A 144,179-nucleotide genomic window follows, 5' to 3' on the forward strand; every position below is an offset into this window, starting at 1 on the left:
ACACTCTATATGCATTTCTGGATTCGCCCATACGTGCTACATGCCCTGCCCATCTCAAACGTCTGGATTTAATGTTTCTAATTATGTCAGGTGAAGAATACAACGCGTGCAGCTCTGCGTTCTGTAACTTCCTCCAGTCTCCTGTAACTTCATCCCTCTTAGTCCTAAGAACCTTATTTTGAAACGCCTTTAACCTCTGTTCCTCTCTCAAAGTGAGAGTCCAAGTTTCACAACCATACAGAACAACCGGTAGGCTAATCCTGTTTTATAAATTCAAACTTTCAGTTTTTCGAAAGCAGCCTGTGTATCTGATCATATATCGATAAACTAGGATACACATTGTGCCAACTTCTGAGATGTCCACATCTCCTTCAGTGTCAGATTTCAGATTTTACCAAAATTCACACCTGCAACCAAACAACGCATTCCAACAATAAAAAAAAATCCCATAAAAACTTTGATAGTTCCTGATTAACATACTGAAAACCGCATCCTGATATCGTGCCTTAATAATATGTTATTTACATCTGAAGTTGTAAAGGTTTCATGTGGACACCCTGTATAACATTCGAGTGCAATTATTGACTGGCCAGTTCGAAAGGGAAAAAACTCAAAATGCAAAATTTTGAGATAACTGCATTTTGAAGTTTCATCTCTTTTTCCGTTGTTGTTAACTCTATAGCATCGATAAGTTCTTTATGGTTGTGCTGACAGATGGAGTTACTCGTCAATAATATGACGCTGAAACTTGCATTCAGGTTACTGCCCAGCGACAGTCCTGATATAATATTGTATGTTTTTTTTTTTGTTTTTTTTTTTTAAGATTGGCTCAATAATAATAACACGGCCCACTCACAATCACTCACATTCATACAAATTTTCAGACTCTAGACACCCAAGCAACTTTTCTTCTTCAAGAAAAATTCACTGACAAGCAAACGTTCTGATGGGGGAGGTAAAAAATTTAAATTTTTTCTTCCACTATGTTAATAATGTCAAAAAGAAGTGCTTATACAAATTTTGACTAATCGACCGCAATTACGAGAGCCGTTAAAAAAAATTAGTTCGCCGGGGGCCGCTAACAGAAAAAAAACACAGTTTCATTGGACAAATTCATTGGAACAGACACAGCAATTGTTGAGCTATTTTTCAACACATTTTCCATCGGAATTGAGACATTTCTCATATCATGGGATCGACAGAGAGCGGTGCAGACGCAGTCAAACGCTGGTTCCGATCTGAGGCGGCTGACTTCTACGACACAAAAATTGATCCAATAGCATGACAAATGTCTCAATTCCAGTGGGGGATATGTTTACAAATAGCGCAACAATTGCTGTATCTGTTTCAATAAATATTTCCAAGCAATTGTACTTTTTTCTATAAACGGCCCCAGGGAAAATCACTTTCTTGACGGCCTCGTAATTGCGGTCGAGTGGCCAAAATTTGTATAAGCACTTCTTTTGACATTATTAACATGGTGGAAGAAAAAAATTTAATTTTTTTATCTGTACCCATCAGAACGTTTTCTTGTGAGAGCCGAACCCGGGACCTCCAGATCTGTAGACCAGCATGCTGACCAACAGACCACGGAGTCAGTCAAGTTTCATGTTGCTGTGAAAAATCCAAGAATCATGATTGAAATTACTCGAAATTTTGTTAATGATATTTCTTATTTACCAAGTTCCAACTATAATGATGTTAATTGAAATATTAACTGCAATATGAAACTTCAAAATGCAGTTATCTCAAAACTTTGTACTTGAGTTGCTTCCCTTTTGAAGTAGCCCGTAGGTATGTGAAAAGCCAGTATTATGCAGCGTAAATCGGAGTTCAAGAGAAGAGAACCTTGAAAAAAAAGGTAAAAGAACTGGTAATTATAATTTTGTTGAAGCACTGACGACAAGAAAAGAAAAATAAAATTCATTCGCACGTTGAAAAAGAATTGGTGATTAGAATTCTGTTGAAGCACTGACGACAAGAAACGAAAAATAAAATTCATTCGCACGTTGAAAAAGAATTGGTGATTAGAATTCTGTTGAAGCACTGAGGAAAAGAAAAGAAATATAAACTCATTCGCACGTTGAAAAGGAATTGGTGATTAGAGTTCTGTTGAAGCACTGTCGGTACGAAAAGAAAAATAAAATCCATTCGCACGTTGAAAAAGAATTGGTGATTAGAATTCTGTTGAAGCACTGACGAAAAGAAAAGCAAAACAAAATTCATTCGCACGTTGAAAAAGAATTGGTTATTAGAATTTCGTATGAAGCACTGACAATAAACAAAAAATAAAATTCATTCGCACGTTGAAAAAGAATTGGTGGTTAGAATTCTGTTGAAGCACTGACGGCACGAAAAGAAAAATAAAATCAATTCGCACATTGAAAAAGAATTGGTGATTAGAATTCTGTTGAAGCACTGAGGAAAAGAAAAGAAAAATAAAATCCATTCGCACGTTGAAAAAGAATTGGTGATTAGAATTCTGTTGAAGCACTGACGACAAGAAAAGAAAAATAAAATTCATTCGAATGTTGAAAAAGAATTGATGATTAGAATTTTTTTGAAGCACTGACGAAAAGAAAAGAAAACCAAAATTGATTCGCACATTGAAAAAAGAATTGATGATTAGAATTTTGTTGAAGCACTGACAAGAAACGAAAAATAAAATTCATTTGCACGTTGAAAAAGAACTGGTGATTAGAATTCTGTTGAAGCAGTGACGAAAAGAAAAGAAAAATAAAATTCATTCGCACGTTGAAAAAGAATTGGTGATTAGAATTCTGTCGAAGCACTGACGGAAAGAAAAGAAAAAAGTGTTCATTCGTATGTTGAAATCATGTCACAACAGTCAGTATCCAGGCCTACCAACTGAATTAAGTCGTGTCCCGCCTTGTACAGTGACCAGTTCCACTAGGAGTCTATGCAAGTGTTACTAACTGAAACATTTATAGGTCGGAGAGAAGGCCTGAGTGGTTTCCTTGGGACCCGTGTCCGTTCGCAGAGAAGGAGAGAGAGATATTTGCATCACACACAAGAAAACTCGAGAGTCGGGTGCTCCAAAGTAAACAGATTTGCATTTGCAGAGTTTCCTGAATAGAGCCTCAAGCCGGATGCTGACTCAGGTTTTCTCTTCAGCACTTCCCGGCGAGTTCTGGGTGTCACCTTAAAAGCGAACACGAAAACATACTCCACTGTCTCCCTCGAACATCAACATCTCGGTATAGGGGAGCTTTCTGCTTTCGATACATTATGGGAAGATCGGGATATGAGCCGTAACTTCGTATTACAAGTTTTCACAACTTGTATACTGAATCCCAAGTTATTTATCATCACTTTACTATTTACAATCACCATATTTTCAATTTCATCACCATTTTGAAGAGAAGAGAAGAGAAGAGAAGAGAAGAGAAGAGAAGAGAAGAGAAGAGAAGAGAAGAGAAGAGAAGAGAAGAGAAGAGAAGAGAAGAGAAGAGAAGTATTATGCATTAACGGATGTGTAAACTGTAGTTTTCGAAATTGTTATTACACGACTACTGAGAAGAGAAGAGAAGAGAAGAGAAGAGAAGAGAAGAGAAGAGAAGAGAAGAGAAGAGAAGAGAAGAGAAGAGAAGAGAAGAGAAGAGAAGAGAAGAGAAGAGAAGAGAAGTCTTAGGCCAGGCATGTCAAAACCCTGCACATCGTGCAGTCGCGCACATTGTGCACTTGTCTCTGTGCAATGTGCAGTTCCTATTCCCCTATCAGGAGGGAGTGAATCGGCTTAGAGGGGAACGCGACAGGGCTGTACATTACCTGCAGTAGCAGAACAGCTTTGGTTTCAGTAACACAGATCAGTACGGGTGCTCATTGTGCTGTGATTGTGAATGCGTTATGAAAAATAAAGTGAGGAGTCCACAGATATAACGAAGAAAATAAATCACGGAATCATATAACATAACTGTTATGATGTTTTCCTCAGCCAATAGTAATTATTTTAAAATTAAAGGCTTTCATCATATCATGTGGACCTAATAGTGATGTGAGAATTTAAATCAGATTAATAAAGTTCTCAAAATATGATATTCGCCAGCTCTTATTTCTTAATCAGTACTCTCACGGCAAAACAAACATGATAATGATGTTGTTTTGGAGTCTGTACTAACACAGCCATCAATGGTTAGACGACTTACAACTTTTATTTGATAAGCTGATAAGTGATGAGAATATTGAGTGAGGAATACATGTGAGGGACTTGAGGTTGTAAGGGAAGGAAGAAAGCAACTACTGTTCTCCATCCAGGAGATAAACCGTGAAAGGAATGTGCTTACTATTGCCTCATCTATTGGAACAAAGTAGATAAATAATATTACCGTTATAACGCCAGTTTAAAAACCATGCGCTCTCCTGCATATGTTATTTCCTGTATGAAGAGATTAAAAGATCAGGTGATCTAATTTTGTAACTAGGGTAGTATCAATATGTATGTATCAATGTTATGGTTTGTGCTGTGAGAGCTAGCCAATAGAGATAAGAGTACCCACGTGTGTGACTTTATCACGTCTTATGACATCAACATTCATTCACAGCATTACCCCCCTTCGTCTCATCCGGCGGAGACTTTCTCGTGCGGAAAAATTTTCTGGAAAAATAATACATAATGGCGAATTTTCCATCTCACGTTATTGTATTAAACCTGATATAAAGAAAATGTCCTCGTTTCACAGCTTGTGAAGTACTCTTTTAACTCAATTCAGTAACGCTCCCAACTTGCTGATACTTGCTCTCAACGTTTTCCAAATGAACTATATATAAAGCTTAATTTATCCAATTTATTAATAATAATGTGAATTTATATTAATACACAGCAAGGAAATGATTCCAGTGTAAAAGCCTCACAATGTCCTATTGCGTGTAATTGGGAGTAAAATATTTCTTTCACATTTGTGCACCTATGGTCCCAATAATGCTTCAGGAACAATGAAAGAGTATTACTTTGAAATAATCAGTACCTACTACGTAAAATGAGATACTGTGTTCATTTTTTGTTGTTTCGAAATTACTGCAGTATTTTTATTTTCTTCAAATACTGTATACAAATCATGTAAATAAATGATTCTTTACAAACGACTGCATTGTGAATTGTAACTGAGTAAGTCTATTGTTTCTTGTGTTACAATTATTGTCAAATATAGACACTGACAATAATTGTGTTTTTTCCTTCTGCTAAGTATGTTTATAATGTCCGAATGTCAATTTAATTGAACACTAGAAGCGCAGAATAGCTTCTTGTACATCCCTCCCGCTAAGAACTGGTAAGAGCAACACGTGAATGACGCAATCTGCACAGACCGGCGTTCCGCGCACATACACTGCACTTTCAGTGTCTGATTTCTGACATGCCTGTCTCAGGCTCATGTTTTTATTTTATATGTATATATATATATATATATATATATATATATATAACTTACGACGCTTCATCAACTGCTGTGGTTATCTAGAGTCTGAATGATATGAAGGTAATAATGCCACGAAATGAGTCCAGGGTCCAGGGCCAAAAGTTACCCAGCATTTGCTCTTAATGGGTTGAGGGAAAACCCAGAAAAAAACTTCAACCAGGTAACTTACCCCAACCAAGATGGGGTCATGTTGCTGAAGACATTTTTAGTAGAGTTTTTTAATATATTATATTTATCGGAAACCTGAAGAAACATTATTTATCTACAGTAATCTCACTAGAGGTTTTGATTTATCCAGAGAAAATAAAAACCTCAGTGGAATTTAACTGACTATTACACAATTAGAATAAAGTATATCAAGATTACAAGAAATAAAGTACTCGAGGAGAGGAGAGGAGAGGAGAGGAGAGGAGAGGAGAGGAGAGGAGACGAGACGAGACGAGACGAGACGAGACGAGACGAGACGAGACGAGACGAGACGAGACGAGACGAGACGAGACGAGACGAGACGAGACGAGAAGAGAAGAGAAGAGAAGAGAAGAGAAGAGAAGAGAAGAGAAGAGAAGAGAAGAGGCTCATGTTTTTATTTTATTTTTAGTGGATTATTTTACTACGCTTCATCAACTGCTGTGGTTATCTAGCGCCTGAATGATATGAAGGTAATAAAGCTACGAAATGAGTCCAGAGGCCAGAGCCAAAAGTTACCCAGCATTTGCTCTTAATGGGTTGAGGGAAAACCCAGAAAAAAATTCAACCAGATAACTTACCCTAACCAAGATGGGGTCATGTTGCTGAAGGCATTTTTAGTAGAGACTTTTTTTATATATTTAACGGAAACCTGAAGAAACATTATTTATCTACAGTAATCTCACTAGAGGTTTTGATTTATCCAGAGAAAATAAAAACTTCAGTGAGATTTAATTGACTATTACACGATTAGAAGAAAGTATATCAAGATTATAAGAAATAAAGTACTCTAACACAATAAAATATTAATTGACTTACTAAACTGTCTTGTAAACGTGTTATTGTACCATCTCATCATTACAAATATTCCGCTAGATGACAGTAGTGTGTTATGATCAGTGTTCTCTTCTTACCAGTTGTACCAACTATACAATCTTCATTGAAGTCTATGGACGATTACTAGTCAAGAAGACTTTGTTGATTCAGTTTGACTTTTATTAAAACAGTTGCATTTCACTTCAACAACTGATTATCCATAGAGAAGCTACAACATATCCTAAATAATATAAAAAAATAAATAACAGAAAAGTTTTAATTAAGAATGATGAAAGAAAAGTTTTAATTAAGGATAAAGAAATGAATCATTTTAATGGGTACAGCTATTGAAAGTACAATGTTAGCAAACAAAGAAATAAATGCTAGGGAGGTGATAAAATCAAATCCTAGGTAAATGATAAAAATTGTATAATAAGCAGCCATGATTGGTTGAAACATGTTGTTCCGTGCTATTTTATTGGTAAAAAGTAATCTGACGTAGTAAGTGTCAGGATAATAATTCTATCAGAAAGCTTTCACAGAGATTCAAGTATTATATTTCGGTGCTCGAAGAATTTCATATACTGTATTATAATATACCCCTTTCTTTTGTCTATACCAGACGTAATGAGAATCATCCACCCAAGTAACTTAGTCATACATTTCAATCTCGTTTTAGTAGGACAATAATTCAGATAACCAATCCAAGTAACAGACTTGAGAGTTCACATGCTGTAATTTGTATCCACAAGTGTAGGCAGTGTGTTACAACTAAGAATAAAAAAATTGCTTCAACAACAATGACCGATGACATCACAATGTCATTCACACCAGCCAGCCACTTTTACCATTGTCTAATAGATAGTACCTGGACGTCGTCCAAGAAAGACACCACAAGCAAAGAATGAAAGTGACGTCACGAGTCACATTCATTAGTTCGTTACTTGGCAACTCAGTCCTAGATCCCCACCACAAAGAACATGCGACTAACAGACATTTTCCATTATTATTTAATGATGTTTGCAATTGCCTCATTTTCTGTTTCATTGTGATTCAAGTTGTGTTTAACTTGTGACGTTGACTATCAGACTACATTAACCAATTGCTGAACTCAGTAGCCTATTGTACGATTTGACTGTCGTGTTCGTTTATTCACTTGAAGAAACTGCAGCACTGATCTTAAGAGTGATATTTTAAAAAGGTCATTTCTTCTCTTTCAAAACGGAAGCAAACTAGAGTGGCTCGCACATTAGATGTACATAACATAACTTTTAATATGAATTAAAGGGCCCCAAGAGAAATTAAACAGCTCATTTTTACCCTCATAACAATCCAATAATTCTGCTGAACATTTTATTCGTCTACAGCAGTGATATCAAAGCAAGCGCATTCTTCTGACGTTGACGTCGTGCGCGGGCATCAAGCGCTAGGCATGGAAGGAGGAAGGATTATGTATATGAATAAGCAGCCTGTTGGATTAAGAAAAAGTGTGTACAAACCAGAGGACGTTTTCGCTCGAGCGCCAAGCAGTTCATAGCATAATCCGATAGGTAGCGCACATGCATGATGGGTAAAATTGTCACGAGCGATAAATCCTCGAACGGTACAAGCCGAGAGTTAGACATTCGTTCTTGTTACAGTGATGAACTGTGTAGTAACATCATAGATGTTTATCATTTCAAAACTTTGCAGTGTTTAACTAACCTCTCCATAGTACTACTACAAAACTTGCTTTAAAATGTAATATAAATGTTGTAGGTAAATGTTCCCCCCCCCCACAAGAGTGATTTTGTTTTTGCCACATCTGATAGATGTTATTGGATGTAAATGTAATTATTATAAACTGAGAGCACAATCACTATAATGCAAGAATTGTATCAAGTTTTCTAGTAATAATAATAATAATAATAATAATAATAATAATAATAATAATAATAATCTCTAATAATTAGTGTATCAATCTTTGCGTCTGTAACAGTTGTGCAGCATGATTATTCGTTTTATTATACTTTCTGTGACGTTATCTCTGTACTAATATTGTTATTAATCTACTGCTATATCAATAATATTTTGTAAAACGTTTCTACTACATTGTCGCAGTATAAAGGGTGTTTCAAAAATACGGGGCATAATTTCAGGTATGTATTTCCCACATGTAGACAATCAAAATAGTTCATTAGGCCTACAACATGTGTCCGGAAATGCTTCATTTCCGAGTTATGGCCTTCACAACATTGAAATTCACCCTAACGTTTTTCTTTCCGCAGATCGTTGTCATTACAGAATATATTCAAAATGTCCACCTCCTGCTTGAATACAGACCTCACATCGATGTCTCATTGACCTGCGAACACGATCCCAAAATCCAGGAGTATTGCGTATGTCCTCAGAACATGCCACAATTCGATTCAGAAGAGATTCCAAATCAGGCACAGGAGACGAATAAACCAATGATTTTAAATGGCTCCACAAGTAGAAATCGAGAGGGTTCAGATCAGGTGAGCGTGGAGGCCAAGTAATTGAGCCACCTCTACCTATCCATCGATCTGCCAGCTCTTGATTTGAATACATGTCGCACAGTCTAACGCCTACACAACACTGAATGTAACCTTCGCCTCGGAATGAACTGTCAGAGTGCCTCTTAATGTCTCCTTTGACGGCAACGACCTGCGGAAAGAAAAACGTTCCGGTGAATTTCAATGTTGTGAAGACCATAACTCGGAAATAAAGCATTTCCGAACACATGTTGTAATGAACTATTTTCATTGTCTACATGTGGGAAATACATACCTGAAATTATGCCCCGTATTTTTAAACACCCTGTATAGGCGAAACACCATGTATGGACCTGTCATATTATATATGTGGTAAATCAAATATTGAATAATTATTAATTAGCAATAATAGCTGTATATCGAAGTTTTTCATATTATTTTATTTATAACTTCATGTTCCTGTTTCGGTACGTTGCATAGACTGTTCCATTAAACATTTGTCATAAACGCAGAAAATATAGCCTTATTTTTACCGTGTGAGCAAAGCATATGTGTATCTTATCTGTCGCGTTCCATACAAGATAAGACATGTCGGTGAGATGACCTTGCACTGTGCTTCTATTTATTACGAGCGTATCACGACCGATCGTATCTCACTCGAGGGTGCGACACTCGACCGAGTTCAAGCGAGCGATTTAACTTCAATGCAGAACTCTGGTACAAACTTCAAATGGAATGTGAAATTTTATGTCGTTATTTTTATATGGTCTCTTTCTGTTTGATATATCATTGTCTGTAAAACAAAAGCACGGTATTAACACAAATTTCTTAACATTGCAGTTGTGTTTTAAACGTTAATAACATAATAAAAATCATAGTAAAAAGTTAAGAAGGAATATTCACATAAATTCCATAGTAGTACAAGCATAATGTACTAAATGAATTAAACACATCTATACTAATAATAAATCTGTAGCCGTAATGTTTCTGGTAATTATCGATTTTCCAAAAATAATTGGTCCTAACATATATAATTAACCACCCTGAAACCGAAAATCGCTTGTTTGAAATTTCTGTTTGTCTGTCTGTATGTTTGTTACCTTTTCACGCGATAATGGATGAACGGATTTCGATGAAAATTGGAATATAAATTAAGTTCGTTGTAACTTAGATATTAGGCTATATGGCATTCAAAATACATTATTTAAAAGGGGAGATATAAGGGGGTCTGAATTAAATAAATCGAAATATCTCGCTTATTATTGATTTTTGCGAAAAATGTTACATGACAAATATTTCTTTAACAATCATTTCCGATACTGTTTATTCTTTGAAAAATTTTGATAGGACTGATATTTAATGAGATAAATGAGTTTCAAAATTAAAATAACTGCCATCTAAGGCGGTGTAATGAAATAAACAAATGAATTCGTCTATAAGGGGCCTTGGTCAACAACAATCGAAAGCTATGAATCATAGCCTACAGAGGATGTTTCTGTGTTTGTATGAAGTAATATCGGAAGCTAAATTAACCGATTTGTGTAATTAATTATTATTTCACCATTGGAAAGTGTAGTTTCTCTATATGGACATAATGCTATAATGTTATTACAGTAACTTCGGATTGAATTGAGGACAGGTAAGATTAAAATAGCTTCTTATGCACAAACAACTTGATAGTCTATTCTGTGTATTCGTTTCCTGTATTTCTTACAATAATGTTTATCTCAGAGAATTAACGAACCACAAGAGTGTATTGATTTAGTATGCAGTAATAATATGTTAGCTTAGCATTCCATTATTTTATAATCCAAATTTAAATATGCTCAATTGAATGGTGTTAAAATACATAAAATACATATGCATTAAATGCAATTCAAAAAAATTGGGTAATGAGCCAAGCAGATTATGTTGCGCTGTTGTAAAAGTTGTTCCCTGGATCAAACGTCCTATTTTAATTGTGTAATTACTTTATATTTATTTCTAACAGGTGCAGCGGAGCGCACGGGTACGGCTAGTCATTAATAAAGAAACTGATATCCCACAAAAAGACTGCACGCTAAGCGTCAGCGAACTATCACTGCTTGGAAAGTTGTATCTGTCCTCCAGGACACTCATGGAGTTGTTGCCAAGTGGCCAGAGTATAAGAAACCGATCGCATGAAGCATAAATTAAAAAATTTCATCCAAAATCCTATTTCTTTCCCCTTAACAAAACATTCTAATTTAAGCTAATATACTTAGCCTTGATTTTATCCAATTCAACGAAACACAAAAGACACCACTGATGCGGAGGAGCTGTAAGGTGGTCTATAATAAAATATGCACATTGCCTTCTTGATATTCAAGTCGAGGTACAACTTGCGTCTCTGATATTAAATCTGCGAATTCTGAAGAGAGATTGAGTCGAGATCCTCAAGGCGCGTCACGTCCTGATCGCCCTATATCATACGCGCCTGATGAATGTGATTTCATCTTATAAACTGCCGAGTGCGTGTTGAGTGGCATCGGCGGGAGTCCTCAATTGTCACAGGCAGGCACGGAAGTTGTCTGTCAGGGAGAGCCAAAACTACGTCCACAGTAATGGTAGTCAGTAGTAGTGTCATTTAGCCTATTCGAACTCCTTGTTAAATTTGTCGCAGTTTCAAATTTTTTTTAATTAAAAATTTACTTTTTTACTGAAAGTAAAATCATTAATTCAACACGAAACTCTTCTGCTTTTAATCTCTCAGCAAACGCAATGCAGAAATAAACGATTTTATAGCTCAAATAATCCTATTTATTAACCCAATCGCCTCATATGACGAGCTGTGGTCGTGCGAGATTTAACACAACAAAACATAGGGTTGAGGGTTAAAATGTTTAAAAGTTCTTGTAAAAAAATTATTTAAGTAAAAAAAACTCCAAGATTTATGTCTTTATAATAGATTTCCTGAGAATATGTATTTACATAACTTTTTTGTGAAAATATGTGTTTTTATGTTCATTTATTTATTTAAATTTAAATATACAGAATAAAGAATATAATTACAAAACAAACAAGAGAAATAGAAATAAAATAATACAAGCAATATAAAAAGAAGATACAGTAGTATTAACAAAATTTGAGACCGAATGAGCAGCGCTCGTGCTCGGTCGCAGTTCAGATATAATATTAAAATAATAATAATAATAATAATAATAATAATAATAATAATAATAATAATAATAAATAAGTAAAATAAAATAGGAACTAAAATATAATTACAGCGGTAATGGAATTATATAATATAATATTAACACTAGAGAAGAATAATATCGCACGTGAAAAGTAGAACTAATATATATTTCAAAATTATACTGGGTGTTCAGTTCAAAATGTGTCTTGGCTCGCTGTATGCCGTCATGTGGCTAGTTGATAAGCCTAGAGAATTCAATCTTCCTACACTTCCGCAGCTCAGGTGTATAACCTAAGAGGCAGAGAAGATGGCTAGCAAGTACGGCGTTCATTCTGAAGAGTACTTACCGATACGTACGATAACGCCGGTAGTGGCAGGAATGTGAACTGTTTGGAAATACGTACTGTCGGGATATGGGGAGAGGGTTAAGACGATTACTTACGTATTTGTTGATATTAACTTCGACGGTCAACATGGACACGGAGCATTTGATTTGTGTTGTGGAATGTTACCGTACGCAACAGATGATAACAAATACCCTGCGTACGACTTGCCGGCGCAAAACACAGTTCGAAAGAGGTTATGGTAGCACACAGACCGTACAGACCGCCATCTGTTGCTACGACGTTCAAGTTATACCGTACACGTTCTCAAGTTCAGATTGAAGAACGCCTTAAATAATAGGCAACTTCTCTAACATATCAGCTGAAACTCGCTTCAAATCGGTGACCCAACAACAGTGACGTCATGACACACTTTGAAATGAACACCCAGTAGAATACAAATATAATATAGGTTGATTAATTCATACACATAGGCTATAAATTTATTTAATCAAATTGAAGATATTAACACGTTTCTAATTTACTTGTTATATGTTAGTGGGTTACATGTTAGAAGTTCTGGGTGCAATTTAGTTAAAGCATTGTACAACCGAGGGCCAAAATTTATGCTATGTTTTAGACCAGCAGATGTGAGACATTTAGGTTCTACTAATATTGAATTAATATTTCGTCTTATGTCATAATTGTGTGTCTGTAATACAAACTTATTACGAAATAAATAACGAACTGTGAAATAAAATTCGGGTTTTAAACTTGAAACTTCATGTTCGGAATTTTTAACTTTGTCAATTGTGTTTTATCACACGCAAAAATAATATTTAATTACATAGGAATCCGCTTCTTAGTTACGAGTGATGAATCTGAATATAAAAGTCCGTATATGGGCAAATCTAGTTCCGCAATGAAGTTATGAAAGTCATCTTACCTTAAGTATCGAACTGAATAAAGAAATAAGCAACATATTTTTACTGTAGTACTTAAGCCTACTGAATGGACTGGAATGTAAGAGAATGTGTAGTGCGAGGGTTCAATGCATTGCAATGGAGTACTGAAGTTATTCAGCTGCATTGACAATTTGCAGGAAACTGCAAGTTCTCTGACTTGCTAATGACTTAAACAGTGATTGCTGATTCACTTAACGACAGAATTAATGTAACGTTACACCGCTGAGCGCGACCACATCACACGCAAAATGAAGCCATATCAAATTGAAAGTTTACGCAACGACATTTCCGACAGTTAATCAGCGCCAGACCTTAATATTTGACGTCAAACTTTTCCTCATTACTTTTTACGCTATTTTACCAACGATTTCGCCAGAAAATACCTCAGGCGGTTAGAGTATGGTCTCTCATCACAGAGGACAGTTTTTTTTTCAGCATTAGGTCGTGACAGTCTTGTTTACAGATAAAAATTGCAGGAAAGTAGGTTTTATTACAGAATTTACGTCAACCGAACATTTCCATTCTAACGGTCTCATTTATTACTCTCACTCGTTTATTATCCTCAGCAGCAGGATTTCAATTATACTGCTTTATATCTTCAGTTTCCACAGACAATTTCAATGCTATAACAGCAGAGTTTCGTTTCAATGGACACTTTCTATTACATTATTTTATCTTGAGTTTCAATCGTTAGATTTCGTGATACTAGATATTATTAACTTAACGATTTAAATAACGCTAGGCTACACATTCCATTTCTTCTTCTTCTTCTTCTCCTTCCTCCTATGCAAGGTTGGGGAGTTCCCGTTCCGAGTTCACTGGAATTGTTGGCTTCATCTTTTCAGCAGGCGACCTATATTTCGTCTACCTACAGCAATGGCGGGCATTCCTGCGGCATTGCCGCAGTTATGTCAGACCTCAGCGAAGCATCAAACTTACCCCCTACCTTCCCCTTCCCCCACTCCATGAAAATACTGCGCGTGTACGTGGCGGATTATACTGGACTGCTGTACTTCGCAGCTTCATTAGTGATACTTTCTCTGTCCCATAATAATTGTCCGGTACGCTTTTATTTCCTGTCCCATAATAATTGTCCGATTATCCATAATTTTACACTGACGTTTACATAGGAGCAAAATGAAACACATCAATGAGTAATACAACTGTATTACTCCAGAATCCGTACAAAATTGTCACTCAATTAGCAGAAGAAAAAAATTATTAGTCCGGGATCTGTATAAGTTGGCCAGTCATTGAGCCAAAAAAAGAACATGAATACTACTCGTACAAATTTATGACTCCAGGATCAGTACAAATTGGCTAGTCATTGAGTCAAAATAAAGTAGTAGGTTATTTTACGACGCTTTATCAACAGCTTAGGTTATTTAGCGTCTGAATGAGAAGAAGATGATAACGCCGGTGAAATGAGTCCGGGGTCCAACACCGTAAGTTACCTAGCATTTGCTCATATTGGGTTGAGGGAAAACCCCGGAAGAAACCTCAACCAGGTAACTTGTCCCGACCGGGAATCGAACCCGGGCCACCTGGTTTCGCGGCTAGACGTGCTAACCGTTACTCCATAGGCGTGGACGTCAAAATAAATACTCCTAGGAGTGCAACTTCATTAACTTCAGGAATAGTACAAATTGACCAAGAAGTGAAACAAAGAAAAACATTCTCCTACGAGTAAAGACGAAAGAACTGCCTGTTAGACCGGGAAGGTTGTCATTCTAACAGTTTGTCTAGAACCACAGATCTACTGCTGCAGTGCTACTGAAGCCTCGTCGTAAATGTTCCGAGGACACTCCAAGCGAGATGGCGGGATGTTGAGGTGGTCCAGGTGCCCCTTTTGCATATGGGGAATCTTCTTGTTCTTCCCGTCATCGACTTTCATTATTTTAATAAGATTGAACTACAAAGTGAGGAAGACGTTGTTGAGCTTGTTGCGTGTCAGCTGAGAGAAACCTGTTTCAATGGCGGCGATCAACTCATCAGTAATTTGTGGAGCTTTTTGATGCTAGAGAGACTGAATTGCCCGGAAGTAACCCAGATCTAAAACATTCATATCCGGACTGTTTGTCGGTTGGCACACGAGTTCCAAAGTGATTCCACTGGCTGCTGCAGCGTCTATCCAGGTGGGGTCATTGGGAGCGATATGCGGACGCGCATTGTCCAGCTGAACTGACACCTGAATTCTCCCTGTGCGCGGTCCAGGAGGACATTTTGCATTTAATGCTGGGGTTAATTTGGTGATGAGCATGGATCCACTTTCCAAAGATTGCCACCCCCGTTGCCAAATGCAGCGTGCTATTCTTTTACCGACATGAAATTTCTCTGCCGCACCTGTTATGGCATCTTTCTTCACTAAGTTAGCCGTAGTGTTTTTCAACAAAAACTCCTATACCGCCTGCCGTTCACTGTCTATAAGGTTCTTGCTACCCCTGTCACTCACTACCGCCAGTTGTGTTCCCAGGATGTCCATGTCTGTTCAAACGTAAGTACTCACTGCAGGAGTATGCTCTACTAACGATTTCCAGCTTGCTTTGCTACACTAGTTTGTACGTGGTACAGTCATTAAGTTCTGACACTGACGCCTGAAGGGTAGGCACCCACAAGAATCTGGATATCTCAGAAGATGCCGCGTGATACGGCGTACACTTAAACAGGTCGACATCCTCCCTCAATACAGTCGCCGTTGGCCGCTATGCACGTCTGCCAACGTAGCTGCTGGAAGCACTGCTGAAAGATGTTGGCAGGAAGATGCCGTACGGATTCTCTTGTGGCAGTCATGACCTTTTCGGCCGCATAAAAATTACGCCCACGTAGGATTGATTTCTTGAGGGGAAAGAGAAAAAAAATCGCATGGTGCGAGATCAGGTGAGTACAGAGGGTGTGGCAAAACAGCGACCTGTTGCCTTGCAAGTTCCTCTTGGACAAGGATGGAGCGATGTGCAGGGGCGTTGTCGTGTAGCAACAGCCAATTCTTCCTATGCCAAAGCTCAGGACGCTTACGACGAATTGAATTGCGTAAACGGCCAAGAATCTCTTTGTAGGGGATCTTGTCTACAGTTGCACCTTGTGGGATGAATTCTATGTGAACAATTCCATTTGAGTAAAAAAAAACTGTTAAAGCATCACCTTGCCTTTTGACCTGTCTTGTTGCGGATTTTTCTGTCGTGGAAATAATGGCGTTTTACAGGTGGCGGATTGTCGCTTCATTTGCGGATCGTAAAGGATACACCATGTTTCGTCTCCAGTTATGATCGGTTATAGCAGTCTCGCCTAATTTCTGACAGAACGTGACGTTTGCCCGTTGCTCAAACTGCAACATACTCGAGTTCCGACGCGCGCATTCAAATCACCGTCACAACAATGACCGTAGTTCTGCTTACACTATATGCACGTAACTGTATGATGCTGGGACGAGAGACTAACTGACAAGGTACCATATCACGGCGCCACCTAGCCGTTCTAGTGCACCACACCGCCGCTATGCCCTCAGTCTCAGAACTTACCACGTATATAGTGTCACACCGGTGAGTTGAAAACCAATACCCACTTTCGGTAATCTTCTGGGTGGTGTGTGTTGCTTGTCTCAATAAGATCACGTCATTGCCCTGCATAACCTTGTGCACTGATCTACTGCGCTTCTCCTCATGCGTGCACTTCTCATTTGCCCCGTCGTCTGTAATTACTGTAATACCATTTCGGCGTACCGGAAATTATTATGGGACAGAGGGAGTACAATGTCTTTCGCAGAATCATATAAATCGAGAGGATATCACACTTACAAGAAAGACGGTTCTTTCATTTCTCATGTTTAGGATCAGTTACAAATATTCAGGACGCGAACTTAAATATGTACATTCTTAAAATAGACCACCTGTTATACGAGTTCAAAGAACACAGATTCAGTTATTTTCAAAGGATGGAGAAAGATTTCAGCCGACCGCTGGCCTAATAAGGTCTTCAACTGGACTCCCCCGGAAAAAAAAGAGAAGAGGAAGGCCAATGAAAAAATGGAGCAAGGAGGTTCAGGAGGATATGGTCTGCAGGGGTCTACAAATGGGCGATTGGCAAAACCGGAGTACCTGGAAGTTGAGAAGCGGGAGACGGCGACAGCCGTAAATTACTCGCAATACATACATAGAAAGATTTCAATATTTTTGTCACTCCTTTTCATACTTAAATTGAAAATGTTATCCCAGAATTGCAGTTAGAGGTACTGGATTTGCAGAATGATAGCCTCTTGAAAGCCGAATGTGAAGGTATATTGGGGGCTAAAATTTTTTAAAAGATGTACAGTACTACATATCCACTGCTTAGTTTGCTTCAAAAATAATGAGTACCTTCATTTCCCATAAATATGGTCTTGGAACATAGCTATTGACCACGATACAACTATTCAAATTTTGTACTCCATAACGTAGTACGTCGTTTATCTATATTCTTACTGTACTGTAGTTTGAATTCAAGTCACTGCAGCTATCTACGAACGGTCTAAGCTACTTCTACAATGATCTTTGAATGGTTGTATCGTGGACCATGGTTGTGTTCCAGGATCAAAGTTATGGGAAATGACGGCAAGTATTCATCAACCTACCAGTGCGAACAGCTGTTTTCTAAAATGAAATTTATAAAATCCAGCCACAGTTCCCGCTTAAGCGATGCTCATCTCCTTGCGCAACTGAAAATAGCATGCACAGATATAAATCCCAGTTTCCAAGAATTTGCTTTGAAAAATGATTAATTAAAAATCACGTGAATGGACTATTCTAATTACATATGGTAGGTAGGAGAGTAGTAGCGCAACTGTCTGTAAATCCGTCACTGCACTGTAGAGTGCAACCCCTCCCACAGTATGTAGTTGTCATTTAAATCCCGTTCATTTTGACCACCACTGACCTACAGGTATATAATTGAATGCTTGCCAGGCGAAACGTGAATGTGGCATCCGTAGAACATGGTTAAGCCACTGTTCTTGATAGTTCTGAATTTATTCAGTTATTGGTTTCACTTTGAAGTGTGCTCTGATGTCTTGGCTTTAAAATATAATTATAATATATAATATATAATTAACTGTAAAACCATTTTATGCTCGACCATGCCGAAATGTAGTAATTATACACCTGGTAGCAGACCTTTAATGCATGTCATTAAAGTACACCTACTCATTAAAGGTCAGGTCTTTCAGCCAATGACGACTCAGGTTACAACTGTTCAGCCAATGACAGGTCAGCTTTCTACCGTTATAAAACTGCAAGTATCGATTATTCTCGGATATGCAATCGAAAGAGAATTAGCGAAAAGTCACGGAGGCTGGAAATCCAATACTGTAACAGAAGGTTATGTTCTGTTACTATAATAATTAGCGTTAATCGTAAATAATATTCAAATAAATTCAATTTGTCATCTCGTTTTTCAATGTCTAATTTAATTTCAATGTTATCTCTGTAGGTTCTTATGGCCTAGCAAGGTCAATGTGGACATCTGTTCCTCGGAAAAAATCAATACTTTCGCGTCTGCGCACATCTCACAACATACGGAACATTGCTCAAGGTCAGATACAAATAGAATTAATAATATCAAGTTAGAAATATGGTCGAGCATAAAAAGTCGTATGAAACTCGCCTATAATGGTAATTAAGAAGCTCGTATGAAAATTATGAAACTCGCTTGCGATCGTTTCATAAATATCCATACTCACTTCTTAATTACATTCATTATAGGCTCGTTGCATAATGTACTATTCTATTATTAAGTTTTATTATAAGTATGCTGAAATAAAATGGATATTGACATAATTTTAAGTATAATACAGGCTTAAGCCTAAATCTAAATAGATATCTTCTGTCCTCTTTAATAATTATAGTTCCCTTGACTTTATGGGTTGATTTCTAAAACGAGGTCTGGACCACGACCATGGCTTTAAACTGCGTTTGGATTTATAAAACGAGATCTTTTTCATTTTTCTGAGCCATGGCTCGAAACCATGGTCTGAAGCAGAGACCACGGCTGGGGTAGGTTTAAAACGACGGCTTCATGTATACAAGATGGAGGAAGTAGATCAGCTGGATGACTATGAAAGGAAAATTTGTGACTACGAATATATAATCCCGGATTAGAGTGATGAGAGACAGGAATAAGCCTTTGTAACTATGTAACGACGATAATTTCATGCGATTTTCGAAGGAATCAACGCAAAATTTAGCAGGAATGCTAAACAGTAATCTGCAACGAATTGCAAGAGACGCCAGGTTGACAAGTTTTTTTACACCTTCTTGCTTTGTGGGAAGTAAGATATAGTATTGTATATTAATTAGACCTTTATGTCTACAAGACGATATATTTAATTCTTAGTTTTTACAGTCAGCATATCAATAACAACCTCATACAATTACTTACAAAAACTCTCCCAAAAATAATATACACTTATGAAATAAAAAAGAAATAAATAAAAAGTTATTGGATTAACAATATTTTCACCGTTACAATTACACATATATAAACACTAAATATAAACATTTACATAGAGATAAAAAATTTTACAGGAGAAAAAGTTCGTCCAAAGGGCTGGACTCTGGAAGAGTACCCAAAACGCTCATTGCATTTCCGCGTTGAATAGCAATACTTAAGCGTTGACGCAAATAAATAGTGCAACGGCGATCACCAGTAATGGAGATCAAAATTTGGCCGATTTGAGATACCAAAACTTTAGCGTCATGACTCCAAGGACCGAAGGTCTCCACAGCAAATGGGACAAAGATATAATTGTCTAAAAGATGAGCATATTTATTGACTTTCTTCTTGACGGCTAATTCAGCAGCAGATGCTGCGCGTCTGGAGGTATTCGGCAAGTGAGATGGAGCTAGAGTGTCAACGCAAGTGGAGTCCCAAATTAAAGATTTTCCTCTAGACCATGGAATTAAGGTCAGACCTTTGGGTCGTTTACCATCTGCGCGACTAATACCTGGTGGTTCCAAAAGAGACGGGATGCCACAAGACGTCAGAGATCTTTTAATGATATCATTAAGTGATGTATGTCTGGGAATGCGACCCTTGTTCCTCGCACAGCTGAGTGCATGATGACCGTAAATATCAGCAATTCCCCCGCAAATACATTGGTGTGGCTGGCAGAGCTTACAACCGAGGCGTAAAGCTATTGCGATTTTAAAGGATGTACTATCTATTAGGGTGTCGATGTGAGGAGAAGGTAATGCGTGTAACCAAGCTCCAGACTCACTCTCTTGAAGAGCTAGGAGACGTGCAATGTCTTGTTCGGATGTGAAAGAAGAAAGGAGTGTATCTAAATTTTTTTGGGAAAAGATAACGTCCCACTGTTTTTGAAATTCAGGATGGGCAGGAGGATGAGTGGTTTGTGAGGAAGTATACCAACTTGTCAGAGCATCACGCACATGACAGATTTCAGCTGCATCACTGTTTTTACAGTAGTTTTGGACAATTTATTTAATACTCGAATATGATGTGGGCCTACAAGAATATGTACGAAGCAATCGTGATATTGTCTTCTTATTTTAAGTTTTACGTAGTAGGCCTATTAGTCTATATGTGAAAATAGAATCATACTGCATTTTAGTTTCAATTGAAATTTTAATCCAATTAATATTTCGGTTATTGATTCGTTAGACCCGGGTTTTCAGGTAGTTAATGTTGGTAGTAGCTATCAACAAATGATAAACTACAACATAAACGCTCGACTTGTGCCTTGTGCTAATTATTTGGGAAATATCATTCTCATACCTAAAAATCCGTTCCCTATTAAATACGTACTAAGTAATGATAGTATTTTGAACGCATATAACCTATATTCTGTAAATTAGTAAAATATATAAATTAACGTCATAGTGATATGAGGCTATAGAGTACTTTTGGGATTGATTGTCAGTGGGCAATGCCCATAAACAAGTGTCAAGTTATTTAATTTTATTTTTGTTTTTCCTTTCTCTGTTCTTGTTATTCTCAACTACTGGGTGTTCATTTCAAAGTGTGTCATGACGTCACTGTTGCCGAGTCAGCTATTTGAAGCGAGTTTCAGCTTTTGTATCAGAGAAGTTGCCTATTAATCAAGGCGTTCAATCTGAACTTGAGAACGTGTACGGTATAACTTGAACGTCGCAGCAACAGATGGCGGTCTGTACGGTCTGTGTGCTACCATAATCTCTTTCGAACTGTGTTTTGCGAGGGCAAGTTGTACATCGGTTGCGTACGGCAACATTCCACAACACAAATCAAATGCTCCGTGTCCATGTTGACCGTCGAAATTAATGTCAACAAATACGTAAGTAATCGTCTTAACCCTCTCCACATATCCCGACAGTAAGAAAAACTCACCTCAGTACATGTTTCGAAACAGTTCACATTCCTGCCACTACCGGCGTTACCGTACGTATCGGTAAGTACTCTTCTGAATGAACGCCGTGCTTACTAGGCAACTTCTCTTGCACATAAGCAATACACCTCTGCGGAAGTGTAGGAAAATTGAATTCTCTAGGCTCATCGGCTAGCCACATGACGGCATACAGCGAGCCATGACACACTTTGAACTGAACACCCAGTATAATGTATTTATTTATGTACAATAAAGTTTACTAAATCATAAAAAAGTAAATATAACAATAATTTAGCTGAGAACAAAAGACTGTAACTTACTGCAATTCAATAAAAATATTAATCCCGATGTTCATTTCTTTCTAATATCGACTGTTTAAAGGAATAAAAGTCGATTATTAGCTGCGTTGCCATATATAAAACCCACGAACCTCGGTTTCTTCTCAAGCCGCGTCTCGGCTTCGTTTTAGAAATCGCATAAGGATTCAGACCTCGATCGCGGTTTAAAAGCCAAGGTTTGGAACCACGATAGCGTCCGTGTTTTAGAAATCGACCCGTAAAATCATTATTATCAAGTATTATCATATTTATTTTGTAATATTAACATACTTTTAAGTATGATATAAGCCTAAATCTGTACTGTAAATATTTTGTAAGAAAATAGATATTGACATAATTTATACTATAACATAGCCTTAAGTCTACATCTAAGTGCATATTTTCTGTCCTCTTTTTTCGAACAATATCCTTCTTTTTTAAGCTTCGTGTTCTATTTTCTATCACCTTACACCAATCTATACTAATAATAAATCTGTAGCCGAAATTTTTCTGGTAATTTTCGATTTTCCAAAAATAATTGGTCCTAACATATATAATTAACCACCCTGAAACCGAAAATCGCATTTTTGAAATTTTTGTTTGTATGTCTGTCTGTATGTTTGTTACCTTTTCACGCCATAATGGCTGAACCGATTTATATGAAAATTGGAATATAAATTAAGTTTGTTGTAACTTAGATTTTAGGCTATATGGCATTGAAAATACTTTATTTAAAAGGGGGGTTATAAGGGGGCCTGAATTAAATAAATCGAAATATCTCGCTTATTATTGATTTTTGTGAAAAATGTTACATAACAAAAGTTCCTTTAAAAATGATTTCCGATAAGTTTTACTCTTCACAAAATTTTGATAGGACTGATATTTAATGAGACAAATGAGTTTTAAAATTAAAATAACGCCATCTAAGATAGTGCAATGAATTAAGGACAAATGACTTCGTCTATAAGGGGCCTTGGACAACAACAATCGAAACAGGGGCCTTGGACATCAACAATCGAAAGCTATTAAACATAGCCTATAGAGAATGTTTCTGTGTTTGTATGAAGTAATATCAGAAGCTAAATTAACCGATTTGTATAATTAATTATTATTTCACCATTGGAAAGTGTAGTTTCTCTAGATGGACATAATGCTATAATGTTATTACAGTAACGTCTGAGTATATAGAGGACAGGTAAGATTAAAATAGCTTCTTATGCACAGAAAATTTGATAGGCTATTTTGTACATTCGTTTCCTGTATTTCCTAAAATAATTTTTATGACCAAATGAGTGGTCTCTGGATCAAAATGATCGCATTTTAATTATGCAAATACAATTTAAATTAAGTAACGTAATAAACGATTTATCCTTATATCAAACACGAATGTTCCCTGGATCAAATGTCCTATTTTAATTACGTAATTACTTTATATTTATTTCTAACGGGTGCGGCAGAGCGCACGGGTACGGCTAGTTAGTAAATATAACAATACCTTAGCTGAGAACAAAAGAATGTGACTTACTGCAATTCAATAAAAATATTAATCCCGATGTTCATTTCTTTCTAATATCGACTGTGTAAAGGAATAAAAATCGATTCTTAGCTGCGTTGCGATATATAAAACCCACGAACCTCGGTTTCTTCACAAGCCGCGTCTCGACTTCGTTTTATAAATCGCATAAGGATTCAGACCTCTATCCCGGTTTAAAAGCCGAGGTTTGGAACCACGATTGCGTCCGTGTTTTAGAAACAGACCCGTAAAATCATTATTATCAACTATTATCATAATTATTTTGTAATATTAACATACTTTTAAGTATGATAAAAGCCTAAATCTGTACTGTAAATATTTTGTAAGAAAATAGATATAATATAGCCTTAAGTCTAAATCTAAGTGCATATTTTCTGTCCTCTTTTTTCGAACAATGTCCTCCTTTCTGAAACTTCGTGTCCTCTTTTCTATCACCCTACACCAATACCTAATAAAAATTAACGCCCCAAGCTAACGCCAAGGCGTTGCACGTCACGAAGTTGTGGCAGGTCCATATACGGGCCTTCATATGAATGCGAATGCAGAGAATTAAGAAGGCAGACCGGAGCTGGCAACCAGACCTTAACGTGTCAAGTGAACAATCGCTGTCAATTCCGATGATAGCAAAGCAGTTGGAGGTCCCGGCATTCACTCCGCTGTTATTATAGTGTTGTGCGACGCTGGATCGTGTGACAGTCGTCATTGTTCCCGCGCCATTGTGAGCCTCCAGTCACCGCCAAACAACCGGAACAGCGGGACAGCCGGGGGTGGATTCCGGTCATCCGCGATACGAGTCATCGCCCGAGCAATCGTTCCCGGCCTGCTTGCCTGCCCCTAGCGTCCCACCACACGATTCCTGGATCGCGTGGAACGTAATGCAGTACGCCTACTTGAGTTTACCACCGCACGAATAATAAATTCCTCAAATTATCATCGGAATTACTCATAGGAGAACTTCATTTTCTCGTACTGAGTTTTTCAGCAACTTGGTGTTGTACTGTACGTTAATTGTTCCAAACAAAAGTTTTAGCTTTCACACAAAAGGCTCAGTCAATCCCCAGTCATGGTATTTTAGGGCCGATTGTATAAACCAGATTAATCTTAGATCACAGGTTAAATTGATCCTCGTTCTAGCTGAACTTGGAATTTTGTGTTCTATAAAGTCTAATCTGATATTAATTTGTCTTAAAATAAAGTCAACTTTGACTGAAGAAATTTCTCCGATTAAGTTAGATGATCCAAATTCAGTTATTTCTTTTCTGTTTCTGTGACAGATTGTGCAAATAAAATATCCATTATTATTATTATTATTATTATTATTATTATTATTATTATTATTATTATTATTATTATTATTATTATTAGCAAGTAAAGCGATTGGTTTGGAAGTAAATCCCGAAAAGGCAAAGTATATGATTATGTCTCGTGACCAGAATATTGTACGAAATGGAAATATAACAATTGGAGATTTATCCTTCGAAGAGGTGGAAAAATTCAAATATCTTGGAGCAACAGTAACAAATATAAATGACACTCGGGAGCAAATTAAACGCAGAATAAATATGGGAAATGCGTGTTATTATTCGGTTGAGAAGTTCTTATCATCCAGTCTGCTGTCCAAAAATCTGAAAGTTAGAATTTATAAAACAGTTATATTGCCGGTTCTTCTATATGGTTGTGAAACTTGGACTCTCACTCTGAGAGAGGAATATAGGTTAAGGGTCTTTGAGAATAAGGTGCTTAGGAAAATATTTGGGGCTAAGCGGGATGAAGTTACAGGGGAATGGAGAAAGTTACACAACACAGAACTGCACGCATTGTATTGTTCACCTGACATAATTAGGAACTTAAAATCCAGACGTTTGAGATGGGCATTGCATGTAGCACGTATGGGCGAATCCAGAAATGCATATAGAGTGTTAGTTGGGAGACCGGAGGGAAAAAGACCTTTAGGGAGGCCGAGACGTAGATGGGAGGATAATATTAAAATGGATTTGAGGGAGGTGGGATATGATGATAGAGACTGGATTAATCTTGCACAGTATAGGGACCGCTGGCGGGCTTATGTGAGGGCGACAATGAACCTTCGAGTTCCATAAAAGCCATTTGTAAGTAAGTAAGTATTATTATTATTATTATTATTATTATTATTATTATTATTATTAATAGATATTAAAGGTACATTTATATATATATATATATATATATATATATATATATATATTTTTTCAATTTCTTGCCTTAATACACAAACATTCCTATTTTAAGGCTCTATCGTGTTCAGCAGTATCAAATAAAATAACCTATAATTATATTAAGTTTATAACAACCATTAATTATTAATGGATATGATAGGTACATTCATAAATTTTCAATTAACGTATTACTAAACGAAAATTGTCATTTTATAAAGCTTTATTATGTTTAGCAGTATCAAACACCATAACATGATAACAATTTGGAGAACCTTCTTCTTATTGTCCGCCATTATTTACATTGCACAAAAGAAACCAGTGTCTCCAACAGAGTGTAATATGGAAAGTCGCCAAAAAGTAGTTGGAAAATTGCTAGATTTCTAATTATCAACAAAGAACTATTAAATTTTGTCACTAAGGGGTGCTAAAAAGGTCGCTAAATCCCTATTTAAGCAATATAAAAGTTAAAAGAAATTGTCGTTGAAAAAGAGTTAAAGTCGTTAGATTGGCAACACTGAACAAACCTGTACAACATGATCCGCGCATCACATACTTCACCTGTTTATGCGATGTTGCCAAATCCTTTTCAAGTGAACTTAGATTGCATTTGAACCAAGTTAATTTGATCACAGAAAAGTTTTATATAATAGAAAAAGTGTCTGAACTCGGTTCCCTTTCCGATCATCGATCAAAGTTGATCTTTAGTCAGGGAGGTTTATACAATCGGGCCTTAATGTACTGTTCTTCTTATGAAACTAGTTTTAATCTTTAAATTTCTACATCAGTTCCTAAACTTGCCCTATCCCGATGTGTATATTGTAAATTTCGCGTTATCCAATAGTCCACTCTAAAAGTTTTCTTCTTCATATTTAATTTTTATTTCGTATCTTTATTATTGACATTACCCTCATTTTTACTTCGGATCATTTGTTCTTTCAGAAGAACACAATCCTTTATCAAGATTCAACATAAAATATGGTGAAGCAGCTTTTCTTAAATACCTGAATAATTGAAAAAATGGAGAAGGCAGGCTTTGGAACTGTAGGACTCAAATTATGTGTGGTAGCGAATGACTATATCCGATAATACGATGAGTTGGGATAAAATAATGACACCACATCTTTTGGCAGGTATCTTGGTATAGTATTTACAATTTCACTGTAATTTTACATTATTACTTTACTTATTTATTATTTTCAAGAATTTTAGCTAGAAAATCTATAAAATTCACCTGCAAATACACTGATGACATCGAATTTCTACCACAAAATTGTACATAAAAATGCTCTATCCAGAAACGCTCCAAGCTACTAAATTTTAACATTGAAAGGGTTATAAAATGTTGAATTTGATCCCCATAATGCTCAATTTTTAATTTCAAGTTCGTAACATCTACCATCTCTATCCATTACCCTAATTCCTTTATGGACGTTACACGAAATCCCCCCATATTCCATGTCGCTTAAAAGTATTTTGCCGTAAATTGTACCAGGGATACGTGACACTAATTCTATTGGCAGAATACGAGCTTTTAATGTCGGAGACATAAATTGTAATTATGGTGAGTTCAAGTGAAGTTTTACTGAAGAAATATTTCCTGAAGTCATTCAAGTTGTTTCTCATATACAATCTAAGTAATTAATATTAACTTTATTATCGTGATATTACAGCACGAGATTACATTTGCATGAGAAATCCTCACGATTCTTATGACGAACTTTTTTGACTTCGCTGTTTATTGACGCTATATTAACTACAAGGTTCTTTAGTGTCGATGGATTTGCTGATAGTAAGATGGTAGGCCTATTTGGCGAAATGAGGCCGAAGATTCGCCATAGACAACGTGAATTAGTCTTACGGTTGGGAAAAACCTCGGAAAAAACCCAACCAGGTAATCAGCCCAAGCAGGAATCGAACCCACGCCCGAGCGAAACTCCGGATCAGCAGACAAACGCGCTACCGCCAGAGCAAAGCTCTATGCCTTCTTAACCTCGGCACTAGAACGAGGTGATGTGGTCGGCAACACAATCCACCGACATTTCACATCGGAAAAGGCCCGTACTCAATTTGATAGGACATAGAATGGACTCAGTCCGTTTTTCAAATTTGGCAACACGAAAAATCCCACCATCGTCCGAGATTGAACCCATGTAATCTAAGGATAGGCTTACTTTCGTAATATAAAACTACAGTATTATCCCTCAACAGTTTCCCCAAAAATTTTAAGACTTTCTATGAGACTTTGAGAAATAGTACAATGATACCAGCGAGAATAACAGTAGAAATATTTATGAACATAGGGTAAACTAGGGTCTGTTGGACAGTCGGGCATGTTGGACACTCTGTACTTTAACGTGTTACTACGCCACTTGTGGGCACCACATTCGGCTAGAAGTCAATGACGGAAGTAGCCTACTTCCGTCATTGACTTCTAGCTGAATGTGGTGCCCACAAGTGGCGTAGTAACACGTTAAAGTACGCAGTGTCCAACATGCCCGGCTGTCCAACAGACCCTAGTTTACCCTATGTGCCATTAATGTCCTTTTTGTCCTTATATTCCTGTTGGTTTCACCGTGAATCGAATTCAGACCTCCAGCATGGAGAGGCCCCGCTCTATCTTGCACTGTACTCAAAACAATCGAAATAATTGCAATACACTGTTTGCAACTATCGAACTAAATTACACATTCCTTTCATATGTATACAAGAAAATGGTTAGCAAACTTTGAAATTAAATAAGAGAGAGATGGAGAGAGAAAGAAAGAGTAAAAGGAAGAGAAATAGGGGGGAGAGGTAGCTTAAGTACGCAAGTAAATGTTTGGCAAATTCTGAAATTAAATAATAAAGAGCTCTCTTATGTCTTAAAGTAAATCGTTACTAAATTATGTATTTAAATTACAAGGAGCTATCTTATGTCTACAAGCAAATCGTTTGTAAACTGTGAAATTAGATCACAAAGATTTTTCATGTGTTTTATAAATTGTTTGCAAACTTCGAAATTAAATTGGAGAGAGAGCTATGGTATGTACACAAGTAAATGTTTAATTAATAAAGGGCTAATTTATGTTTACAAAAATCTGAAGTTATATTACAAAAAGCTATCTTATGTCTACAGTTAAATTGTTAGCAAACTTTAAAATTAAATTACAAATAGCTATTTTATGCCTACAATAAAATCGTCAGGAAACTATGAAACTGAATTACACAGAGTAACCTTATGCTTACATTTAATTGTTAGCAAATTCTGAAATTACATTACAAATAACTATCTTATGCCAAAGATTAAATCGTTTGCAAACTCTCAAACTAAATTACAAAATGCTATTTTATATCTACAAATAATCCGTAAGGAAAGTCTAAAATTAAATTGCAAAACGTTGTCTTATGTCTACAAGGAAATAATTAATTAATAGACTATAAAATTAGATTACAAAGAGTTATCTTATATCTACAAGTAAATCGTTCAGAAAATCTGAAATTAAAATAAAACAAGCTATCTTAATATTTACAAGTTTGCACGGCGAAGCTATACGATGCGTTAGACACCAACAAGTACGATCAATTATTATAGCCACTACCGACCATATCATCTTTGAAGAAGTACATGGTCTCTCCGTGACTGACAGTACACGGCTCATGGATATAATAGCTTTCAAGGAATCTACAAGATCTGAATTCATAACTGACCCCACTGTGCGTTTCGAAACGAATGAGTAACAGCCGGCAGAAGTAGGTAAGGAAAAAATAGAATATCTACAATCCTACCATTCGCTATTACCTCCAAAACTACCGACTAAAAGAGCTTGAAGCAATCGGACTTCTGGTTGGAGCAAGAGGTACCGCTACTCTCTTCATGAAAGATGTGTTTAAGAGGCTTGGAATACCTACATCTATTATTCCGATTGTAACCTTAGCTGCATTGAAATGATCAATTGCTGTCCTGAAGCATCACCTATATTCGAAATGAAACTAAGTCCATTAGCATTCTTTACTTTTTCATAACACTTATCTTTCTTTCTCTAAAACAAGGTATATTTCTACTAAGCTTAAAATGTATTTGCAGCCTTATATTTCTAGGAGTTTCATTAAATTTGTCAAAATAAAACCAGCGGTTCAATGAACTTGTAAACATATATATTCTCAAGTACTCTTTGTCTCTTGTGACAGCTCACGGATAGTGAGAGGATTTCTAAATTTTTAAGGATATATGCTGGAAACGGAAAAACGACGTAACATAAGTTAAGAAGAAATGAAGCTGTGTTGGAAAGAGTGAGTGAAGAAAGAATTACGCTGAAACTGATTAGAAAGAGGAAAAGGAATTGGTTGGGTCACTGGCCGAGAAGAAACTGCCTACTGAAGGATGCACTGGAAGGAATGGTGAACGGGAGAAGAGTTCGGGACAGAAGAAGATATAAGATGATAGACGATAATAAGATAAAATTGTCAACGAAGGAGGAGAGCGCCTCTATCCTTTGTGTGGGGAAAAGTACTCCTAGAACACATTTTATCCTAGTGTGACGAAACAGAACATATCCAGAAAATATCTACCATCCTCGATGCTAAGTCAAAATAGGGGTGCGCTTGCATGTCTTGACCTCATGGGGAATAGAGAATGCGAACAAAAGACTGGATTGTTCCTCTTGAAGGCGAGACAGCCTAGAACTTCAGCTGTTGAAGTTTATGATGCGAATTGACGAAGGGATAATGGTAACTATTCAATTATACACTTTTATGCCTGTTTGTATGTTAGGTTAGGATATATTATATAATCTGTTTTGTTTGTGTCATTTTCATATTAATCTGTGTGTTCTTTTGGAGAGTGTTGTATCTAATCATAGGTGAGGGGGGTGAAACCTACAAAGGAGGACTTGTTTTTATATAGCACGTACGGTCAAAAGACCCGTGCATTGGATTTAAGAGAAAATTCTGATAGTGTAGTGCATCCGTATGTATAATATTGCTGAATAAATCGATCTATCTACATGGATCATATTAAATTTTTATTTTTCTCTCTTTTTCTCTTTCTTCTTTATCCTTGTTCTTGTGTTGTATTTATTGGTTTGAATTAAGTTACTTACTGTATTTAGTAAACTGTCCTTGTAAATTTTATGTTATGTTATTGGCTAAGACCACACCGTACACGAGCCTGGCTCTTACGGTAGCGGCTAGAAACATTTCTGTTTTATAAATTTAATTTGTACTCACTAGCTAAAAAGTAAGTAAATAAGTAAGTAAATAAATAAATACATAAATAAATACATAAATATATAAATAAATAAATAAATACATAAATAAATAAATACATAAATAAATAAATACATAAATAAATAAATACATAAATAAATAAATAAATTTTTTTTATTTTATTGGGTTATTTTACGACGCTTTATCAACATCTAGGTTATTTAGCGTCTGAATGATATGAAGGTGATAATGCCGGTGAAATGAATCCGGGGTCCAGCACCCAAAAAGTTACCCAGCATATGCTCGTATTGGGTTGAGGGAAAACCCCGGGAAAAACCTCAACCAGGTAACTTGCCCCGACCGGGATTCGAACCCGGGCCACCTGGTTTCGCAGCCAGACGCGCTGACCGTTACTCCATAGGTGTAGACGAATGAATGAATGAATGAATGAATGAATGAATGATTAAATGAATAAATAAATAAATAATAAATAAGTGAGTGAGTGAGTGAGTGAGTGAGTGAGTGAGTGAGTGAGTGAGTGAGTGAGTGAGTGAGTGAGTGAGTGAGTAAATTTATGAATGAATGAATAAATGATTAAATGAATAAATGAGTGAGTGAGAGAATAAATAAATAAATACATAAATAAATACATAAGTAAATAAATACATAAATAAATAAATGAATATAGGAATGAATGAATAAATGATTAAATGAATAAATGATTAAATTACTCCACAGGTGTGGACGAATGAATGAATGAATAAATAAATAAATAAATAAATAAATAAATAAATAAATAAATAAATAAATAAATAAAAACTATGAGGAGACAAAGAGGAAAGATTGGAGAAAATTGAGTTTGCAGTGAAAGAACTACCCTTGGTCAGAACACTGAATGAATGAATGAATGAATGAATGAATGAATGAATGAATGAATGAATGAATGAATGAATGAATAGGCCTATGTTAAGTTGTTATTCCAGGGAACGCCTTAATTATTAACGTGCAGCTTTTGTCATATAATTAAAATTTGGATGCAATTTAAGTTGCACCCTGGAGGAGTACCTTTACAGCTGGGAAAAACCTCGGAAAAAGTCCAATCAGGTATTCAATTCAAGCGGAATTCGAACCCACGTTCGAACGCATCCGCAGATTAATAGACAAATACGCTGCTACCTGAATTACCCCGATGGACATGCCAACGACGACGATCATGATGATAGGCCGACCGTTTGCGAAACATTTTAAACGCTGGAGCAGATGGTGCAGGCGCAATTATCACGTATTCCCTCAGGCACAGAGGCATATCGGAGATTGAAACGAGAAGAAAACAGAATATAGTATGTCGTCATATTTCCCGTCTCCATTTTCGCGCACATGAAGCTGTGCTGCACTAGTAGAACTCATTTACATCTAATTTCAAGCAGCCGAAAGGGATTTTTTCTATAAAAAGAGCATTTTTTCGTACATAAAATCCCCACCCTTCTGTCATCACGAGAGGAAAAAAAAAATTCCTTCCCCAGTTTCCATCAAAGGCGCAGGGAAATCCAATTTTCCAGTTCTTTTCATGCTGCTCTTGGAGGGAACCCCCGTTCATGCAGGCTTAAAGTCGCAGCGTCCTTTTGGCAGAGCTGGAATTTACACAGAATGTCTCCAGAAGCAAAACTCTCACTGTAGTTAAACGCAAATCCTCATAGTCTTTGCGTCTAGTCTCCTATTATTCGGACAACTCAAAGCGATGGTTATTAGCCAGCTCGGATATTCGAAGCTTCTTGAACATATTACACAGTACTAACAAATAATTTGTTGTCGACCTGGGTGGCGCAGTCGGTGCAGTGCTGGCCTTCTGTGCCCGAAGTTGCGGGTTCGATCCCAATAATTTGTTAATTTCAGTGTAGTAGCATACATAGCACAATTAATCTATACTAATAATAAATCTGTAGCCGAAATTTTTCTGGTAATTTTCGATTTTCCAAAAATAATTGGTCCTAACACATATAATTAACCACCCTGAAACCGAAAATCGCTTTTTTTTCATTTTTGTTTGTATGTCTGTCTGTATATTTCTTACCTTTTCACGCGATAATGGCTGAACGGATTTCGATGAAAATTGGAATATAAATTAAGTTCGTTGTAACTTAGATTTTAGGCTATATGGCATTCAAAATACATTATTTGAAAGGGGGGTTATAAGGAGGCCTGAATTAAATAAATCGAAATATCTCCCTTATTATTGATTTTTATGAAAAATGTTACATAACAAAAGTTTCTTTATAAATACTTTTCGATAAGATTTATTCCTTAAAAAATTTTTATAGGACTGATATTTAATGAGATAAATGAGTTTTAAAATTAAAATAACTGCCATCTAAGGCCGTGTAATAATTTAAAAAACAAATGACTTCGTCTATAAGGGGCCTTGGACAGCAACAATCGAAAGCTATGAAAGATAGCCTACAGAGAATGTTTCTGTGTTTGTATGAAGTAATATCGGAAGCTAAATTAACCGATTTGTATAATTAATTATTATTTCACCATCGGAAAGTGTAGTTTCTCTAGATGGACATAATGCTATAATGTTATTACAGTAACTTCTGATATAATATAATATAATATAATATAATATAATATAATATAATATAATATAATATAATATAATATAATATAATATGTAATATTATTTAATATAATTTAAGTTATTTGAAGGGTTCACAACCATAGTGGGCCAAGCGCCATTTACAGAATACGAAGAAAAAAAGGGTTAAAATTAAGTTATTATCATAATTCAATGGAAACCTATAAAAAGTAAAATAAAATACACACATTAAATCTAAATGATGTCAATCTTCATTAAACTATGGTTGCATGTAATAAAAATTTAGAAACAGGCTAAAGGAATTGTCATTGCACCAAATGAGAGTCTCTGGACCAAAATGATCGCATTTTAATTATTTGGATGCAATTTAAATTAAGTAACATATTAAACGATTTATCCTTCTATCAAACACGAATGTTCCCTGGCTCAAACGTCCTATTTTAATTATGTAATTACTTTATATTTATTTCTAACGGGTGCAGCGGGGCGCACGGGTACGGCTAGTTATTATATAATCCTCTTGTCTGTTTTTGTCACATTTCTTGAAATAATATTGATTTGCTATACAGATCATACATTTCATCTTTTCACGTTCGCATGTGTGTAGCTGCGCTGTGCATTGCCACATCCGCTCTACATCCACGAGCGTGGAAAGATAAAATGTATGCACTACACCTTGTTTCCACTCTTGAGGAATTTCCTCTAATTCACAAACTGTTTAAAAAAGTTGTATTATTTTATTAAATAATAATGGACCACCATATCTTAATAATTCACTATTAACTCTAATCTGTTCCTATAGATTTTGTGTTTCTTAATTTCCTAATATAGCTCTCTACTCTATCTCTTTTTATAAGTTAAATAATAAATATGATTAAAATTATGGAACCATTTATTAACCCTTTTAACGTTAAAGAGATAAGCTGTTGAGGGCTGATCTAGCCCTTTTACTCAAGGAAAAGTTCAATTATTATTTGTTCCTTTAGTATCACGTTGAGAATATTGCTCTGTCGATATAGGAAAAAGCTAATATTTAGCTACTTAGATATAACAAGTTGAGCAAGTCCCCTGCAATCGGAAGCATCACGTTTGGGTAAAGCATGAAAGCCAAGGAATATTATGTACCGTAAAAAACCGATCATACGGGAATGAGTCAATATAAATTAATTTTATTTCCTATATATATATATATATATATATATATATATATATATATATATATATACAAAATACAGCAATAAATAAATCCATAAATAAACAAATAAATAAATATTACCATACACTCTCCAGCAATATACTTAATATTTTCGTCGTTTTCAAGGATTATTTACTTTGTGAAAAATACTCAGACGTGAACGTGTTTGTGACATGATGTCTTACTAGTATACAAGGGCTAGGATTATTGTCACAACAGTTCACGTTATACTGTTTTTTTTTTCATTTTTATTATAGTAGGTTATTTTACGACGCTTTATCAACATCTCGTGTTATTTAGCGTCTGAATGAGATGAAGGTGATAATGCCGGTGAAATGAATCCGGGTTCCAACACCGAAAGTTACCCAGCATTTGCTCATAATGGGTTGAGGGAAAACCCCGGAAAAAACCTCAACCAGGTAACTTGCCCAGACCGGGAATCGAACCTGGGCTACCTGGTTTCGCGGCCAGACGCGCTAACCGTTACTCCACAGATGTGGACACGTTATACTGTTATTCTGCTTTCTTTAGATTCAAACGCATTCTACAAATAAGAGGAGCGATATTATTAAACCGAAATATTAACTTCAGTCACTGATCTTCAAGAGCTGTAAGTACTGTATCTCAGAATTGTGTCTGAATTTCGTATTTTGTTTGATTTAGCATTGATTCACGATAATGCAGAGGAGGAGTCTTTGTTACAAGAAAGACGTGGCATGAGATTAGCATCGTATTATGTCGGTTCGATGTTTGTGCCATGACTTTCATGCCGATGTTCCATTGGTGATCTGTTTACAAATTCAAATGTGATTAATGATCTATAGACAGAGCGAGTGTAACTGAATGATAGGGGGGGAAGGATCACAGGAGCTTTTCACTCCGCACGGCTCTATGGACTGGAAACACGTAAAAGGCACAGACAGCACCACTGCAGTAATAGAGCCGACTGGAATAATATTTCTGTGGGTTGAAATGACCCATCACAGCGTAACTGCTTTGTACCGCGGAATGATTGATACTTTTCTGATGTACTCCAGATGCAGTGATGCAGCTCTAATTGTAGGAAACTAAACCAATGGACGCCAGGTTTCAATTGCCGCAGGTACTTTCGCTCGGACGACAAAAGCAAACCGCATTGAGCAATCAGTCGTCAAAATGATCATAGTTGTTGTGCTCTCCGCTATCGACTGTAAGTATCGATCTCACGTCATTAAGTAAATGTGTTTCCATTGGGTTTGGATGACTGAAGTGAACTCCAAAATTGGGGCCGGGGCGTGTTTCTGATGCACACAGCGCCCCCGGGGGGAGGGGAGGGATCTAATGTAGTGGTGATATTGCAGACACAAAACAATCGAGCGGGCTCACTGTTCCAACTACAATTGCAGCAATTATTCATGGTTCCACAGCCCTCTAATGCTGTTAAGAATTGTTCTGCCACAGCATGTTCCCGAGAGCTCAAATTCGTTCAGCTGTAAACCATATCCTCACCGGGCTACTATCAATGGTCTGGAGTGTCGTGGCTAGGGGTCGAGGATAGCTGGTCTGATAACGGTTTTAATATTTTCCTCCTACTAAACGAATTCACAAGTAGCCAATAATTTCGCAGTGCATGTGTGGCCAACAACGAAAACCATAATACGTTTTGTGCCATCCATGCAAAGTAATTAATACATTATACTGTATTAGCTACAGCAGAGTCCGTATTGGTCAATTTCTGTCAGATACGTTTCCAATTCACTGTGGGCTAAAGCAAGGATATGCACTATCACCTTCACTTTTTAACTTTGCTCTAGGGTATGCCATTAGGAAAGTCCAGGATAACACAGAGGGTTTGGAATTGAACGGGTTACATCAGCTGCTTGTCTATGCGGATGACGTGAATATGTTAGGAGAAAATCCACAAACGATTAGGGAAAACACGGGAATCTTACTTGAAGCAAATAAAGAGATAGGTTTGGAAGTAAATCCCGAAAAGACAAAGTATATCATTATGTCTCGTGACGAGAATATTGTACGAAATGGAAATATAAAAACTGGAAATTTATCTTTTGAAGAGGTGGAAAAATTCAAATACCTAGGAGCAACAGTAACAAATCTAAATGATACTCCGGAGGAAATTAAACACAGAATAAATATGGGAAATGCCTGTTATTATTCGGTTGAGAAGCCTTTATCATCCAGTCTGCTGTCAAAAAATCTGAAAGTTAGAATTTATAGAACGGTTATATTACCGGTTGTTCTTTATGGTTGTGAAACTTGGACTCTCACTTTGAGAGAGGAACATATGTTAAGAGTGTTCGAGAATATGTTATGTTTTATTTAACGACGCTCGCAACTGCAGAGGTTATATCAGCGTCGCCGGATGTGCCGGAATTTTGTCCCGCAGGAGTTCTTTTACATGCCAGTAAATCTACTGACATGAGCCTGTCGCATTTAAGCACACTTAAATGCCATCGACCTGGCCCGGGATCGAACCCGCAACCTTGGGCATAGAAGGCCAGCGTTATACCAACTCGCCAACCAGGTCGACCGTGTTTGAGAATAAAGTGCTTCGGAAAGTATTTGGGGCTAAGAGGGATGACGCTACAGGAAAATGGAGAAAGTTACACAACACAAAACTGCACGCATTGTATTCTTCACCTGACATAATTAGGAACATTAAATCCAGACGTTTCAGATGGGCAGGGCATGTAGCACGTATGGGCGAATCTAGAAATGCATATAGAGTGTTAGTTGGAAGACCGGAGGGGAAAAAGACCTGGCCGGAGGGGAAAAAGACCTTTGGGGATCCCGAGACGTAGATGGGAAGATAATATTAAAATGGATTTGAGGGAGGTGGGATATGATGATAGAGACTGGATTAATCTTGCTCAGGATAGGGACCAATAGCGGGCTTATGTGAGGGCGGCAATGAATCTCCGGGTTCCTTAAAAGCCAGTAAGTAAGTACTGTATTAGCACTCTCATAAATAAGTTTCAGATCGTTCTGAATACGATAATTAATATGAACCTGTATTCAATTTCCAGTTCTTACACATTTGTCTTATGCAGACTGGAAGTGAAATAACCCTGCAAATTTTCATAGCGAATAGCTAATGTTGTATGTAAAAAAAAGTGTAGTACCATATTGGTGGAAAGTTCACAGTTTTCTCAGTTTTTTTTTTTTTTTTCAAATATTTAACACCCTCTTATTCGGTAACTATTGCGAGAAGAATACTGATTTTGTCCATGACAATAGAAAATATAATATTCATTCATTTATATTTTTCTGCCCAAGGGCAGGTCTTTCACTGCAAATCCAGCATTCTCCAGTCTTTCCTGTTTTCTGCCTTCCTCTTAGTCTCCGTATATGATTCATATATCTTAATGTCGTCTATCATCTGATATCTTCTTCTGCCCCGAACTTTTCTCCCGTTCACCATTCCTTCCAGTGCATCCTTCAGTAGGCAGTTTCTTCTCAGCCAGTGACCCAACCAATTCCTTTTTCTTTTCTTGATCAGTTTCAGCATCATTCTCTCTTCACCCACTCTTTCCAACACAGTTTCATTTCTTATTCTGACTCCACTTCACACGCTCCATTCTTCTCCATATCCACATTTCAAATGTATCTATTCGTTTCTCTTCATTTCGTCGTAATGTCAATGTTTCTGCCCCACACAATGCCACACTCCAAACAAAGCACTTTACTAGTCTCTTCCTCAGTTTTTTTTCTCCAGAGGTCCGCAGAAGTTGCTCCTTTTTCTATTAAACGCTTCCTTTGCCATTGCTATCCTCCTTTTGACTTCCTGGCAGCAGCTCATGTTACTTCTTATAGTACATCCCAAGTATTTGAAGCTGTCCACTTGCTCTACTGCCTCATTTAGAATTCGCAAGTTTACCTTCTTTACTTTTTTTCCTATGACCATGGTCTTCGTCTTGTTTGCATTTATCTTCATTGCATTGTACACTTTGTGATGAGGGTACTAAGAAAAGGCTCTGATAAATCCAAAGAGATTGCATATAAATCACTAGTACGTCCAGTAATGGAATATGGTGCTGCATGTTGAGATCCTTACAGATTAGAACATATTAAGACACTGGAAAAGATTCAAAAACGGGCTCTTAAGTGTTGTCGGAAAAATTCACCATTAAAATGGGACACACTCACGGACAGGAGAACGGGAATTCGATTATACGCACTGTTCAAAACATACAGAGGTGAGCCTGCCTGGAGATAAATAAAAAATAGGTTGCAGCCGCCAAATTACTCTTCAAGGAACGACCACTCATATAAATTGAGGGAAAGAAGGCAGAGGACGGACACTGGAAAGTTTTCTTTTCTCAATCGTACTATCAGGGACTGGAATGCTTTACCTGCAGACTTACTAAAGGCTTTACCAACAACCAAAAATGCATTTAAAAATAGGCTTAAGGACCTTACTAATAGACGGTGATTATACACAGTATTTAAAGGGTGTAAATTATATGTTGTTATTGAAGTGTTGTATCAGTGAATAATTATGTTGTGTCAGTGAAGTGTGTTGTATCAGTGAAGAAGTATGTCATATCAGTGAAGTGTGCTGTGTAAGTGAAACGTGTTCCTGTCAGTGAAGCTTTATAGTTTATAGTGGCAGTGCAAAGAATTTGAACAGTGAAATGTTTTTGAAGTGTTAGTGAAATCAGGATAGAATCAGTGAAATGTGTCGTAGTTCCAGTGCAGTGAGTGAGTTGACAGCGAAACGAGTGTAATGTTGAAAGGTACCTACTTGTGCAGATATGAACATATTATACTCGTGGGTTTTAGTTCGATCTTAGTTTTAAGATACAAATTAGAATATTTCAAATGTTATTTTAAGTGATCGTTCATTTAATTTAGTATATTCCCTGTTGTTATTATTATTATTATTATTATTATTATTAGTATTATTATTATTAGTTGTATTTTTAATTAATAAGTTTATTATTGTCATTATTGAGTGTAATTAGTTACCACTGCCACCGGGTATATACCCATTGCATTGTGAATAAATACATATATACTGCTCACAGCTGTCATTTAGCTCCAGTAGCATATCCCTTAATATCATCGCCTCTTCTGCTAACAACGCCATATTATCAGCAAATCTTAAACACTTTATTGTTCTTTCTCCTACTATCACTGTGAAAACAGTAAAATGTGATAAAGAATCACTTCTTCCTCTTGTGTATTTCAATAGCATGGACGGTGTTCGTGCAAATTTAACAAAAAAAGCTAATTACAAGCCACCGAATTATGCAACCAGAGAGGGAGGTGGGAGGTGGGAAGTAGTTCAGCTAGGGCAGGCCTGCAGAACTCGCAAAGTAGGGGAACTATGACGTCAGCCTCACTCCACTTCTATTGGGGATGATCGACTTCCGCCCCGAGAATGAATGTTGATGCAGCCGAGCGTAACTAGAACGCCGTGACCGCACAGGTAGAAAAGTTGGGTGGGGTAAAAGAGGGGAGGAAAGCAGTCGCTCTCAAGAGTTACAGTTCTGCAGGCCTGAGCTAGGGAGACAGGCTTGATTTCCTGGACCCCTTACATCTCCATTGCTCTACAATAATGCGAGACAGCACGTCGCGGAGCCACTGAATGCCGTCAGACGGATGGCAAGTGGAAAACACTCCCTCAGCCAGCCTACAGTCCGGACATCAATTCACCTGACTATTATCTTTTCCCTAAAATGAAAAATCCACTTCGGGGTCAAGATTTTGCAATGTTCAAATGAACTGAACACAGGTCCGCAAAAATACTGATCTATCGAAAGGGGGTGCCAGTGCTAGTAAGATTGAGATCCACTGGTCTAACACACTTCGAAATCTTTTCTCTTTATTTTTTTTTTTATCATCAGGATATAACTTCATCATTGTTGGCTCAGCTACATTTTTGAAATTAATAGACTACAGAAGCATACTGAATTCTCGACAGTGTAAAGTCTCTTTCATAATTCTTATGACTGATTTAGTTGTGCACGTGCGAAGTTCCTTTTATTAACCCTGCGTTACTCATGTTATAAATATTCTCACCATTGCTCAGGTGAGGTTTCACAAACCCCATTTTAAATAACTAATATATTTTTCCGCAAGTTTCAGAAATCAGATAAACGCAATTAAATATACTATTCTTAGTTCACTTAAACAATTTCTTAAGTGAACTCTTCTGGATGTGATTGAAAGGTATACAGATGCACAGAGTACACACTAGCTCCATCTCTTAGATTTTCGTTGAAATATACGCACCGGGGTTTACCACACCCCATCTGAGTAATGCAGGGTTAAATCAGTTACGTCACTTTGACACCCAATAAATTAATATCGTAGCTCATTCACATTTATTTTGCAATGAAACATGCATTTTATTTGGCGACCCTGACGGTGTGGCGAGTCTCATTCAGCGTTTAATTAAACGGAGTTTCCGTTAATAATACATGTAAATTGGGGTGCTCCACTCCCGGCGCTTCAACTGTTCTCTTTCAATTACAATTATTGGAAACTTCCCTCGAAATGATACATTCTACAATATTTTCCCACTAACAGTGTTATTTACTTAAGGGGAGAGGATGGTATTTTTTTAAACTTTCTTCCTATTTGGTGTGAAATATTAATTTTTTGTATGTAGAGAGCTCATAGCCGTAGCAACTCAACCAAAAATAAATATTTTGAAAAAAAAAAAAAATTATTTGGGGGCCCAGATTTGAAAAAAAAAAACATACCAAATGCAGGATTTTACTAAAACCGATATATCTAAACCATTTTTAAAGGCAGATTGATCCAGTTTTTTGCAATGTATTTGAAAAATCATGTTCTACAAACTGTATGTAACAGAATTTTGATATTTGCCCCTTACTTACTTACTGGCTTTTAAGGAACCTGGAGGTTCATTGCCGCCCTCACATAAGCCCGCCATTGGTCCCTATCCTGAGCAAGATTAATCCATTCTCTATCATCATATCCCACCTCCCTCAAATCCATTTTAATATTATCTTCCCATCTACGTCTCGGCCTCCCTAAAGGTCTTTTTCCCTCCGGCCTCCAAACTGACACTCTATATGCATTTCTGGATTCGCCCATACGTGCTACATGCCCTGCCCATCTCAAACGTCTGGATTTAATGTTCCTAATTATATCAGGTGAAGAATACAATGCGTACAGTTCTGTGTTGTGTAACTTTCTCCATTCCCCTGTAACTTCATCCCTCTTAGCCCAAAATATTTTCCTTAGCACCTTATTCTCAAACATCCTTAATCTCTGTTTCTCTCTCAGAGTGAGAGTCGAATGTGTGCAACAATCTCCATACAGTCCGGAGCTTGTTTAGTGTGGCTTTTTTTTGTTCCGTCGCCTGATATCGGAGATGCACAGCAAACGTTTCGGATCATGAACGATAGTTCTGAAGAATGTGGGGGCGGTTCTAAAGACGATGTCAAAAATGGATTCCAACAGCACACAGCTTGGTGGGGACTACTTCGAGAAACACAGTATCGTCCTGATACCTACCTAACGTAGGCCTATTTCGTGACTAAATAAAATCATTCTTACTCTTTTTTTCTTTGACTTGCCTACGTAAACATATAATTTCATATAAGGTCCCTGAGCCAAATAACGCCATGTATACCTTTAACGCCACCCTATTAAAATTTGTTAACGACACAAGTTTTCGGTAGTGCACTACTGTAGCCTGCATTAGCTTGCAATCTAGTGATGAAATGAGTTACTAGCTGTCCGCTGACATTTACGAGTGACATTATATTCCATCATTTTCCTGTTGTGTGTTGATAGTAAATGGCTGTTCTTATATGAAGGTAAGAGGCAATATTCTATTTTGTGTGTTGAGCAAATAATAACTATATTAAACTATGTATTTTCGTGATCCTTAAACATTCTTCTATGTATAGAAAGTATTTGTTATCTATAACATTTGAAAATGTTAGAGAAACAGGCATGTCATGTTATCAAGTACTCAGTAGCGCTTTAACGCCATGTGGCGTTAAAGGTCTACAGACAAAATTTTAGGTTATGTTAGTACTAAGGCTGACAGTACAGCATCAGTGTGAAAACATCAGGAAAATCACTAAGCTTTCAACTTACGAATGTTCAGAATGATATTAGTTCAATTGCTTATCGAACTCTTAATTTTTTTTTATTTTACATGTCTTAATTTTTTTTGTTTTACTTATTGGAAAACATTCATATTAAACTAAGGTAAATGCTTTTGTGTTTAATAACTTTCTACTGAGTCACATTGTCTCTTTTTTTTTTAAGTAAGGAGTCACTGGAAAACTTATTTTCCATATCCATCTGGTGTTTCAGTGTCAGATCAAGAAACTTTCTTTAGTATTGAGTGATTTTTTATCTTTTATTAACAGAAACTCAAATTTAGTCGCTTAGTTCTATTTGTGTTGCTTAGGAAAAATAATTAATTAACAATTATAAGTGTATAGGTTACTAGAAAATAGGTGGCGTTAATTGGACAACCTGTTCCTAATAACGCCAGTTTACAAAGTTTTCCTATTTGAGTTCTAATTCTTGTTCGGTATATAATATATCCATTTTCATTGTGCTATTTTGTAAAGATAAGATTACTGTTTTTTTTTTTTTTTTTTTAATTTTCATGTTTGTACATAACTTATTTCCAGAGCAAAAGTGACTGAAGTGTTAAGGTAGCGTTATTTGGTACGCGTACCTTACTTTATGGGCTATTTTATAGAGATTTTATGATAAAACTTCAAAAAGAAAACGAGGAACGTTAATTGGAAATATAGTCCGAAAGAGTGGAATATATTTACTCGTAGGTAGATACCTATATATTCGAGAATCTGTAGTAGAAACAGAAATAGTAAATAAACTTCATTTCATGAAGAACAAAAACCGCAACAACCAGTAAAGATCAAAGTTGCAGTATTTATCTCGCTTCAGTGTCATATTTTTCCAGTAAATCAATTGTGCAGATAGGAGAAGAGAAAAAAAAAACATTTTTCTTAATTTTCTCCGCCATCCCCTCTCAGTAGTATTCATACGACAGTCATATCAGCTTCCACACTGGAGGGACAGCCACGCTGCTATCAATTAACACCTGATTTCATGGAGGTAATAGTAAAAATTCTAGATTTATGTAGCTTATGTCAATGTCGTCGGCGATATAATAAAAAATAGTATCATTGCCGCTATGTGAAATATAGATTTGTTGTCGTTGCGAAGCAATAACTCACGAGCTGCTGTAGAATTTGGCATAGTTATAAATTGTAAAAGCGGGCTGAAATTTATTGCAAACATTGTAATCTTTGGAAATTCCATAGTTATATATATCAAAGGTCACAATGTTAAGGGTGAGGTATGGATATTATATTATGTTAGGACTAATACATGCTGTTATGTATTTTTATATCTTAAAGAATATGCTGTGATCTATTTAATCAATCTCTCATTATTATTATTACTATTATTATTATTATTATTATTATTATTATTATAACCGAAATTTTTGTGGGAGATGGACAATCACAAAAGAAAATCTGTCGTTAAAGCTCACTGTATTTGCAATTAAAAATATACCACATTAATATAAAATACATACTAGGTTCAAAAAGTTCCCGGAATTTGCTAGTATCATAGAAACAACGTACCTCAAACACTATTCTACAGCATTCCCTTCAAAATAGTTGCCTTCCGCAACAACACACTTTTGCCAACGCGTGTAGAGTTCCTGGAAGCAAGCCTGGAAGCCATTTTGTGAAACCCGTCTTAGTGCTCTCGTCGCGTTTGCGATAACCTCTTCAGCATTGAATCTCCGTCCTTTCAGATGACTTTTCAGACGCGGAAACAGAAAGTAATCAGGTGGTGAGAGATCAGGAGAGTATGGTGGGTGATTCAAAGCAGTTATTTTGTGCCTGGCAAGAAAATTCTTTGCAATAATTGCGCGATGAACAGGTGCATTGTCATGCATAAGGAACCAGTTGTTTTCTACCCACTTTTCTGGACGTTTCCATCTCACTGCGTCCCGGAGGCGACGGAGGATTTCTACGTACAATTCTTTCGTTACAGTACGACCTATTAGTTATGAAGCTGTACTCGTTCCTCATCACTCACTTTTTAACAATTTATATCGTCATCACCGTTCGTGGATGGAAAAGAAAATTTAAATTTCTGGCTACATTTTATACGTAATCCCTGTTCTGTTTGCGGATAATCAAATAATTTACACAGAATCATAAAATGAATTACAACTCGTTATTAACCAACTTAAATCCTACTGTACTTAGCCTACAAGTTTAATAGAAAGACTTGTACAATTAAAGCGAAAACAATGCCATTTCAAGGGTCTGAATACGCAATTTTATTGTGAACTAGAATTAGGTAATAGCGTTATAGAACAGGTCTCGTCATGTAGAACTTCTATTGTCTCGAAGTTGTAAATATAAAAAAAAACACATATGCATAAACACACACACACTCTCTCTTTCTCTCTCTCTCTCTCTCTCTCTCTCTCTCTCCTACACACAGTTCCTATGCAGACCGGTTCCGTTCCAACCACTACCTAACAAAATCTGTTAGTGAGTGAGTGTGAGTGTGTGTGTGTGTGGGGGGGGGGTATGTGTGGTTGTGTGTGTGTGTGTGTGTGTGTGTGTGCGCGCGCGCGCGCCTGTGTTTTGTAGCTGATTATACTTCGCAAACTCAAAAACAAAACTCAGCAAGCAACTTTATTAAACTTTTACGAAGTGTTACTCGTAGGCCTTTACCTTCTGAGTTGCAGATGTGAAATTTGGACACTAAATCGCACAGAAAATGACATTTACACATTATTCACGTACTCGTACCACGACTTCTTAAAAATTAGTCACCTTGTTTCAATGACTGCCCTGAAAATCTCGGAGAGAGGAGGCAACTTCCTGGAATTTGGCTTAGATAAAGGAAAAGAACATGCGACAAAATTAAGGTTTTAAGGAAAAACTATAGATTTTAATGAGGGTTTATAATGTGTTTCAATCAGGGGTGGTCGGTCAAAGCCCTCACTTAAACTAAGCTGTTGTCAATCATTTTATATTACTACCGTTGTGTGAAGTGAAGCCTTCAGTGGAATGAGGGATGGGCTTTAGAGTCTGTTCCAAAGTGTAAAACTCAAAATTCACTGTTATTCACTTATTTCAGTAGGTAATTACTACTGACCTATTTGCTTAGAAAATGATTTAACAGATCTATCGGTAAAGAAGGAAGTAAAATGCATTCCAGATAATTTAAAAGTTCTTCAAAGTATTAAAAATGACCAAAAAATTCCGAAAAAATATAAAAATGATCTATTAGTTCAAAAACGTCAAAAAATGCCAGAAATGATATATAAGAAATTATTTTTTTACGTTGATATTAACGCAGAAAGGATTTCTGTATTAATAGGCATCGTCCTAATGTGAAAAATAAGAAGATGACTTTTCATCAATATCCGCCCCCTAGTTATAACTGGAACTTGGAAAATCCAAATGGCCCAAATTTTCTTCTAAAATGTAATGTTTGATTTTACTTCATGTATGTAATACAGCATATTTAACAGTGTACGACTTTAAAATTTGTGATCTAAAAATGTTTCTCCAAAAACTTGGACATACTAATTAGTCAAAACCTGGGACGAATTTACCGGGACGTCCACACCTGTGGAGCAACGATCAGCCCGTCTGGCCGCGAAACCAGGTGGCCCGAGTTCGAATCCCGGTCGGGGCAAAGTTACCTGGTTGAGGTTTTTCCGGAGTTCTCCCTCAACCCAATACGAGCAAATGCTGGGTAACTTTCGGTGCTGACCCCGGACTCATTTCACCGGCATTATCACCTTCATTTCATTCAGACGCTAAATAACCTAGATGTTGATACAGCGTCGTAAAATAACCCAATAAAAAATATACCGGGACGAATTGTGTAACGATACCAATTCGCGTTGTGACAAATTTTTGGGACGAATTGTAGTGGTATAAACTCCTGAGACAAATTCCGCATTCGAAAATAACTACCGTAAAAGAAAGAAAAGTGATTGAGTACAGATATTATTACGATGTACCGAAGCACATAATATGATGTTTCCGTGGAGAAATTCTGTGTCATCATATGATGAAGGATAAGTGGAACAGAGAAAAATTCTCTCCGGCACCGGGATTTGAACCCGGTTATTCACTTAGGGCCGTATTCATAGACATTCTTAGCACGGGCTTCTGGTGGATGATCAGCGAACTAACATTTTTCGTATTCATAAATCAGTGTTAGCGATATGATATATGATATATGATATGAATCCTGTACAAGTAACCAGTCGATAGCCGGGGCTAGTTTAGCACGCTCGTAGCCGGGCTAGCGAAATGTCTATGAATAGCACCCTTAGTGATTTAAGTCGGCGCTTACTCCGTCGGATCCCGGACAGTTAGTCACTCATAACGAGTGCACCTCTGCATACTGTATGTATGTACATTGTGCTGAGAGGATTCAATCCGACATCGGGATGGGAATCCGGTGTGGCTTAGTGGATAGAGCGTCAGCACGTAGAGCTGAAAACCCGGTTCAAATCCCGGTGCCGGAAAGAATTTTTCTCTGTTCCACTCATCCTTCATCATAGAGTACAGATGTCTACACTGTATTATACCTACAGCACAATGTGGTCATCGAAATATCATTAGCGTTTTCGCATAACTTCAAGTTGCGGTGAAGTATTAGCGAACAAATCTGAATCACCCTGTGCTAAAGTTGTCGATGTGGCGGCAAAACTAGCACATAACACCAATTGCGCATAAGGTTTGAGAGCACTAAGAGGGGAATCCTGTGACGTCATATCCGAGCTCTTATGAGAACTTGGAAGGCAGCGTTAGTAATGACAAAGTTGCGGAATGGCCGTCAAGTTATTTACTGCGCGGCCAGCAATTCTTGCGGTAATTTCACGTGCCGTGGAGTTCAAGGAGCAATAAACACATTACCCGCTGCACTGCGACTTCACCGCTACGTGATTCCGCGCTTATATGTGGGGTCACTGGCTATGCATGCAGTACAAGGAAGCTCAGGCGGTTCGGGTTCGAATCTCATGCCGGAAACCTCGATATAATATTATTATGATGTACAATATTTTCTCTGTAGTTTCCCGTTTCTACTCCTTTTTGCCAATATGTATAGGTCTGTTAACATCATCACATGAAAAGTGTTCGGACTTGAAACATTTGAAAGGCCATATGGAATTCACCCTGAACAGCTGTTTGTGTCAACTGAAATATTTGTGAGTAATATTAATCTTATTCCAAGCGGGCTAGCGGCATGGTAGAGGGCCTCGCATTCGGGAGGTCCGGGGTTCGATCCCAGGGGACTGAGGTTTTTCATGGTTTCCTCAGTTATTTCCAGGCAAATGCCGGGATTGTACTTCTTGAAAGTCCGGCCATGGACGGCGATCCTTCCCTTAATCCTCTCATGTGTGTGTGAGTGAATGATTTGTAATGTCTTAAATGTTTGTGTTGTATCGGAGGTGGCCCTGGCTAGAGCTGATCCCTCATCCGGGGATGCCCTCCATGTCCTTGTGTGGTCAAAAGTTATGTATGTGATCCAATAGATTAATTCCTCTCCGGACAGGTCGCGGCCCTGTAAGGCCCGGGTGGCGTGGGTCGTGTAAATGCACCTAAAAGGGAGAGGCTAAACTAAGAGGAAGAAGAAGAAGAAGATTAATCTTATTTAACTATTACTCCTCCCATATTCATTCATTTATAGTTTATTGCCCAAAGGCAAGTCTTTCACTGTGAACCCAGCATTCTCCAATTTTTCATATTATAAGCGTATAATACTTACATACTGGCTTTTAAGGAACCCGGAGGTTCATTGCCGCCCTCACATAAGCCCGCCATTGGTCCCTATCCTGAGCAAGATTAATCCAGCCTCTATCATCATATCCCACCTCCCTCACATCCATTTTAATATTATCTTCCCGTCTACGTCTCGGCCTCCCCAAGCGTATAATAATAATAATAATAATAATAATAATAATAATAATAATAATAATACACTCTAAATTACTGGAGTTATGATTCTAACAGAATAAAGAAGTAATGGGCAGGCTTTAATCGGAAAGTTAAATCCCCCGTCGCTTATCCCTCTGATACTGTCCCAATATTACCATATTAAATCATAGGTTACATAGTTTCAATATAAATACATAGAACTAATGGCGGGCACTAGACTTGTGTCATTCACCCGAGAAATCGCATCTAAGTTAGTAGGTGACGCGTCGAAGCTTGTAGTTTTTCAACCGCCACGAAGGCGTTGCTCTTGGTGCACCATAGCAGGAGAATTTTGTAACATTGTATGACGAAGGTAATAATTAATGGAGCAATAGTGGAATTCCTGTAGCGGAAACGGGAGAAGACCCCGCGAAAACATAGCACCAAATACGCTTCTATACACCACAAATTCCAGTTGAACTCGCCGGGGTTCAAACGTGGGTTGCCAGCGCGGAAAGCCGACGCTCTAGCTGTTCGACTAATGGTGCGTGTCAAATAATAATAATTCCTAGCGAATAATACTATACGTAATAATAATTTAATTTATCTCTAGATCTTTGTATTTATTTACTTATTCAATTACTTATTTAGTTACTTAGTCACATATCTAGTTATCTATTTATTTACCCACTTGCCTACTTACTTACAAATGGCTTTTAAGGAACCCGAAGGTTCATTGCCGCCCTCACATAAGCCCGCCAGCGGTCCCTATCCTGTGCAAGATTAATCCAGTCTCTATCATCATATCCCACCTCCCTCAAATCCATTTTAATATTATCCTCCCATCTACGTCTCGGCCTCCCCAAAGGTCTTTTTCCCTCCGGTCTCCCAACTAACACTCTATATGCATTTCTGGATTCGCCCATACGTGCTACATGCCCTGCCCATCTCAAACGTCTGGATTTAATGTTCCTAATTATGTCAGGTGAAGAATACAATGCGTGCAGATCTGCGTTGTGCAACTTCCTCCATTCTCCTGTAACTTCATCCCGCTTAGCCCCAAATATTTTCTTAAGCACCTTATTCTCAAACACCCTTAACCTATGTTCCTCTCTCAGAGTGAGAGTCCAAGTTTCACAACCATAGGCTACAGAACAACCGGTAATATAACTGTTTTATAAATTCTAACTTTCAGATTTTTTGACAGCAGATTAGATGATAAAAGCTTCTCAACCGAATAATAACACGCATTTCCCATATTTATTCTGCGTTTAATTTCCTCCCGAGTGTCATTTATATTTGTTACTGTTGCTCCAAGATATTTGAATTTTTCCACCCCTTCGAAGGATAAATCTCCAATTTTTATATTTCCATTTCGTACAATATTCTGGTTACGAGACATAATCATATACTTTGTCTTTTCGGGATTTACTTTCAAACCGATCGCTTTACTTGCTTCCAGTAAAATTCCCGTGTTTTCCCTAATCGTTTGTGGATTTTCTCCTAACATATTCACGTCATCCGCATAGACAAGAAGCTGATGTAACCCGTTCAATTCCAAACCCTGCCTGTTATCCTGAACTTTCCTAATGGCATATTCTAAAGCGAAGTTAAAAAGTAAAGGTGATAGTGCATCTCACTGCTTTAGCCCGCAGTGAATTGGAAAAGCATCAGATAGAAACTGACCTACAACGACTCTGCCATTTATTTATGTATTTAATATATTAGTTAATTTATTAATTTACTTATTATTTAATGTATTCATTCACTTATAAATACTGTGTTAGCCAAGAGCGAAAATCCATAACAAGCTAGCACATTAATACCTACTGTCACTCGTAATGACTGCACCTCTGTACTTGAGGATGGACATTGTCACACATACTGTGACACGGTACACGAATGTAGGCCAAGAAAGGGGAATACATTAGGTAGAACCTAAAATGAGGGACTCAATCCGGCCTCGGAACTTGAATCCGGTGTGGCTTAGTGGATAAAGCGCCAGCACGTAAAACTGGAAACCCGGGTTCGAGTCCCGGTATTGGAGAGAATTTTTCTAGGTTCTACCGAGTCTTCACCATACAGAAATGCAGAATTACTGCACCAAAACTCCATACGTACTTCGATACATCACAGTAAAATTGTCTTTGGTTTTGTTGGAATTTGTAATTCATCGGGCCTCGACCAGCATAAAATGGCATTATCTCGTAAACGGCTTATTTGCGGACCCAGGTTTACTGCAACTTTTTTGCTTCTCTTTTTTTTTTATTTCTCATCCGTATATTTTTTACCATCACTTTGAAACACCCTGTATTGTATTTTAGTGAAACATAAATACGCTTTTAATTTATTATGTAAATTGATATCGGTAATTTAAAGAAAGGCGGCACAATAACTAAGGCTGCATGTTGAAGTTCTGCCCTTCCTTTTCAGAACGTGACGACATTTTAGCGTAGTGTGCGCGAAACTCTCGTCTTCGGCGAAGTTGCTAGAGCCATGTTCGTACCAGTGTTTGCTCCAACTGTGATAAAGTACAGCAACTAATCGGAACTGTTTGGACAGATATCAAAGGTCAACATGTAGCGGCAGGAAAGTATATTTCTTCAGCAAAATTAGTTTTCCCATCTCAGTGTCCGCTTCTAAGCTTAGCGTCCCTCATAATCCGCCGGAGTCTGGGTCCGCCTCGATATCCCAGGCGACGCGACGACACAGGCTACACTGTCATGTGCCATCCCCAGCGAACAATATTGACACGCTTCAATGGCGAGTTTAAAAGTTCCTTACTTGCACCTCTTTCATACCAGTACTTCATTTTCTCATATGTATCACAGTCTCATCAGAAGAGCATGTACAGAGACGTCATTTTATTTTTACTAACATTTTTAATATTAACCTCACTCTACCTTTGGATTAACGGTTGAGAACCGGAAACACCGTTTGCTATCCCCTTCCACTAATGGAGTTCGATGATACTGGCGTAAAATACAAGCAAATCACTTTACTAGGTATAGGACGGAAGAAAAGTAGTTAATCCATTTACGTAAACAAGGAAATATCGCAATTTTGAGTTTGACAAATTTTCATTAGGTTTTTGTTTAATCAAAATACAGTACAGTATTAACAATAGGCCAACTGTTTTTACTCACGAACTGATGAGTTATCCATGCGAACGAATTCATTATGCAGTGTATTTTATAGTGTCTACAGCACATTAGCGTACAATATTGAGAATGGAGTTAAATTGAAAAATAATCATAATATGGATATTGAAACACATTTTTGAAAATGGTGGCCGTTCATTTCGATACAGGCTTCAGTTCTTTTGTGCATTTATCGCACTATAGACTATTGTACCTAATCCCAATTACCAGTTTCGTTCTTCGTACTAGTAACTCATGTTGAAATAATTCTGTACCTACTCTATAAAAGAGTACCTTACCTACTGTAAATTCAATCTTCACTTCTGCCCGATCCGAAAAGATAAAATTACTCAGACATGCTATCTACTGTCCGTCCAAGTGGTTATGTCGCAGGATCGTAACAAGGGGGGAAATCACGTGACAGTTAATTACTTAACGTGGCCCATTTATTTAAGTTATTTTAAACAGTTGTATAATATTATGTAGACGTCCAATTCCTAACAGAAATTTATGTTTTCAGAAAAGAGCTAAGACAGCCCAGCCACTAGCATTTACAGAGGGGCGAGTAAAAGCAGGTGAGGGAAATCGGGATGCGGCGTAGGCAAACGGACGTCAGTACCTGTGCGAAAATATGATTCAATATTGAAAGCTCTTTCGTCACTGGAAAACGCGAACATATATCTGGAACGTACTATACTCACTAATTCAGTACTCTTCACTATATGCAGCCTTGGTTTTCTGTGGAGGACGGTTGGAAGTTTACTAGTAGAGGGTGTGGAAGTTAAGTACATTAAAAAACTCAGGTACAATAAAAACTGAAGTAAAAATAAAATGATGTCCCGGTATATAAGCTGTAATGACTTCTTTCTAGCTCAGTCGGTAAATCTCTGCTATATGATTACTGCGGACCCGAGTTCAAAATCCGGGTAGTACGATGGTGAAGTTTTATTCATGGTGAATAAAGCCAAGATTGTGGGGATATTTCTCAGGGTTCTCCCGTTCCCCCCCCCCCCAGTCATTTACCTGTACACTCTGCAATTTCCCTTTCATTATCTTCTCGGTTTTCGTGAAATAGAACATCACTTGTGTTTGTACGGCGCCGAATCAATCGTTCGTCGCGAACGATTTTTGTACCGTTCTGTTCAAAGTTTGAGAGACAGCAGTGATGGTGATTTTAGATGACTTACGAGGTGTGATCATTAAATTTCGAGACTGTGTCTGTTGTGGGCGAAAGGATCAAGTCATTGACACGCGCGCGCAGCAGTGACACTAGACGACCTTGAAGAGATGCGACATAAAATTTTTTAAAGCGCTATCTTCATTGGGACCTGTGTTACACAAGGTTTTGTTAGCACGTGCATCCGGGCATTTGTGAAATCACGATGGACTCGAAACTGGAGCAGAGAGCCAACATCAAATTCTTCGGGAAATCGGCAACCAAAACCAATGGAAAGGTGAAGCAAGCCTACGGGAATGAAGCAGTGAGTCAGACGAGGTGTTTTGAGTGGCATTCGCGTTTCAGAAATGACAGAACATCGCTAAAGAATGACGAGAGGCCAGGTTGACCACACACGTGCAACACTGTAGAAAATGTCGAAGAAATTCGACAAATTGTGAATGATTATCTACGCATTACCATCATAGAAATTGGAGACATCGTCAATATGTCATTTGGAGAAGTTCAAATGATCCTCATGTCCACATCCAAATGGATGCTCCATGACGACAATGCGCCAGCTCACAGAGCTCTCGCAACACGCCAGTTTTGCACCCGTAACAAGATGGTCGTCGTTCCTCACCCGTTGTATTCACAAGATTTGGCCCCCTGCGACTTTTCTTTTTGTTTCCGAAGATGAAATTCGCCGTTTTGGCACTCTGGAGGAGATCCAACGCGAAGAGCAGAATTGCTTGACAGGCTTCAAGAACGCGACTTCCAGGAGGCATTCCAAAAATGGCAGACGCGCTGAGATCAGTGTGTGGCTCCCCAAGGAGACTATTTTGAAGAGGATGGCAGCAAAATTTAAATCGAGTAATTTTATTTCCATTTATGGGACAGATCTCGGAATTTAATGGTCACACTTCGTATAAATCCTCCAGAATTGAGGAGCGTTTTTGCAAAAGTCGATAGATGCAGAAATTTTCGATAGTGAGTTACATAGGGATATCGTATGTTTTCTACCTCCGGAATCGATCTATGAAATCAGATTTACCAAAACTTGATTCATACCGTATGTAGAGACTACCAAACCTTCCAGGTTTTTTCGAAACTCGATAGATCCTGTTACTTAGTGTAATTTCTGTAAAATCGTGATTTCTGCATCTATCGACCTTTGCAAAAACGCTCCTCAATTTCATTCTTTCTTGCGGAAACATGACGACTCAAGCATAACTATTACATACAATAGACCAGACCAGAGTTGTGGATCTGATGGCTCAACAGAAAAGCGCGGTGTGGCGAATTGTGGTACCTAATTTCTCACGCCTTCTATTCTGTAGGTGAATTCATGACATTCATGAAATTGATACTAAAACTATGTGTTGTACTAGTAGACTATATTGTAAATCTCGTCTGTATATATATTTCATCTAGACTCTGACTATAAATTAAGACTTTATAATAGTATTAAGTTTTTTTAACTTGTTCCATATTCTAGCTGTAAGCAATGTATGAATACCATGGAATGTTAATAAATACAATACAATACAATACAATACAATACTGCGCGACCTGACCTGTGTGACCCAGTCCGCCAGTAGTGATGAGTAACTCGCTCTTAGTCAATCTATTTACTTTTTGCAAGGGCCAAAATCCCTGAATCAAGCTGTATTTGTGATTGACGTTCTGTCCGATATGTACAGCTCGATTCAGCGTTAATGGCCCCTGTCCTTGGTTGTTTGTCTAGTGAGCGAGCTTTGTGTTGCATCATAAGAAAGAAATTTAATCACAAATGTGCATAGGAGGGGAAGAGGGGAGAGGAAAAATGGAAATAATATCTATGCTCGAAGTTGAGGGACACTCATGTCAAGAAAATATAAGTCATCATAACTTTTACTAATACCGGTACCTATGTAACTAGTCAGCGATGTATGCAATGAAGGGGGAAGGAATTGGCCTTCCTATTCCATTATCGCCTGGCTTAGTTGTCTCATGAGTTATGCTTTGTTAGTGTCATTTGTGGGGTCCAGACCTGTCTTCGAACAGTTGACTAAGCAACAACAAGACACATATACTATTTGAAATGCATGACATTTCGAAATTTGATCTTTGTTACCCTTCACTTCTCCTTTGGAAACTGTATTATTAAAAAGCCGAATTTCTTCAGCAAGGCCTTTTAATCAAGTGGACAAGAAACGCAAAATATTTTTAACAACCTGTGCTTTTGGTTTACCGTTTGCTGGCTGGAAAATAACTGCTAAAAACCTGTTGATGACCGCTGACCCCTGCAGACCCGCGAGTTCATTGAGAGCGCATGCATTAAGAAAATTTGGATATACGAGGGCGTATTGACATGAGCTGATGTGGATTGACGTGGCCAGCGGATATTAAGACTGATGGGATGTGGGTCCTAATTGCGAGCTCACCACATGTGTCACTCTGTTGTTACTGTATTAACCGATACATGTGAAAATTTGTTTGATGAAATGTCCAGAGCATCTCGTGGATGGGTTAATTTCGGTCCAATAACAAACGCGATGGCAGACACATTCAGGATCGCCATTTCGATTCCCCCTACCTGGTGGTGGCTCGTTGCGAACCATTAGTCCAGAGCCACCAAACATAAACCCTGTTTATGGGTCCCGACCCGATGAGGTTGCAATTCAAAATGCACGACCCTGATGAACCAGGTTGAACACTGAAGAGAGATGCACGACATCAGTGCGGAAGAGACATCTCATCTTAGTTTAAGAATGGATACATTATTATTATTATTATTATTATTATTATTATTATTATTATTATTTGGAGTTGAGACACATTTACCCTGTAGTTAATTAGGCCCACACACAGAATAATAGTGTTTACAAAGCAGCTGGCAATGTAGTCCCTCCGCCCATACACACATAATTTTAATTGGATAGAACAATATAGGCCAAGCAAGGAGAAAGTTAAATGTTTGTCTGAAGGACAAACATAAATATTACGTTGATTGGTATACATCGCATTATCGTCTCTAGGTTATAGAAACGTAATATTATTCTTAGACCTACAAACAGTTATACAGGGCAATTCTACTTTGTAATAATAATAATAATAATAATAATAATAATAATAATAATAATAACAACAATAATAATAATAACAATATTTACTTACTTACAAATGGTTTTTAAGAAATCCGCAGGTTCATTGCCGCCCTCACATAAGCTCGCCATCGGTCCCTATCCTGTGCAAGATTAATCCAGTTTCATCATATCCCACTTCCCTCAAATCCATTTTAGTATTATCCTCCCATCTACGTCTCGCCTCCCCAAAGAAGAGAAGAGAAGAGAAGAGAAGAGAAGAGAAGAGAAGAGAAGAGAAGAGAAGAGAAGAGAAGAGAAGAGAAGAGAAGAGAAGAGAAGAGAAGAGTTTTCAGAACATGGGAGAGGTGATAGTAGGAGGAAGAAGAATAAAGGCATAAGATTTTCTGATGATATGCCGTTGTTAGCAGAAGAGGAGGTACTAAAGGATATACTACTGGAGCTAAATGACAGCTATGAGCAGTATGGGATGAAGATAAATGTAAATAAGATGAAGAGCATGGTCATAGGAAGAAAAATACAGAAGATAAACTTGAGAATTCTATATAAGGCAGTAGAGCAAGTGGACAGCTTCAAATACTTGGAGTGTACTATAAGCAGTAACATGAGCTGCTGCCAGGAAGCCAAAAGGAGGATAGCAATGGCCAAGGGAGCTTTTAATAGAAAAAGGAGCACTTTCTGCGGACCTCTGGAAAAAGAACTAAGGAAGAGAGTAGTGAAGTGTTTTGTATGGAGCGTGGCATTGTATGGGGCAGAAACATGGACATTACAACAAAGTGAAGAGAAGCGAATAGAAGCATTTGAAATTTGGATATGGAGAAGAATGGAACGTGTGAAGTGGACATACAGAATAAGAAATGAAGCTGTGTTGAAAAGAGTGGATGAAGAAAGAATTATGCTGAAACTAATGAGAAGGAGAAAAAGGAATTGGTTGGCTCACTGGCTTAGAAGAAACTGCCTACAGAATGATGCACTGGAAGGAACGGTGAACGGGAGAAGAGTTCGGGGCAGAAAAAGATGTCAGATGATAGACGACATTATGGATCATAAGAGGAGACAAAGAGGAAGGCAGAAACTAGGAAAGACTGGAGAATGCTGGGTTTGCAGTGAAAGACCTGCTCTTGGGCAGAAAACTAAGTGAGTGAATAAATGAAAACAAAAATTTGAAGTTTTTTCGATGTAACTAAATCCATCGGGAAGTTAATACTCCTGTCACTCATGTACAACGTGATGGCTTTGAGAAAGCGATATTACTATGATACGATGATCCAAATGGTAAGTCAGCTGAGACACTTTTCGATATCCAGTTGTAGGGCATGCATAATCGATGAGCAGGGAATACCAACCATGTGCTGTATTCCTCAGTACTGCGTTCATTTCTTTTTCTATTTAAACTGCTCTTAAGTTGCTTCACGATGTAAAGCTACATCTGTCATTTACAGTACTTCTGTTGAGTATTCCAAAATGCGACAGAGATTTCAAATAAAGATAGGGGATTTCTCTTTTGAGCTCCTTCCCAACGAAGTGTTGAGACGCCCGTCAAAGCAACACTGCCGACGCCGCCGTCTGTTCTGTCTACGAGAGAATTCCAGCTTTATGAGGACATACACCTCGTAGTCTATGGTTCAATGCGCAAGTTACAAGGCGCTGTCCACAAGTCATACATACTGTTCTTGGTCCAATTTTATTCTTGATTTATATAAATGATTCGTTATTAACTAATTTACGCAAATATAATGGGGTCATATATTCATATGCGGATGATACCGTAATTCTTTTTCTTGAAAAATCTTGGAAAGGCACTTATATTAATGCGAATAATGGATTACAGGTAATTAAAGAGTAGTATGAGTCAAACGCTCTTTCCTTAAACACAGCCAAAACAACTGTTGTTCCGTTTTCACTAAGGTCCAGTGGTCTTCAATCTCCTCAATCTTCCTTTAGGCTCAAAATTCATGATTCAGATTGTTATTCTCAAAATTGTGAATGTCCCATATTAACTGAACCCTCAGAAGTTAAGTATTTAGGCATTACAATCGACGAACACTTACAATGGTACAAACATATTACATATTTATGCAGTACATTACGTAAAACATTTTATGTCTTTGTTATACTTCGGTCATATTTACTTACTTACTTATTGGCCTTTAAGGAACCCGCAGGTTCATTGCCGCCCTCACATAAGCCCGCCATTGGTCCCTATCCTGTGCAAGATTAATCCAGTCTCTACCATCATATCCTACCTCCCTCAAATCCATTTTAATATTACCTTCCCATCTACTTCTCGGCCTCCCCAAAGGTCTGTTTCCCTTCGGCCTCCCAACTAACACTTTATATGCATTTCTGGATTCGCCCATACGTGCTACATGTCCTGCCCATCTCAAACGTCTGGATTTTATGTTCCTAATTATGTCAGGTGAAGTATACAATGCGTGCAGCTCTGCGTTGTGTAACTTTCTCCATTCTCCTGTAACTTCATCCCTCTTAGCCCCAAATATTTTCCTAAGAACCTTATTCTCAAACACCCTTAATCTTTGTTCCTCTCTCAAAGTGAGAGTCCAAGTTTCACAACCATACAGAACAACCGGTAATATAACTGTTTTATAAATTCTAACTTTCAGACTTTTTGACAGAAGACTAGATGACAAAAGCTTCTCAAGCGAATAATAACAGGCATTTCCCATATTTATTCTGCGTTTAATTTCCTCCCAAGTGTCATTTAGCTTTGTTACTGTTGCTCCAAGATATTTGAATTTTTCCACCTCTTCGAAGGATAAATCGGTCATATTTACCAATTAATATTTTACGCCTCATTTATTTAGCTTTATTTCAATCCATTCTCCAGTATGGAATTTTAGGGTGGGGAAATGTTTGTAATTCTAATCTCACTCCACTAATACTTATTCAGAAAATAATCATTAAAATATGCCTTAATAAACCAATTGATTACACATCCGAGCTTTTGTTTACTGATTTTAATGTTTTGAAAATTAAACAGATTTATTATATTGTCTTATTAATTTCATACATAAAAATTGTAATAAATTCAAATTGTATCATTATAAATATGGAACTAAAAGATCCGATTTTATACGACTAGAGGAACAAGCACAGCTCTGAGCCATGGTACCTACTTTGGTCCAATAGATAAATACCCAAATTTGGACAATTTTAGTATCAGAAATTTAAAAAATAGCGTTAGGAATTTAATTTTTAAAGAATATATATTGATTTAATATGTATATGTATTTGTATGACTTAAAGTGTTAAAATTGAAATTGTATTTTTAAATTTAATTTATTCCTGTATTTTTTTTTCCTGAGCCAGTTTGTGTCAAATAATTATCTTTGTCTGTGCTTATCTTTGTGTTCAGATATCTCCCTGAGCATGAGTTTTTACTCCTTCAGGGAAGAACTAAGATTGTATTTTGTACATGTTATTTTACTAACAATAAACAACAATAAACAATGCTACACACCATGTTTCATAACGACACAGTTCTTTTTAAATGTTAATAAATTATGCCCCAAAGCAAACGTCAGTTACATGTATCCTTCTTGGTGTTGCAATTTCCACAAACATTAGTGTATTTCAACGTCGCAATGTCGGAATAGGTTAAGTATTCGTAAATATAAAATTATTAACATTTTGTAAGCGAATTTTAGGGATATATTATTTTAATTTTTTTTTACTCACGAAATAATCCTAATAAATGTCACTCGAGGTCAGAGATTACTATAGGCCTAGATCAGCGGTAACCAAAGCGAGTGTCGTGATTACATCGTGTAATCACAGATATTCAAACGGATACGAAGAGTTTCCTGTACATTGCTGTGTGTTTCATTCACGTACTGAAGACAAGCAGTGGCGGTATCATGTCGCTCTACAAACTCTGTCTCTACAAGCAGTAAGAAATTGTTTCGTAAAGAATGAGAAAGAGAACTTCTTTGTTGTTCTGTCGGACAAAACTTAATATGTTTACTTTTCTCAACGGTTCAATTAGTAGTATAAAGAAACATTAATTACCACGCTAAAGAATGTATTATTATTATTATTATTATTATTATTGTTATTATTATTATATTATCACTTTTCTCTAGAGTATGCCATTAGGAAAGTCCAGGATAACAGAGAGAGTTTGGAATTGAACGGGTTACATCGGCTGCTTGTCTATGCGGATGACGTGAATAGGCCTATGTTAGGAGAAAATCCACAAACGATTAGGGAAAATACGGGAATTTTACTTGCAGCAAGTAAAGAAAGAGGTTTGGAAGTAAATCCCGAAAAGGCAAAATATATTTTATTTATTTATTTATTTATTTATTTACTTATTTATTTATTTATTTATTATTTTGCTAATAATTGTAACAAGTTATAAAATATACAGAGAAACTTCAGCTCGCCCCTGAAAGAGTAGAACTCGTGCTCAGGGGCGATTATGTCTCGTGACGAGAATATTGTACGAAATAGAAATATAAAAATTGGAAATTTGTCCTTTGAAGAGGTGGAAAAATTCAAATACCTGGGAGCAACAGTAACAAATATAAATGATACTCGGGATGAAATTAAACACAGAATAAATATGGGAAATGCCTGCTATTATTCGGTTGAGAAGCTTTTATCATCGAGTCTGTTGTCAAAAGATCTAAAAGTTAGAATTTATAAAACAGTTATATTACCGGTTGTTCTTTATGGTTGTGAAACTTGGACTCTCACTTTGAGAGAGGAATATAGGTTAAGGGTGTTTGAGAATAAGGTGCTTAGAAAAATATTTGGGGCTAAGTGGGATGAAGTTACAGGAGAATGGAGAAAGTTACATAACACACCTGACATAATAAGGACCATTAAATCCAGACGTTTGAGATGGGCAGGGCATGTAGCACGTATGGGTGAATCCAGGAATTCATATAGAGTGTTAGTTGGGAGGCCTGAGGGAAAAAGACCTTTAGGGAGGCCGAGACGTAGATGGGAAGATAATATTAAATGGATTTGAGGGAGGTGGGATATGATGATAGAGACTGAATTAATCTTGCTCAGGATAGGGACCGATGGCGGGCTTATGTGAGGGCGGCAATGAACCTCCGGGTTCCTTAAAAACCAGTAAGTATTATTATTATTATTATTATTATTATTATTATTATTATTATTAGTATTAATATTATTAATGAAGACGAGCTGCAATACTCAATATATCACCTGAATATAATAGCACAAAATTTCAATATGAAAATTCCCCAAACAAAACAAAAATTATGGCGTTCCAAGGTAAAAAGCCTGTCAGGAATAAAATTTGCATTGGAACCCATACGTTAGAACAGGTAAACTCACTTAAATATTTAGGTTACAATTTGACATATTTACCTGTTACCGATATATCTGAAAACATTCAACATTTTAATGGAGCCTTAAGAACCATCAACCAGGTTTTCACGACCACGAAAACCCAAAAACATACCAGGTTAAAAGCATATAAAGTTCTAACAATACCTGTCCTCATGTATGGTAGTGAGGCCTGGACTGTCCGAAACTCAGATGTTCAACGCCTAACAACTGCGGAAATGAGATTTCTAAGGAGGACTGCCGGCTACAGCTTGCTTGACCACAAAAGGAAGGAACTAATTACAAAATAATTGAAAATTACACCTATGTATGAACATCTCAACCACTACAGACAAAAATGGCTTAACCATGTCAATAGGATGGACCGTTCCAGACTCCCAAGAAAAATTCTCCGCTATATACCACAGGGAAGGCGATCTTTGGGACGCCCCCTGAAAAGATGGCCGGAGACCGTAACAGGCCACTAGGCCTAATATCCTCAAGGACTATTATTATTATTATTATTATTATTATTATTATTATTATTATTATTTTATGGCCTATTTTTTACGGAAAATGTTTCAGGAGCAGATATTACATAACATGTCTCATCATAAAATATTACACACAGTAACACTTCACTATGCTACACTGTTGTTCTCTCTCTCTCTCTCTCTCTCTCTCTCTCTCTCTCAAGAGGACTGCTGAAGTGCATAAAACAAGTTCAAAATGGCCGCTGCGATGGTTGGCTAATGGAATAAATGAAGAGCTCGCAGAGGACACTGTTGTTTCATTTCTCAACTGACACTTAAGAAAGCTGAATGGACGGAACTTCTGTACTTTTGCCCACTACGTATAAATAAGGAGCTGGTACGATGTGAACACCATTAACTCATTGTCCTCGTTTGTGTTGGCCTAAAGTAGTGTTCAGGGTGCTCCATTCATATCGCGTGATTGACACAGAGCCAAATTCTTTCAGGCCTCCTGCGACGCTACGACGCGATGTTTGCAGTATGCTATGTCACCTTCCGACAAAGTGTAATACACAATGTGCTCTTTCTGAGGCATGTCCAAGTCAACAACATAATTAACAAAAGTACAGCACTTTCGAAACCGTACGCTCGTTTATACAAAGTGCATCACTGAACTCCGCTACCTCTTGCATTTTCCATATGGCATATTATCTGCTAACAGTCTTACTAATAAAAACTCTATATACAGACATTTAACTGTCTTATACACGGACATCACTTTATTTTTACCAACATTTTTAACATTAACCTGGCTATACTCGGAAACACTGTTGCCCCCTTCCATTACAGGAGTTTGATGTTACTTACTTACTTACTTACTTACTTACAAATGGCTTTTAAGGAACCCGAAGGTTCATTGCCGCCCTCACATAAGCCCGCCAGCGGTCCCTATCCTGTGCAAGATTAATCCAGTCTCTATCATCATACCCCACCTCCCTCAAATACATTTTAATATTATCCTCCCATCTACGTCTCGGCCTCCCTAAAGGTTTTTTTCCCTCCGGTCTCCCAACTAACACTCTATATGCATTTCTGGATTCGCCCATACGTGCTACATGCCCTGCCCATCTCAAACGTCTGGATTTAATGTTCCTAATTATGTCCATTCTCCTGTAACTTCATCCCGCTTAGCCCCAAATATTTTCCTTAGCACCTTATTCTCAAACACCCTGAACCTATATTCCTCTCTCAGAGTGAGAGTCCAAGTTTCACAACCATACAGAAGAACCGGTAATATAACTGTTTTCTAAATTCTAATTTTCAGATTTTTGGACAGCAGACTGGATGATAAGAGCTTCTCAACCGAATAATAACACGCATTTCCCATATTTATTCTGCGTTTAATTTCCTCCCGAGTGTCATTCATATTTGTTACTGTTGCTCCAAGATATTTGAATTTTTCCACCTCTTCGAAGGATAAATCTCCAATTTTTATATTTCCATTTCGTACAATATTCTGGTCACGAGACATAATCATATACTTTGTCTTTTCGGGATTTACTTCCAAACCGATCGCTCTACTTGCTTCAAGTAAAATTTCCGTGTTTTCCCTAATCGTTTGTGTATTTTCTCCTAACATATTCACGTCATCCGCATAGACAAGAAGCTGATGTGGAGTTTGATGTTACTGGTGCAATATGTAAACAAATCATTTTACTAGGTATAGGAGGAGAGAAAAGTAGTGTATCCATTTATGTTGTAGGGAAATACGATATTACGATTTTCAGTTTGATCATCACTTTTACGGAATTTATTAAAATACAGTAGAGTAGTACCATTTTTTTTTCAAAAACTCAACTTTTCAGGCGGCTATGTTCGTTATGTAATGTCTACTATATTTAGCATACTAATTATTGGTGTCAACATACAATATAGAGAGTGCATTTAAATTGAGGGGGACATAAGTGAAGGGCTGTAAGTGCACTTAAGTTACTTTTGAGAAAATGGGGTTTAAATATTTAAGCTTTCGTAAAATCGGTGAAATTTTTATTTAAATTTTAATGTGTGATGCGATTAATATATCCCTTTGCTACTAAAATTTTAGATACTTTAGCTTACACTGGATGCACTTAACTCATGTTATTACAAATGTCATAGCATTCCTTTGCTTCTAGCCACCTCAATTCAAAAAAAGCTAAACTGAATTTTTAAACAAGTTGCTGAAAATGGTTGCCGTTCATTACAATGCAGGCTTCAATTCAGTACGCATATTATTAAAAACATTTTGAAGCATATTCTCTGAAATTGAATTTATCGTTTCTTGAATATAATTTTTTAGTACGATATTATTAATATAGGTTCTTTCTTCTATAGAAAACGCAATCACATTTATGAAACACACTATACACTGCAGTGTTTACTTCACTGCTTGAAGGTGTCTGACGGGAGCAAGGACATTAGTGAAGGGGTGAGAGTGAAGTACATTCAGAAATGCAGGTACAATAAAAATGGAATTAAAAATAAAATGATGTCCCTGTACAATGAGTAGCTCGTTTATAAGTCATGTGTAAATTCCTTACTAATAATCACTACATACGTCGTGTATAACAGTATAACTGTTACACAGCTACGTCATAGTTTCGTCATTACTTCATTACGAAAGTAACAGAATATCTGAGGTTCTCTATTGCACCCGGTAGAGCGCTCTAGTATGCCGTGTTAAGTATCGATAGTACAACTGGCTCTAATCGATTACCACACTATATTTTGGTCAAAGAGTACAAGCTACAGCAATATTATTCTAATTATTCTGTGCTCTTTGGTTTGTTCTTCTGTGGTTACAAGGCAACCATCATCATAAAATGACAGTCGATACGAACAGCTGTTAGAGGGGCGGCCTTTTTTTCTCTAATATATAACGCTTAAACAAGGGGTTTCGTGTATATAACTACTACAAAGGAATTCCCATTGTATAGTTACAGCCTGTTTATACATGCATCGCTTATGCATGGTTTATTAGTAAAGTTTTCTGTCTCAACTCTGCATAAGTCTCGTATAAAAACTATACACGGTTTATTAGTAAGACCGTAAATGGTTTATGTGCTTTATCTCAAAAAAAAAAAAAAAACAAAAAAAACAAAAAAAAAGTGTAATTTGTGATGTAGAAAGATATTGTTGAGGTATGTGAAGCTAGATTTTTCGTGGGAACTTCCCTTTTCTTTATCCTTCATTTGTTTGCTAATAATTATCATCTTTTTGCAATGTAGATCCACGGCCAGGAAGGTAAAATGATCTACAACTTCCGTATTTTGCAACTATACTTCGTTTCATAATTTCTGACAGGCGATGTAGATTTAAATAGTGCCGGCAGAGAGAAGGAAACGGATATTTTTGCTATTCAGCCAATAGCAGAAGTCTCATTTCAGCTTGTCTTGAAGGTGGGAAGAGGTAGAATGCTTCAGACCGCCCAACTTCAAGATAAGCGTGGAATGAGACTCCTATCATTGGTTCAATAGCAATTACACTTCTCTCTCTCTCTGCCGGCACTGTTTACGTCTCCTGTCAGACATTACAGAACGAAGTACAGTTAGATGTGCTTATGTCAAGATAATAGGCCTACGTTATCCACTAATGACAAAAGTTACTTTTCTTGTAAGTTAGAATTTTTAAGATTTTTTTTTTTTTTACAAATACAAGACTACTGAAGAATACACTCAATTTTTAACGAAAAATAAAAATGACATTTGCATAGACACAGTTATGTAGTTTCCACCAGAAGATAGAAAAATGTTCCAACTTTTGCATATAGGCCTAATGTAGGGCAACACATTAACACCAACCAATCATATAACTATCTATCTATTAGGCCCCTTTGAAGGGAGGGGAACGGGCTGGGAATTGCCTTCACACGTAGAATGTTTGAGTAGGCCAATAAAATTGTAGTACCCAGAACGGAATGATGTGCATATTCTGAAGCAACCGCGCTCTACAGAGTCCTCTCAGAATCGCCCCCGAACTCTCCTACAGCCTCCAAAATCCCTTTTTATCTTTCCACGTAGACATCACCGCGATTCCTCAACCCTGGACCCACGAGATACCTTGAGCATCAGGGAAAGTCCACATACATAGCACTACCACCAGCAGCTAATGAGCACATAAAACCAGGTCCAAGTTCGGACGCAATATGGAAAAGAAACGGATATGATGATGATGATGATGATGATGATGATGATAATAGAGAGTAAGTGTATTTATCATGGCGAAATGAGTCCAAGGTCCAACGCTGAAAGATACTCAACAATTCTGCTTCAATTGCTTGAGCAAAAACCTCGGGAAAAAACCTCAACCAGGTAATTTTTCCTAATCAGGATTTGAACCCGCTCGTTTCACAGCGGTGTGCAACCAATCATACAACCAGTTAATCAACCAAGCAACCAAACACCCCCTTAACCAGCTAAGAATCAACAAATATGTAATCAGTCAACCAACTTGATATCTTACAACCAGAGACCGGAACTTTGGCAGAATGCCTTTTTAAATGTGTTAAATCTGTCTTTATTTTGAAAGTAAATCTGTACGAATTATACCTTTGTGATTGAAACGTCACAGTTTTATGTTGCCCTTTTCTGCCTTTTTAAATATAAATGCTAATTTACAGAATAAATGCTTTTTTGCCTTTATTTATTTATCTATTATTTATTAATTTATTATTAAAAATTGCCTACTGATATATTTTAATTTATTTCTATAACCGCTACAATGAAAGTGACTTCACCGACTGTATATTATTGTCTTTCAGTCAGTTCATATTCTCTTTGCAACAAGGAGTGCTGCCGTGCAAAAATGTATAAAGTAAGCGTTTTAATTATCGCTTGTGTTTATTTGACAAGGCAACAATGAGTGCGGATCTAACGTTAATTTTAACGGTTATTTTTCTTTCAATTTTCATTGCGATGTTGTTGTAGCTTGCTAAATATTTCATATCGCAACATATCAGTGCAACCAAACACAAAAATGCACTTTCCAAGGCTACTGGGAAGAATACTTCTTTGCTTCCAACAGTAATTGCAACATCGAGTCTAAAATCTCAATTTGCATTCGACTTATGTAAAGCTTTTCTTGCTGTCGAAATCCCTTTGTGGAAAGTGCAAGGTTGTGGGTCTAGTGCAAGGTTTTTGTAATTTTATTGCCTTTCATTGCTTATTTTAGCTATTTATAATGCCTTTTGCCTGCTTATTTTAGTTATTTATAATGCCTTTTGTCTGCTTATTTTAGTTATTTATAATGCCTTTTGCCTGCTTATTTTAGCTATTTATAATGCCTTTTGCCTGCTTATTTTAGCTATTTATAATGCCTTTTGCCTGCTTATTTTAGCTATTTATAATGCCTTTTGCCTGCTTATTTTAGCTACTTTTAATGCCTTTCGCCTGCTTATTTTAGCTATTTATAATGCCTTTTGCCTGCTTATTTTAGCTATTTATAATGCCTTTTGCCTGCTTATTTTAGCTATTTATAATGCCTTTTGCCTGCTTATTTTAGCTATTTATAATGCCTTTTGCCTGCTTATTTTAGCTATTTATAATGCCTTTTGCCTGCTTATTTTAGCTATTTATAATGCCTTTTGCCTGCTTATTTTAGCTATTTATAATGCCTTTTGCCTGCTTATTTTAGCTATTTATAATGCCTTTTGCCTGCTTATTTTAGCTATTTATAATGCCTTTTGCCTGCTTATTTTTGCTATTTATAATGCCTTTTGCCTGCTTATTTTAGCTATTTATAATGCCTTTTGCCTGCTTATTTTAGTTATTTATAATGCCTTTTGCCTGCTTATTTTAGCTATTTATAATGCCTTTTGCCTGCTTATTTTAGCTATTTATCATGCCTTTTCGCCTGCCTATTTTAATGATTCATAATGCCTAAACTTCCGGTCTCTGCTTATAACCAGTGACTCCAGTGAAACGTCGGGTTATTACAGTAGAAAAGGCATTCCTAAAACATTGTTCTATTCTCCAATTAGTGTAATTCATAGCTGTTTATCATTTCACCGATGACAACGTTTACAGTTAAAAGTTTCGTAACATGCTCTAAAAATTTATCGGATGTGCAATGGTACAGAAAAATGATCTCATTTTAAAGAAGAGATGTCCTGAAGAATGAAGGAATTATAGTCTCGGGTCAACAAGTCTACTGCGGGGTTTAGGGAAGAAACCGCTGAAAGATTGGACGGCAGTAAGAATTACCAATGACGTAGGCTGTGCGGTATCCTAGCGACAATCCCTGGAGAACGAATCCCAGAAACAGTCCTTGAGAGCACTGGAGCACAATTCATCGATTGTATCCACTAGCCAGGTTCAACAGCCGTGCAACACATTAATATTTATCACAGTTCGATTGTGTGGCGTGTCGTACAAACAGTGCAGTCGCACACAACACGGTGCGTGTTCTTGTGCGTGCGTAATTGCCTCCATGACTAACGCGGTTGTATTTTAAGACCTCGGCGGCATACTTCCACTGCTAGTACAGAATCGCTATACACGATGCCATAATAAATCTAACTCACTGGATTAACGCTTGAGAGCTGCAACCGGCGTAGCTCAGGTGGCAGGAGCGTTTTCCTGCTGATCCAGAGCTGCAATCGGGCGTGGGTTCGATACCCGATTCGGCTGTTGGCCGTAACTCTGATCTTAAACTTCGTCCTGTCATCGAATGTGTTTCTGCGTTGTTGGGAATGTTTAAATTATGAAAGGCTTCTTGTTTTTCAGTTTAAAGATTCCCCCAGAAATGGACATGTTCGTCATTTATTTATGCTCGACCATGCCGAAATGTAGTAATTATACACCTGGTAGCAGACCTTTAATGCATGTCATTAAAGTACACCTACTCAGTAAAGGTCAGGTCTTTCAGCCAATGACGACTCAGGTTACAACTGTTCAGCCAATGACAGGTCAGCTTTCTACAGTTATAAAACCGCAAGTATCGATTATTCTCGGATATGCAATCGAAAGAAAATTAGCGAAAAGTCACGGAGGCTGGAAATCCAATACTGTCGCAGAAGGTTATGTTCTGTTACTATAATAAATTATTAGCGTTAATTGTAAATAATATTCAAATAAATTCAATTTGTCATCTCGTTCTTCAATGTCTAATTTTATTTCAATGTTATCTCTGTAGGTTCTTATGGCCTTGCAAGGTCAATGTGGACATCTGTTCCTCGGAAAAAATCAATACTTTCGCGTCTGCGCACATCTCACAACATACGGGACATTGCTCCAGGTCAGATACAATAAAATTAATAATATCAAGTTAGAAATATGGTCGAGCATAAAAAGTCGTATGAAACTCGCCTATAATGGTAATTAAGAAGCTCGTATGAAAATTATGAAACTCGCTGGCGCTCGTTTCATAAACATCCATACTCACTTCTTATTTACCTTCATTATAGGCTCGTTGCATAATGTACTATTATATGTGTGTATGAATTCAATTCAATTCAATTTATTAGGCCATTAAACATACAGTGATAGGCTTCGTCACAAAAAAAGCATACATTTGAAAATACACATATAATGGAAAACAGTAAAGTTTAATTAGAATGAAAACACAAAATATTTTGAAACTCTAAAATTAATGAGAACACTTCACTCTTAATGCAGGAATAATAATTGTAACTAAATGTAAATAACTCTATTTATTAAAAAAACAATTTCGTATGAATTTATGTTAAGAAACTCATCTACAGAGTAGAAAGGATTAATTAAAAGCCAATTATAAAATCTAGCTTTGAAACTATTGTTTGGTAACTTATAATATTGATTGGGAAGCTTATTATATAATTTCATCCCCATGACAGAAAAGTTTGTACTAGTTTTATGTAATCTACGGTATGGAATATTAATTTATTCACTATTTCTAATTTCATGATCATGTATATTGGCTATTAATGAGTAATTGTCTATATTTTGTCGAGTGTAAAGGACTAGGTCGTAAATATATACATTTATGACAGTTAATATCTGTGATTGTTTGAAAAGAGGTCGACAATGTTCAAGATAGTTTGATTGACATAGAATTCTAATGACTTTCTTTTGCAAAATCAAGACACTCCCAATTTTGCTACCGTTTCCCCAGAAAATTAGGGCATACCTAATTATCGACTGAAAGAACGAAAAGTAGTCACATCTTAAATAATTTTGAGAAACACAATTCACTATGTATGTATTTATTAACACTACAATTGGGTAAACACCCGGTGGCAGTGATATATAATATACAATAATACCATTACAATAATACAATAATTACAGCACTAAAAAAATAAAATAAAATAAACGTAAATTTATTTCTAACTATAAATAAATAGATGCAATAAACCTAGGACTATCAATAAAAACTATTCTATAATAACGCCTACAATAAGCAAAAGTAAACCTAACTTACAAGTACTTCTATTACACCCAACTATTACCAATTTAAGTAATTACATATCACCTTAATTAATTACATATCAACTGAATTACATATCATCCTAATTAATTACATATCACCTTAATTTATTTACATATCAACTAAATTACATATCATCTTAATTAATTACATATCAACTTAATTGTAGGAATTCGTAACAAGCTGTTTTTTACGGTGATGGGTTGTTATTCATAGATTTCAAAAAGGCTTATGACTCGGTTAAGAGGGAAGTATTATATGATATTCTTATTGAATTTGGTATTCCCAAGAAACTACTTCAATTAATTAAAATGTGTCTCAGTGAAACATACAGCAGAGTCCGTATAGGTCAGTTTCTATCTGATGCTTTTCCAATTCACTGCGGGCTAAAGCAGGGAGATGCACTATCACCTTTACTTTTTAACTTCGCTTTAGAATATGCCATTAGGAAAGTTCAGGATAACAGGCAGGGTTTGGAATTGAACGGGCTACATCAGCTTCTTGTCTATGCAGATGACGTGAATATGTTAGGAGAAAATACACAAACGGTTAGGGAAAACACGGAAATTTTACTTGAAGCAAGTAAAGCGATCGGTTTGGAAGTAAATCCCGAAAAGACAAAGTATATGATTATGTCTCGTGACCAGAATATTGTACGAAATGGAAATATAAATATTGGAGATTTATCCTTCGAAGAGGTGGAAAAATTCAAATATCTTGGAGCAACAGTAACAAATATAAATGACACTCGGGAGGAAATTAAACGCAGAATAAATATGGGAAATGCGTGTTATTATTCGGTTGAGAAGCTCTTATCATCCAGTCTGCTGTCCAAAAATCTGAAAGTTAGAATTTATAAAACAGTTATATTACCGGTTCTTCTATATGGCTGTGAAACTTGGACTCTCACTCTGAGAGAGGAACATAGGTTAAGGGTTTTTGAGAATAAGGTGCTTAGGAAAATATTTGGGGCTAAGCGGGATGAAGTTACAGGAGAATGGAGAAAGTTACACAACACAGAACTGCACGCATTGTATTCTTCACCTGACATAATTAGGAACTTGAAATCGAGACGTTTGAGATGGGCAGGGCATGTAGCACGTATGGGCGAATCCAGAAATGCATATAGAGTGTTAGTTGGGAGACCGGAGGGAAAAAGACCTTTAGGGAGGCCGAGACGTAGATGGGAGGATAATATTAAAATGGATTTGAGGGAGGTGGGGTATGATGATAGAGACTGGCTTAATCTTGCACAGGATAGGGACCGATGGCGGGCTTATGTGAGGGCGGCAATGAACCTTCGGGTTCCTTAAAAGCCATTTGTAAGTAAGTAAGTAATCAACTTAATTAATTACATGACAACTTAGATAATTACACTGCACCTTCAATTACATTTGAAGAATCCAATGCAAGAATGATGGATGTCACTTTCTTGTCGAAAATGAACCAAGACTGTCAATGCATAGCTTAAGACATATAGAATGTACATAGAGAGTTATATGGCATTAACACTGATAGTCATTGTCCAGTAATGATTGGAAAATCACAGTTAAGCTTTGAGCGCTAAGCAATCCAAACTTTCAATTGCTTCTCCTGCAAAATGTATTCCAAATGACATCCATCATTTTTGCAGTGTACTCTTAATTTTCAATCTAATCTTCTCAACCTTTCCTTGAATATACTGATTTTGAGAGGAACACCCTGAAAGATTTCCGCAGGAAGCTGAAGACTTCTGGTAATGTTGTAGTATAGGAAATGTACAAATATTTTGAAAAGCATAGAATAGTCTCTATATATAAAAGTAAACCGCATGGGAATTACGTTTCCGCTCTTAATGTAAACAGGCAGTATGTTATACGGGAATAATAGTCGGATAATGTAAGCCTTATAATTAATCTAGCCCATAAGAAGTGTCCGCTCAGAAGAGCTTAGTATATACTTTGTCATCATTCACATTTTCAGAATTGCTTTACACTTGAGTAATAAACATCAACTATGTATTTTAAAATGTTACCCAGATGGTTTTATAAACCGTGAAATGCAGCTCGTCACTTGAGTTGTGGCACTTGCGCGGGAGCTCATGAGCAATTTTTTATTCTACCGTATATACGGCACACCATCGCGTCAAGCATTTATATGGACGTAAACCTAGAGAGGCAGGTGGAAATGTATTTCACAAATTATGTTGAGTCATGCAGCGTTTATGCTGCAAGGGGGTAATGAAGTCTGGGAAAGGGTGCAAGTGGAAGTGACGGTGTGATGTACGCGGCAGTTAAGGCGCGGCCTGGTCTCTTTTGAAAACTATAGTCGGCGAGTGGAATCTTGTCTAGCATAAGGTGACCAGATTTCGAGAATAAAAAAAAGGGATAATTATTAAAGTTGACATGAATCATCATTTTATTTGAAAATTCATTACTATTTGTGTCAGTGAGCAATAAGGTCCAGTTTTATTTATTTTAAAGTAATAAATATTACTACACTGTTCATAATAACATTACAGTATTAAACCTGCATAGAATGGCAAGAGAAATGTTGATTTCCAACCAGTACTGCTCTATTTTCGATCCGGGACCGAACTAGTACTGTTAACTTAATAATCCGGGACAGAACTAGTATTGTTTACTTCTTGGTTCCGGACTGAACTAGTACAGGGACATCATTTTATTTTTACTAATATTTTTAATATTAACCTGGCTATACCTTTGGATTAACGGTTGAAAATAGAAAACACCGTTTGCTACCCCTTCCACAAACGGAGTTCGATGATACGGACGTAAAATACAAACAAATCACTTTACTAGGTCTAGGAGGGGAGAAAAATAGTTCGTCCATTTACGTAAACTAGGAAATGTCGCAAGTTTGAGTTTGATAATTTTCATTAGGTTTTTGTTTAATCAAAATACAGTTCAGTATTAACAATAAATGTTTTTACTCACGAACTGAGTTATCCATGTGAATGTATTCATTATGCAGTGTATATTATACTGTCTACAGCACATTAGCATACAATATAGAGAATGAAGTTAAATTGAAAAATAATCATAATATGGATATTTAAAGACATTTTTGAAAATGGTGGCCATTCATTTCTATACAGGCTTCAGTTTTTTGTGCATATTATCGCACTATATACTATTGTACCTAATCCCAATGACCAGTTTCGTCCTTGCAACTAGTAACTCATGTTGAAATAATTCTGTACCTACTCTATAAAAGAGTACCTTACGTACTGTAAATTCAATCTTCACTTCTGCCCGATCCGAAAAGATAAAATTACTCAGACATGCTATCTACTGTCCGTTCAAGTAGTTATGTCGCAGGATCGTAGAAAGAGGGGAAATCACGTGACAGTTAATTACTTAACGAGGCCCTTTTATTGAAGTTATTTTAAACAGTTGTATAATATTACAACAGAAATTAATGTTTTCGGAAAAGAGCCAAGACAGCCCAGCCACTAGCTTTACAGAGAGGCGAGTAAAAGTAGGTGGGGGAAATCGGGATGCGACGTATGCAAACGGACGACAGTACCTGTGCGAACATATGATTCAATATTGAAAGCTCTTTCGTCACTGGAAAATGCGAGCGTATTTCTGAAAGGTACTATACTCACTAACTCAGTGCTATATGCAACCTTGGTTCTGTGTGGAGGACAGTTGGAACTTCATTAGTAGAAGGGATGGGAGTGAAGTACATACAAAAACTCAGGTACAATAAAAATTGAAGTAAAAATAAAATTATGTCGATTCTGCCCTTGTGAAATCAATTAATCAATCAATCAATCGCCTTCTACCATTTCAATTATATACAGTAGATCATTTTAGAAGCGTTAGGGGCCGTCAGAGTACATCAGCCATTTTCAACATAACAGCATGCCACGAATATTTCCAACATAAAAGTACGGTAGTAATATTTATAGCACGCGATATAAAAATAATTTCAATATATTTTCAAAGTTTATTTTACTGCTATTTCGTACGGAATTCCTTTAGAAAGGAAGAGAAAGTTTCCAGACTTGCTAAATAACTCATTACAGAAATAAAAAAATAAACTAGAACAAAGCCGCATCGTCCAACGGAATACAAAGCGTCAGCTCCTCGTTAAGCTGCTGCGAAGGTTACACGAAACGTCAAAACAAATTCCTAACTTTTTTTTTGTTCTTTGGGATAGGGGAATTATTCCCAGTAGTCAAAGAGGAAGTATTTTCCATGCCTACGTTCTCCATCTCTAAGAAGGCCGTGCGTTGCTCGAATGGAAGGCTTATATTGCAATAAGACCTTACTTCTCTCACGCGATTCAAGGAAAGTCGATTTTATACTAGTTATTTAGCACGCAACACAAAATATGAAAAACACTCCTATGCATTGGAAAGGAGGGAAGAGAAAAAAAAATACGACATATCTCTGGTTCTCATCTACTTCATTTACTCAGCCAAATGTTTTTATAAGATAAAAGTTTGCTGATCTTTGAACCAGCAAGCAACGGAGTCTCGTGTTTTTGTTGAATAGTTGCGAAACTTAATTCCCGTGCGTATTAGATCCTAAAAGCAACTTCCGCCAAGCTTTAAGGCGCTTTCCATTGTCTTTCTGAATGAAAGACGTTATAATTCCGACGGTAATTTAACGTTTGCGCTGCTTCTGTCTAAGCTTCTGGATTGATTCATTAAAACTGTTACACTCTTGAAATACCGAAAGCGAAGTACAATCATAAAGAGGGGAGAAAATCATTTCGAGACATAACGGGGGATAACAGCGTACAGACAAAGATAGCGAAATCATTATCAAGCTAAGTTTGAAATCACCCCATAATGTAATGAATGGGAACTGCTTGCTTTCACGAGCCATTTCACAATACTTGTGATAGTGACACTACTGAATACTGCAGTTGTGTTACTATATCTACAAGGAGGAATAACAATAATGCTACGGTGATTATAATCAGTGGCGGTGCGTCAATAAGAGCACAAGAGCACGTGAACACCTTGTTTCCATTAATGCACGACTAGTTTTATTATTTGATACCGTATTGACGTAGTGGGGATGTATAATATCAGAATCGAGTATTTTAAACTTCCCGCATCTTGCATAAACTTTTTATGTAAACTTGGCAACATCCGTTCACGTACAAGCCGTGCTCTTTTCGAGTTGGTTACAGGAATTTCGCGCATGCGCGGGAGAAAATTGTCTTTAGCTGGCCGCTTATGACTCGTCAAGAGCACAAAGCGTTAAGTGAATATGATGAGTATCTATCCTACAGATGTCAGGTCCATCGATGCCTATCGTTCACGTGCTATATCTCGAGGAGGAAATTTAATAGCCTGTAGATGTCAGCATCTGACTGTAGGAACGTTTACTTACGTGTACAGTGCTGCTACGAGAGTGTAGTTTGTGAATTACTATACTTCAGTGTCGGCATAATAGCATAGGTTGGCTTTCAAACACGTGCTGGCTGACTGTGGCGGTGGTATGAATTTAAGTAACTGTATGGCAGTGTATAATATTTAAGAATAATATTTACTGGCATGTATTTATAGTAATCTATGCGAGTGGGATTACAGTACTGGTATAGGCTATAGTGTATCAGTGTGTTGTGAATCAAAATATATTACTGAACACACGCGTTTGTAAATAACAAGACTGTGGTATGTATTCATTTTTAACAAACGTAAACAATGAACTCTGTTCAAGTAATTTTGAACAGTAAAGAACTGGGTAAACTGGCTTACCAAGAAAAATTAGAAATAAAAAGACTGAGTTTCATCATTATTATTATTATTATTATTATTATTATTATTATTATTATTATTATATTATATGTTGTTTTGAATTTATATACGGTTTTTTTTCGATAGTGAAACACTGGAATCATGACATTTCATATTAGACTAAACGTACGATTTCAAATTCTCTTCGATTTTGGAACCACAAAATTGTGAACACACATAATATTTTATCACGAGCCGCCACTGATTATAATATAATCTGTAATATTGTTGTAGACATAGCTGTGAGTACTTTAGCAGCAGTAATATTTTGTATGGGTAGCCTAGTACAAGAAATTACAAAAGTTTTAGTAATAACTAAGTCCGTGACATCGGTATATTTGTATTAGATTGAAGGTGAACATACGACACCGGATAGAATGTAGTCGACATGTTTCAAGTACAGGCAGCGGAAGCGAATTTGACACACGCCTAAGCAAGCACGTTCCGTGTTTTGTGTACGATTATTGCGTATTACAAAATCAAGACAATACAATCATTGTATATAATACCGTATCGGAAAAGTCTAAAATTCTGGAAATCATACTGTCTTCCTCCGACGAGTTTAGTGCTGGGACCTGAGGTATTCTTGCCATCGGTGCGGGGGGGATTGCAGGTGGATTCTTTTGTTGCTACAGCCAAGTCGAGCCGAGCGGAGTGGGAAAGTATTAATCGTCCAAAAATATGCAGTCTTCAGTTTGTAGTAGTGTGTGAATATTTCATATACATATTGTTTACCAAGGTCTATATGGTTTTGTTATTAATATATTAAATATATTGTTGCAATTTTAGCTCAAACGTCTCCCTAATGTTAGCTATGTTAATATTATATGAATTACTCATGTTAAATATTTCACTATTACAAGTCATTTTTAAGGAAACATGCTACGGAAAAGTAGTAGTAGTAGGGTTTAAGAAGGGCGCGTCAGCTACTATGGCTATTTGCGCCCTTATCTAAAATTCTTAATGTAACAAATACATAAATAAAGTGCTAAAAGAACTAAAAAGCGTTGTCACGATAAAACGAGGCACACAAATGCAGTATACATAAGGTGATTTCTACAGAATCATAAAAGTGAGCAATTCTACCACACTAGGTGGTATTCAAGACGAACAAATAAAACAATAAAACTAAGGCCACCGAGGATAACTTGTCAATCATATTTTAAAACCATAAAATTTTATAAAATATTCGGATGTATAAAGTCCGAAGTGTCAACAATGTAAAATCAAATATAAAACAACAAATGTAACCTCCGGATGTAAAGGGTCCGGAGGATGAGTAAAAACGGATCAATAAAAAACTAAATCACCTTATCCAAACCTGTATTTGATAAAAATCTCAGAACTTCATTTGCACAATTAAAATCATTTCCAAGAGCGTCACGTAATGTCGGCCGAATTCCATATTGCCTCCGTGCATGGTCATATTTCCTGCAACGCAATAAAAAGTGTTCCACCGTAAGTGGAACATGGCACATATCGCACTCCGGCTGAGGTTCGCCACGTAGGAGATGGCCGTGTGTCAGATGACAATGGCCAATCCTCAACCGGGTGAGTAAAACCTCCTCGTGTCGCTACGGAAAAGTTTTTGGTTTTATTCTATTGGAATTTTAGAATATGTGTGATTGGTATCGTGAAAAACAGATTCCTATAATGTAATGCGAAAATCATTTGATGGTGATATCTTAAAATACAAATCAAGCAGTTTTACTTCTCAAGTGAGTTCAGCAGTAAAGTATATTTAAATTGATTACTTTACTAATTTAATTCAATTCTACTAATCACTAAATCTAATAGTATGATTCTTCTTTACATTTATATTATTGTAGTTTCATTATGATTTTCCTTTTTATTTATTTTATTGTATTTGTATTTCTGGTGTTGTGATGGCCTTAACTTCAATATAATAAAATTTTCTACAATACTTGCATCTCTATCTCGCCAAAAATACGTTAGAAATCTAATAGGCATACTGCTCTCGTAAATTGGGCGAATGTTTTCAGTATGATCGTACTTCCTTCCAGACTGCCGCTGTCACTGTTCCCTCCCGCTCCAGTACCGCGTTAGACTAGTCGGAACCGCATTCCTCTCAGCACTAAACTCCTCAGAGGATGACAGAAACTGTCACAAATGTGGTAAAACATAAGTCTGAAAAGATGTTTTTTTTTTTTATATTTATAGTTTTGCATTACAATTTTAGAATGCTAAAAAGGTATATGGCGTACAATTTTGATCTCTCAATATTTAACTGTTACATTAATTTATTTATCATATCTATTCCGTACCTTACTTTTCTTGCATGTTGTGTTTGCCTGGTTTCGGTTCCTGCTGCAATAAACAACAACATTCATTTTCAAAGTTTCAAATTAAAATGGCCGCCGAGTGTCGGTTAGTATAACCTTGTATGTGGAAAAACTGCGTTCAACATCGGCTGAAACCAAGGGCGCATATGTAAACTATTTCAAATTTCTACATCAAGTTGATAACAATCGCACTTATCATCTGACAAAACTCTTGCAATTTTACATAGTGAATTGAAACAACCGTTTTTTTTTTTATTATTTATTACTGTGTTCATTTTCGCACATACCTTTTTGCTTATATCATCTTGCAGATCATTCACTTTTGAGATGAGATTATGAACTATCGAAATTTGCTCCACCAATTTCACACCAATCTTTCCGAGACATTCGATTGTAAGGGGATAAATCCAAAATTAGATTAAATATATTCACACTGTTTTTTTTTTTTAATATTTGGGTCACCAAGAAGAGTTCGGGCATTACTTACGGAAACTGCATCGTTTCCGTCAAACATCTCTATGACTCCTTTTACCCTAATATACAATGATTGTATTGTCTTGATTTTATAATACGATAGTGAGTGTGGCAGGTGAAATGAATACAAATTCTTTTGGTTACCCATCAACAAATACAGTACTATACTTGCATTTCCTGCCCGCCCCGAGACTTGTGTATCCGCTTCTGTTACCACAGTGGGTTTCGACAGTTCCGTCTCACAGACGGCACAATTCTCAAATAGAGAAAGAATAGTTCATTAATTTAAAATCAGTGGTCAATATGGATGTCCTAATCAATAAAATATTCTGTTTTCCTTTAACAAAGGTACAAGGCGTATCCAGAAAGTAAGTTTCCCTATTAAAAAAAAAAAGAATACACACTTTCAGGGAAACATTTATTGGCAACAGGTACAGCAATCTTTCAGCTATTTTTCAACATAGCCACCATCAGAATTCAGACACTTGTCGTATCGTGGGATCAACTTTTGTATCCCTCTGTCGTAGAACTCTACCGCCTGTGAATGGAACCAGCGTGTGACAGACGTCTTCAGCTCTTCGGCGTTGCCAAAACGCTCACCGGAGGACAGGAATTTCTTGAGGTGCAAGAAAACTTGAAAATCGCTGGGAGCAAGATCAGGACTGTAGGATGGATGATCAAACAACTTCCAGCCAAATTCCGTCAAAACAGCTGCTGTGCGCCGAGCCGTATGTGGACGAGCATTGTCATGGAGGAGCACAACACCTGCAGTAAGCATTCCACGCTTCTTGTTTTGAATGACACGTCGCAATTTTCGCAGTGTTTCACACTAACGGTCAGCGTTCACTGTTTCACCTCTTGGAAGGAAGTTAATGAGCGGAATGCTCTTCCTGTCCCAGAACACCGTGAACATCACTTTCCATACCGACAGCGTCTGTTTGAATTTCGTCCTGACCGGAGATCCACTATGCCGCCAATACATTGACTGCTGTTTGGTTTCCGGGGTGAAGTGCGAAATTCAAGTCGCATCGCCCGTGACAATCCTGTCGAGGAACTCGTCGCCGTCATCGTGATACCGTTGCAGAAATGTCAGTGCTGCTCCTAAACGTTGCAATTTTGTGTTCGGGTGTCAGGTTTTTCGGCACTCACCTGGCACACACTTTTTTGAACAGCAGGTGCTTAGTGACAATCTCATGCAATAAGGATCGCGATATCTGCGGAAAATGGCTGCTCAGCTCCGTAATCGTGAAGCGACTGTTCTCCATGATGCACTGCCGCACCAGCTCAACACGATCATCATTGATGAGGGACGGTCGCCCACTGCGCTCTTCATCATGGACACTTTGACGACCTTCGGAAAACTGCCTACACCAGCGACGCACCATCTGCTTACTCATGATGTTCGGCCCATAGACCTGACAGAGCTGCCGATGAATTTCAATTGGCGCAATGCTTTGTGCATTAAAGAACTTTATCACCGACCGAACCTCGCAGGCGGCGGGAGAAGGAATAAGAGCTTTCATTTCGGACCACTGCTGCCACGCTACTGGCACTAGGCGGGACCTGTCCTGCTGGCATATGATAGATACGTCATAGATCTGTTACGCATGCGCAATTGACACGGCTAATTACGTTTACTTTCAAGGGGAAAAAATCGGGAAACTTACTTTCTGGATGCGCCTCGTATCACTGCAAGACACAGGATCAATTTCCATTCAAATGGCAAACCCATTTCCTAGTGCCCATATAGGGGCGTGTCTAATTCTCCTACGTAAGCAGTCGAACTATAGAATGTCGAACTTGATTTCTGTCGAACTTATGAGCTTCCACTGTATGTTCGCCCCATTTCAAGGCTACTCCTATGAAATTACACGAATGTCTGTTCACTGCTTCAGCAGTTGCACGCGCGTATACAGACAGGTTAACCCGGTGAATCCTCCAGGAAAATGAGGTACAATCCTGAATCTTTTGGGACTTAAACCACATTATTTCATTTGGTATTCAGCCACCGCGACGGCCCATTTTGGTACGAGTAGTTCTGGCGTGGGGTGACCGACCCATTAACGGTCAGGGCCCAGTGACCATTCCGCGCCGGCCTGTTTGGGCTGATTAGCCACAACCTATCATTCACGCTCTGCTCTGATTCATATGGGGGGTGGTTCCAAGCAAGCAATGTTCCCCGTCGATAATAAATTATGAATGTCTGTATTATGTAATTTTCCCCATCCCTAATAAATTTACTTCCCCGCTGCCTCGATAATTTCCTAACAGGGGCAAAGTTCGACACAGCTTACCGAACTGTAGGACAGCTAGCATTACTGCTAATGGATTGCAGCTGTAATTATTTATTTTAAGTCTCTCACAATAACTGGGGCTATTAAGGGTCAATCATACCGAGATTTAGTGTCTCCGCTGCTAGTGAAAGCTTTCAGTTCTCCTCCGGCAGAGAGAAACACTGATCTTTCGGTTAAATTCTCCATAAAGGGCTAGAGCAGGGAGATGCACTATCACCTTTACCTTTTAACTTTACTCTAAAATTTGTTATTAGGAAAGTTAGGAAAACAGGTCTAATAATTAAAAATAATCATATAGAACCAACATAATTACAATTTTGTTAGGTTGGGATGGTTTAGGTTTGGTTTATTAATAACATTATATTATTATCTACGAAGTTAAGTTTTATAATTTTATATACTGTGTAGAACCAAAATGAAAATAATATTCAATTTCATAATAAGAAAGGGTTTGAAATTCAACGGATTACATCAGCTACTTGTTTATTCGGATAACGTGAATAATTATCTATTGACTTATCTATTTATTCATTTATTTATTTATTTATTTATTTATTTATTTATTTATTCATTCATTTATTTTTATCTAATCATTCATTCATTCACTTATTCATTCATTTATTTACTTATTCGTTCATTTATTTATTTACTTATTCACTCGTTCATTTATTTACTTATTCATTCATTCATTTACTTATTTATTTACTTATTTATTTATTTATTTACTTATTCATTTATTTATTTATTTACTTATTCATTTATTTATTTACTTATTTATTTATTTATTTACTTATTCATTTATTTATCTATTTACTTCTTCATTCAGTTATTTATGTATTTATTTATTCATTAATTTATTTGTTTACTTATTCATTCATTCATTTATTTATTTCCTTATTCATTCATTCATTTATTTATTTACTTATTCATTCATTCATTTACTTACTTATTCGTTCACTTATTTATTTACTTATTCATTCATTTATTTATTGACTTATTCGTTCGTTCATTTATTCATTTATTTATTTACTTATTCATTCATTCATTTATTTTTTATCTAATCATTCATTCATTCACTTATTCATTTATTTATTTACTTATTCATTCATTCATTTATTTACTTATTCGTCCATTTATTTATTTATTTATTTATTTATTCATTCGTTCATTCATTTATTTTCTTATTCATTCATTCATTTATTTACTCATTCGTTCATTTATTTATTTACTTATTCACTCATTCATTTATTTATTTATTTACTTATTCACTCATTAATTTATTTACTTATTCATTCATTCATCATTTATTTGTTTATTTATTCATTCATTTACTTATTTATTTATTTTCTTATTCATTTATTCATTCATTTATTTACTTTTTTATTTATTTATTTATTTACTTATTCATTTATTTATTTACTTATTCATTTATTTATTTACTTATTCATTTATTTATTTACTTATTCATTTATTTATTTACTTATTCATTTATTTATTTACTTATTAATTTATTTATCTATTTACTTCTTCATTAATTTATTTGTTTACTTATTCATTCATTCATTCATTCATTCATATATGTATTAATTTATTCATTCATTCATTTTTTATTTATTTATTTACTTATTCATTTATTTATTTATTTATTTATATATTTATTTATTTATTTATTTATTTATGTATTTATTTATTTATGTATTCATTCATTCATTCATTCATTCATTTATTTATTCACTTGAAAGTACACATGCATTACTGCCTATGAAAGCACATTCTTAACATTTTTATCTTACAATAAAATAGATAATAGTGTAAAATAAATTTATATTTGCAGCAGAGTATTATAACATATGCAATGAGTAAACTGAATAATCTGAATGTACTGATTATAATGAGAGAGGTAATAGCTTCTTAGTTAACCAAATTTTTATAAAAAAGGTTTCTTAAATATTTATTTAGAAAGTCATCCTTTCAGTTTTCCCAAGAACGGGACTGCCTCATTGAACAAAGCGTAACTAAGACAGAGTGTGAAAACAAAACCGAAATTAAGAACAGGACAGATAACAGCATACTATAACACGCCTAAACATAGTAAACATCTGTTTCCGACAATAAACCAATATCATTGGAATTATTTAACTTGTTATAAAGGGACAAAATTCTGATTAGGGGTAAATTTTTATCACTGACTATCTTTAATCTATGAATATGAGAAAGTACTCTTTTACGTGATGTAACGAATGGAGCATAAAAAGGAATTAATTTCAATATATCTAAAGAATCGATTTTGTTTGTGAGTATTCTCCTATGAAATAAAATTGTGCATACTGATCTCCTATGTGGGAGGGATTTCATATTAAACATTGAGTATAGGTGCAATATTGGTGTCCGAATAGGGTAAGAGTTTGTAAACGATTTAAAATACATAAATTTTAAAAATTTATTCCGAATAATTTCAACTACATTTTGTTGATCTTTATTAATTGGGTCCCATATGATTGAGGCATATTCTAATTTACTTCTAAACTAAGCTCTTGTATAGTAGAGTCAGGACTGCAGGATTATTAAACAGTTTTGTATTTCTTATAACAAATCCAAGTGCTTTATAAGCAGAAATAACAATTGATGTAGGCTAATATGTGACTTAAAAGTTAAAGTTTTGTCAAGAATTACTCCTAAATCCTTAATCGTTGATACTGATTGTAAACGTACGCCGTTTATAAAATAATCAAAAGTTTCTTCACTTATTTTCCGTAAAAAACATATGTATTTACATTTATTTCAGTTAAGCAACAGACAATTCTTTTTACACCAAGATGCAACATTACTAATATCTGTTGCAAATTCGCTTCATCTATTGGATCGGATATAGTTTTGAATAGTTTTAAATCGTCAGCAAAGAAAATGCTAGGAGAAAATCCACTAATTATTAGGGAAAATACGGGAATTTTACTTGAAACAAGTAAGAAGATAGGTTTCAAAGCAAATCCCGAAAAACAAAGTGGCCTACATTATTATGGCTTGTAATCAGAACAGTAGGCCTACTAAATAGAAATATGAAAATTGGAAAATTATCCTTTGAAGAGGTGGAAAAAATTCAATTATCTTGAAGCAACTGTTACGAATATAACTGACACTCGGGAGGAAATTAAACGCAGAATAAATATGGAAAATCCTTGTTATTATTCGATTTAGAAGCTTTTGTCATTCAATCTGCTCTCAAAGAGGCTGAAAGCTATAATTTACACAACAGTTATATTACCAATTCTTCTATATAGTTGTGAAACTTGGACTCTCATTTTGAGAGAAACACAGAGGTTAAGGGTGTTTGAGAATAAGATGCTTAGAAAAATATTTGAGGCTAAGAAGGATGAAGTTGTAGGAGAATGAAGTTACACAACGCAGAACTGCACGCATTGTATACTTCACCTGACTTAATTAGGAATATTAAATCCAGACGTTTGAGATGGGCAGGGCATGTAGCACGTATGAATGAATCTAGAAATGCTTGTAGAGTGTTGGTTCGGAGAGAAAAGCCTTTGGGAAGGCCAGACGGAAAAAGCCTTTGGGGAGACAAAGACGTAGAAGGGAGAATAATATTAAAATGGATTTGAGGGAGATGGTATATGAGTGTAGAGACTGGATTAATCTTGCTCAGGATAGAGACCGATGTCGGGCTTATGTGAGGGCGGCAATGAATCTCAGGATTCTCTATTCTAAAAGCCATTTGTAAGTAAGTAATGGATATCAACATACACTACTGTTTGGTGTTAAAGAAATTAGGAAATTAGGCCTAAGTACCTAATATTTTATTTTGTTACTTCAAGTTCTGTAACAGATTTTCACATAATCATTGGGATTTCACTAAATCTCCTGTTACTATTGCTTATTTACTAGCATTATTTTTATTATAAATAAATACAAAATTGTCAATGTGATGTCAGCAAATTTGAGAACTAAGTAAAGGCGGGTGGGAATAGATTGTTGTCTTTTGTCATGAAGAAATGTTTTACGCACAACAAGTTTATCATCCGATAGATATTTCTTCAGCTTTAATCAACCGTCCAAGTCCGGGTTTGAATTCGTGCTACCTGGTCCCAGAGGCAAGGTCAAAAGCCACCATGTGACCTACAAAATGATTACGAAAGATGAAATGAACGCACAGAGACTATTAGTCAAATTGCCTCTTTGCCTTTCAGAAACAAACAACAAAAGTTCATTGTTTTATGACGTTGCTATGGCAACTGGTTGTTTATGAAATGTTTGATTATTGTTCGGTTGCCAGTCGATATTTTCGAGGAAAATGGGTCACAAGGTTTACTTGGAATTCAGCCTGTTTTCTTTGTTGTAAACACAATTGGGGTTTCGGTTGTAACATGTGATCTGCGAGGCAATTACTCCAGAGTCGGATCGCACACATGTTGCATAATTGCAATGGACATATTCACTTAGGAGAATACGCATAAATTATGTGAATATGATACCAGCACTCGGTGAGCTCCGAGCCTGTTCGGGGTCTCCACGGTAACGCGATATCCCAATTACATGTAATTAACCGCTGATGAAGCATCACTTGTTTGTAATCCAATCCTTCTACTTATGTATAATAGCAGTGCCGATATTATAACCAGGGAGAGCATTTTCGTTCCCAAACAAATTTAGGAAAGTTATCGGTTAGTATATCCCGGACCCTAAATACTTACTTCAGGACGCTACGAAAGGTATTTCCTAGTTCGGTACGTAATAATAATGGAGCATGACAACTGTAAGTGGGATTGCTACTAAAATGAAATGGTCCGTCCAGCTACTTTTTAACGATATAAACGCACTAACACTGCGGAACTAGCGCTCTACAAAATATTAGTGCTACATATGGCAGGAAATGTAATTAGGGAAAAATAATAATAAAAATAAATGAATATAAAAATTAGCAATATTTACATTTTATACAACAAATACAAATAATTCATTTATCAAAACCTATTCCTTTGCAGTGAACGAAAACATACATTCTGAGGTTATGAAATGCAAATCTTTTACGAACAGTAGTAGTAGTAGTAGTAGTAGTAGTAGTAGTAGTAGTAGTAGTAGTAGTAGTAGTAGTAATAGTAGTATCAGTAGTGGTAGCAATAGTAACAGTAGCAGAAGCAGTAGTAGCAGTATCAGTATCAGTAGTAGTAACAGTAGCAGTATCAGTAGTAGCAGTAATAACAGTAGCAGTATCAATAGTAGTAGTAGTAAAAGTAGCAGTATCAGTAGTAGTAGCAGTAATAACAGTAGCAGTATCAGTAGTTTAGTAGTAACAGTAGCAGTATCAGTAGTAGTAGTAACAGTAGCAGTATCAGTAGTAGTAGTAGTAGTAGCAGCAGTAATAACAGTAGCAGTATCAGTAGTTTAGTAGTAACAGTAGCAGTATCAGTAGTAGTAGTAACAGTAGCAGTATCAGTAGTAGTAACAGTAATAACAGTAGCAGTATCAGTAGTTTAGTAGTAACAGTAGCAGTATCAGTAGTAGTAGTAACAGTAGCGGTATCAGTAGTAGTAGTAGTAATAACAGTAGCGGTATCAGTAGTAGTAGTAGTAATAACAGTAGCAGTATCAGTAGTTTAGTAGTAACAGTAGCAGTATCAGTAGTAGTAGCAGTAATAACAGTAGCAGTATCAGTAGTTTAGTAGTAACAGTAGCAGTATCAGTAGTACTAGCAGTAATAACAGTACCAGTATCAGTAGTTTAGTAGTAACAGTAGCAGTATCAGTAGTTTAGTAGTAGCAGTATCAGTAGTAGTAGTAGTAACAGTAGCAGTATCAGTAGTAGTAGCAGTAATAACAGTAGCAGTATCAGTAGTAGTAGTAACAGTAGCGGTATCAGTAGTAGTAGCAGTAATAACAGTAGCAGTATCAGTAGTTTAGTAGTAACAGTAGCAGTATCAGTAGTAGTAGCAGTATCAGTAGTTTAGTAGTAACAGTAGCAGTATCAGTAGTAGTAGCAGTAATAACAGTAGCAGTATCAGTAGTTTAGTAGTAACAGTAGCAGTATCAGTAGTAGTAACAGTAGAAGTATCAGTAGTAGTAGTAACAGTAGCAGTATCAGTAGTTTAGTAGTAACAGTAGCAGTATCAGTAGTAGTAGTAACAGTAGCAGTATCAGTAGTAGTAGCAATAATAACAGTAACAGTATCAGTAGTTTAGTAGTAACAGTAGCAGTATCAATAGCAGTATCAGTAGTAGTAGTATCAGCAGTAATAACATTAGCAGTATCAGTAGTAACAGTAGTAGTATCAATAGTAGTAGCAGTAGTAATAGTAACAGTATCAGAAATAGTAGCAATAGCAACAGTAGCATTAGCAGTGGTAACAGTAGTAGTAGTAGTAATAGTAGCAGTATTATCAGTAGCAGTATCAGTATCACTACTAGTAGTATCAGTCTCAGTAGTGTCAATAGTAGTAGTAGAAGTATCATCAATATGAGTAGTAGTATCAGTAGCAATAATAGTAGTAGCAGTAACAGTATTAGTAGTAGTAGTAGTAGTAGTAGTAGTAGTAGTAGTAGTAGTAGTATCAGTAGCAATATCAGTATTAGCAGTAGCAGTATCAGTAGTACCAGTAGTAGTATTTTAACGACGTTTTCAACTGCAGAGATTATTCATCGTCTAAATTGAACGTGGATATGAAATGATCAACGAAATTTGTCTGAAGGCCTTTTTTTCCCCCCAGGACTGTGCCGTAAATCTACTATACCGTCTCAACCCTCTCAGAGGAAACCAAGATTTTATCGCACTTTACATTCTGTCGTCCTTGACCTGGTGTGAACCCACAAACCTCAAACCCAACGATATTGATTAGCAAATGATTGAATTTATATTTTCGAGAAATAGTTCGAAAAAAATATTCTATAAATTATGATATCGGTGGAAACCTGGAAATGACAGTCAATTTATTGTTTTCAAACGTGTCATATGCTTACCCTATTTTATTTTTCTTGCTCGTGTAATGTGGACATAAAGTAGAAACCTTATCAGCAAAAACAAAAACAAAAATAGGACGACATCAGATTTCGATTCCCAGAAGAAAAGTGAAGATATATTACATCTTTCTTCTTGTTTTCTTTCGGAGCTAACTATCTGTTTCGTGCATTTTGTCGTAAACTAAGGGCTTGCGCCCTTCGTAATACGAGTGATGCAGTGTACATTTCGATTACGAGACCTCCAAGTGATATTCAGTATTTATCAATAAATTAAAAAACATTTGTTTCTAAAACAAACACCTTTGACATTAGAGTGTTCTGCACATTAAAGTGTTCTTCATTGGCACACAACAAGTTTAGTGTGAGTAGAGCTTTTCTTTTTTTTTTTTTACACGGATGAAGACGAATGGACAGGCGAAAATAAAAGACTGATATGCAAGATTTCAAACAACTTCGAAGCAATTAATTTATAATTTAGTTTCTTGGAAAGCGTTCTGTAATTTTAAGTCATTAAATAGGAAAGCTGCTGAAGGCTTTGAAATTCAAACGTCTATAAAGCGAATTCATGGAGCCCAGTACGGATGTAAACCGGAGAATTGTTTTATTGGTACAATAAACATAATGATACATAAACTGGCTGTATAAAAGCTGTACCAGTAGTTCGCTTCTGGAGTATTTGAAGTCTTCCTTAATTCTTCCTTTTATTTACTGCAATGAGAAGGGGTTAAATAAAGTGAGACGTATAACTTAACTGAATGCATACACGTAAAATGCAAGAAATATAGAAGACGGTTGTATTTTAAATTCAAAGGAAGAAAAAAGAATAAACAGCAATATGAGTATAAAATAAGATCTAGGTCTATTAAGTTCTGTTCTCTGTAATAATTTTATTTTTATATTTATTGTTGTCGGTGAAATGTCACAAATATTTTATACCTAGAAAAACTACAGAGTATTAAAAAATCTATTGGAATTTGTTCGTTTTAACGTGTTAGTGAATAAGTTAGTGAAAGAATTGAATAAAAATGTCACAACTCGCTCGATTTGGCTTATGTAACGACTGTTTCAGCGAGTCATATATCAATGTAGAAATTGCCATTGTTTTATAGACCTTGGTAACGGTGTGTAATTTAGATTTCATGAAAGGTCCTTTTTATAGTACCTAATGTTCGTTTAACTTCATAAATTTGTATCCAACATACGAAGACAGTAAGTAACTGTCCAACTAGCAGACATGAAATATTTTATTGTATAATGACATGATAAAATTATTATATTTTATTACTAATACAGCAGGTAAATAAAAATATGAAACATTGCTTATAGTTTTCTTATTTTCAATTTCAAGAAGAAACGCTATATACGAAAGCTGTAGGAGGTAAAAATGTATTTTGAACATGATTTCGAAACCTATGTTTTTATTTATAAAGAGCGTGCCAAAGAGTCTGTTTATTTTTAAACGATACCCTTTACTTATTTTTCTATTTTTAGATTCTTCAGATCTCAAAACTTACAGAATCACATATTTTACTATTAGTCTATTTTGTAAAAAAATTACTTTACCAAATTAAATATGGTTTATTTAACGACGCTCGCAACTCCAGAGGTTATATCAGCGTCACTACTTTATCAATGTCTATGTACACCCTTTGACACGAAATTGGTCGCTGTTCAGAGACTGACAAGGGAACCATCCCAGGTCGTGGACCTTGAATTTAATGAAAATGCATATTTAAGCTAAATTCCGTTCGTTAAGAAACGTGGTGACAGCCGTTCGTTTTCCTTTTTCCTCGTTTACGAAATATGACAAAGTTAAAGTTATGTTTTATTTAAGGACGCTCGCAACTGCAGAGGTTAAATCAGTGTCGCCGGATGTGCCGGAATTTTGTCCCGCAGGAGTTCTTTTACATGCCAGTAAATCTACTGACATGAGCCTGTCGCATTTAAGCACACTTAAATGCCATCGACCTGGCCCGGAATCTAACCCGCAACCTTAGGCATAGAAGGCCAGCGCTATAACAACTTGCCAACCAGGTCGACGAAATATGACTTAAAAATCGTTGCTACTTATGCCGCTTCTTGCGCGCACTCGAATCCTCATAACTCCGCGATACCGTATCACAGCTCTCGCATTAAAGTTCTAGTCATTTTTTTCTCTTAACTCACATTAATACAGCAGTAGTGCAAGTCATGACAGCTGTCACTCATTCATACTCCGTGCAAATCCATTGGTATGCAGCTGGAAGAGTAGAAACACGACTGTACATATATGCTTTCAAGAACCGAAGGAGAATTTGGACCTAAAGTAAAACAATGTGTAGACAAATATAAGCCATTTAATGTCGTGGTCGATGCAAGTAATTCCGGTAAACTGACAAAAAAAATTGCTTAGCGAGAGCTGTGATACGGTGTCGCGGAACTATGAGGATCCGAGTGCGCGGAAGAAGCGACATAAGTAGCATCGATTTGTAAGTCATTATATTTCGTAAACGAGAAAAAAGCGAAAGGAACGACTATCACCAAGTTTCTTAACGAACGAAGATTCCCTTAAATATGCATTTTCATTAAATTCAAGCTACACGACCTGGGACGGTTCCCTTGTCTGTGCTAGCGACATCTAAATAATTTTGAGGGAAAAATTGTTCCGGGGCCGGGTATCGAACCCGGGACCTTTGGTTTAACGTACCAACGCTCTACCAACTGTGCTATCCGGGAACTCTACCCGACACCGATCCAATTTTTCCCTCTATATCCACAGACCTCAAAGTGGGCTGACAACCGTCAAGCAACCAACATTGAGTGCACACTAACTCTGTGTGACTTAAATTGTGGTTTAATGTTAACGAACAGTGACGGGTTCGACACCCGGCCCCGGAACAATTTTTCCCTCAAAATTATTCAAATCAACTTTACAGGGAGTTATACCTGAAAGCTTGATTTGCATAATACACGTCACTGTTCGTTAACAGAAAACCACAATTTAAGTCACACAGAGTTAGTGTGCACTCAATGTTGGTTGCTTGACGGTTGTCAGCCCACTTTGAGGTCTGTGGATAATTGGATCGGTGTCGGGTAGAGTTCCCGGGTAGCTCAGTTGGTAGAGCGTTGGTACGTTAAACCAAAGGTCCCGGGTTCGATACCCGGTCCCCGGAACAATTTTTCCCTCAAAATTATTCAAATCAACTTTACAGGGAGTTATACCTGAAAGCTTGATTTGCATAATACACGTCACTGTTCGTTAACAGAAAACCACAATTTAAGTCACACAGAGTTAGTGTGCACTCAATGTTGGTTGCTTGACGGTTGTCAGCCCACTTTGAGGTCTGTGGATAATTGGATTGGTGTCGGGTAGAGTTCCCGGGTAGCTCAGTTGGTAGAGCGTTGGTACGTTAAACCAAAGGTCCCGGGTTCGATACCCGGCCCCGGAACAATTTTTCCCTCAAAATTATTCAAATCAACTTTACAGGGAGTTATACCTGAAAGCTTGATTTACCTAGCGCCTATACTCTGGGCGAATAACCTCAAGTTAGGGGCACCATAGCACAAAAAAATTATTTAATCGAAATAATTGCATACTAATCAAGAAGGAAATGAGATTAGTACGAGAAAACGTCTAACCACGTTTGTTGACAATTCATCCTGCGTTTATATCACTACAATAAAGACACGTGTGTTTTATAAGAAAGTGAGAATATTATTATTTGACCCATAAAGATGTAATTTCTCTCCTTAATAAAAAGAAATTTACCTCAAAGTTATTAACAGAACATCTAATCATAACCCTAGATATCAAGGGTTTTACTATTTGCGTTCAGTTACGTAAAAAAACTGAACATCAAAACGATTAGGCACACATATTTTACATGCCTCAGTCACTGGAATTTTTGTTACCATAATTTGTTTAGCTTCCAGCTACAACAAAACAGGGAATGACTGAACCAGTTTGAGTAATATTACATCTGCAACCCGATTTATCTTCCAAAGTGAATTACATTTGACTCCTGTCCGTCCGTCTCTGGGAGTGGATGTGCAATTGGTTTCAATGCAGCAATCCAATAAAGCACATCTGTATGCATTGGGTTGCAGCGCTGCCGGTGGCCCATTTACAGCGAAGTGACTGAAAATCTGAGGTGAAGCGACTTGGTAGAGTTAGTCGGGAAAACATCCCTTGCATGCTTCAACTCGACTTTCATAATATATTACCCAGCAGCTATATGATATAAGAATTCATATAAATAATACTTATCGACTCTCCACTTGCCGGTATGTGTATTTGCATAACAAAATATGAATTCCAGGCTGATACAGGGTGTAATGGAAATAATTGGACAGAATTTTACTAGCGATCTCACTTAAAATAAACACGAATTGAAATTTCCTCTTCAACTTTTCCCTTACTCTAACGGTTTCTTCAGTAGTTAACAATATATAGAGTTGATAGGCTATACGCACGCTATGTATTATAGAACGAATGCAACATTTAATTGCTACCCGATGTCAAAAAGACACTTCAATGAATCAGTCTTTCTCAGGTTTATTATCTAGAAGTCCCTATTCATTTACAACTCAAAAGGTTTTCCTTCGTTTACATTTATTATTATTTGTAATTACCAGGGAAAGGGATTTGGAGTATTATAAAGAATGGTGAAACGCAGTATAGATATTCGTAGCTCAGTGACTGTCAAGCGAGCTGCGTCACGGCGCATGGACGAGTACAGTCCACTTCATACAAACTTACACGCAACGTCTGTAAATATATTTCAGAATAAACAAATGGAATAGTTTAATGACATATAGTGACCTACATACATAATCTGCATTTCTTTTTGAACTACATGTGCTTTTCTTCGCAACGCACAAGACACCAATAAACAACATTACAAATATACATAATTAAATATGAACCTCTGCATCTTCGCGTGTCAGTGGACATATTGATGTTGATAGACAGTTGTCTCCTGTATGGAACTCGCCTCTGAATATGTAGATCCAAACGAAATGGCATTTTCAATTAATGCTATGCCTTGTTATAATAAATTGTAAATATTATTTTCAAATTTTCAAAATACAACTTTGCTCTGTTGCAAGGAAGGACATTTTGTAACATGGAAAAACTCCGCTCTCCATCTGCAGAGACAATTAGAGAGTACTTGAAACAAGATACGTCAATTAAATTCACATGTTGAATGACGTCATTGGGAAACGTCTTTGTTAGTACATCTGAAATCCGACTAAGAATATCGTATCCATAATTTTTAATCAAAACTTTGTTCATTTTTTCACCAACACGTTTTCCTATTTCACCTTCTACTGCACTCAGTTTATTTACAATAGTCCTCATAATATTTATTTGCTCAACTAGTTCTACTCCTGACTTTCCTAATTTAATAATGGCATCCGGTAAATATCCAAAATTTGACTTAATATCCGTGACTTCTTTCTCGATTGTTTCATCATTTAGCAGTTCCTGGCGTATTTGAATCGCAGCCGCGTCATCGGTATCGAAAGACTGGACCACTTTCTTCACAGATTGGAGGTGACGTGCGTAATAATTGCAAGCTTCTAACTATGACCCCCATCTCGTAGGAACTGGACATGGGGGAAGCGACAATTTAGGGAATTGTTTCCTGAATTTTGATACTTGATCTGGAGGTTTTACAAATATAGTCTTTCAATACTGTATTGTTAGTTGGTTTCACTTTCGGCATTGTACCTGCACTTCACTACTCTGAACTGCAAACCTGCACGTTGAAGTTCTTATGCGACAACTGTCCCGTTCACCTGTTGTTGACGTGTAGAGACCTGCGAGTATGTCATGGAGGGGAGGACTTGGTATAAAGGCTTGTAAACAAATGAGTGTGTAGATGCCAATACTAGCTTTTACTACTCCAAATTCCGTTCCCTAGTAATTACTATCTTAGTGAAATTGTAATAGAAAAGTATTATGTATTTTAATTAATGTTCCCAGCGCTGAACATTCTGCCTATTATTGTTACTTTCAAATACTATTATTTAATGCAGAAAAGCTGTGAACATAAATGTTGGCGTAAAATACTAAACTGTACACTTCCTACATTTTTCTTGGAACACCAATCTTCAAATTTTTTATATTCCACTTCATATTTCTTCATAATCCTATTGATTTTCCATCTCAAAAGTTGTTTTTAGACTTTAATGTTCTAAAAATAAGACAATTTATTATATTGTAGGCCTATTAATAAAATTTATACATGAAAATCAAAATAATTTTGAATTGTATTCTCATAGTTATGAAAGAAAAGGTATGAACTCTTTAAGATTGATATCTGAGGAGAAAAATTCGCTCCGGCGCCGGGGACTGAACCCGGGTCCTTGGTTCTACGTACCAAGCGCTCTAACCACTGAGCTACGCCGAATTCAATCCACAGCACCGGATCGAACCTTTCTCCTTCAATGTTTCCCTTTGTGGCCACCCTCCAAGTTAGGCATATATGTTGCCGTATAATGTCCAATGTCAACTGCCATTATATTAGGATCGCACTCTGTTGAGTGACTTGTTTGGCCGGGATTCCTCAGTTAAGTGCACAGTAATCTGTACAGACATATGCACTGCTAGCTATGAGAATATTATAGATTTATTAATTTGTCCTACAGAATAATATCTTTAATATTGACAATTAATATTTGAGGAGAAAAATTCGCTCCGGCGCCGGGGACCAACCCGGGTCCTTGGTTCTATGTACCAAGCGCTCTGACCACTGAGCTACGCCGAATTCAATCCACAGCACCGGATCGAACTTTCCTCCTTCAATGTTTCCCTTTGTGGCCTGACTCCAAGTTAGGCATACATGTTGACGTATATGTCCAATGTCAATTGCCATTGTACTAGGAGCGCACTCAGCTGAGTGACCTGTTTGGCCGGGATTCCGCAGTTAGGGTTCGGTCCGGTACTATGGATTGAATTCGGCGTAGCTCAGTGGTCAGAGCGCTTGGTACGTAGAACCAAGGACCCGGGTTCGATCCCCGGCGCCGGAGAAAATTTTTCTCCTCAAATATTAATTGCAAATATTAAAGATATTATTCTGTAGGACAAATTAATAAATCTATAATATTCTCTTTAAGATAGTTTTAACCAAGATGCAATACTGCTACAGTATTTAAACATAGTACAGGGACATCATTTTATTTTTACTTCAACTTTTATTGTACCTGTGTTTTTGAATGTACTTCACTCCCACCCCTTCTACTAACCAAGTTCCAAGTGTCCACACAGAACTAAGGCCGCAGTACTGAGTTAGTGATTATAGTACGTTTCAGAAATATGTTCGCGTTTTCCAGTGACGGAAATTTCCAATAATGCATCATATTTTCGCACAGGTGCTGTCGTCCGTTTACCTACGTCGCATCCCGATTTCTCCCACCTGCTTCAGCTCGCTCCACTGTAAAGACTAGTGGCTGGGTTTCTTAGCTCTTTTCTGAAAACATTAATTTATGTTAGAAATTAATTGGACCTCTACGTAATATTATGCAACTGTTTAAAATAACTTAAATAAAAGGGCCTCGTTAAGTAATTAACTATCACGTGATCCCCCCCCCTTTCTACGATCCTGCGACATAACAATTTGGACGGACAGTAGATAGTATGTCTGAGTAATTTTATCTGTGCGGGTCGGGCAGAAGTGAAGGTTGAATTTACAGTACGTAAGGTACTCTTTTATAGAGTAGGTACAGAATTATTTCAACATGAGTTACTAGTACGAAGGACGAAACTGGTAATTGGAATTAGATGCAATAGTCTATAGTGCGATAATAGGCACAAAAGACCTGTATCGAAATGAACGGCCACCATTTTAAAAAATCTGTTTAAATATCCATATTATGATTATTTTTAATTTTAACTTCATTCTCTATATCGTACGCTAATGTGCTGCAGACAGTATAATATACACTGCATAATGAATACGTCCGCATGGACAGCTCAGTTCGTGAGTAAAAACACTTATTGTTAATACAGTACTGTATTTTGATTAAACAAAACCTAATGAAAATTATCAGACTCAAAATCGCGATATTTCCTACTTTACGTAAATGGATGAACTACTTTTCTTCCCTCCTGTACCTAGTAAAGTGATCTGTTTGTATTTTACGCCAGTATCATCGAACTCCAGTTGTGGAAGGAGATAACAAACGGTGTTTCCGGGTCTCAATCATTAATCCAGAGGTATAGACAGGTTAATATTAAAAATGTTAGTAAAAATAAAATGATGTCCCTGTAGTAATAACCGAGCAAAATTTCAAACCCGTGCTACCTTAAGTGGACAGTTACAGATTCTAAAACTTTAAACATGATATTCACGACAATCGTAGATATACTTCTCGGAACCGCAAGAATTCTAACTTTTTCTCACGCAATTATTTTGTAACCGTTCAACTTTGTAACTTTGTAGTGTGGTTAAATCAATATTGAATTAGCCACGCAATACCTCTCCGAAAAATTCCACATTAAACGTGAATTACTGTATATATTATTTACAAACGGTGATAAAGATTTCAAATGGACACATCAGTGAAACTAAAAGTGTGGTTTTTCATGAACGAGACATCACAAGGAAATTTACGTAAATAATTCAATTCGTTTATAAGTGAACTCTCTTAATTTATTTAAGCTGTGAAATGTCATATGTTCAAGAAAAAAATATATGTTAATACATATGTAAGATATAACGAATTACTTTATTTATACACTTACTTACTTACAAATGGCTTTCAGAGAACCCTCACATAAGCCCGCCATCGGTCCCTATCCTAAGCAAGATTAATCCAGTCTCTACTATCATATCCCATCTACCTAAAATCTATTTTAATATTATAATCCCAGCTACGTCTCGGTCTCCCCAAAGTCTTTTTTCCTCCGGTCTTCCAACTAACACTCTATAAGCATTTCTGAATTCGCCCATACAAGCTACATGTACTGCCCATCTCAAAAGTCTGGATTTATTGATGTTCCTAATTATGTTAGGTGAAGAATGCAATGCGTGCAGTTCTGCGTTGTGTAACTTTCTCCATTCTTCTGTAACTTCATCCCTCTTAGCCTCAAATATTTTTCTAATAACTTTATTCTCGAAACCCTTAACCCATGTTCCTCTCTCATAGTGAGAGTACAAGTTTCACAACCATACAGAACAATCAGTAATGTAACTGTTTTATATAAATTATTCTTTCAGTTTTTTTGAAATCAGACTAAGTTAGATGACAAAAGCTTCTAAACCGAATAATAGCAGGCATTTCCCATATTTATGCTGCGTTTAATCTCCTCTCCAATGGCATTTACATTTCTTTGGTCGGCGAGAAAAGGCACATAAGTAAAAAAAAAAATCATTTTTCAGGAGAGACTTTCTTTTTAATTTACTCTTAACTGAATATAAGTACAATAACGAAATTCATATATGTTGGTTAAAGTAAGACCCTTTTCAATTTAAAGTACGAGAAATTTTATTACTTCAAAAATTAGAAAAAATATTAGACATGTGATTAGGTACAACAGAAAAATCGACTTTTTTGACTTATGTGCCCTTTCCCGCCGACCAAAGATTTGTTACTATTGCTCTAAGGTATTCAATTTTTACACCTTTTGAAATGATAAATTTCCAATTTTCATATTTACATTTCGTACTATGTTCTGGTCACGCGACATAACCACATACTTTTTCTTTTCGGTATTTACTACCAAACATATCTCGCGACAATGGAATTCTCTGTCACAAAGTATTAGGGGCTGCACGACAATAAACACTTTTAAAAACAGCTTAAAAGATAACCTTCTTAGAATTTCACTGCAATCATACTGACTTTAACTATCACTGTCTACATTGTTACTCCTTCCTTTAGACATGCATCCTGATAGTGCTGTATTTTCACAATTGTCTCATAATAATCTCTTTCTATTATCTAACATTATTTGAAATATATTAACATTCTATGTGTTTTAGCTTAATTCTGCTACATAGTTTGTATTTCAGTGTTTAGTTAACAGTTGAGCCGTTCAGAGCAAAAGTGTGTAAGTCAAAATTAGATAATGAGGTTTAAAGTAAAAATTCTGTAAAATACAGCGCAAAGTAGCAATTAATATGTCCTTCTTGCTATCCACTGACATAGTTTAAATAAAGTGAATATTAATTACTACTTTGCGCTGTATTTTACAGAATGTTTACTTTAAACCTCATTACCCATTTTTGACTTACACCACTTCTGCTCTGAATGGCTCAGTTCATAGTATTTTGTTGTTTAATTCGTAAATAACTCTTGTATACATGTAGCTCTTTTCTAAATCGAATTGTTGAATTCTTTGTAAGTTCATACATATGTATGTATACTTTTTGCTGGTTGAGTGGAAGAGAAGGCCTTACGGTCTTAACTCTGCCAGCTAAAATAAATAATAATAATAATAATAATAATAATTATTATTATTATTATTATTATTATTATTATTATTATTATCACTTTACTTGCTTTAAGGGAAGAGGATGGTATTTTTTAACTTTTTTCCTATTTGATGTAAAATATTAATTTTTTGTATGTAGAGAGCTGTAGCAACTCAACCAAATATAAAAAAATTATTTGGGGGCCCAAATTTGAAAAAAATATATATTCAATGCAGTATTGTACTAAAACCGATATATCTAAACCGTTTTTAGAGATAGATTCAAAACGTTTTTGCAATGTATTGCTGTCTGTAACAGAATTTTGATATTAGTCCCTATGTTTGTAAAACAAACAATTAAAATTCAATAACAATTTTCTGATTTCCGTTCTTGCAAACAAACGGATGTATTTTTAAAATGATATCAATTAACAAAATTCTGTTACAGAGAAAAGTTTCCTAATAGTCTAAAGAATGTGTGTTATAAATTTCATGCATATATCTTTAATAGTTCAGAAATTATATCCATTTTTGTCTGGCAATGTAGCAAAAGAAATGAAGTTACTGGAAACCGATAAAAGGGGGCGTGTGATTTAAAAATCCATAGCGCAGGAAGTTTAAAAATGACGTCTCAACATCCGATAAGGACACAATTACCCGCAAAATGTTATGCAATGCATTCCACACATATCAAGGGGTATTTTAAAGAAAAAAAAATTGAAAATTTAATTTACCGGAAACAACAATAAAAGTGGGAGAGTGATTTAAAAATCCATAACGCAGGAAGTTTAAAAATGGCGACTCAATGGCACAAATACCCACAAAATGTTATGCTATGCATTCCACACATAACACAGAATATTTTATTTTTTTTTTAATTTACACATTTTTCACCAAAAAATACCATCCTCTCCCCTTAAGTAAAATTTCAGTGTTTTCCCTAGTAGTTTGTGGATTTTCTCCTAACATAGTCATGTCATCCGCATAAATAACTCTCTTTGTTATCCTGGACTTTGCTAATGGTATATTGCAGAACAAAGTTTAAAAAGTAAACGCGATAGTCCATATTCTTGCTTTAGCCCACAGTGAATTGGAAAAGCATCAGCAGTAGATAGGAACTGGCCTATACGGACTCTGCTGTATGCATTTTACTGTAAAAAAAAACAGGAATATGAGAGGAGGGTTGTAATTGCCAGAAACGAAAGAACCTTAAGGCGACCCAAGAATAGATGACTTCAGATCGTAACAAGATATTCCATTACTAGCCGTACCCGTGCGCTCCGCTGCACCCGTTAGAAATAAATATAAAGTAATTACATAATTAAAATAGGACATTTGATCCAGGGAACATTCGTGTTTGATAGAAGGATAAATCGTTTCATATGTAACTTAATTTAAATTGCATCCAAATAATTAAATTGCGATCATTTTGGTCCAGAGACAATCATTGGTGCAATGACAATTCCTTTAACATGTTTCTTAATTTTTATTACATGCAACCATAGTTTAATGAAGATTGATATCATTTAGATTTAATGTGTATATTTTATTTTACTTGTTATAGGTTTCCATTGAATTATGCTAATAACTTAATTTTAACCCTTGTTTTCTAATATTACATATTATATTATATTATATTATATTATATTATATCAGAAGTTACTGTAATAACAGTATAGCATTATGTCCATCTAGAGAAACTACACTTTCCAATGGTGAAATAATAATTAATTATACAAATCGGTTAATTCAGCTTCATACAAACACAGAAACACTCTCTGTAGGCTATCTTTCATAGTTTTCGATTGTTGCTGTCCAAGGCCCCTTATAGAAGAAGTCATTTGTTTTTTAATTCATTACACGGCCTTAGATGGCAGTTATTTTAATTTTAAAACTCATTTATCTCATTAAATATCAGTCCTATCAAAATGTTTCAGGGAATAAAACTTATCGAAAATTATTTTTAAAGAAACTTTTGTTACGTAACATTTTTCACAAAAATCAATAATAAGCGAGATATTTCGATTTATTTAATTCAGGCCTCCTTATAACCCCCCTTTTAAATAATGTATTTTGAATGCCATATAGCCTAAAATCTAAGTTACAACGAACTTAATTTATATTCCAATTTTCATCGAAATCCGTTCAGTCATTATCGCGTGAAAAGGTAACAAACATACAGACAGACAGACAGACAGAAAGACAGACAGACAGACATACAAACAAAAATTTAAAAAAAGCGATTTTCGGTTTCAGGGTGGTTAATTATACATGTTAACAGCAATTATTTTTGGAAAATCGAAAATTACCAGAAAAATTTCGGCTACAGATTTATTATTAGTATAGATGATGGTATGATGATTATGGTGGTCGTGGTGGTCTTTGAACGGACTGTGATAGCAGTAATTTTATTACAACACTTCATTCTCACGGGACACGCTCACGTATCTGAGCTTTGTTGGTCGATCGACAGTGCCCTATAAAACCCGCCACACCAATCGATGAACGCGTACTAGAAAGCAACTCTTCTCAAGTGGCTTGGAGTATACAGCGCAAGACGTAATCGCATTTTGCATTGGGCAGGTGATTAAACGAGAACTCTCGAGTTTGCAGGGAAGACAATCCCCCAATTATTTATCACCCATTGATGACAGTGTAGTATCCAATCATGATCGATTATCACTGAATTCAGTCATTTGACACAAGGTTCAAGTTTCCCTTTGAAGTTAGAGGGTGAAATTGCCCGACTAACCCTTTGATCAAACCCCCCAAACCTCCACAAACCACACACTTGTGAGGAGGGTCTCGTCCCGAAAGGAAGGAGTGCATAAAAGTTTCTTCCTCTACTCATTTTTAATTGATGAGCCATTTCCTACTAAGTGGGCTTCACAATTAGTTTTGTCACATTCAATTTCCTCCGCATTGATTTCCTGTCCTTAGAAAATAGATCCAATTTGGCCTTCAGTCAGGACTTAACGTAATGGGGTGGGACTTCATGGTAGAAGGATTACGCCAGATATTACTAATTTTACGACGGTTCTTCACGCCACCAAATTGCACCATCAAAAACGCCATAAATATGGCTGCCATATTCAATTTACTTCCCGACGTCTATACTAAAATGTATTCGTTAAAACCAAGGCTAAGAAGAGTCCTAACAGTGCTAACATCCAGATATTTAAGTAAGAGGCAAGAGATTTTATTTCACTTTTTATGTGTTGGCATTTTCTTCAGTCTACTACAGACGAAAGAACTTCATTTAAGAATTACTGACTTTATTGTGGATAACAACTACGAGAGACAGGTCTATTTCTCTACTTCTATTTAGTCTCTTTTAGCAACTGAAACGTCATTCCTCAGAAGGTCATAATCCTCAATTAAAAGCAATGAATAGCTTGAAGTTCATGACGTAGATCCATAGACCAAACTTCATGGCCTCGATTTAAGTAGATACTGTACTGAATTTTGGCTAATTTTCGTTATTTTCTTCATTTTTTAAAATATGGTGTCAAAAATCTATAGCTTCTCGACGAATACTATAGTGAAGATTTCAACGCGATATACAGGGTGATTCATGAAGATTGTACAATACTCTAGAATGCGATTTCTGGCATTATTCTGATGAAAAAAGTTCATATAAACATATGTCATATATTTTTTTTAAATTGAGTGGGTTACGCCCTCCTGAATGTTAAACATAAACGTAGATATTACGAAGGTTTAAGCATTTAAATTATTTACAACAATGCTACTAGGTGTATAATAAATTCATTAAAGAACATTCACGTTATTCCTCACCTGAAAAATCTGTATTAAAGCCGGTTTTCAAAGACCCCACCTTCTGCAGCAATACACGTAGCCGCCCGAGTGTGAACTGCGCGCGTTGCATTCCCTAACTTCCATTGTTCGGATGCTAGGTAGATATGTTGTAGCAGTATTGAGTTATCTCTAATCCTGACTCTGATGTCACGAGATTTTGTGTCGCTGTTATCAGCTGTACTGTGAACATACTGTTCTCCAACCAGGAGATCAACCGTGAAAGGAATGTGCTTACTATTGCGTCGTCTATTGGAACGAAGTAGATAAATAATATTACCGTTATAACGCCAGTTTAAAAACCATGCGCTCTCCTGCATATGTTATTTCCTGTATGGAGAGATTAAAAGACCAGGAGATTAACTGTGATCTAATTTTGTAACTAGGGTAGTATCAATATGTGTGATCAATGTTATGGTTTGTGCTGTGAGAGCTAGTCAATAGAGAAAAGAGTACCCACGTGTGTGACCTTATGACATCTTATGACATCAACATTCATTCACAGCATTATCCCGCTTCGTCTCAGTCCCCGAAGACTTTCTCGTGGTTGGAGTACAGTATCTACAGCTCCAGAGAGAGAGAGAGAGAGAGAGGGAAGGAGAGAGAGAGAGAGAGAGAGAGGGAAGGATAGAGAGTTCACAAGAATGAAAGAAATAGGATTTTATCCGAGAGAGAGTTCACAAGAATGAAAGAAATAGGATTTTATCCGAAACTATTCAAAATCGGACACATGTATATATGAGCTTTTTTCATCAGAATGAAGTCATAAATCACATCCTAAAATATTGCACAACCTTCGTGAATCACTCTGTATTTATTCTAACAAGGAACGCTCACCAAGTGATAATGGATTTTCACAACTATTTTTCCCCCATACGTTCCATTTGAAATAAGAAATGTCCCTATAAATTTCTATGTCCGGAGAAGGCCTAACCTTTGAGATATGATTTTTAAAATAATCGCTTGATACTCCTATATCCCATATCTCCTTTGCCATTGTGAAGAAGAAAATATTCAAGGCCCCAAATATTTATGCCTTGCCCTCAAAATAACAGAAGCTTATGAAAACTCATCTCTTCAAGCGGATTCAAGAAGTATAGGCCTACTTTCCATCTGTCAGTGATCATAGCATTCTTTTTGTAGACTCATGGACCAGTTACATGGAAAGAATAATTCCGGAAGGTAAAGCGGTGGAAATGTTAACAAATTACAGAGTACACAACTCCGTTTGTTCAGCCTCTTGACGCGTATGGCTTTAGGCCTTGGAAAAATTTCATTCGGAAGTTCTCTGATAGTGTTTTGTTACTTGGCACGAATATTATATTGCATCAGAGAGATGATGTGATAAAATTACATTCCTTAACACATAATCAGCTTTCATCTCCTAGATATGTAAACATGTTTAAATATAGCTGGCATAAAACAGGTATCTTGACAACAAATCTGATAAATTCGTCACTCCTGTAGAATTCTGTTTCACATTGATGTCAGATTGGAGGACGAAACTGCCATTATTAAAAAAAAGCAATCATAATAGCAAAAAGAACAGTTTCAATAAATTTGTTGAAAATATTAATTACAGAACCGATAGCGCTAAAACATATAAATTTCTGAAGAATATTTCCAATACACAGGAAAATACTAGCCAACCTATTATTCATAATAACAAAACACTAACAGACAGCAGAGATATAACAAATGCATTTAATAAACACTACTCAAACTCTCATATCCCAATACCAAAAAAACTGACAAATTTATAAAAAGACAATTACATGAAAATAATAAAAACAGTATTACTAGTAATATCACAAAACCTTAAATATTTTATCAAAATTTTACTACCAAAGCTAATAGCTATACAAAATTTAAAAACCAAGAAATCTCCTGGTCCTGACAACATTCATTCAGAATTTTTTTAAACATATGGGGGAAAAAGCCAAGTCTGTAATTTTATCCATTTTCAATTTATCATGGAACACCTCCATTCCTGCAGCTTGGAAAAAAGCAATCATTGTACCAATTCACATAAAAGGGAAACCTGCTCATGATGTTAATAGTTATTGACCAATAGCACTATTAAGCATGATAGCAAAAACTGTAGAGTCAATGATCTCCAACAGATTAACTTAGTATTTAGAATCCCAAAATCTTTCATCACCAAGACAAGCCGTCTTTCGAAAACTACACTCTACTAATGAACAAGTCATACGCCTCGGCCAAGAAATAAAAGACAGTTTTAACAAGAAAGAAGATACCTTGGCAATATTTATTGACTTTCAATTAACATATGACTCACATGGGGTAGTGAGCCAAACGGATTATGTTGTACTTTTGTAAAAGTTGTTCCTCCTGAGATTCATTAAAAAAACTTACTTATCGGAGTACATCCGTTATCAACATACTTTTTAAATAACACCTAAGTATAAGATAGTACAACACTTTATTTCAAGTGGTATCGTTTGGTGTAAAAGAAATACATAAAGTGAATTCTACGCCATCATTTAAAGTTCAAGCATAGTCTTGTCATTTAATTGGAAATCTTCTTCCAGCTGATAGTAAGAGCCTTCAGTTCTTACAAGTATATTTCATTTCAGACGCTGACGAATTGTCTATTAGGTCTAATATAATATCAATCTTAAAAGTGGAATTGACTGAACAACCTAGAAAATACTGCATGATAATAATAGTTAAATTCATAGTTTTAAATACAACTTTCAAAATGATTCAGGAGCAAACGACTTACAGCATACAAAAAGAAAGAAATTACAAAACTGTATTTAGATTTAAGTCAATATTTATTTCTAACAAGTGCAGCGAAGCGCATGGGTATGGCTAGTTAAGAAAAAAACATATTTACTAAACACCAAAAATTTAAATTTTGAAGTTGCTTATATGTTTTTTAAATTTTCTCTCCAATTTATAGATTTGTATTTAAAATACTGGATACATAGTTGTTTTCTAAGCATATCAGTGATGATCTAAAAGTAGAGTGACGCATCAAACTTAAATTTTGTAAGAGATGATAGATTTTCAAAATGTGCAAATTATTTTCAATTAAATTTGAATAACTCAAAAACCATTTATGAGATCGTAATCAAATTTTTATGCAAATTTTTATAGCAAGGGGATGAAGTGCACAAAATATGAAGACTGTACCTCATGCATTGTAGAAAAAAGAAATTTCATCCAAGTGAAAGTTTACATTTTGTGTTCTGGCCTAATTTTTTTTCTCAACATTCTCTTTTCAACCTTATAATCTGTCTCCTCATAACACATATATTCGTTATATAAACAAATGTCCATGCTTCAGAAATAGTCTCTCCATTGGATGCAGTAATTTTAATATCGCCTATCATTCTACACTTCCATATTCGTTACATACAGTATGAACTATAATATAATTTCTTAACATGATTGCCCAACGCAGAAGTACATTTCATTTTCTGGCTTACGATTTTCTTCCTGAGGACCAAACATTTTAGCAGATACGCATGAAATTCTTTTACGTCATTTTACAGAGACTCAGTCGAGTGTATTTAGAAACGGCTTTTATGAAATGTCTAACTATCTCATTTATCTCGTTAAAATTGCGTATTTCATGCATATTAATTTATCTTCTTTTTAAAAGAGCAACGTGTTGTATAAGCGGAGAGTCCGAGCTCTATTTGTACGGTTCATCCTGTATTGTGGATCTGAGATCAACAGTGACCTAACTAACATCCTTTTTAAAATTATAATTTCAGTGCATTACTCTGAACAAAATTTCGTTCATGTACAATAGTGGTTTCAATATTAAGCAACTAATTTTACTACTTAAGCTAAAACTAAATAGAATATATGAAGATGATACAAAATGTGAAGTCTTGATTGTTCAGTCTTTGACTTATTTATTGTAGCAAAATATCAAAAAGGTTATTTTTGCTAGTACAGATTAGTGAACGTTTTCGCCCTTGTTATGGGCATCATCAGACTAATAAGTAGATATCTATGTAAAGTAAGTAAATCCATGTTAAACATATTGCAATAAGCAATAACTTGTCCCAATTCATAGTCTGTCATACACTATGCAATTTCATTCCGCTGTGCTTTTTCCATCGTTGTTTAAAGAATTAATTTCATGATTTTGGTTACACTTTTTTCGTCGTTTGTTTTTTCAGATATTAATCACACGGGCAGGACATGGTTGCGCCCCACGGTCAGGTAAGATACAGCAGATAAAAAAGGGTCGCTGTTTTATGGGCATAGTTGCGCCCCGTTCACATCAGGCAGAGGAAAGGGGCATGGCATAGTTGCGCCCCGATGAAATAGATAGAGAAAAAGACATTACGGGAACTCGATCCTTGTATTCAACCAATCTTACTTATTTCTTATTCGATTTAATATTCATTATCGATACCGTTAAAATGAACATCATAAAGTTGACAGTACTTTATTAACTGTATTTCTACTGTTTATGCAATGATTATCGATAGCCTACCGTTAAAATGAACACCACGAAGTTGGCAGTGCTTTATTAACTGACATATGCAAATGAGTCGTTGGAATATGAGGCCTAAGCAATCTTGACATTTTATTAGTGACTTTCACACCGTCTGTGGCGAATAGTGAGGTTAACTTACCACTATAATATTTGTAAGTAATTTATTTATTTTGACAATCACTTCCTTGTGTACTATGCCCTCTCCATTATGCTACCTGATTTCCATGCAGCTACCACTATAATATTTTGAAGTTATTTATTTATTTTATGATAATCACTTTCGTGTGTACAATGCACATCGGGGCGCAACTATGTCATGTCCATTATGCTACCTGATTTCTTCGGGGCGCAACTATGCCATGTCCATTCTGCTACCTGATTTCTTAGGGGCGCAACTATGCCATGCCTAGGCCTCCCAATTGACCGCGGGGCGCAACTATACCATACCGAATGACAGAATTCTTTTTGCAGTTATCTTTGTTCTCTGTAGACTTCTTGTAAAAAGTATGCATATTTAACTTTCTCCCCATTGCTACTTACTTACAATTACTTCTCACATTCACACAATTGTCGCGTAAAGTTCACATTTAATAATTTACTCATAACCAAGCTAGTGATGATAGAAACGCATTGGTTCGGAAATAGTACATTATGCAACGAGCCTATAATGATAGTAATTAAGAATTAGTATGGATATTTATGAAACGAGCGCAAGCGAGTTTCATAATTTTCATACGAACTTCTTAATTACCATTATAGGCGAGTTTCATACGACTTTTTATGCTCGACCATATTTCTAACTTGAAATTACCGGTATTCAGATGTATACATTTTATTTGTATCTGACAAGATCGGAAGTGACCTTGTTCTAGGTCGTGAATTGTGAGATGTGTGCAGACGCGAAAGTATTGATTTTTTCCGAGGAACAATAATGTCATTGACCTTGACGTAGTCCCGTTAAACTTGGTAATATTATAATATTATAACCTTGATTATTGAATTCGACATTGAAAAACGAGATGACAAATTGAATTTATTTGAATATTATTTACAATTAACGCTAATTATTATAGTAACAGAACATAACCTTCTGCGACAGTATTGGATTTCCAGCCTCCGTGACTTTTCGCTAATTCTCTTTCGATTGCATATCCGAGAATAATCGATACTTGCGGTTTTATAACGGTACAAAGCTGACTTGTCGTTGGCTGAACACATGTAAGCTGAATTATCATTGGGTGAAGACCTGTACTTTAATGAGTAGGTGTACTTTAATGACATGCATTAAAGGACTGCTACCTGGTGTATAATTAGTACATTTCGGCATGGTCAAGCATGAAGATTTTTAACTTATCCCATACAGAGAATTTTAGCACGTTTTTTTTTTATTAAATATACATAATTTATAATCAATTTTATACGTATCCTTTAATTATTTTAATCATTTATTTTTTATTGATGATTGTTTTAAATTTCAAATTTGTTTATTGCAAAATGTTTAACATGAATTCATTTACTTTTACATAGATATCTACTTTTTAGTCTGATGATGTCCATAACGTTCACCAATATGTATTAGGAAAAATAAACTTTTTGATATTTTGCTACAATAAATTAAGTCAAAGACTGAACAATCAAGATTTCACATTTTGTATTTTCATTATATGACTTATTGGAATACACATCAAATTAATTAGAAATTCAAATTTAAATATATGAAGCTTTCTACAGATGAAACAAGGAGATCGTTTCAGAATGTGGTGTGGTGGTAGTGGTGGTGGTGGTGGTGGTGGTGGTGGTGGTAGGATAGTGCAGTTTTCAAGGAGTGTATGTATAATATGTAAATTAGTCTAATATGATGTGTGGCAAAATTAGAGTAAAAAAAATACAAATGTCAGGTAATAGAGCATGTGAGTCCTATAGTTCCAAAATGTGTCTTATCCTGAAAAATGAAAAATGAGATAAGTACACTACTGCACTCTATGATCAACACACAGTATACTGTCACAAAATGATTATACAAAAAAAAATGCTTCTACCACTTAATTTAATAGGAAAAATATGGTTGATGTTCCAAAACGTTTCTTATCCTTCAAAAGTGTGTTCCGTGTCTTGCCTACTCCATACTCCATGGAAGTGTTGTCAAAAAGGGGCACAACATTTGTTATATTAAGCCTCAAGTTATTCGCAAAGGGAGCATCAATTAAGGAATCAAAATTAAATGATATTAACAATCTTGTAACAAAACATTCGGCGATGGATGGAAAAATCAGGCCGGATTATCTTTCTACATGAACCTCCTGAATGCAAATCGTGCTGATGAAGCCCAGAATGTTGAATCAGATGTTGACTGTTGTGGTGAACCAGACTCTGAATCAGTTCATTGTGGTTAAGAATATTTGAAAACTTTTCCATTATGAGAGTATTTTGAGTTCCTTTTGTAAGCTTTCGGTTTTTTACTAATCATTGACATTAAACTAGGCTACTTCTTTAACAATGTGTAACTTTTGATTTGAAGTTTTGTAATACTTACTTAGTTTGGCTTTTAAGGAACCCCTGAAGTTCATTGCCGCCCTCGCATAAGCCCGCCATTGGTCCCTATCCCGAGCAAGATTAGTCCAGTCTCTACCATCAAATCCCACCTCCCTCAAATCCTTATTAATATTATCTTCCCATCTACGTCTCGGCCTCCCCAAAGGTCTTTTTCCCTCCGGCCTCCCAGAAGTCTTGTAATACAAAATTTAATTTGCATTGAAGATTTTTGTGTTTTTCCAAATCATGCCTTCTCCTAGGTATAGTTCCAAACCTTGTCTTCTCCAATTTTAACATTTAAATAAAAACCTTACTAGTTAAAATAGCCTAATGAGCAGCTATTCCTGGTCTATATACTATAAAATATTTACGGTGGAAAAATCTCATTTTGACATAAACATTTTTTCTTGATTTTGTGGGGGGGAAAAAAAAAAAAAAAAAAAAAAAAAAAAAAAAAAAAAAAAAAAAAAACATTGAAAGTGGATAACGCACTTTTCGGAACTATAGGACTAATATTTTGCTAATATGAATTTATTCACATCACCATTGTTGTCACGAGTAACAAAGATTAGATTGTACATAACTTTGATTACGACCATGGTGCAGAAAGCTGTACACTTTCAGAGGCAGATAGCAATGGATTAAATATTTTTTAAGAGAAAATTATAAGACGAATCTTTGGAGCAATTTATAATGGAGATAAATGTAGAAATAACGAAGAAATTGAAACAATATTGAATAATGAGAATATTATGACATTTATTAAATCAGGAAGTTTGAGATTGATTAGGCATGTAGAAAGAATGTCGGCAGATCGTGTACAAAAGAAAATATTGAAATCAGAGATGTAGGGAACAAGAAAAAGAGGAAGATCTAGAAGTAGATGGAGTGATACGATTGGAAAGGATTTAATGGGAAAAAAATTGAAAGATAGAAGATGTGAATCGTGAGAAGTGGGAAGATCTTGTGAAGGAGGCCGAGGCTCACATCTTTTATTTATTTATTTATTTATTTATTTACTTATTTACTTACTTATTTACTTATTTATTTATTTATTTACTTATTTATTTATTTACTTATTTACTTATTTATTTACTTACTTATTTATTTATTTATTTATTTATTTATTTACTTATTTATTTATTTACTTATTTACTTATTTACTTACTTATTTACTTACTTATTTATTTACTTATTTACTTACTTATTTATTTACTTATTTACTTATTTATTTATTTACTTATTTATTTATTTATTTACTTATTTACTTACTTATTTATTTACTTATTACCTTACTTATTTATTTACTTATTTACTTATTTATTTATTTATTTATTTATCTATTTTTTTTCTAAAAATGTGTCCCCCTTTTTATTCAGTATGCTCCATTGCAGTAATGCAATACTACACACATTTGTTGCTACACTGTTTTTACATTCTCTCTGAACTTAAAACAAAAACTAATAGTAAACTATTTGTAACAATAGTAGTGCTATGACTATTTACAGTATTTACAAGGATGTAAAGTAAGCTGACTATAGAGTTTATGAATTACTTACAATTATTAATACTAATACTAATTTTAACTGGAGTAGTATTTTCACTATTTACAATATAATACACTGCCGTGAAGTCTATCGACTTAATAAAGGTCGTGAATTGCTTATAATTATTTTAACATATCTAACTTTAAAATAATTATAAGCAATTCACGACCTTTATTAAGTCAATATTTATTTATTTATTTACTTATTTATTTATTTCAATATTTATTTACTTAAATGTTTATTTACTTAAATATTTATTTATTTATTTATTCACTTATTTATTTATTTACTTAATTATTTATTTACTTATTTAATTATTTATTTGCTTACTCACTTCTTTACTCACCTATTTACTCACCCACCTATTTATTTACTTATCCATTCATTCACTCATTCATTCATTCATTCATTCATTCATTCATTCATTCATTCATTCATTCATTCATTCATTCATTCTGGCAGTTAAGGTCATAGGGCCTTCTCTTACACTCTACCAGGTCACAAAGTACAGAAGCAGTAAAATTCAACAAAAATTGAAAGAATAGTCTTAGATTTTAACGTTTAAAATAAGGGAGATAAAATGTAGTTTAGAACATCATGTGTCGCAACAATAATAGAAAAGAGGGTGTGCATAGATTCTGAAACTACTGCTAACAGTATTTATGACGGATTTTGGAAACTAGTAAATAAAGAATGTTAACCCATCTCTTCGTCTCTTCTACAATAGACAGTTAATACACTATTGCTCCGAGCTCCATAATTTGAGCTTTCATTTTGCTGTAAACGATCTTCTTAATTTCTCATTCCTATCACAGCTTACGCTCATACAAGAGGCGAAAGTTGTACAGTCTTTGCATGTAGACCTCAATAATCCGCATTCATCTGTGTTATTCGGTCGAGACTTCAGGTAAGCGTCGCGTAGCGTCTCGTCGCACAGTTCTCTTTATTAATAGTACGTCCGCGGACACGACAGCCGTGAAATTAATTAAAGAAGCGGAGCTGAAAGAGTTCACGCTGCGACGTGGGGCTCATTAGACGAATGCAATTACACCGGAGTGGCCCCTGGAATCACTGCTCAACTTGTCAATATTTTACGCTACGTTTCATCATTTCAACTTTCAACACTGCTCCAGTGATTAGGGAGAGAAAAATTATAGCGATTCAAACTAGCAGACTTGTCTTTTTCTCCGACATTTTGACTCTCTTCATCAGAACTCGCCATAATACTTGCAAGAGACGGTAAAAATCTCGGTTGTTCAGTCACAAAATAATATCAACCGTAGTGCACAGATAGGATAGTACCTAACGGTAGAAAGTGAAAATGAGATTCAATACTGGACAATAACATAGTAACCTATAAGCTTATGTATACTGTATACAGGGACATCATTTTATTTTTACTTGCATTTTTATTGTACCTACATTTCTGAATGTACTTCACTCTCACCCCTTCACTAATGTCCTTGCTCCCGTCAGACACACAAACTTACGGCCGCTGTTGCATTCGAAGTCTTCAAGCCGTGAAGTAAACACTGCAGTGTATAGTGTGTTTCAGAAATATGATTGCGTTTTCTATAGAAGAAAGAACCTATATTAATAATATCGTACTAAAAAATTATATTCAAGAAACGATAAATTCAATTTCAGAGAATATGCTTCAAAATGTTTTTAATAATATGCGTACTGAATTGAAGCCTGCATTGTAATGAACGGCAACCATTTTCAGCAACTTGTTTAAAAATTCAGATTAGCTTTTTTTGAATTGAGGTTGCTAGAAGCAAAGGAATGCTAGTGACATTTGTAATAACATTAGTTAAGTGTATCCAGTGTAAGCAAAAGTATCTAAAATTTTAGTGGCAAAGGGACATTTTAATCGCATCACACATTAAAATTTAAATAAAAATTTCACCGATTTTACGAAAGCTTAAATATTTAAACCCCATTTTCTCAAAAGTAACTTAAGTGCACTTACAGCCCTTTACTTATGACCCCCTCAATTTAAATGCACTCTCTATATTAGATGATAACATCAACAATTAATATGCTAAATAAAGTAGACATTACATAACGAACGTAGCCGCCTGAAAAGTTGAGTTTTTGAAAAACAATGTTACTACTCTACTGTATTTTGATAAATGCCGTAAAAGTGATGATCATACTGAAAATCGTAATATCGTATTTCCCTACAACATAAATGGATACAGTACTTTTTTTCTCCTCCTGTACCTAGTAAAATGATTTGTTTACATATTGCACTAGTAACATCAAACTCCTGTAATGGAAGGGGGCAACAGTGTTTCCGAGTATAGAGGTGAATGTTAAAAATGTTGGTAAAAATAAAGTGATGTCCCGGTATTATATACATTAGGGACAATTTGTGTTAAATTTCCTATGCGGATTTGCCAGCTAGCAGAAACCTGACGACGCTAAAGACTCCAAGCCAGAGTGCTGCATTGGAATTAAATCACTCGCTTGAACTCGGTCGAATGTCGCACCCTCGAGTGAGATAAGATCGGTCGTGATACGCAAGTAATAAATTGAAGCACAGTACAAGGCCATCTCACCGACATGTCTTATCTTGTATGGAAGGCGACAGATAAGATACACATATGTTTTGCTCACACGGTAAAAATAAGGCTTTATTTTCTGCGTTTATGACAAACGTCTAATGGTACGTACCAAAACAGTAACATGAAGTTATAAATAAAATAGTATGAAAAACTTCGATATACAGTTATTATTCCTAATTAATAATTATTCAATATTTGATTTACCACACATATATAATATGATAGATCGGTCCACACCTGTGGAGTAACGGTCAGCGCGTCTGGCTGCGAAACCAGGTGGCCCGGGTTCGAATCCCGGTCGGGGCAAGTTACCTGGTTGAGGGTTTTTCCGGGGTTTTCCCTCAACCCAATACAAGCAAATGCTGGGTAACTTTCGGTGCTGGACTCCGCATTCATTTCACCGGCATTATCACCTTCATATCATTCAGACGCTAAATAACCTAGATGTTGATACAGCGTCGTAAAATAACCCAATAAAAAAATACAATATAGAGAATGCATTTAAATTGAGGGGGTCATAAGTAAAGGGCTGTAAGTGCACTTAAGATACTTTTTCTTACACTGGATGCACTTAACTCATGTTATTACAAATGTCACTAGCATTCCTTTGCTTCTAGCCACCTCAATTAAAAAAAAAGCTAATCTGAATTTTTAAAGAAGTTGCTGAAAATGGTTGCCGTTCATTACAATGCAGGCTTCAATTCAGTACGCATATTATTAAAAACATTTTGAAGCATATTCTCTGAAATTGAATTTATCGTTTCTTGAATATAATTTTTTAGTACGATATTATTAATATAGGTTCTTTCTTCTATAGAAAACGCAATCATATTTATGAAACACACTATACACTGCAGTGTTTATTTCACTGCTTGAAGACTTCGAATGCAACGGCGGCCGTAAGTTTGTGTGTCTGACGGGAGCGAGGACATTAGTGAAGGGGTGAGAGTGAAGTACATTCAGAAATGCAGGTACAATAAAAATGCAAGTAAAAATAAAATGATGTTCCTGTATAATATGATAGGTCCATACATAGTGTTCCGCCTATATACTGCGACAATGTAGAAACATTTTACAAAATATTATTGATATAGCAGTAGATTAATAACAATATTAGTACAGAGATAACGTCACAGAAAATATAATAAAACGAATAACCATGCTGCACAACTGTTACAGACGCAAAGATTGATACACTAATTATTAGAGATTATTATAATTACTAGAAAACTTGATACATTTGTTGCATTATCGTGATTGTGTTCTCCGTTTATAATAATCACATTTACATCCAATAACATCTATCAGATGTGGCAAAAACAAAATCACTTCTGTGGGGGTGGGGGGGGGGAACATTTACCTACAACATTTATATTACATTTTAAAGCAAGCTTTGTAGTTGTACTATGGAGAGGTTAGTTAAACACTGCAAAGTTATGAAGTGATAAACATCTATGATGTTACTACACAGTTCATCACTGTAACAAGAACGAATGTCTAACGCTCGGCTTAAACCGTTCGAGGATTTATCGTTCTTGACAATTTTACCCATCATGCATGTGCGCTACCTATCGGATTATGCTATGAACTACTTGGCGCTCGAGCGAAAACGTCCGATGCAGACCTCTGGTCCAAGCGGAGCGAGGCTAACACCAATACTTTTCCCCACTGAATGTAAGTGAACGAATGCGGCAATATTCGTGATATTATTCCTGTTATATTGTTTTTATTCACTAGGAGCGGTTACTCTGAAGTAAATAAATAATTATTATATACAGGGACATCATTTTATTTTTACTAACATTTCTAATATTAACCTGGTTATACCTTTGCATTAACGGTTGAGAACCGGAAACACCGTTTACTACCCCCTTCCACGACTGGAGTTCGATGATACTGGCGTAAAATACAAACAAACAAGGAGGGATGAAAAGCACTTCATCTATTTACGTAAACTAGGAAATATCGCGATTTTGAGTTTGATAATTTTCATTAGCTTTTTGTTTAATGAAAATACAGTACTGTATTAACAATAAGTGTTTTTACTCACGAACTGAGCTATCCATTCGAACGTAGGCCTACTCATTATGCAGTGTATATTATACTGTCTACAGCACATTAGCGTACAATTTAGAGAATGATGTTAAATTGGAAAATAATCATAATATGGATATTCAAAGACATTTTTGAAAATGTGTGGCCGCTCATTTCGATACAGGCTTCAGTTATTTTGTGCATATTATCGCACTATAGACTATTGTACCTAATTCCAATTACCAATTTTGTCCTTCGTACTAGTAACTCATGTTAAAAAAATTCTGTACCTATTCTATAAAAGAGTACCTTACGTACTGTAAATTCAATCTTCACTTCTGTCCGTCCAAGTGGTTTTGTCGCAGGGTCGTAGAAAGGAGGGAAATTACGTGACAGTTAATTACTTAACGAGGCCCTTTTATTTAAGTTATTTTGAACAGTTGTATAATATTACGTAAACATCCAATTCCTAACAGAAATTAATGTTTTCAGAAAAGAGCTAAGACAGCCCAGCCACTAGTCTTCACAGAGGGGCGAGCAGAAGCAGGTGGACGAAAACGGGATGCGACGTAGGCAAACGGACGACAGTACCTGTGCGAAAATATGATTCAATATTGAAAGCTCTTTCGTCACTGGAAAACGCGAATATATTTCTGGAATGTACTATACTCACTAACTCAGTACTGTTTACTATAAGGCGACTTTGAGAGCATATGCGGCCTTGGTTCTGTGTGGTGGTCGGTTGGAAGTTTACTAGTAAAGAGGGTGGGAGTGAAGTACAATCAAAAACTCAGGTACAATAAAAATTGAAGTAAAAATAAAATTATGTCCTTCTACATATATATATATATATATATATATATATATATATATATATATGTATTTTAGAGGAGACTAATGTGAGGTTATATTTCACAATCAGTATCGAAGTTAATTTGCTTATCTTTGCATCCACTTCCAACCAGTTTGATTTTCTTCTCTTTTTATATAGCGGTCTACACTTTCATTTAAATATGACAAAATATGTTGAAAAGCGAACGTTTAGAAATTGGTGAATGAGAATAGTTTTTATTCAATAAAAAATGGTGGTAAGATAAAAACAACAATATACTACAACTGTTTTGCTCATAACCTGAAATTATTATTTAATAAGTTGTATCTTTCTTCAGAAAATCTTCCCTGCGGAAATTTATAACCCACCTCTTACGTCTAAAATGAAACAGCAATTAGGTTCTTATTATATCAGAGAATATAACGTCTGCAAAATGCAAATCATAATATCAACGTTTTCGTATAACCCTAGACCATATATACCCAGATAGGTCGGCCTTATAGGCTTTGCGATTAACAACTTTTGTCAGGTTTACTACGCTGCCATCTAGTTGTTACATAAGGAATCACGTCATAATTCCCACTTGAATTGCATTAGCGACTGTACTGCCATCACGTGTTCGTTTACGGCAGACGGGTGGCGATCCTGGCGGTTATTCTCTTCAAAGTGCTGCCGATTTTAACATAGCTATGAGTTATCTGTTACATATATGATCTAGGGTATAACCGAAACAAGAAACCATATTGAACAAATCACTGCAGAACAATACGTTCCTTTTGACACTCTCATACTTAAAACAGCTGCATTTCTTTCAAAGTTAGCACATTTTAAGTGCTAACTAAGCTACAGGATGGGCACAAAGTCTCGTTACCCCCTGTAAATACCTGAAATATACACACTATTTACATATGTAGTTCCAGTCATAGTGCAAACATACATGCACTTTACAATAACTGTGCGTCCTAAGTGTACAAAGAGTCAGTTTGTCCTCCATCATTCTACTTACACAGAAGTGTAACAACTAAGTTGTTACTGAGATTGATGATAGGAAAATGGTATTTGGCGAGATGAGTTAGAGGATTCGTCATAAGATTACCTGATATTCGCTTTACAGTTGGTAAAACCTAGAAAAAATACCGAACAGCTCTAACGGTAATCGAATCCATGTTCGTTACCTTGAGACTATGCTGGTAGCCTCCCGTTTTCACTTCAATTGTTTTCTTTTTCGAAGGACTGGTATACTTCCCACCACGTCACATCCGAAACCGCGGTGTATCGGTTTGCACTATATTGGACTTTCACCGTACTTCAACTTGTTTTTTTTAAACGCTTCTTCGCGCCAGAGATAATTAAATTGATTCACTCGTTCTATAAAACACAAGCTGGTCATAAAGATCGGTCACCCAAGAAAATACGTCAATTCCCCGACTCCCTCTTCTTCTTCTTCTTCTTCTTCTTTCTTCCCACATTTCCATCATTCACCCCTTTCACATTTATCCTCATTCTCTTCTCTTTCATTTTCTTTTCCTTGTCTGCTAAACTCCTGTTTCTCTTTCCTTATTTGGTCATCTCAACAGCTCAGGCGCCAGGTGCGTAAACTTATCTCTGCTGTCCGGAACTACGCTCGGGCGTCAGTTCGATTCCCGCTTAGGTGATTATCTAGTTGAGTTTTTTCCGAGGTTTTCCCCTTCGCTAATGCAAACAGTAGGTAATTATGACGAATCTCGGCCTCATCTCGCGAAAATGCCATCTCGCCAACTCCAATTCCATCGACGCTAAATTACCTATAGTTAAAGAACTTTCTTTTCGTCTTTTCTTCCACATCTTGTTCTTTTCCTTTTTATCTATTTCTTTTCCCCTAATTCTTATAGTCTTTTGTTCCTTTCTGCTCTACATCATCTTATCTCCTTAATTTCCTTTTCTCCTTTTCCTAGTCTTCGTCTTCGTTTCCTCTCATTTTCTTTCGCAGACTTTCCTTTTTCCTTCTTTATCACTTTTCTACCTTTTGCTTCTCATCTTTTTTCTTTTTACTGTATCCTCTCAATCTGCTTCTGTTCTTATTTTCTCTCTTTACTGATATTTTATTTCTTTTTCACATCTCTCCTCCATTTTAACTTTTTTTTCCGCATGTCGTTCTCTCTTTAATCTTCTCTTTATATCTTCCCTTCTTCACCTTACCCGTTACTTTTTTTCCACATTTTCTTCTACATTTGCTTCTCTTCTATTATCCTCCCCCTTTTCTCCTCTTCTCTGCGTATCGTAACTTCATCGCCAACTTGTACTAATTATTGATAACAGTGTTTTTGCTCTGTTGGATCTTTGGGCAATCTAACTAGTTTCCGCTAATTGAATGTTCACTGTGAGCTCTATTATATTGCCAATTCTCGTGTGAATTATCATCTGTGCTCATAAGTCAGCGATACAACAGATCCTCGTACAACACTCGATAGGACTACTTCAGCCTAGAGCTAGCGGCACACAATGCAAAGACTTTTTACCTGCATAAGTGGAATCGCGATGCCAGAAACAAGTGAGCATCTGTGTCAGCCTGCAGCCTGCCCGTTAACCCGCATCTGTCTACTTCGAAACAAATGGTGAACTGCGCGAGGGGGGAGAGCACAAATCACTTCCATGTCAAATAACCCGCGACATAACTTACAGATGCAGGCTCCCCGCGACAGGGTTGTCCGCCCGGTGCATTTTACTGCCCGTCGTAACGCCGCCAATTAATGGAAGCTATGTATCACATTACCGGGTCATAGTGCACGCATAGCGTTCCGGGGAATCAATTGACAAGCATGGATGTTTTCTAGTGTAGTCGTTTTTGCAGAAATTAAGGTCAAGGGGAAAGGGTAACAGAGTGTTGTTTTACATGTATTTTTCTTAAACGAATACTTACTTACTTAGTTACCGTCGACTTTGTGCCATGAGGGTGACTTTGTGCCAGTCGCGCATTTCATAAAAAAACGTAAAGGAAGTAGTCTTTAAAACCGTCACAAGGTTTTAAAGACTACTAAACGTAAGGAAGTAGACTTTAAAACCTTGTCACGGTCTTAAAGAATAGTTCCATACGTTTTTCGCGAATGGCACAAAGTCACCCCTCACGACGGTACTTACTTACTGGTTTTTAGAGTACGGCCACACGAGCTACATTTGTAGCAAGTTTTCTGCGACAAATGTAGCTGGAATTATAGGCAGCATTGAGTTAAATGGAAGCGGCCACACGGAGCAGTAAATGTAGCAAGTTTGGCGCATCCCAAGGTCGTGTCGCAACTCGAATGGGTCCGGGTCCATTTTTTCTGCGACATTTACTACTGTTGGGTGGCCATACGTAGCGAAATGGGTGGCTACACGTGCAGCTACATTTGTAGCAACTTTCTGCGACAAATGTAGCTGGTATTATAGACCGCATTGAGTTAAATGGAAGCGGCCACACGGAGCATTAAGTGTAGCAAGTTTGGCGCCGTCTGACATGTTAGGTGTATTCGTGACCAATAATTTTCCACCTTAAACGAATTAACATTGTTGTTAGTTACTGGGAATTTATTATGAAATCCATATTTTTAAACTTAAAATTTATATTAATATTTATTTCCGCTTTACTAATTCCCAGAGGACACTCGGTGAGTCAAAGAATATACATGTCAAAAGACTTTTATCTACTAACTGACAATAAATAAAGAAATATCATACAAAAGAAAACAAAAAAAATTGTAGTAAAAGTACAAACAACCGTGTAAAATGAATGGTTATGCTTTAATTTTTTTAGGAATGAGATAGAAAGCAAAAATCAAATGTCATGTAAAGGACACACAGATTAAGACTTTAAGAAGAGTGAAATAACAAATCAAAGTTATTCATTTTACAGTAGAGAATTACAATAATTTAGCGCAATGTAAATTTACAAATGCGCATGGATACACGCGTAAGCTAATTTTAAATACTATTTTCTTAATCTTACTCCTGTTTTTTGTTACTTCACCAGAAGGAAAAGTAAATATCGCCACTAAGTTCCTTTCTGGTAATTGAATTTGCCCATCTCAAACGTCTGGATTTAATGTTCCAAATTACAATGCGTGCAGTTCTGTTTGTGTAACTTTCTCCACTCTCCTGTAACTTCATCCCTCTTAGTCCCAAATATTTTCCTAAGCACTTTATTCTCAAACACACTTAATCTCTGTTCCTCTCTCAAAGTGAGAGTCCAAGTTTCACAACCATACAGAACAACCGGTAATATAACTGTATTTTAAATTGTAATTTTCAGATTTTTTGACAGCAGACTGGATGATAAAACTTTCTCAACCGAATAATAACAGACATTTCCATATTTATTCTGCGTTTAATTTCCTCCCGAGTGTCATTTATATTTGTTACTGTTACTCCCAGATATTTGAACTTCTCCACCTCTTCAAAAGATAAATCTCCAATTTTTATATTTCCATTTCGTACAATATTCTCGTCACGAGACATAAGCATATACTTCGTCTTTTCGGAATTCACTTCCAAACCTATCTCTATACTTGCCTCCAGTAAAATTCCCGTGTTTTCCCTAATCGTTTGTGGATTTTCTCCTAACATATTCATATCATCCGCATAGACAAGCAGCTGATGTAACCCGTTCAATTCCAAACCCTCTCTGTTATCCTGGACTTTCCTAATGGTATACTCTAGAGCGAAGTTAAAAAGTAAAGGTGATAGTGCTTCTCTTTGCTTCAGCCCACAGTGAATTGGAAACGCATTTGACAGAAACTGACCTATACGAACTCTGCTGTACGTTTCACTGTGACACATTTTAATTAATCGAACTAGTTTCTTGGAAATACCAAATTCAATAAGAATATCATATAAAACTTCTCTCTTAACCGAGTCATATGCCTTTTTGAAATCTATGAATAACTGATGTACTGTACCCTTATACTCCCACTTTTTGTCCATTATCTGTCGAATAGAAAATATCTGGTCAATAGTTGATCTATTACGCCTAAAACCACATTGATGATCCCCAATAATTTCATCTACATATGGAGTAACGATTCTATAAACTGTGGGACTTATTCCGAAATATAACCTGGGCGAGAAATAATCCAACGAATTTTGCCTGAAGCCCTCTGTTAGGGAGAATGTTATTTTACTTATTGGAAATCTACAACATGAGACCAATAACTGTACTCCCAGAGGAAGGTACGTTACGGATTTTATTGTCCCTAGAATGTCCATCGACCTCGGATTTGAATTCACCAATCTGAAATCCAACAGTACGGTAACCCATGACCACAATGTACGTACACTGAGGTATAATTTTAAAGCTCTGCTTTATCCATATTGTACAACTGTATGTGGCTCTGAGAAGAATATTGTATGACAGCACTGTGAAGTCTCCCATTCTATAGTGTATATGATAAAAGAACGCTTCTGCAAGAAGTAACGAAAACATTTCACTCACCAGAGACAGTATTAATTGTACAATGAGCCGTGTATGCTGGCTCAGTCAGCGAGGTCGTCTCACATCCATCAACGCCATCTTTCTCAACTGGCATTCCTTTCATATCAGTTACGTTGTAGCAGCACAGGTACATAGGTAAGCGAGGAGAGAGGGGTAACTGAATCTTCTTGGATAGCTAAATTTTAAGCTACAGTCACTCGGAATTTCGACAGCAAGGAGGATACAACTAGGCAGGGAGAAGCGAGTTGCTCACTTCGAATGTTTCGGATTGGGAACATAAGTAGCCTATGGGGTTTCGTATAGACATTTGTACGATAATTTGATAGGAACACTTCTCCCGTTTATCTATTTAGGGTAATATCTAAAATATTGTAATACTGTACAGGGGTTTATGTATTTTTTTTCTTCATCACCAGCCGATAGTAGATTTTGTATTGTATGTGGCACAGTTGAATGCAGCTTCAGGAAAGTTCTGTGCATATCGGCCGTTATTGCGTTGTTGTCATTTATATTCATTTTCCTTAATATTGTTTACTTAATTATAACTTTTACATTGTTGTTGTTTAGTCAACTGTTCGAAGACAGGTCTGAACCTCACAAGTGAAACCAAGACGGCACAACTTATGAGGCAACTAGGCCAGGAGATAATGGAGTAGGATGGTCAGTTCCTTTCCCCCTCCATTGCATACATCGCCGACTAGCTACGTAATACACTAGTTACACTTCAGATGCATACAAACAATTGTTCTTCCTCTGACACACATCGTCAAGTGACATGTACTGCCTGATAATAGATGTACATACCAGCCAGAACCTCAATCAGAGGATGACTGTTACATTATTATAGGATATTATATTTATACTTGTTTGTATTTTCTATTTAATTATATTTTATTATATACTAATTAATATCCAGCCTTTGTTTATTTCTGCTTGCTTCCACTGTACCCATCTTGGTGAAATCACTAATCACCTTCTAAATCTGACTGGTAGACGTACCTAATATGTAGTGTGATTCGTTTCACAAATGGTGTAGCAAAAGAGTGGGCTAACAAACGCTTATCAGAGCGCGTTTTCACAAATGTATGCTTGTGTGAACGTCTCACAAATGAGGAATCACGGAACTATTGATGTTCTTTCAGTGGATCCTTCAAATAATATCTCAAGTAAGAAATAATGTAACAAAAAAAAAGTTAGCTTCAGAATAATCAGGATATTAAATTTACAAACTGTAAAAATTTCAGGGACCTAAGTCAGCCGTGGCGAAAATGTGACTCGCGAGCACATTGTGGCTCGCAATGATAGCTATGCATTTCTCTTGCTTCCTACCTCCTCCAAACCCCACCCTCTCACTCACTGGAGTCAAACTACGTTCCATTTGTATTTTGTCTCTGACCTGCGAGTGGCGTATCGTCGCAATGTCTCTCTCGAAACCAGGGACCGTCAAGTGACTACACTCTCGTGCGTACGTACAAACCCTCAAGCCCTGACGTACGGCTGCGGGAAAGGGTAGCTGCTTCCACAGTGGCGGAGCTAACAACTTGTATGTGAACCAAATTTGTGATAAGAATGTAAATTAATTTCAGCTTTTAACTGAAGCACGCTTTCACTGTTAAAAGCACTATACTGAAAAACAGTACTCTATACAATTTTGTACAGTTAACTATATACGAAACAAATTTTTGCACGTTTGCACAATAATGAAACAAAACAAAATATACACTTTTATACAGATTAATATACTGTTTGTCTTCTTCTCATTGCTATACAATTCAATTAACAAAATAAAACAACAGTACAAACGTTGTCATTCAAATATAATTCTCTAATAATAGTACTTTTTCTTAAACATCAAAGATCCGCTGCGATTTTTGCAGTTTTCTGTTAGTAAGCAGCTATTTAATTCTCGGAGCTATTGTTTTAGTACCAGCCAATCGCAAACATGCTTTCAATTGTTCATCACTTAGTTGTTTCTGTGACGTGACTTTGTAAACTTCATTAAACAAAACAGTGTTTCGCATACGTAGGTTGTCCCGATTGTACTGTTTAGGAAACCTTTCTCGTGGAAAACAAGTATAGAAATGGTTAATACTTTTTGTTTTGATACTTATCCTTTAGCTCAATATCGCTTTGTAAATCAAGTATTCCTAATTGTAGTTCAGCAGGAATATCCAGGACACTCACTGAAAAAGATATTGCAAATATCTTAAATTGTTGTTCAAGATCTCTAATATCCTCAAATCTACGTTCGAAACTTCGCACAATTGTTGCATTATTCTTATATATTCTTTCATGTCCAAGGATTCTAACAGGTTTCCCATGTACATCCATAAATAAGGCAGTTTCATTTCTAAGTGCGAGAAAACGTTCCAGAATTTTTCGACTTCACCACCTTACCTCGGTATGGTAGAGTAAATCCCCATACTGTTAATACCATCAAGCAGTGCCCTGAAGTCCCTGTGATTGAGTCCTTTAGACCTTATGAAATTAATTGTTCGCATAACAACATCCATTACATTGCTAAGGTTCATGTTTTAGCACATAAATATTCCTGGTGCAAAATGCAGTGCACCGGTGCCCCCAAGCGACCTCGATAGGTTCCACCACTGATAGACTGCAGTGTACAAGTGTACTGCCCGCAGTGGAAGCCGTAAGCAGGCCTGTACGCCCTCTCGCGATCTTGACTCGACTTGGCGGAGCCTGCTCGAAACCATGTACCTGTAGAAAAACTAAAGTTCCAAGTAGGATGGGAGGATGCATTTTTTTGCTGCCAATATGATGAGAATATTAAATGTATGATTTGTTCACAAGTATAACATAAAACAGCATTATACTACACGTCACTCATGAAATATTAAAAGGTTAATTATTATTATTATTATTATTATTATTATTATTATTATTATTATTATCCTTATCTCTGTACGTCGATCCTTTTTCTGCAGATGCACGAATAATCCAGTTAGATCTCTTCAAATTAAACTCACAGATTTACAATGTGATGTTAAATGAAAGCTAGATGTAAGGACTTGACAAATGTTGAACTTATCAAATCTTTGCCAAAAAATAAATATCCGAAGCTTCGTTCTTTCGCTTGCTCTGTTGAAGCCATGTTCGCTACAACTTACTTTTGTGAAAAATTATTTTCAACAATGAAAATAGTAAAAACCAAATTTAGATCACGACCTTCACTGTCAACTACGACTGGCAGTAAGTGACATAATTCCTGATTTTGAAACTCTGTCGCAGAGACATTCTGAAGACAGTTAATTTTAGGTTGTGATAATGTGTCCTATGTTTTCTTATTCATTTCTTTCTTCGTTACACGTGCTAAACATTAGTTTGTAACCTTGTACTGTATAAAATTATATTTAAGTGCTTGATATAAGGAAAATGAAAATCCATTAATAAGTCAGACAGTTGCTTCACTTCCCCTTCGGGTGTCCGCCTCCGTCCATAGGTGCTATGCACGTTCAGGTTACACAGTGGCTCGGCCTAAGTACAACAAATATACTGAAAGAAATGTTACTTTTATTTAACATAGGGAAGGACAGGGATTTCGTATGCCTTTAAAACTTCGGTTCGAGGCCAGATTTAAAACTGAAAGCCTTGGGATCTTGCGATCACCAAGGGTGACTTGAGTAAGGTCTCCATGGTAACCAAACATGCCATACATCACCTCGCTGGGTTATTAGAACACATACTCGGCGAACTTCCGCCGTGGAAGATGTTGAATCCAGCTGATGACTGCACAACAAGGGACGCATATTAAGCCGTGCCTGGGGGTTGGGAGGGGAGGGGATCAAGACGAGGGACGTCTTGTGACGCGCACACATCTGAGCGACGGGGCAAGTTGCCAAATTAATTTGTTCTTTTATATGATCACAAACTCGTAGCTTGCGGCGCAGACAGGGGCCCCTGATTTAATTTCTGCAAGCGACGTTACTCTTTTTTATATTAAATATGCCTTCTGATTAAATTAATTTAGTAGCATGGAACAACTGCAATGTTGGTTGGCTTAAGGAGAACGACGTATGCCTGGACATTTCAGAGAGAGACCACAACTGTCCTGCGGGAAGAAAAGTGACGCAAAGAACTGCTAAGATAACTGATATGATTGAACATAATGCTGTTATTATTTCGACAACACACGATAAATTACAGAAGCCTTTCACCACCATTACCATCACCATCATAATTTTTAAACATTAAAATAGTACATTATGCAACGAGCCTATAATGATAGTAATTAAGAAGCGAGTATGGATGTTTATGAAACGAGCGCAAGCGAGTTTCATAATTTTCATACGAGCTTTTTAATTACCATTATAGGCGAGTTTCATACGACTTTTTATGCTCGACCATATTTATAACTTGAAATTACAGTATTCATATGTATACATTTTATTTGTATCTGACAAGATCGGAAGTGACCTTGTTCTAGGTCGTGAATTTGAGATGTGCGCGGTCGCGAAAGTATTGATTTTTTCCGAGGAACAATAATGTCATTGACCTTGTGTAATCCGTTAAACTTGGTATAACTTTGATTATTGAATTCGACATTGAAAAACGGGATGACAAATTGAATTTATTTGAATATTATTTACAATTAACGCTAATTATTATAGTAACAGAACATAACCTTCTGCGACAGTATTGGATTTCCAGCTTCTGTGACTTTTCGCTAATTCTCTTTCGATTGCATATGCGAGAATAATCGATACCTGCGGTTTTATAACGGTACAAAGCTGACTTGTTATTGGCTGAACACCTGTAAGCTGAGTTGTCATTGGCTGAAAACACCTGAACTTTAATGAGTAGGTGTACTTTAATGACATGCATTAAAGGACTGCTACCAGGTATATAATTACTACATTTCGGCATGGTCGAGCATAAAATATTTTAAACATTATTTCGAATACGGTTTATTAATTACACATCATTATTATCTCATAACTAATATGTTTCAACACTCAATTTTTTATGTAATTTCTGTTTTCTAGAGCACGAAATAACATAGAAGGGTCGGGATAATTTGGATATAGCGAGGTAATTTCGGTATAAGTTACAAACTACCCTAATCTTCACACACATGCCAATTTAATATACATTGTCTATTTCACAATTCGATGAAAGAATTCATAGACATCTATGACGTAGTGCAGAGGGCGGCCACTAGAGGGAACCCAAGAGTTGGAACTTAATCTGAGACAATTCTGTCCGACGCCGGGGTGGGTATCCGGTGTGGCTTAGTGGATAAAGCATCAGCACGTAGAGCTGAAAACCCGGGTTCAAACCCCGGCGCCGGAGAGAATTTTTCTCCGTTCCATTACTCTTTCATCGTATGATGACGCAGAATATCTGCATGGAAATATCATATGTACTTCGGTACATTAAATAAGAAATAATATATTTCACAATTGCCTATCATAGAGTGTTAAAAATTTGTGTTGAGCACACTCACACTGCCTGGTAAAAAAAAAGTGTTTCTTGTTTACCAGACTATGAAATGACCCACCACATTCAAAGCAATATTGTTGGGAAATAAGCTGTGACACAGTAACGATATTCATGTAGGTATTTAGAACATGTTTTTAATAAATTTAGTAATATATCGTTTATACTTTGTTAGTAAATTATAATTAGAAACATGGTGTAATTCGGGTATAATTCTAGGTTAATTGGTAGCTAACCTTGTTTTCGTTTCAGATTATTCAGATCATCCAGATCGTACACAAATTATGTATTGGTGAAAGACAAATATCGGATGTGTTTTCTGCCCCTGATTTTAATCGAAGATTTATTTATTTATTTATTTATTTTACTTATTTACTAATTTTTATTTATTTATTATTTATTTATGTCTATAACAGGGCAAAGCCCCAATTACAATAGTTTGCTTAAAACATAAAATTGGAGATAACATGAAAAAAGAGATAAAACAGATACAAATGCAAGATACAAGTGTAAATAAAATGAAAAATGAAAAATGGAAAAAGAACAGACAAATAGATACTACCTAAATAAAAGACACAGATATAGATATAAATGAAAAGTACAAAATAAAAACAAATAAAAATAGATAAGTATAAATATCATAACCAAAAGATGTAAAATGTAGCTATAAATGGCAAATGACAGAGTAACAAATAGATAGCAATACTATTTAAAATCAACCACCTTCATATATTAATAAGAAAATGTTTATATTTCATGTCGGAAATGTTGAAATCTAGATCTCATGTTTTACATATTTCATTGAAATTTGAACACATTTTTAATACTGGTGATATTTTAAGTTTGAAAAGTAAGTCTTGTAACTTAAGTATTGGTTGAATTTTTTTATCTTGTTAGGTCTATGATGAAGGATGGGAGGAGCGGATAAAGCGTCAGCACGTAGAGTTGAAAACCCGGGTTCGATTCCCGGTGCCGGAAAGAATTTTTATCCGCTCCACCCATCCTTCATCATAAGGTAATGCAGAATTTCTGCACGGAAATATCATACGTATTTAGTATTTCTTCGGTACATCACAATAATATGATGTGTAAATAATCACTTGGTGATTTAAGACGGCGCTCATTCTGTCGGATCTTGGTCACTTAGTCACTCGTAATGAGTGCACCTCTGCACATAGTGTGTTGGACATTGTGCCACGGTCACACATCTGTGACACAGTGCATGAGGGTTGGCCACTGAAGGGAAACTAAGAGGTGGAACTTAAACTGAGAGGATTCAATCCGGCATCGGAATTGGAATCCGGTGTGACTTAGTGGATAAAGCGTCAGAACGTAGAGCTGAAAACCCGGGTTCGAGTCCCAGTGCCGGAAAGAATTTTTCTCCGCTCCACCATATGGTAATGCAGAGTTCCTGCATGGAAATATCATACGTACATCACAATAATAATTGTTAGGTCTAATTACAACTAACCTCTACATTCTCTTCCTTGGATGCAGTCACAAAGGTATAGTTGAGACAATTTTATTTTATAAGGACTTTAAAGCATGGTTTACTTTAATAATACACAATATCCATATTCCCCATCCATTGGGTAAATTTATTACAGTTAAGGGTATATGTACACGACCACAAATATTATCAGAAAATACAGGCTCTAAATTTCTAAAATTTTATAAGAAAATAAACTCACAACTGGACAAAAATTACAAGGTAACACAAAGCAAAAGTTATTTAACTTAAATATCTGATAAAAGTATTAAAAAAGGTTACTAATAATATTTTTCAAAGTATGAAAAAACAAAAAAATTCTGCAGTTACATCATTTAGTAACCATGACATTGTTATTGTCTTTCTGACATCTTTAATTCTTTTTCCTGCATGTAATAAACACTTATTTCTGAAAAGTAGACTACTCTCAGACATGTAGAGTTGTTTATTTTAATACAATTAATTTTTTATTTCTCCTATATAAAATATATTAAAATTTACATAATGTTTTGTGACCTAATTTTTCTATTTTCAAAGAAATGGTCATTATTGTAGTCTACCTTTTGCATAAATTCATGTTAAAATTTCAAAATTCTATTTCTAATGGTTGTGGAGTTACGAAATAATATGTGTGAAAATTTTCAAATTTTGGAAAATTTAATTTAAAGTAAAAAGTGAACTCTTAAAAATATTACCAGTAAACTTTTTTATACTTTTATCAGATATTTAATTTCTAATAAATCTTGTTGTGATACCTTGTAATTTTTGTCCAATTGTGAGTTCATTTTCCTCTAAAATTTTTTGAAATTTAGAGCCTGCATTTTCTGACAATAATTGTGGTCGTTCACGTACACATACCCTTAAGCTTAGGGTTATTATTATGATAAGAAGAGGCCAACATATTAAAATGCAATAGAACCATTCTAGAAGGTCACAGTGTTAACATATAAAGAAACTGAATGGAAAATGTTATTATAGTAACAGGTTATGAGTCTCTAAACTTAATTTTTTTAAATTGAAGTGAAAAATTAAATTATTCGTTCATAAAGGGACCAGTATTAGTGTGTTAGTCATTATGGGCATGGAAAATTCCAAATTCAGTTTCGGGCAGAAGAAGAATTATTATTTGTCAATCATCACACCAGCTCCTCCTATTACAAAGTAAAAGAAAGCATAAGGGCTCTACCTTCCAGCGTTCTATACGCCTCAATGACACGTAACTTTATGTTTCGCACCATTGACTTGTAAAATAAAAAAAAAAATAAAGTGTTTCAGGAATAAGAATTTATATGAAGTTCTAAATTGTAATTATTCAGCAGTTATATAAATTATATTGAATTATATAACTATTAACAAGTGGAATAGATTTCTACAAACCATAATGGATGAAGTCGAAGAAAAGAGATTGAAGGGTGGAGGATAGTAGAATATCAAAGACGGTAGACAAATGACAATTTCAAGGTAAGAATAGAAGAGGTCGACTGTAGCTATGTGGAATCACAATATATGTACAACATCATCGGGATCATGGATGATGCAGAAGATAGAAGATGGAGGAGTTTAATCAAAACATATTTCTGAATTTTAATATTGTATATATTTAGGCCCATGTTATATTTATGTTATTTATTAAAATGTTCATGTAAAATGTATATTCTAAGATGAATTAAATATCTGGTTCGAGAGAAAACCTCAGAATTGAGAAGCATTCTCAGTTAATAAATATTAAAAATAGATTTCTACAGACGACAGAACGATATTCAAAGAAGAATCGGAAACGCATGAAAGAGATTTTGGAGCCTCAGTTTCATTCTGACAGACAAGACACAGAAGCGGAGTCATGAACAGCTGCATCCTTCCAGTTCTCCTTTACGGGGCACAGACATGGTCTGCAACGGAAAGAGAGCGGGACATGCTGAGAAAGTGCCAACGAAAATGGAGAGGAAGATGCTGAACATCACACTCAGACACAGGCTACGTAACGAAGACATAAGAAGACAAACACACCTCAAAGACGCAGCAGAAACGGCCGACAAGTTGAAGAAGGAATGGGCAGGACACGTGATGCGACTCAACGAGAACCGATGGACATACATTATTACGACATGGGACCCAAGGACTGGCAAACGCAACCCTGGAAGACAGAAGACAAGGTGGGCAGACGAACTTACAAGGAGAGGACACGCTCTGTGTATCACCGAATGGAATAAGATTGTGTGAGATTAAAGTACAGGAAGTACTGTTTAAAGTCATACCTGATATGGGTGGCCAATGACCCAAAATTGAAAATATTGGCTATTGTTTGTGACATACTTCCTCCTAGGTGCTCAATAGGGAAGAATTAGCCTGTGTAACAGCGTAGCCCATATGGTTGGATGCTGAGTTGTCATCCAGGCAACCTGAGTTCGAATCTTAACCGGTCCTATATTTTTTATTTTAATAATGATTAATATTGTGATCACAGTTATCTATTTACATACCTATATCACATTTCTCAATGTATTGAATGCTTCATCATCTTTAAACAAATTACTAATTAATTAACATTGTACTGTAAAGGATAACCAATGAAATACTGCTCACGTAGGAAGGTAAGATGTGTCACTGGTGTCTGTTCTATTTCTGTAGCAGCTATTCCATTTCATTTTGTACCCGATTCATTATGATGTCATAAAAACACACAAAACACACATATTTCCTGCACCATGCACAGCAAATGAAAGAAGGTTGTTTATAGTCACATTTTTCCGCACTTCTACTGCGAAATAGATATCCTTCACATTCACAAACACTTCTCGTTCGTTTATCAATTTTGATGCATACCACGCATATTTGAACATGGCTTTGAATATAGGAACTGACAACTGAAAGTGAATTAAAATTATAATAATAATAATAATAATAATAATAATAATAATATCAAGCTTTAAAAAATAGTAGGCCTTAAGATTCGAACTCGGGTCGTCTGGATATCAACTCAGCATCCAACCACATGAGCTACGCCGTTACACAGTCTAATGCTTTCTTATTAGGCACCTAACGGAAGTATGTCACAAACAATAGCCAATATCTCCCAAACGAGGGGTCATTGGCCACCCATACTAGGTATGACTTTAAACAGCATGTCCTGTACTTTCATGTCACAAAATCTGATTTAATTCGGTGATATACAGAGCGTATCCTTTCCTTCTTAGATCAAGATTCGGCCATCTATGGCCAAGAACAGCGAAAGACCGACAACAATTGGAAACTAATCACAAAGTGACATGCAACCCAAACAGTGACTAGTGAACAGTGGACCCTTCAGTGTTAACCTAGACAGCATCCCAAACTATTACATTACAAAAGTGACCATCATTCCCGGAGTGACTAACCGGGAACTGCTTGACAAGCCACCCTGCATAGTCAGGAGACCCTTGCCCTTCACGGGATTTCGTGGCTACTTCTTAATGTATGTGGCAAAAATAATAAAAAAGGAAATGAAACTAAGTCAACGGTTATACTAACCCTAACGTAGGCCTACAACTGAACACGGACGTCACAGGAAAATTACTAAACGATTACGGAATGCCAGACTGAAGTTTCAGGAAGCGTGACAAGTTGTAGGTTATACTCTTTATAGGATAAATCAATATTATAAAATCAATAAATTAGAAACCAACCGCACATGCCTACACCACTTTTGTATGGAATCCAAGCGTATAACTCAAATTGGAAATGGGATATTGAAGAGATGAATTAAAACCGATTACCGTACCGGAACTGACGTATTTACAATCGAGTAGGCTACCTCCAGAAACTTGAAGTTTATTCACATTCATACCAATCTCTCAACTACAGTACTTAAGTAGGCCTATAGGCCTATGAACAGAACGATAAGTGAATAGACAGAAAAGTGAGAGAACGACAAAGCGATCAGGTAGAGAGATAAGTACATGGGTAGATGGAAGGAAAGACGAAACGAAACACAAAATGACAAGTCAAAATACAAGACAAGACAAAAGTCTAAAGGACACAAGACCAAAGACAAAAGACAGAGACAGGACAAACGGACACAAGATCACAGACAAGACAAGACAAAATTACAAAAAAAATATAAAACACAAAGACAAGACAAAAAGACAAATACAAGACAAAAAGACAAAGAAAATACAAAAAGACAAAGAAAAGACAAAGACAAGACAAAAAGATATAGACAAGACAAAAAGACAAAGGCAAGGAAAAAACACATACAATACAAAAGACAAAAAGACAAGACAAAACACAGACATGGCAAAAACACAAAGGCAAGGAAAAACCATAAAGACAAAAAAAAGACGAAAAGACAAAACGAAAAACAAAAATAAAAAGACTAAAGAAAAGACAAAAAGACAAGACAAACGACAAAAGCAAAACAAAAACACAAGACAAAAAGACAAGGCAGAAGACAAAATGAAAAAAAAAACAAAAAACAAAAAGACAAGACAAGACAAAAAGGCAAAGAGACGAGACAAAATGACAACAAAAAAAATACCAATGACAAAACAAGAAGACAAGACTAAATGACAAGTAAAAAGACAAGACTAAAAACAAAATGACAAGACGAAACAATAAGGTAAGACAAAGACAAAAAGACAAGACAAAAGACATACTGATAACATTAGATTAGATTAGATTAGATTAGATTAGATTAGATTAGATTAGATTAGATTAAATTAGATGCAAGTTAATGATGAAAAATGAATATAGGCCTATCTGTGAAAATCTCTAAAGGTATAATTTTCTAACATCAAGTACCCTTTCGTATTATATTGCTACCAACAGTCCTGGAATAATTATATTTGTGAAAATCTCATAATACAGTAGATCTTCTACAAGATAAAATATCTTCTCTTTTACGAGAACATACAAAATCTCTGGCTGAAACTGACATAATAGGCTAAAGAATATGGGTAGCAGTTTTAATAGTACTGTGTTGCATAACCACTATGCAACCGTATAAAACCGATAGGACGTAACCGATTTAACAGCCTATGCGGCGCCCCCTCCTCCATCGCGAGGACTGTGATGTTGCTGAAATGAGAGAGTGAAGTAGAGGGGTGTACTACCCCTCAATTCCGTCTTAATGCGCTCCACTTTCCCTTCCTCGAGACAGAATTTCCTCTGCCTTACAAATTAGCTCTTCCCATTCGAGTATTATTTGCTAAAATCATCCTCAAACAGTAGCTAGTAGTAGGCTTGTGTTAATTTTATTACAGCAGAACCGCTCTCAGCCGTGTAAGATGTAATCTGATATCCCGTTTAGACTGCATCAACGGAGGACTTCAGCTCGAGAATACTTAACAAAAGAAGTTCTAATTAAACGAGCGTGTCGATGATGAAGCTCCAGATTTAAAGACATGTGCTGTCAAAGTCGTTCTCAAGCTTTAGAAAATATGGAGACATATCAACAATATTTCACAATTTTACAGAAAGTCATATTCCTCACTCTAAGATAATTTTTTGAAAAATTGTTATCTTGTTTACTTACTGCGTTATCAAAATGCATGACAATAATTTAACACAGAACTTAGGTGTATATTGAACGCATAGTTATCCAAAGCAGCGTTTCCCAAACTTTTTTGAAGCGAGGACCACTTTTTAAAGCCAGAACAGTTCCGCAGACCACCTTACTCTTGTTCCCTTCGAAAGAAAACTTATCATTTTCGTAGCATATTTTAATGCCAGTATACTTATATTTTAAAATTGAATTAAGGTTCGGTAATTTGGTCCTCTGTTATGAATAAGGGTTGTTCCTGGATGGGTTACAGGCGCGGCGCCAGATGTGCAGGGAAACATGTCGAGAAACATCACGTTCATAGCACTTTAAATCCCTCTTTTGTTGCTGAGAGTAGAATGGGAAGTCGATAGACGGGTAGGGTAATAAATTTCATAAAATGCAGTACTGGGAGAAAAAGTGAAATTCGGTTGCCATGTTTAATTTCCAAACTCTGAGATTTTAAGCTATTGTGTGATACGCAATTCGTTTGAATTTTATTTTTTCTTCTGTGTTTTTTGAAGGAACACAAGGGCAGACCGCGTGGACCACAGGTGGTTCGCAGACCATAGTTTGAGAAACGCTGATCCAAAGGATAAGGACTTCCACAAACACAGTAAACCGTAAGTAATATCATTAATTTCATGTAGCCTGGTTAATAGTAGTAGTAATAATAATAATAATAATAATAATAATAATAATAATAATAATAATAATAATGTTTTGTTTTCGCTGGCAGAGTTAACATATTGAGTTGAGTTGACATATCACAAACAAAAAAGTTTAATACAGTTTTGCTCGTTTTTTCTTCCTTTTCGAGAAAAAAAAATGTTTTATATGAAATATTTCATAGCGTGTTTGGGAAAGTCAGTGATTTAATTCCCAATATGCTCAGCCAAAGTGATCAGAAAGAGGAAAAGGAATTGGCTGGGTCACTGGTTGAGAAGAAACTGCGTTCTGAAGGATGCACTGGAAGGAATGGTGAAAGAGAGAAGAGTTCGGGGCAGAAGAAGATAGCCTATCAGATGATAGACGACATTAAGATATATGGATCATATGAGGAGACAAAGAGGAAGGCAGAGAGTAAGGAAGACTGGAAATGCTGGGTTTGCAGTGAAAGGCTGCCCTTGGGCAAAACACTATGAATGAATGAATGAATGAATGTCCTTTAACTGTGCAGATATTTGATTCTAACAAATGTACATTCCCGGGTCGGGGCAAGTTACCTGGTTGAGGTTTTTTCCGGGGTTTTCCCTCTACCCAATATGAACAAATGCTGGGTAACTATCGGTGCTGGACCCCGGACTCATTTCACCGGCATTATCACCTTCATATCATTCAGAAGCTAAATAACCTAAGATGTTGATAAAGCGTCGTAAAATAACCTACTAAAATAAAAAAAAAAAAAAAAAACAAATAGGCTATACTTACAAATAGCTTTTAAGTAACCCGCAGGTTCATTGCCCCTCACACAAGTCCGCCATTGGTCCCTATCCTATGCAAAGATTAATCCAGTCTCCATCATCATATCCCACCTTCCTCAAACCCATTTTAATATTATCCTCCCATCTACGTCTCGGCCTTCCCAAAGGTCTTTTTCCTACGGCCTCCCAACTAACACTCTATATGCATTTCTGGATTCGCCCATACGTGCTACATGCCCTGCCCATCTCATACGTCTGGATTTAATGTTCCTAATTATGTCAGGTGAAGAATACAATGCGTGCAGTTCTGTGTTGTGTAACTTTCTCCATTCTCCTGTAACTTCATCCCTCTTAGCACCAAATATTTTCCTAAGCACCTTATTCTCAAACACCCTTAACCTCTGTTCCTCTCTTAAAGTGAGAGTACAAGTTTCACAACCATACAGAACCGGTAATAGAACTGTTTTTATAAATTCTTTCAGATTTTTTGACAGCAGACTAGACGATAAAAGCTGCTCAACCGAATAATAACAGGCATTTCCCATATTTATTCTGTGTTTAATTTCCTCCCGATTATCATTTATATTTGTTACTGTTGCTCCAAGATATTTGAACTTCTCCACCTCTTCAAAAGATAAATTTCCAATTTTTATATTTCCATTTCGTACAATATTCTCGTCACGAGACATAACCATATACTTTGTCTTTTCGGGATTTACTTCCAAACATATATCTTTACTTGCTTCCAGTAAAATTCCCGTGTTTTCCCTAATCGTTTGTGGATTTTCTTCTAACATATTCACGTCATCCGCATAGACAAGCAGCTGATGTAACCCGTTCAATTCCAAACCCTCTCTGTTATCCTCTACCAAAAATAATTTTTGGTAGCTTTAATTATTGAATTTCCTGTTCAAAGCGACAGGAAAAAACAGGAGTGCACAGGAAAAATCGTGGCTCAGAAAGATTTTATCTTCCGCAATTCTCAAAGAATCTGCCACAAATCGCCAACAGGACAAATCCTGTGCTATAGCGATTAATTAGCAAACTTTAATGAGCCTGCTAGAAATCGAATTCTCTTTTGCAAGGAACATCGTCTTTATACTTCACAAAGCACAGAAGAGCTGCCACGGATCGAAATTTTCTGTTAAGTAGCAGCCAGTTAACTGAAGGGGGGGCGACTGGTTGTCGGTCTAATAATTCAGAGTAACATACTTGACATTTTAAGAAAGAGGACATTGTACAGTGCCTTACGAATAAGCACTGGGTTTGAAATGACGCCCGCGAGACCGCGGAGTCTGCCTTCCATTTTCAAACCACCACTGATATTCCACTTAATTAGGCTTAATGAACTCGGAGGGTTGAAGTTCCCCTCACTAGCTACTACTGGCAGTGTACTTGGGTTAGTTTTATACCCGCTGTTACAGCGCTACTTTTTAGATGGGAGCACTGTCGAGCAAACATAAAATGAGAATAAAATTAAATCATTCACTGATATTAGGTTGGACGACATCTGTGACAATACAGCCAATAACAGACATAAAAAGGGAGAAATATTAAACTTCACCTCTGGGGGTTTCTTTGTCTCTAATGGAGATTTCCAAAGCCAATATTTGACTTTTACGTACTTTACACGTAGTACTCGTAAGTTAGTAGCAACTTGGACTTATGATATGAATGTAATAATATTCCATTTTAAAGTTAAAATAAATAAAACAGTTATACAGGGACATCATTTTATTTTTACTTCAATTTTTATTGTATCTGAGTTTTTTAATGTACTTCACTCCCACTCCTTCTAGTAGCAAACTTCCACATACAACCAAGGTTGTCTTACGGTCAAAATAAAAGTAGGGCCTACAGAGTCAGTGAGTATAGTATGTTTCAGAAATATGATCACATTTTTCAGTGAAGAAAGAGCATTCATTCACTATTGAATCATATTTTCTCACAGTTACTGTGCGTCCGTTTAGTTACGTCGCATCCCGGTTTCTCCCACCCGTTTCTGCTGGCCCCTCTGTAAAGGCTAGTGGCTGAGCTATCTTAGCTCTTCCCTGAAAACATTTGCTGTTAGGAATTGGACTTCTACCTAATATTATATAACTATTTAAAATAATTTAAATAAAAGGGCATCGTTAAGTAAGTAATTGTCACGTGATTTCCTCCCTTTCTAAGATCCTCCTACATGGACAGGCAGTAGATAGCATATCTGAGTAAATTTATCTATGCGGATCGGGCAGAAGTGAAGAATGAATTGACAGTACGTAAGGTACTCTTTTATAGAGTAGGTACAGAATTATTTCAACAGGGGTAGGATTATGGCTCCCCCATGTCGCCTGATTTGAGTGCTTTGCATTATTTCTTTGGGGTTGCTGTGAAACGGTTGTGTTTACTAGACGTCTTACAACAATAGAAGAATTAAATAATTACATTCAAGAAACCATATACTCGTATTCAATTTCAGATGATATGCTTGAAAACGTTTTTGATAATATGCACAAAAGATTTGAAGCCTGTATCGAAATGAACGACCACCATTTTCAATAATTTGTTTAAATATCCATATTTTGATTATTTTTAAATTTTGATGCATTGTAAAATTATGTGCTGATGTACTGTAGACAGTGTAGTATACATTGCATAATAAATAAGTCCGATTGGATAGTTCAGTTAGTGAGTAAAATACTTACTGTTAATACTGTACTGTATTTTGATTAAATAAAATACCCGACGAAAATGATCAAACTCAAAATCGTAACATTTCCTAGTTTACGTAAATGGATGCACTACTTTTCTTCCTTCCTATACCTAGTAAAGTTATTTGTATTGCATTTTACACTAGTGTCGTGGAAGAAGCAGCAAACAGTGTTTCTGGTTCTCAATCGTTATTCCAAAGGTATAGTCAAGTTAATATTGAAAATGTTAGTAAAAATAAAATGATGTCCCTGTATTACCGGTTGTTCTGTATGGTTGTGAAACTTGGACTCTCACTTTGAGAGAGAAACAGAGGTTAAGGGTGTTTGAAAATAAGGTTCAAGCTTATGAGAGTTTCTATTATTTGGATTTTAAATAATAGAAACTCTCATAAACTTAAAGTAGCCCAAATGCTTTTTTTGCTATCACTGTTAGTTTAACCGAGGAGATAACAAGACACCAACAGGAATGGAAACAGCATCTGCGGAGAATGGAAAGAACTGGACTTCCAAAATTAGCATTCCAGTACTCTGTAACAGGACATTGAGATCAAGGACGAACAAAACATCGGAGGAAAGACCAAGACAATCTTCGCTAGGTTCACCGTCACAGGCCATTTTGACCTAAAACGATCCTGTTCATGATGATGATGATGATGATGATGATGATGATGAGAATAAGTTTCTTAGGAAAATATTTGGGACTAAGAGGGATGAAGTTACAGGAGAAAGGAGAAAGTTACACAATGCAGAACTGCACGCATTATATTCTTCACCTGACATAATTAGGAACATAAAAGCCAGACGTTTGAGATGGGTAGGGCATGTAGCACGTATCGGCGAATCCAAAAATGCATATAAAGTGTTAGTTGAGAGACCGGAGGGAAAAAGACCTTTGAGGAGGCCGAGACGTAATGGGAGGATAATATTGAAATGGATTTGAGGAAGGTGAGATAAGATGATAGGGACTGGACTAATCTTGCACAGGATAGGGACCGATGACAGGCATATGTGAGGGCGGCAATGAACCTGCGGGTTCCTTAAAAGCCATTTGTAAGTAAGTAAGTAAGTAAGTAAGTAAGTAAGTAAGTAAATGTAATAATATTGCTCCCGCAAAATGTGAATAAGCGTGTGCGGGGAAAGAAAATTCGTGTGTGTTTTTAGATCGTCAAGGCTGGTTCACAATAAACCGGGAACGGAAACGACAACGAGAACGAGAAGGGAAATATTGTTAAAATAAATGTATTTAAATGTGAGCATACACAATCGCTAATTGTGAATGCTCACATTTAAATACGTTTATTTTAACATTATTGCCGTTCTCGTCCTCGTTTCCGTTCCCGGTTTATTGTGAACCAGCCTTAAGCCTACTCGCGGAAATATATCACTCATCGAGAAGAATCTATGTGAAAAATAACATGTTGACGGGTGTAATTAAATATTCCAAATGTACAGTTATGATTTTCTACTGATAAGCATACATTTTGAAACGTTCTGATGGTTGCAAACTTTGCGGCAAGACCGAAATAGACTAAATACCGTGACTGATATTGCAATCATATTCGGGCAATTAAAAACGGAATGTGGCCACTGGATTTGATAATTGCGTTGTCGGTGAAAATAAATCTTAGAGCAAATTGAGCGAAATGATTTCAACGAATCATAGATTAAATTCAAGGCTTGAAATAGACTGTGTATCAGAAGTGGAATGAATGCAAACATTTGATTGAAGATGCCCGATTAGATTAATCTCGCAGTTTGAACAGATAATTTAGCGTGGTCATTTCTCACTGCAATAGCAAATGAGATTAACGGAGTTTGTGTGACATCGATTTGCCTTCCAAAATATCTACATCCATAGGCCTAATGTTCTACTGCCAGATTTAAAAGAATTTATCGTACCTACTATAAACCACCTTTCTTATTCCAGCTCTGATACGTGACTATCATAATCTCATACAGCAGAATATATTTATTTTTTTTTATTTTATTGGGTTATTTTACGACGCTTTATCAACATCTAGGTTATTTAGCGTGTGAATGAAATGAGTCCGGGGTCCAGCACCGAAAGTTATCCAGCATTTGCTCGTATTGGGTTGAGGGAAACCCCCAGAAAAAACCTCAACCAGGTAACTTGCCCCGACCAGGATTCGAACCCGGGCCACCTGGTTTCGCGGCCAGACTCGCTGACCGTTACTCCACAGGTGTGGACCAGCAGAATATATAACATAACCTAAATAATATAAGCAAGATAAATTATAGAAAAGTTTTAATTAAGGATGATGAAATCAATATGAATCATTTTTAAAAATACGATTATTGAATGTAGAATGTTGGCAAAGAAAGAAACAAATGTAAGGAGATGATAAAAAACAAATGCTAGGGAGGTGGTAACAATTGTAGGAAAAGCAGCCATGAATGGTTGAAATACATCGTTTCGTACCATTTTATTGGTCAAAAGTAGTATGACGTAGTAAAAGTGTAATAGTCTTGTTTATAATATTATAATTGTTTATTATAGATATATTAATTTGTCCTACAGAATTTATCTGCAATGAAATGAAATGATTAGCCTAAAAAAATGTCCCGTTAAGGGCAAAGGCCTCCTCCTATAGAGGGAGAGCTCTATTTGTCTCACGCGGTGAGCTACTCCGCGTAAGAGTGGAATTGTTCACTTGGTTCACATTCTGCACACTTTGGTATTGTTCGCTTGTTTCTGTCGCACTTGTTTTAGTCGCTGTTCACTTGTCTTCTTAGGTTTTTCCAGTCTTCCCTATGTCTTGCTCTGCTTGACCAATGGCTTCCTACTCGTTCGCTGAAGAGGTCGGCCCATCTTCGTCTTGGTCTTCCGGGTGATCTCTTGCCAATGCGGGGATCCCATAGTGTGACTTTCTGCGTCCATCTTCCGTCTATAAGTCGTGCAACATGGCCTCCCCACTTCCATTTCATATTGATGGCTTGCAGTGCTGTATCGTCAATTGCTGCCATCTTTTGTAGCACTTCGTTTGGAACTCTGTCCCTCAGTGATAAGTCTAGTATCTTTCTCAGCATCTTTCTTTGGCATATTTGGAGACTGTTACGAAGTTTGGCAGTAAGAGACCATGTCTGGCACCCATATAACAGTACAGGAGTTACGCAGGTCTCCACAATATTTCTACTCTGAGTTTCTTGCTGAGTGTTCCCTCCAGTACGATGAACTTGAGACTCCAGAATGTAATATTGACACTTAATATTTTAGGAGAAAAATTCGCTCCGGAGCCGGAGATCGAACCCGGATCCTTGCCTCTACGTACCAAGTGCTCTGATCACTGTGCTACGCCGAATTCAATTCACAGCACCGGATCGAATTCTCCTCCTTCGATATTTCCCTTTGTGGCCTGACTTCAAGTTAGGCATATATACGTATGTTGACGTGCATCCAATGTCAACTGCCATTATACTAGGAGCGCACTCAGTTGAGTGACTTGTTGGCCGGGAATCCGCAGTTATTATGCACTGCTAGCTGAGAGAATATGATAGATATATTATTTTGTCCTACAGAATTTATCTGTAATATTGACACTTAATATTTTAGGAGAAAAATTCACTCCGGAGCCGGAGATCGAACCCGGGTCCTTGTTCTGCGTACCAAGCGCTCTGACCACTGAGCTACGCCGAATTCAATCCACAGCACCGGATCGAACTTTCCTCCTTATAATTGTTTGTTCTTTGTTGTCGCATTACATTGCAACCTTGTCGATTATGTTTTATTTGGGTCAGTAGTGATCGCGTCATTCTCTTAGGTTCCTATAAATACTGATCCTATTGTCTATGCTACTAGATATTAATATTCTCCTCGTCAGAGAAGATGCCTCGCTATAAGCACTTAACATAGCGAAGAAAGCAAAGAAGGACTTCCTTCATGACGGAGTGCTTCTAGTGTACATTTTAATCAATCCTCAATGTCTTGATTATTTACAAATCTGTCTAGCACAGGAACCGTACGTAGGAAAAAAGGAAGTTGGAGGAAACCTGTAGGCTTATCTAAACCGGCTCAAGATAGAGTTTTAAAGCGGTTTAGTCTAAAAAAAATCTACGTGCCTCAGGTGTAGTCCTTCGAAACTAAATTCGATAATTTTATCTCATTGCATAGTATTTATGTATTGGGACATGACATGTATGTATGTATTTATTCATGCTGCAAATGGTATATACCCGGTGGCAGTGGTAAGTAATTACATTCAATAATGCTTACTTAATTAATTACTGGCATTTAAGGAACCCGGAGGTTCATTGCCGCCCTCACATAAGCCCGCCATTGGTCCCTACCCTTAGCAAGATTAATCCAGTCACTATCATCATATCCCACCTCGCTCAAATCCATTTTAATATTATCCTCCCATCTATGTCTCGGCCTCCCTAAGGGTATTTTTCCCTCCGGCTTCCCAACTAACACTCTATATGCATTTCTGGATTTGCCCATACGTGCTACATGCCCTGTCCATCTCAAACGTCTGGATTTAATGTTCCTAATTATGTCAGGTGAAGAATACATTGCGTGCAGTTCTGTGTTGTGTAACTTTCTTCATTCTCCTGTAACTTCATCCCTCTTAGCCTCAAATATTTTCCTAAGCACCTTATTCTCAAACACCCTTAACCTATGTTCCTCTCTCAAAGTGAGAGTCCAAGTTTCACAACCATACAGAACAACCAGTAATATAACTGTTTTATAAATTCTAAATTTCAGATTTTTTGACAGCAGACTGGATGATAAAAGCTTCTCAACCGAATAATAACAGGCATTTCCCATATTTATTCTGTGTTTAATTTCCTCCCGAGTACCATTTACATTTGTTACTGTTGCTCCAAGATATTTGAACTTCTCCACCTCTTCAAAAGATAAATTTCCAATTTTTATATTTCCATTTCGTACAATATTCTCGTCACGAGACATAATCATATACTTTGTCTTTTTGGGGTTTACTTCCAAACCTATCTCTTTACTTGCTTCAAGTAAAATTCCCGTGTTTTCCCTAATCGTTTGTGGATTTTCTCCTAAAATATTCACGTCCTAATAAAAACAATTAATAATAAATTAATAAGAATATTAATAATAATTAATAATAGTAGTAGTAATAATAATAATAATAATAATAATAATAATAATAATAATAATGAGCATCCTAAATTAAATGAAACACGATCACTTAAAATAACATTTAAAGTAAGTTAAATCTAATTTGTATCTTAACCCTAAGTTCGAACTAAAACCCACGAGTATGATATGTTCATACCTGCACAAGTACCTTTCAGCACTACACTTATTTCGCTGTCAACTCACTCACTGCACTGGAACTACGACACATTTCACTGATACTATCCTCATTTCATTAACCCTTAAAAAACGTTTCACTGTTCAAATACTTTGCACTGTCACTATAATCTATAAAACTTCACTGACACAAACACACTTCACACTTCACTGATACAACACACTTCTTCACTGATACAACACTTCAAATAATAAAACATCAATTACTCCCTTTAAATAGTGTGCATAATATACTACTGTCTACTAGTAAAGTCCTTAAGCCTATTTTTAAATACATTTTTGGTTATTGTTAAAGCCTTTAGTAAGCCTGCAGATAAAGCATTCCAGTCCCTGATAGTACGATTGAGAAAAGGAAACTTTCCAGTGTCCAACTTCTGTCTTCTTTTCCTCAATTTATATAAGTGATCGTTCCTTGAAGAATAATTTGCGGCTGCAACAAATTTTTTTTTTGTCGCAATACTTAAAAACTATGCAGTTTATTGATTTGTGTTTTTCCTCTAAATTTAAAATTGCAAGTTTCGGGTTTATATTCGTTAAT

At 36.2% G+C, this 144,179-nt stretch overlaps 1 non-coding gene across 1 annotated transcript; it reads left to right on the top strand.

Moving 5' to 3' along the window:
* Positions 1-91,454: 91,454 nt before the first annotated feature.
* TRNAN-GUU (transfer RNA asparagine (anticodon GUU)) lies at positions 91,455-91,527 on the top strand. Its single transcript has one exon. It is a non-coding gene; the product is annotated as a tRNA-Asn (tRNA).
* The last annotated feature ends 52,652 nt before the right edge of the window (positions 91,528-144,179 follow it).

The sequence above is a fragment of the Periplaneta americana genome, chromosome 13 (assembly GCF_040183065.1).
Source record: "Periplaneta americana isolate PAMFEO1 chromosome 13, P.americana_PAMFEO1_priV1, whole genome shotgun sequence".
NCBI classification, from domain to species: Eukaryota; Metazoa; Arthropoda; class Insecta; order Blattodea; family Blattidae; genus Periplaneta; species Periplaneta americana.